This window comes from Bemisia tabaci, chromosome 1, assembly GCF_918797505.1.
Source record: "Bemisia tabaci chromosome 1, PGI_BMITA_v3".
Classification (NCBI taxonomy): domain Eukaryota; kingdom Metazoa; phylum Arthropoda; class Insecta; order Hemiptera; family Aleyrodidae; genus Bemisia; species Bemisia tabaci.
Window position 1 is genome coordinate 54464390 of NC_092793.1, and position 117469 is coordinate 54581858.

General features: G+C 36.7%; 7 protein-coding genes across 15 annotated transcripts; 3 read left to right on the forward strand and 4 right to left on the reverse strand.

Moving 5' to 3' along the window:
- The first annotated feature begins 257 nt into the window (after window positions 1–257).
- LOC109043096 (DNA-dependent protein kinase catalytic subunit) lies at window positions 258–38510 on the forward strand. Its single transcript, XM_019060152.2, has 28 exons — window positions 258–834; window positions 1718–1890; window positions 2397–2574; window positions 3564–3679; window positions 4399–4585; window positions 5583–5797; window positions 6182–6354; window positions 6979–7126; window positions 7869–7980; window positions 8535–8687; window positions 9255–9373; window positions 10595–10846; window positions 12169–12357; window positions 12916–13066; window positions 14169–14450; window positions 15823–15933; window positions 17143–17345; window positions 18125–18308; window positions 19342–26348; window positions 27683–28375; window positions 29009–29209; window positions 30219–30325; window positions 31738–31902; window positions 33087–33250; window positions 33872–33988; window positions 35067–35252; window positions 36398–36606; window positions 37716–38510. Exons 1-28 carry the CDS (start codon window positions 702–704, stop codon window positions 37791–37793), a joined length of 12006 nt encoding a protein of 4001 aa, XP_018915697.2. The 5' UTR covers window positions 258–701; the 3' UTR covers window positions 37794–38510.
- Window positions 38511–41587: 3077 nt separating this feature from the next.
- Window positions 41588–58930, reverse strand: LOC109043097 (pickpocket protein 28). Of its 8 annotated transcripts, none has more exons than XM_072303693.1 (9): window positions 58656–58930; window positions 57092–57270; window positions 55616–55791; window positions 54751–54846; window positions 53861–53965; window positions 52536–52656; window positions 51812–51924; window positions 50230–50325; window positions 42017–42243 (listed from the first exon to the last, which is right to left on the reverse strand). In XM_072303693.1, exons 2-8 carry the CDS (start codon window positions 57233–57235, stop codon window positions 50280–50282), a joined length of 801 nt encoding a protein of 266 aa, XP_072159794.1. In that variant the 5' UTR covers window positions 57236–57270; window positions 58656–58930; the 3' UTR covers window positions 42017–42243; window positions 50230–50279. The 8 variants fall into 8 exon arrangements, with proteins under 8 accessions (XP_072159804.1, XP_072159777.1, XP_072159794.1 ...); XM_072303699.1 differs by lacking the exon at window positions 58656–58930 and adding an exon at window positions 58507–58618; XM_072303697.1 differs by lacking the exon at window positions 58656–58930 and adding an exon at window positions 58277–58454.
- Window positions 58931–59076: 146 nt separating this feature from the next.
- DCAF12 (DDB1 and CUL4 associated factor 12-like protein) lies at window positions 59077–69818 on the forward strand. The gene is made up of 8 exons (XM_019060121.2): window positions 59077–59143; window positions 59380–59462; window positions 60201–60696; window positions 61466–61675; window positions 62332–62604; window positions 63032–63191; window positions 63940–64091; window positions 64475–69818. The coding sequence occupies exons 3-8, from the start codon at window positions 60292–60294 to the stop codon at window positions 64637–64639; spliced, it is 1365 nt and encodes a 454-aa protein (XP_018915666.2). The 5' UTR covers window positions 59077–59143; window positions 59380–59462; window positions 60201–60291; the 3' UTR covers window positions 64640–69818.
- A 1344-nt stretch (window positions 69819–71162) lies between these two features.
- On the reverse strand, window positions 71163–79631 carry LOC109043081 (uncharacterized). 2 transcript variants are annotated; one of them, XM_019060122.2, is made up of 6 exons: window positions 79141–79631; window positions 78223–78366; window positions 77017–77238; window positions 74882–75056; window positions 73851–74061; window positions 71163–72468 (listed from the first exon to the last, which is right to left on the reverse strand). In XM_019060122.2, the coding sequence occupies exons 1-6, from the start codon at window positions 79621–79623 to the stop codon at window positions 72327–72329; spliced, it is 1377 nt and encodes a 458-aa protein (XP_018915667.2). In that variant the 5' UTR covers window positions 79624–79631; the 3' UTR covers window positions 71163–72326. The 2 variants fall into 2 exon arrangements, with proteins under 2 accessions (XP_018915667.2, XP_072159763.1); XM_072303662.1 differs by lacking the exon at window positions 77017–77238.
- Window positions 79632–79827: 196 nt separating this feature from the next.
- Tbca (Tubulin binding cofactor A) lies at window positions 79828–81849 on the reverse strand. The gene is made up of 2 exons (XM_019060126.2): window positions 81283–81849; window positions 79828–80079 (listed from the first exon to the last, which is right to left on the reverse strand). Exons 1-2 carry the CDS (start codon window positions 81410–81412, stop codon window positions 79877–79879), a joined length of 333 nt encoding a protein of 110 aa, XP_018915671.1. The 5' UTR covers window positions 81413–81849; the 3' UTR covers window positions 79828–79876.
- A 5170-nt stretch (window positions 81850–87019) lies between these two features.
- temp (protein prenyltransferase alpha subunit repeat-containing protein tempura) lies at window positions 87020–92498 on the forward strand. Its single transcript, XM_019060123.2, has 4 exons — window positions 87020–87246; window positions 88095–88261; window positions 89020–89229; window positions 89544–92498. Exons 1-4 carry the CDS (start codon window positions 87170–87172, stop codon window positions 90317–90319), a joined length of 1230 nt encoding a protein of 409 aa, XP_018915668.2. The 5' UTR covers window positions 87020–87169; the 3' UTR covers window positions 90320–92498.
- A 788-nt stretch (window positions 92499–93286) lies between these two features.
- Ufc1 (Ubiquitin-fold modifier conjugating enzyme 1) lies at window positions 93287–96831 on the reverse strand. The gene is made up of 4 exons (XM_019060124.2): window positions 96557–96831; window positions 95443–95574; window positions 94827–94994; window positions 93287–94139 (listed from the first exon to the last, which is right to left on the reverse strand). Exons 1-4 carry the CDS (start codon window positions 96674–96676, stop codon window positions 94053–94055), a joined length of 507 nt encoding a protein of 168 aa, XP_018915669.2. The 5' UTR covers window positions 96677–96831; the 3' UTR covers window positions 93287–94052.
- Window positions 96832–117469: the final 20638 nt, after the last annotated feature.

The window sequence follows — 117469 nt, forward strand, 5'->3', positions numbered from 1 at the left end:
GCGGCGATTATTCTCAGGTATAGTATGTCAGTCGCTGTGATAGGTGAATGATGAATCTTGGGATTTCTTCAATTGCGATGATCTAATCCGTTGGCCTCCAGTTTGTCTCTGCCTCTAATAGACTATCCAGCCTTTTAACAATGTCTCCTTTTAAATCTTCCGCCAAAAAATTGGCGCGTTCAAGACTAGCTCATTTGCCAAGTTTCATCGTATCCTAGCTGAATTTCTGTAGCTGACGGCGGATGAAATTTGACTTATCCATCAAATTCGGTTTACACAACTACATTCAAAACTTTCTATTGAATTACAAACAATTTTGATCAAAAATTTCAACCGTTCCATTCCATAATCATTGATCCTAATGAAAAAACAATTAGAAGCGGCAAAATCGTGTTTACATCTGATGCCATGTGTAAGGTTAGGTTATGCTATGTTATTGTTTTTTTTACCATCAGTGAGCAGTGAGCGATATGAATTTTCCATCGCACTAATTTGTCTCATTTTTGGAGAACAGTTCTTAAAAATGAACATTCACTCCAACATCAGATTCATGATCACTAGTTGTGCCGCATGGTCCAGGAATTAGGTGTTCCTCAAGTTTTTATGGTGATTGCCTTCCCAGAATGTCTGTATCAATTCTGAGTACTTTTGCTTAGTATATTGCTTGATTAATTCTCAACCATCATTCCTCATTCCACATCATGGCTGAAATAGATGAGATTCTTCAGGATCTATCGCATATCCCATCAGAACCGGATGCCCAAGCTGCCGAAAACTACAAACAACGACTGATTGCACTGTTCTCTCACTTCAAGGCGCAAGTTGATAATCTCGGTAAACATGTTTCTCTCTTTGTCTTCTCATGTTTCTCCTCACCATTGTATTTCGGTTGTCTAGGTAACATGCCTGCCTACTTTGCTAAAAATCTGAATTCATGACAATAAAATCGGACTCTCCCAGGATCCATTCTGTAACAATCATGATAAAACTTGACTGGACAATGTATGTTTGAAATTATTTGACATTAATTATTGTATGGACTGTGCTGTACATGAAAATGTACATATAATTAAGGGAAGGTAAAAATGAAGGGAAATGTATCATTGCAGCTTTGTTGCGCTGCATTTCGTTGTACTGCGTTGCTTTCGGATCTTTGTCTTAAAGGAACAACAACCCAAAATATGACTGGCTAAATCGAAAATTGACAGGAGAAAAAAACTGCAATCTTTCTCCTTGCATGCAGTTTTGTTTGCCTAAGTTAACATACGGAAGATTCGGCTGTGACATTTCAGCCTCAAATTGAATCGCTAGTAGATATCTCTGCGTCCAGACAGAATTTTCACTCAGAACTTTTTGCTTGTGTCTCTGAATTGTATCAGCCATCAATTTTTGTTATAATCTTGACATGACTTTTGATTTGCTGTTTCTTTTAAGTCAGAGACCGATTCTGCCCTCCATATTTTTGGAAGACAAGGAAACAGCAATTACTTACTTAGTGGGTTTTCGTAGAGAATAAAATATTTTTCTGTTTTCTCTTTAAAAGCTTTTAATCTAAAGATTTTTTTTTTTTACGGAGTACAAAAAACAACAGAAATTTTAAACTTTCCTATCTGCATACTTATGAATTTGTTTCAACCACCCTGATTTTTCAGGTAGCTCATTTTGAAGCCTTTGCTTCTAATGATCTAACCCCTCATTTTCGCTTCTTTACTTACAGACTATGATTTAAGCGCTCTTTTTAATGAAGAAACAGGCATCATAACACTACTCCACAAGCTTCTTCGAAAGACAAAATACAAGTCTTGCGTCAGTTACACTCTCTCCGAAATATCAGAGACAATCTTGAAAGATCACAAAAACCGACTTTTACAGCATGTTGAAAAAATAGCAGTAAGTAACGTCTTCAAAGTTTCATCTACCCTCAACATTGTTATCACCAAATGCTGAAATTTTGAATTGGAATCCCTATCATTAGTTAAAGTTTGCCTTAAAATTTTCAATAAAAAAATCTCATGCTATAGTAACAAATCAGTAATTTAACTCAAGTGAAAATTTTTCATTAGGAGTAAATTACATGATTTAGCCTTTTCTTTTGCTATTTGAGCTGTGAAAAATGTATGAAGGCACCCGAAACTTAACCATGCAAATTCTGGATCATGTTTGGATCATATAGTCGGAGGTAACTTGTGTGGTGCGCCGTCTTAGTAAAAGAGGCAAAAGTATTTAATTCGTCTGACAAAGTATGTTTTCATCAAAAAAAATTTCTTTCATCTAGAAAATGTAGTTTTAATGTAAAAATTAATTTTGCCTAGATTACTTTCTTTTCCTTTTTTCTTTCATGTTGTAAAAGGGGATCCTCTGTTTGATCAAAGTTTAATCCCTATGTTTTTCATTAGGGCTTTTGCGTAAAATGTGCTCAAGAGGACAGCCAGTCCTCAGATTCAAAAGAAGCTGCCCTGAAAATTTTGATTGAATTTATCAGTCACAACCCCTCAGTGCATGCTCTTGATGGACGACAATTCTCTCCTTTCATCACTAAGCTCCTTGCTATGAAAACCAAGTTCAGTAATACAGGTTTGTATTTAGATCCTCACCGATGATATGAAGACTAAAGATTGGTGCTGGCCTATGAAAGAAGTTTCCAAAGATTTTCGAATAGTTCCTTTTGAATTTGATAGAAGTAAAAATAAGTGAAGTCAGGTCAAAATAAATGCTAGTCAGGAGAGTGTTTGTGTGTGAACAGAGTACGCTAGTAGTGAACATAATTCACCATCAGTGGAGCACAGGATCAGCCAATCTATAGTTTTTAAGAAACTAATCCTTACAAAAAATTAAAAGAAATTTAAGATTTGTGGTCAGAAATTCCAAGGAGGAAAGCTTTTCAACATTTTTCCATTTTCAAAGGGCCTCCTGTAACACAAAGCCCAAACAACTGCTACTTTTATCAATAAATAACTTCAACATGAAGGAAGTTATATATTCATATCATGTGTAGGCTTGAAACTGTTTTTTTATTAGGTCTTGAATTTTAAATGTTACAAAATTGCCAAGGTATCAGATTGTAATGAAGAAGTAAAAACTCATTCCATGTTGAATAGACAGACGGAAAAGATATCCATTTACCAAGGTAATTCTAATCAGAAGAATACAACTCACAAAATTGATTGGGGTAGGAGAAGAAAACTTGTGTAGAATAAACTTTGAAGAAGAAGGCTCAATAATGCTTTAAAGTCTTCAAAGAGTGCTGAAGTATTTTTTTTTTTCTCTCCTAAGGTCTCATGAGCTATGGCAGTAATGGCCTGAAGTGAATTTCAAAATGACTCAAAAATAGTAGCTCTTGCCGTTTGATAAGATCTTCAAAGAACGAACTTTTGCTTGGACTTGTGGACTTACAAACGAACATTCGAGCAATCAACTCTTTAGGTATTGAGAGGTTTAATGTTTGAGTCAAATGATCAAGATCATCTCAAATGGTTTTAACACTTTAAAAGTACTCCTCTCTGTCTGATTTTACCATTTCAGATTTGTTATTGTAATATCCAATGTTTTTCTTCGTTTTTCAGTTATGAAACAAGTTTACATTCTTCTGGGACATCTTGGAAATTCATATTTTGAAGTGTTCAACTCAAACCCAGAAAGGTTTTTTAATGCCTTTGTTTGTGAAATAGAAGAATCCAAGGTAATTCAAAATTATTTTTCTTACATTCAGAAGTAAATTTCAAAATTTCATGAACCATAAGTCAATATATAAGAATTCAAAACATATAATTCAATGAAACCATTTCATCTTGCTTTGGTCGCTGAAGTTCCAGCACTTTTATTTGAAACAGAGCTGAAAAATAACTAAAATTTATACCTCATGAGAGAAAGGAACTAGCCAGAACCCAAATGGTTCGGACAGCTCAGAAGGTTCAAGTTGAGAGCAGAAGAATACCGTATTAACAATGATACGAAGATTGATTCATGATCCTTGCAAGAAAAAAATTATACACTGGAATAGTAAAAAGACGTGGAAAAAAAGCATACATTTAAAAAATATTATCATTAAAATGTACCACTAGAGAGGGTCGAAAATTAAGCATTGCAATGTGTGTTTTCTCATCCAAAGTACACGTACATTAACCAGAATCAGCCCAACTGCACTTTACATTCCCTAATTTCTTCTCATGCTTTATTTTCAAAAAAAAACCAAACAACATAATGCTTTTAAACCTTCTATTCTCCTCTAGATTTTAATGTACTTGTCCATGAAATTCCAAATCTCAGTGTTGCTTAATTTTCTGTTCATAACATAAAATACTAGATATAATTAGGCAACTTATGGTTCAGTCTGTCAAACCATCACTCAATTTTTAAATCTCTTCAATAACCTCTCAATTTGTTCTCTTTTTTCAACAGAGGAAATTAGATTGTGACACTGCTGGAGTCTCTGCTGTGCTTGAGGGATGTTTTTATGGACTAGTAGAGTACATGAAACAGTTTGAAATCCCTCCACAAAGTAAAAGTTATGGTGAAAAACTTTACAAATTAGCAAAAACAATTTGCATATTTGATGCCAACCGTAACAGAAAAACTTATCAGAGAGGTAAATTACAAGTTGTTCAATAAAGTCCTAAAGCTGCTATGCTTTGAAGAAGTGGTGAAAGAAACTGGCTTAAATTTCCTCCTTTAGTCTGGAACCATACATCAATACATACCTTCACATGATCATTTAGTACATTCGCGTTGAATGTGTGTAAATTTTGTAGTTACTACTTCCTGTGTTGCACATACAACATTACTATTTGTAATTCTGCCATTAATATCACTACTTTGTTTTTTCATTGAAACTTCTGACACCTTAGAAGTGAATTTTTGACCATAGTCTTTCCTCTATCATGAAACTAGCTACATCTTATAAGTACCTGAGGTTCTGTGTAGAAACCTCAGATTATGATAACCAATCTTCATTCAAAATCACCGGCAAGACATGCAAACAGGGTGGGATTTTCCTATAGAGCATTGAGGCCCAAGCCTATACCGGCAAATTTTAACGATGGGCAAATTTCAGAATTGTAAAAATTGAAAGTTATTGCAAGAGGATAGAAAAATTGGAGACAGAGAGGAAGTGAAACGATAAGATGAGCGGAAAATTCATGCATAGTCCAGTTTTCTTTTATTTTCAGAGAAGAATCTCGTTAAACCTTGTGCTTTTATTCAAGTTTGCATTTTTTGAATTTTTTCAATCGTGGATTTTATAGTTTCATAATAAGGAACTAAGAGACTTGCTTCTTTTAATTTCTCAATTCAAATCTTTTTCTGCTAAAATTTTGATGAAGTTTAAGGCCCGCTGTAATATCTATCAACAAGTATAAAAAGAATCAGCTGAACCTAAGGTAAACAAGTAAATCATTTGTTACAGTTTTAAAGGAAAATACATTTTCTAAAAACTTCACCCCAATAAAAAATTGATTTCAAAATTGAAAAGGAGTGATAAAAACAATAAAAGGAACAAAATTATTTAAATCCTCTTTGGATTGGATTTTTCTAGCTTGGTTTGATTTTCATTTTTTTCCGTTACTTTGATTGTTATTGCTCCATAGCTGCGTTAAAAATGATGGAGATCCATAGCAGTTTGTTCAAAAACTTCTTAGTTTCCGATTACAAGTGGTGGCATACTAATCTACGGAAATGGTTGACCAACAATACAAATAAAGATAATCAAACTGCTGTAATTGAGACTCTCAAGTCCGTATGTCGTGTCATAGCCAAAGAAATAGTAGACAAAGAAACTGATCAAGGGAGACAAATCTTAGAGGTACGTCAATTTTCTTTCTGTTTTATTTTTTTATTCATTTATTTTTTTGTAGGCCCCAGGCTTGGCCTTGCAGCGGAATTGATTGAAAACTCGGAGAGCTACCAGAAATAACAGAAAAAACATCATGCTCAGGCTAATTAGTAAAATCTATTTCTGCAACTAATAATCTAAAACCATAAAGAGTAACACTCTCACAAGAAGTTGCCTGGTATTTTCATATTTAAGGTTACCTTTTTCCATAAACAAATGTCGATTTTGGCTCTGAAAGACAAAAAAATTCAAAGTAGAACCATCAGTACTGATCAAAAAATGATTTGCTCGAAATAACTTGCCATTAGTCTTGTAATTTTCTAAACAGGGTGTGAAAATATTTGTTTGTTTCAGTATTTCAGTAAAGAAATCACGAATTGGTCTAATACATCCTGCATTTTCCAAAGTGCGGACCTATCTTTAGATTTACTCATCATATTTGTGGAACCTTACAAAAAGTACAGCGGAGATGATTTATCGAACCTTTTCTCAGATATTGTAAAAAGAGCAGAGTGTCTATGTGCAGAGTAAGTAGAATCAACATTTTTGTTTTTGAAGTAGGAAATGACGCAGTCAACTGTGGCTAAGTCAAAGCAGGCCAGGAGCAAGCTTGAGTTTGACGTAAGCAGAAATTTGAGTGAAGCATCCGTCCCTCATGTTGAATTTTCACCTATAAGTTTGACTTACAATTAGTTGGTATCATAATTATTTTTTTGGTTATCTCAGTTTAGAGAAAAAAAATGTAGCCAAATGTCAATGTTGTCAATGTGTGTAAGTTTAACAATTGTGTACTTTTACAAGATCGATAATGTATACATCTGGCCAAAAAAGCTGAAGCAAAGAAAAGTTCCAGCTTCACATCCCTTTGGTTTTTTAATTGTTTATTTCCATATTCTATATAGCGATGTTTGACATGAAGTCTTCAACATCAAAGAATATCATATGCAGTTTCATGACTATGAATTTTCTTAGGGAGAGTCCAATATAAAGAGTTTTTCCAAGAGAAAAGTCAGTTAGGTTAAACTCATCTTTAGTGTTGGAAAGATTACCTTGTGTTTAAGGTTTTTAATTCGAGCGTCAGCGTCTGTCCTTGTGTTCCTGTCGTAAGTTTATTTCCACTATTAATCTGTTTTTGTTTTCATGTCTCACAGAAAAAACGAGTCAGACACAGCTGCAGAATTTGTCATGGCTCGAATCGGAGAATTTTTAAATTGCTTGGCAACGCTAGTATGCAATGATAAAGACATAACGCATCAACAATTGGTCTCACTAGAAACACTCACAATTATGGTGATGAAGGTGAGAAGTTGTATTTGTAGGTTAAATAGTTGGTGTTGCATGTTCATAGGTAGCACCAGCGGGTTTCAGGTAGACCAGAGACACAAGACAAGACAAAACCCTAGCAAGAGGCGCATCGCATAGCAGTTTTTGTCGGGAAAACACTAAATTTCAGGGGCTTAAGCAAGCTTCTTAAAAGCCCTCGAGCCTGAAGCCTCAAAAATCTTGATTCATACGTCTTCTAGTTTTACTTTGGTGTGCATTTAAGCCTAGGATTAACAAAATGAAAAATTGAGCCATTGTGACCTCTGCTTGCAAACAGAATTAATTTATCTACAAAGGGCATTTCAAAAACTGTGTACAGCGCTTTGGTAGATGTGCATTTTTTAAAAATTACCTATGATGATAAATCTTTGTAGCTCATTGACAATTAATGAATAGTCGTATATTGTTCTGAGGCAACAATCGCATTTTGTTCGAGGTTGTTTTGTGTCATGGGTGCGTGGCTTATTTTCGCCCGCAAAATTTGGGAACCCCTACAGCAACATTGTTGTAAAACAACTGCAACGTGCTCAGAGGCAAAGTCATTTTTATGTTGTTGCCTAAGACAACGCTGTTTTCCAACCTAAAATTGGAATTCGCTCTCTCATTGGTTGTTCAGAATCACGCAAAAGAAACAAGAAAAAAACAGAAACAATTTGTTGTTTCAAACAAAATACGACTAATGTTTGTGGAGTGATGAGTCATAGTAAACTGTTTTCAGATGTATCCTGATTGTGGAAGAAATTGGAAAGCTAGTCAAACAATAGAAAGAACTGTTTTATGTTTAAGCCTTAAATCAGAAAAAACTTTGGACACATATCTCGGAGTGATAGGTAAATAATTGAGTAAAATACATAAGTATATATTTTTTATAGTTTATCTGTAGGCTAAAATTTTATAGTTGTATTTACGGTATTAGTCTGTGAATCCAGCTAAACCCTTCCTGTTAGGCAGTTTTTGGTCTTTTGTAAGCCTCTGTTCACTTAGCAAAATTGTTGCCTCGAATCACAGTGCTAGAAATCAGCCTTGGTCTTGGTGTATATTTTTAAAGATTTTTCTACAAATGAGGGTCTCACTTGTGTCTGGCCTTCCGTCATAATTATTTTTGTAAGAAAAAAATCACTGTAACTTATGCTTTTTTCTACTCCTGTGTGCCACTCAATCTAAATTATTTTTGTAATTACTATCATTATATTATTCTCACTTATTTCTTTTCTGACACTCAGCCCAAGACTAATCCACAAATCACTGATCCTCTCAGATCTAAGTGATATCATATCAAATTGTAATGCGTTTTCTAGTCATGGAAGAGTGAATCCTACAAGCTTAGTTTTTGATACAAATTACGAGTATTTTGCCCCTAATAATTTCCCTTGAAATTTTTCAGTTTTTCAAGGGATCATTAGAACTTGTGACACATTGATTCTTCAAGATGTTGAATTCCACAAATCAGAAAATATGGAGGTTACCTCTTACAAAGATTACCTGCCCATGTGGGAAAGTTTGTTAAGGTTATCTAAAAGGCATTCCATTGAACCAAGTAAGTATGCAAATTACCAGAAAGTTTGATCATCAGGTATGAATAAATAATTTATTTTTCCCTACTTCATATTATATGAGATTAAGATTCAGTAGTGCTTAGCTAACTGATGTATTCAAATTTACCATTCCCCCCAAAAAGCTTAGTCTGGTTTTAGCAACAATCGATTAGTTTAAAATTGATCTGAAAATGATTAATGGGTTTTTATTTTTTTCTCCCAGTAAAAAGGTCTTAGTTTCCTTCTCTAAAAATCCATTCAAATATCTCAGCAAAACATCTAGCTATCCAATGCTGACTGGATGCTAAAAATTGATATCCAGTTCCGTGTTTAATGATGTAGAAAACCTTTCTTGGCCCGACCCTTAAAAACATTCCCTTTGAAATTTTTTGTGTTCATGCTTTATTTTCCATATGTACAAGGAATCCTACCTCTTGTATATTTTTGTTTGATTTTATACTATGGTCCTCTGTCAATTCTCTAATTCTTTGTTTTATTTGTTTCACTTTTGTATTTTCGAAAATATTTGGTCAATGCATGATCTATCAATTTTTTCAATTTTTCCCTAGCTATTCCTGAATGTGAGGCCGCACGAATTAGGAAACTCCTGTATCGACACCTCATAGACTCAGCACTCCTAGTCATTGACAGACTAGACCTCTCAACTGTTCGCAAGGAGGATGATGAGGTAATTTAACTTATTATAATTTGTTAGCCACAGTGCAGTACCTATTATTCATTTAGACTGCTTTGCAAAATAATGCAGTATTTGGAGGTTTCCCTTGCTGCCTTTTGGTGGTTTTTTTCTTCTTTTTTTTAATTTTTATTTTTTTGTGTGTATGTATGAGGGGTTGTAGGGGGTGTGGAGGGGGGGTTGACTATGTGTGGCTACATGTCCGTTCAATGAGCTGAAGAATGCTGCATCTGATCAACCAGTGCAAAAGAGATAGAGACAGGCAACAAAACAGCATATCACTAAGATAAGTGTAGCCTTGCTCCCCGTTTAATTAAAAGCAAACTCCTCCTTAAAAAGCGAGTAAGTGGTCTTGCTGTCATGAATTTGCACTATCCCTTACGCAAAAAACCAAGCCTTAGCCTGTATTTTTGTGTAAGGGTTGTGAGTGTGTGTGTATGTGCATATATGTACATAAGTATAGTAATCCAAGTTGAAGTGAGATACTTAAAATCGATGGGTTCTCTAAAATTTAATTCTCAACTGTTTTAATGCTGAAGGAATTCATCTCTGAGCCTACTGACCAAGCAAAGGCCTTAAAAAAGTAAGTATTTCAGGAGCATTTTTTTTCATTTTTCCTAATCTAGAAATTTTGCACTGTGTCATCATTTTGCTTTCCTAATTAGTTGTAACCTATGTCTGAATGAATTGCGTATCTTTCTGAGGGTGGCTTGTGCTCTATTGAGCTTGTTCCTCTATTATGTATGAGAATCTCAATTTCACCCTGAATGTGAAGTTCGACAAAACCACCATGTTTAGTCTGTAATTTATTACTTAAGATACAATTTTTTTTTTTTTTTTTTTTTTTTTTTTTTTTTTTTTTTGTCGTTGTTAAAAAGAAGATTTGAATTGCTGAGGATTCTGAACTCACAATTTTCAGAGATCTTTGCATCTTCAACTGCACACCAGTTCCCTTCGCTTGATTCTATAAAAAGAAGAAGAGTATTTACCTACACATTTGGATTACTGTCTTTGGAGGCACCCTTAAGAAGTACTGATAGTAATCTCAGAACTTGGGTCTGAATTCTCAATTTGAAGGGTTGAAAGTATAAGTATTCTGACCAATGAAGACTACTTGCTTTGGATTCTCTTTTTAGATAGACTTCTTTTTGGAAATAAGCTCAATTGTGCTGTTGCCTGATTTAATAATTATTGTTTTTCTTGTATTTTTTGCAGAATCAACCTGTCATAAATGACATAAAATCTAAGTATGATGTGAGAAGGCCAAAAGATTTTACAATGCTGGTAAACTTGATGGATCTTTTAAAAGACTTGTGTCCCAAACTTGATAAGTACCTTTTCCTAGAGCACTTGCCTCGATTTGGTAGAAGTATTATCGATTTTTCCGTTCGGTTTCCGCTGGTCAGTAGCTTTTATAAAATTATAGCCACTGCTCTCCAGATAGCAGATGAGAAGGGATATTTCAAGGTTAGTACTCGCGATTATTGACTATTACAATATTATCTGCTAAATCACATAAGGTCGCTGGGCACATATGGTTTTTTTTGCCTTGATGCAAATGTAATAAGATCAAAAATGGTTTGTCAAATTACATCTCATATTTCTCCCATTTTATGCAAGCAAGTGGCAGGGCTTTGAGGATGTAATCAGATTGTCAGTACAGACTGAACTATGCTGACAATGTTTCCAACTAGACCTGAAATGCAATCACAGTTGCCTTTCTGACTGATAATTACTAGCGTTACATCAGACAGACAGCAATTCTTCGGGGAGGGGGGGGGGAATTAATTGTGAATGCAATGCTCTCCTTGAAAATTATCTGAATGAGCCAGTTGCGCTGGTTACAGAATCATGTTTTGATGCTTGATTCATGTAGTGCAACTAAAAATAATAAGATCTGTCTGAGCATCAACTTTCTACTTTCAATATTAACCGAGACACGGTGCTTTGAAAAATTTGGTTCATGATGTCATCCACCGCGGTAGTGACAACCTTGGTTTCTTCCACCGTACTTTCATCCAAGTTTAACGTTGAACAACCAGTGCAAATTTGTGTCACACTGTCTGATGAAAGCAAGATGGAAGAAACCTAGGGGGTCATTACCGCGGCGGATGATGTCAAAAACCCGACTTTTCAAAAGGGGATATCGCGGCTAATATTGAATGTAGAGAGTTGCTGTCAAGACAGATCTTATTATTATTAGCAAATCCACAAGAATTAAGCATCAAAACACGATTCTGTGACTAGCGGAACTGACCCATTTCCTCAAAAAATACCTGCGCTTTGGCCTAAAATCTAACAGTCTATATTTCAGATTTATTTGTAGATAATTTTCCTGTAGCTCATATCTTTAGTTATGCTGTAAAATTATTTTCCCTCTTTACAGTAGCTTCATGCTATTGAGTTCTTTACTGGTGAATATCATTTAGATGTAGACTTCATTGTGCTGCCAAAATGTTTTAACACCTTCATTGTCACAGTATGTGGCGTCTCTTTTGCCCCAGACCTCGAAATAAATGAATAAGCCCAATGTAGAATTTCTGATCTGAGGCTGGTTATGAACATGGTCCTAACAATATTGATCTCCTAAGTTGAATCAACAGGTCTGTAGCAAAGACATTAGTCCAGTTGCAATCAGTATTTACTGAAATACTCCATTCATTTTAGATGCCAGTAATAATTTTTATAGACCAATGGAGCCTAGCTATTATGTGGTGAAGTCAAGAAGTTACATTTTCCATACTTGTGGAGAAGTAATTTTTATGTCTAATATTCATTTAACATTTCAGACTGAAACAACGAGTACAACAATTGAAGCGGAAAATTTTCGTCTTCTTGTTCAGTCATACTTGGAACTAGTTTTGAACAGGGCTCTGCAGTTCACCGATGAGTTACAAATTGCCTGTTTGCATGTAATTATGGCTGCCCCCACAACCTTCATTGATCCTATTCTACCCCTGATTTCATCGTTCTTAAAGGTAAAATCCTAATTTCAAAAGTAAGTAGTAAATTGTGTCCTTACATGCCAACTTTATTGTCGGTCAACACAAATGCACAAGTTATGTCACCTCTTGTAACTGCACCTATGTAAATCGTTCCATTTTTAAAATTGACACCAAGATTGGATTTGCAGATGATTAAGTTAAATATGGCTGTAATCCAACTGGCACATGAGTTTGTCAAAGAAAAAGAAACATTTTTTTGAACACCTTTATCCAAGTATGTAATTCTATAGGCTGACATGTCAATGGCCAAAGTGCAAAACCTTGCACCTCTGTTGCAATGTTTTAAAATTTCTTCTCTTGTTTTATTCGTGTTCTGCATGGAATTTTGAAAAGGCTGAGAACATGTAGCTGAGTACTAAATTGTTTACCCTATTATGATCCATTTCAATTGAATTTAGTGTTCGAATATTTTTTGCTGTGATTTTATTTTACAATTAAATTACTGAGACAAAATCAAAATTCCCTAAAGCTACCTTCTTTTGTATTCATGTTTTACTCCACTGTTTTCCTTTCTTTTGTTGTTTCTAAAAGGTCGCATTCCGTGTGGGAAGCAGTTACTTGCCATTAGCTGACTTAGCTCTGACAACCCTGGAACGATGGATAGATGCTTTCCCACCTGAAAAAATTAACCCCTTTTTGAAAGAAATATTGCCTTGCTTGGATTCATTTTTGAGGAGTAAAGGTATGATCATCATTATTACAAAAACACAAGAAAGCAAATATTAATCATTAAACATCATAATAAAAGATAATATTTCAGACAAAGGATATTATCCATTTTCCACTCAAAATATTTATTTGTTGTCAACTTTTAGTGTTTGCTGTAATAGCAATACATACTTATAATCAGGTTCATCAGAACAATCAAAACCAAGTCAAATCAAAAGCTAAACTTTTTCTAGTGGCCCTTTCTGATTGTAGCCATCAACACTTCAACATCGAAAGCATATCATTTCACAAGACGGAATATTCATGTAAACTTTCACAACAGTCTTGCCCTCTAATATTTAGATTTTTCCTGGTGGAGCTCATCTGGACTGTGGTTAGGTATCAATTTATCCTGTATGTATGTATGAGCCGCTTTTACGGCGCGCTAGGGCGCTCTGCGATGCCTATTCTCCACAGGAATCTGTCATGGTAGAGATCCTCCGGAAGGTGGCATCTCTCCATCTCTTCATGGATGCCCTCTACCCACCGTTTGGCTGGACGCCCTCTCCGTCGCCTACCTGGGGGGACCCACTCCAACACCTTCTTCGGCAACCTGGTATCAGCCATTCTCTGCACATGCCCATACCATACCAATTGCTTGGTCATGATATCGTGCACAATCGTCCCCTCAACGCCCATTATCTCTCGGACACGTTCATTCCTGACACGTTCTCTCCTCGAGATTCCAGCCGATCTTCGCCAGAAATCCATCTCGGTCGCCTTGAGCATTTCTTGGGTCCGCTTCTTCAACTGCCACACTTCACTGCCATAGGTGATAATAGGCTTGACAACCGAGTTATAAATCCTCTTCTTGTTGTCTTTGGAAATCCTCAATTTATCCTGTTCTTTTGAAATTAGAGACATGGGATCGCTTAAGCATAGCACCACTCAATTATGAGCCTTTCTTTTTTTGTTTTACTGCACCCGGGAAAAAAAATACAATTTTTACTTTAAAAGAATGAGAGGAAGTTCTAATGATTGCTAGCTTAGAAAAAGCACATCTGCTGTCAAAAGTATCAGTTCCCACTTCCCATGTACTAACATCAGTCTCTTTTTGCCTGCTTTCTCATCCTTAGACTTTGAGGGAGACCCAGAAGCTGCCAATGGTCTAGATGCAGAATTTAAGGTCCTAACCTCTGCCTTGCGCAAATCAAAAAGGAAAATCAAGAAAATTCATGAGAGGCAGGATACTGAATTATTTCGCATTCAAAAACGCATTATCTTGATGCTAAGCAAAATAGACGTATCTACAGCCTTGACCATTTTAAGTGAAGAGAGCGCACGTTCCAAGTGGAAATCAACAAAACAATTGAAATTCACCATTCCGTTTCCAGATTGTCGCTTGAATTTATACCTAGGTTAGTATGAATTTCATTTTTTATTCATTTTATCGGACTCACAAAAAAAACCAACTAAAAAAGTGTTTTATGTAAATGAATAAATTTAAACTGAAATTGTTGAAAGTTACCTTTTTCTAGCGACTAATCAATTTAATTCAGCCCGAATTTTCTCCTTACATTACCACATTATGATGGCCGTTTCAGGTATTGATCCCATCATCGTCAGGTATACACTTAAATAGTGGCAAGATGAACCGCAATGCTCTAATGTTCTTGCGATGCGTTTCTTTTACATTTTTAATGTATTCTAGTATACCTGACAATGGAAGCAATACCCAAGATGGCCATGGTAATGTAGTAACGTAGTCAAAAAATCCAGACTGAGTTTAATTTAGGAGTCATCATAAAAAGTTAACTTTCAACAAGTTTAGTGTATGTGTGTGGCTAAAGGTACATAATATGGTATAGATTTGTTTCCAAAGACCCACTGAATATGGTGAGCTTGTATCGTAGAACCATCCATTGACAAAATTAAAAAAAATCAGAGCCTGAAAATGAAGTATTGAACATATGTTACCAGGGCTATTTCATGAAGAAAGTTGATTTTGTCGCTAGATGGGTGATGATAGAGATTTAACTTCTCTTCTTTCAGCAGGCTGAGCAATGAAACAAAAATTCAAAACTGTTGAAGCGATAAAATCTCCTGAATTCTATAGCATGGCTTAGCTGGCAGTGGATTTATTTTCCAACAAAGGCTTTCATTTCTGTTTATTTATGAAGCTGTTAAGTATGCCAAAAACAATGTTCAAATATCCCCCCCAGACTTGGTGCCTAAACACTCTTAAAGCTCCAGGCATGGCGTAATACTGAATGACAATATTATCCTATAAATCTCAGAAATAAATATAAAATTCATATCATTCAACCTGGTGACCCTATTGTACCTGAAGTGCTCTAAAATTCCATTTCTAATCCTGACTTTTTGATATGAACACATCACGAATGTAATTGTAAAAACCTGTAGTGCTCAAAAAGACTTGGAGGACATTGCATCTTAAAATAGCCAAATGGAAGTGTGACCTCGCAGCATTTTCTGATTCTTCTTATTTTTCATCCTCAAAACTAGAATTTAAAAATGAATTAATAAATAAGGAGACTGTCAGTTGACCCCCTAATTTTATTTTTCAAAGATAACTGTTACAGAATCTCTCTTCTTGTACTTCGCATTTAAATTAGTTACATTCCTATTAAGGTCTATTCCAAGCAAAATTTTTGTACAGAAAGACGACATACCCCTCTTTCCTAGAGAAACAAGGTGTTTATTGTTAAATTCAACCATTCACTCTGTGATATTTTTTTTACTATGCTCAGTGCTTTGAACTTTTTTCAGATGAAATGTTACCAAGAATTGTTGAATCTGCATTATCAAGTAGTAATCGCAAAACGAAAGTAGCAGCTAGTGAATTGTTGCATGCTGTAGTGTTGGTTCTTCTTGGAAATGGTAAGTTCTCCTCCGTACAGTTGTAGTTTAAAACTTTATGTTTTGAACAATCACAATGTAAAAAATGATTCTTCTATGTTCCTTGTTGAAGTTTTAATTTTGGAATGAGAGCATAGCAACCTATTCCCAATAGGTGCAGCTATGGACCTCACTATTTTTATTTTCTTGATTTTCAAATTTATGCTCGCATTGAACTTTTCAAATTTCAGAGTTTAATGGAAATCTTTTTCTCTCTAAGACTTCTCCAAGGTAGGTACATATTCAGATTTTAGAACAGCATTCATCTGCACACTGATGAAAGTGAAACTTTAAAAGTTTCAGATACTTTTACAGAAAAACTCAAACTTAAGAATGCCTGGCCGATCGAACGAAATTCAAACATATTTTCGATTCAATTTGTTATGGATCATTAAATAGTCCGCAATAACCCAGGAAGTAAGGCTCAAGTAAATATTAATGGCCAACAGCTGAAACAATTCTGAACATTAATTTAAGTTGTTAATGAGAAGAAAAAAAACAATAAGAAGTGGCCCGAATACTGTAAGTAACAAGGTGGAGAAATGGTGCTGGGTCCACACCATTTCGCGGGGAAATCAAAGCCAAGAAGTTCCAAAAATTATAATTAGAGTCAAAATCAAATTTTTTAGCTCTAATGAGTACCAGGGCAAAACTGAGTGTTCAGTTCAGGCAGTTTGCATTGGAATATTAACGGTTCACTGACTAGTGTGATCTGCTGATGAGGTCTTAAAAGTCCCAAACCTGTATAGATCTCTCGCCGTGACTCCAACTTAATATTCCAATGCAAATTGCCTGAGCTGAACACTCTCCCCCCCCCCCCCTCAGTTTTGTACTGGTGCTCATTAGAGTTAAACACATTTATTTTTGACTCTAATTATAAATTTTTGAACTTGTTGACTTTGATTTCCCTGCAAAATGGTGTGAACTCAGCACCATTTCTCCACCTTGTTTAAGTTTTTAATTAAAAGTATTTTATAATTAAATTATATTAAGTGTATTATTCCAAGACACACCATGCATCGTTGTTAGTTGAAGAGTCTTTTGTAAAAATGTTGTAAGATGTTTAAATCATTATTATATTTATGCAGTGATTCATATATCTAGTAATTTATCCATTAAACTGAAGACTGTAGATCCACCTCAAATATTTTAGAGTTATTTTTTATTTATTTTTTTCTTTCTATTCGTCAGATAAGCAAATGGCAAATTTGGAAAGCAATCAAACAGCCGACGTTTTAAAAGAGCTGATGCCAGCTTTGCTACAACTAGGCAGTGATTCAGATGAGGTTGTTAGGACTTTATTCCAACATCTTGTTAGACCAATGATGTTTTATTTCTCCAGTAAATTCCAAGCCCACACTAACAGTGTCAAGGTGGTTTTTGAAGCTCTGATGGTCAGTATTTTCATTCTACTATTTTTCTTCACTACTATTTCTACTTTAATTTCTGCCCACATGGCTCATAGTTGCCTCTTTAGAAACTTTAAGTGTGTGTTACTCGTTGGTTCTACGTTTTCATGGAGATCTCAAACCATACAGATCGCAATCCAATAGCATGGTGCAATGAAAACATGGAAATTAAATTGAGAATTGAGATGCAATGCAATAAAACTGCAATATTCTTACATAATTTGGTCAATAAATGTCAATTCTAAATAATCAACAAAATGAGTTCCACGTGACAGAAAGTCAGGCACTTTGCAATGCAATGAACAATTTGGTACAACTTATTTCAATTAGGAGATGCCTCTCTAATCGGTGAACAGGTAGTATACACAAATTTCTGATGCAGTAGCTATAATTTTACCATGTAAATAATTGCAACTTATTTTTGATACTTGGGAAGAGATTGTTTTGGAAAACTCAAAAATTCCTATCACAAGGCCAATATCTAGACATTGTTTTAAAACTCAACATCTTATGTAGAGAAGTCAGTATTTTAAAAAACGCCTAATAATATGTTAAATGAGTGCAGTCAAAACTTTATGCAAAACATTATTTATCATTTTGTTCATGCCTGATGTTTTTATGGACACAAAAAACAAATCAATTTTCAAGACTGGGGATAAGTTTTCCAGATTTTGAGATGATCCTGTGAAAGCAAGCCAGCTTTTTTCAGAAAGTTCAATTACAGTATTGAAACTGAACCCTTGTTTGCTTTCTTTCATTTTTAGGATGGTATTACTAATCCAACCGACTCGGCAGTTAGAGACTTCACAGCCGAATGTATCAAAGGTTTTACACAAGGGGCAATCAAACAGTCTAAGAGCAGCAATGAGAAAGTCCCTCTTTACATCAAAGGAATAATTTCCCGCATTAACCTCTACTGCGTTCATCCTTGCAAGTTCAAAAGACTTGGTTCGTTATTTGTTCCTCTCCTCATCCTTTTTTTTAATCTCGGAGCATTTTTTTTTTTTTTTTTTTGGCAGCCTAAAGTTATTTCTTCTTAGAGACGTGTAAAAAGCAAAGTCATAGAATTTTAGTCGCCCCGGCCCTTTAAAAAATGAACTGATTCTCTGTGGTGGCATTTGATTCTAATTGCCTAGTTAGCCCATGACAAGGAATTTACAATTGTGTAATTGGCAGACCACAGGCACCGTTACTTTTGCCCAGGGTCATATGTAACATATGTTGCTGAACTGATCTCACACAGTCTGAATTTCTATTTTACAAAAGGAATTTGAATCTAATTTTTTAGGACAAAAATTTGATTTTATTAATACTTCAGAACCAATTTAAAGTTCAAAATTATGAAAAATAATTTAAAATAAATTATTTGGCTGTAATTACTTTTAATTTTCAAAGGGCCACTATACTCTTCATGTACAGTAGAAAAAATTTTCCGTGTCTTTAACGCTACATATCCACTATCTTGTCTTTTCTTGGTTTTCTCCTTTTTCCCTTAATAGGGGAAGGGATGCTCTTAATTTGAGGTGTTTTTAAGGGTAGGGGTCAGAGCTGCCTGATATGGCTGGAGGAAGAAGCCAAAAATGGGAAAATTTGCTGAACGTCATTATTTTATGGTCGGCTCATGATTCATCCAGAAGCAATAAGTCTTACAATCGATCAGAAGTCTGTATTATCAAAAGATATGATATAAAATTATGTCACCTAGGTAGCTTTATTGTAGTTTAATCTAGAGAGTGTTAAAAATATCAGACTTTAATTTAAAATTACAAATTTTCAGCAGCAGCTTATGGTGACTTCATCAGCTATAATTCCATATTTTACTTCAAAGATATCACTTCTAAATGCATTATGTACCTGCTAATAGTTTATGTTTCAGTAAAAAGGTTAATTCGTGGAAGAAAGCATGAATGAACAGGATCAATATTAAAAGTAGTTTAGTACCCTTTAAAGAAAACTTGAGCTTTTCCTTTTCTTTTTTCAGGCGGTGCTATGATATTTAACAGTATCCACTCATGCTTGCGCGAAGAAAAACCCATAATTAATGAACATTGGCTAGAGCTCATGTATTATTTGGTTAAAAATTTGTCTTTGAGTGAAGAGAATAATGATTGTTCAGATCAATTGAGATCTGCGTTAAGGCACATTCTGAGAGTTTTTGAAAAGGAAGAATTCCGCAAAATGCTCAACAGTCGAAATCCAAATAGGAAAAAGCCGATAGAATTTGAAGATGAAACTCTGCAAGGTGCAACTTTATGGCTTTTGAAGCAAACCTCATCTCCTTCCATTGTTTGCCGAACGGAAACTATGGTGTTATTTCAGCGGTTCGCTAGTTTCTTGCCAGGCTTTATATCAGCTTCAAATTACTTGAATTCTTTGATCTCTACTGAAGGCGAGGACTTTGTATCAAATCTAGTGGAAGAGAATTTAACTGTGGAGCCTCTGAGGGATCGAATTTCACCTTATGTTAAAGTTATCTCATGGCTTAAAAATCTTCATGCCGCTCTTGAGTTTTACTCTTGGCTGATTGGTGGTATCATCATTGATCCTGGTTTGTTACTCAAAGCTGATTCAAGATTCATGCAAGCCCTGAAGTATTTCATCAGCAATGTTGGTGCCACATCCTGCCAACATTTCATCGAAATTCTCTACAGTGATTGGTCTGCTGAAGTGCCACAGCTTGATTCAAACCTGTACAGCAGTGTTGCAACAGAGGTACTTGCCCAGCTATTCAAGTTTTTGACCATTAGTCACAATTCTTTAAAGGAGGAATTTTTCTGTGAAATTTTGAAAGAACCTCTGTGGAAACTCATCGTGTTGTGTACTTTAAGACCATCGACAACTGTAGCTAGAGGTGTTTGCTCTGAAACATCTCTTAAGTTCTCGGAAGTTGTTGCGGAGTTGCTCCGTAGTTTCGACAAGTATCTAACACAGAAATTGCAAGCGGAACTCCACGACGCATTCAGCACTGAAGTGAGTGTCGTTTATGAGAACCTCATAAATAAGCCTCTTATGCATCAGTTACTTCACCAAGCCAGCAATAATGAAGTTGCTGAGGGGCTCGTCCTCCTTCAACAGATTCAAAGTTGCAGAAGCAAGAATTCTTTCCTCATGAAAGTTCTGAAGGATAAAAGTTTCAGCACTCTTAATTTGTATCAAAAAATATTCAACTCTTTGTACGATTCAAACGGTACCACTGTCCACTTATCAGAGAAAGATACTGACTTCTTACGTTCGCTCTTTTCACTGGCAACTTTACTAGATGAGGAGGTGGAACTTTTGTCCGGTTTTATTTTCAAAACTGACCAGGCAAGATTAAAGGACTCCTTACGACCAGTTACTCAAGGAGATCATTTCAAGTACCTGTTTTTCCGGCAGATTATCAGTCGTTTTTCGGACTCATTCTCAAAAGCAGTCCACCATTTGATAACACCAGACAAGATCCATGCTGACATTTTACTGGCGATTATGAAAGAGCATGAATGCTCCCCACCAAACATAAACCAGAGAAATTCAGAATTAGTAAAGTGCATTTTTCAGAAGTGGGATATAATACAAATTTATGGTAATAAATATGACAACAGTTATGCCAGAATGTCAACTGTCTTAGATATTCTGATGGCCTTGGTGAAAACTTTTAAGAATCGTGTCGGATGCTTCCGATCTCCAGAGGCAGTGGGCATAATTAAGTGGCTGATGGAACAGCTGGGAAAAGATATTGATGTCAATTTAAAATTCAGCATTTTAGATTTTCTCGTTGCTCTTTTTAACCCTGGCTCTCAACGAGATGCAACTTACGATGATGTCATTGAGCCAGCAATTCATGCCTACACAGCTGCCCTAGAAACTCACATCTTGGGAGAGTCAAGTTTTGACAAAAATTATATTCTAGTGAAAACAAGCCTAAACAAACTGCTCGCAGGATTAGAGCTCACTGGAAATGCTTTTCTTTTGAAGAGAATCATGGTCAGAACAAGCACAGATTTGAACCAAAATATTAGGAATGACATCAAGAAAACTTTAGCAAATCTGACCAAAAAGAAGAATGATATCATTAAAAAAGATTTGTTGAATGTTATGTTTGACTGTGCTGTTGGCTTACCTGAACTCGAAAATTATCGAGAAAATATTTTGAAAACTTACCTTGAGCCCACCTTGCGTTATTGCTGCATCAAATCAGGCAAAAATGTTCTGAAAGTATTTTATGAGGGATGCATTGAAAATTTAATGACCACGGTCAATGCTGAGTTCACTCTGTCTGCAAAAGAAAATGAGATTAATACAGAAATTGTCTCGAAAATAGTTGCTCTAACACTATTGGAAATTTTGTTTGGCTACTTTGACCGATCTGATTTTGATACTGAATGGTTTAAAACTGCCTCCAAAGTCAGCTCAGGTCAAGAATTTCTTCAAAAATTACTGAAAGTTTTTGTGGAGCCAAAAAACTGTACTAGCAATTTTAAATCAGCCGATTATGAAGACGCCTTAAGAAGGTACCATTGTGCAAGCTTTAATGCCACCATGGCCTTAATTTGCAATTCAAAGCGGGATGTTCCAAGTGAATCATCAAAGGATTCCGATCCATCTACATCATCAGTTGCAAAGAAACGGAAGTCGGCTTTAGACTTCTACACAAAGTTTGTCTTCTCCAAACTGGGTACGACAGGCATTATGGACAAAATCATAAACCTGAAACAAAATTATAGATTCCATGTCGATTTTAACAGTGACGAACTTCCAAAGCAGAAAAAAACTCTTGTCAGTATAAGAAGAGCTGCAAGAGCTGAGACTGGGAGAGCGCCTATTCAAGGCTCTATGGATATTTCCACACAAAGCCTTTTTGCGGGAAGCCTCAGCGAAGATCTGACTAGCTACGACTTAAGCAATCATAGGGTTGTTGAAGTTGACGCTGTCCAAGAAGCTCAAGTTGCCGCTGGCTCTGACATCAACGAGTCAGCATGTCTCGAGTTAGAAATGGACGTTATCAATGAGCATGAGTGCATGCCAATGCTAACCGCAGTGATAAACACAATGAAAGATGCTCAATTAATTCAGCCTCCACCTGAGATAATAGGATCTTCTGATCTGCCAAATTGGATAAAGCCTATTCATCAGGCTTTAATCAACCAAAACGTTCACAAAAATATTAAAATTTTCCTCTGTAAACTGATTTTGAATGTCAGTGAGGTTTTTGCACCATATGCCTCTCACTTTATCCTGTCAATTTCTGAAGCTATTGCTGCCAAATGCTTTGGCAGCGAGATAAATTATTTCGTAGCTGATTTGGTAACTCTAATGCTATCATGGAGAAAAATTGCAGTTCCAGATGGGAAAAAGGACGAAAATAGGACTACCGTCAGTGAACTTTTATCATTCCTTATGGCAAACACTGAAAGTTTTAACAAAAGAGTCTTCCGCCGAAATCTTGAAATTGTCAAAACTGTGGTGGAAGTATGGAAGTCAAGTCTCGATATCCCATACCAGCTCTTGCTAGACTTGTTGAAGCCAGAAGATAACGATCCAAAGAGCGAAAAGGCTCAAACTGGAATTATGCTGGCTGGAATTTTAGTAGTCAATAACATTGCCCCTTACGCATCAGCTAGTAAAATGAAGTACTTATCTGCCTTGATTAGAAAAATGCACTCACAGAAAACTACAATTTATGAGCCCACAGCCGAAGTAATTGGACGTATCCTCCTTTTCCTGCAACAAGAAGGGTCAGATTATCAGTTGACCAATGATGGCTCATCTCTTTTGAATTCAGTCAAGACATTAATGCAACGAATATACAAGCCAACAGAGCCAAAGTTTTATAGATGCCTTTTAAAAATTAGCCTAAGTTTTCCTCCTGTTGTGAAAGAATTCTTACGTCAAATGATAGTGAATTTCACTGGAACAAAAAACAACAACCTGCAAGAAAAGTGTTTAGACCTACTTCAACTGAGTATTGACTCAACTGGCTCAGATTTGTGCGAATTGCTCCAGGAAGTTCAAATCATTGATCTTTGGATAAATTACTTATCCACAAGTGGCTCGCAGTGTCATCTAGCAGCATTGAAATTATTCGCTAAATTACTTCTTAACAACCTTCTCCCTACAGACTTACAAAAAAAAGTAATAGCAGTATTCCTGAACTTAGTGTCAAGCTCAAAACGAGATGAATCTCGAAAAATAATTTTTGAAACGGTGACTATTTTATACAGCAGATATTGCAATAATCCTGCAATAAAGGATAACATCAAAAATGGATGTAAAGAAATCCTCATTCTTGGACTTGTAGACAGAAATGCTGAAATCCAAAAAAGTCTATATGAATTCTGGATGAAAGATAATGTGCTACCAGAAAAATCTATAGATAGGCTGAGATTTGTTATCTCAAATATGTACATTCGAGACATCGAGTACGCCTTCTTGGGATACTGCCTTCGATTTGTGCTAGATTGTGCAGAGCAAACTTTAAGTTGCAGAGAAAACATTTTTGACTTTCCCCTTGCCAACTGTAATCTTTTTGAACTACCAATCAATGCAGCTTGGAAAAGACAACATGCATCCTTCGTTCCTTTATTTGCGGACACGACTCAAAGATCCTCTCAGTCAAGCTCTTTTAGTGATTCAGCCCAAGTCAGAGCCACACAGTCTTTGGAGTTTGCTCCCACGGTAGCGTCAGATGCCGTGTCAGATAATTTTGACCATCCTCAAGTTACTAGTAGCCTCAATGATTCTGGCGTTCCTTCTAGTTTTGATTTTGTCAACACCTCAAAATTCAAAAGCCGCTCTTTCATGAGAAAGTTTGAGAAACCGCATCAATCAACAGATATTGCTAATGTAGGGCATGTAATTTCATCTCAGCACAAATCATATCGTTTGAAAAAGACTCAATCTAAGGAAGATGATAGCAAGTATGCTTTACAGAACATAAAACTGAATAAAGCCATTGAAATTGCTCAGAGGGAAGAGGTAGAGAAACGCAGCAAAGAGGTCACTGTATTGCGTACCTACAAGACTGGAGATTTCCCAGACATTGAAATTAGTTACAAGGAGTTGATTGTGCCACTACGGGTTTTCGTTCAACAAGATCAATCCTCTGCACGTCATCTGATGGTGGCTCTCTTCAAAAGCTTTCTAGACGAAGAATCACTACAAGGAGCGGATGATTTTTACCGTGAAGTAATGGCAAGCATCGGGAATATCTTGCAAAATTCTCTCTCGTTCAACCCGGCTATCATCGGCGCGTTTTTTGAAGTGTCGTATTTTTGCCATGAAAAGATCAATCTTGACTTTGATGCAGTATCCACAGCTGCGCAAGCCTCTGGTTTACTATCTTTAGGAACTGTAGTTTTGGAAAACCAAATTTCAGCCCTCAGCGAAAGCGATTTCAGTTCTGGTCCATCTGCCAAGCGTCAGAGATTGGACAGAATGGATGAAACGAACTTATCAGAAGAAGCAAATATTTGGTTCAAACTTGCTGAGTTGTATTATAGCCTCAGTGAATCAGATGTGGTCCTAGGAATTTTCCGAGACAAATTGACAAATGGGAATGTTGACTTGATTAAAGCAACAGAAAAAGAACAACTTGAAGATTGGCAAGGAGCCAGAAGACATTATTTTGAGGTTTATAAAGACGAAACTTATTCCGAAAAACAACGTCAATTTGTAACACAATCTTATTTTAAGTGCACTGCACTTTGCTCTAACTGGAATGAGCTAAAGCAGAGTGTTCTTGTTGCTCTTGATTCTGACTATGATAAGCTGTGGGAGGAAGACAAAAAGTTGTGGAATCTAGAAAACATTGCCCCATGGTTATTTTCATCAGAACTTCATATGTTTATCCGGAGTGGTAACTCAGAATTCCCACCAAAAATCAACCAATGGATTCATGATAAAGACAAGGAAAGGAGAAAGGAAAATGAACTTTTGAATTATGTCGGAGAACAGCTGGCTGTGTGGAATGCAATAGAGGTTGACTCATTTGAGAGAGGAAAACTGTACGCGAAGGGTCATCTATCCAATCTACTCAATGATTGGGCGCATCTCAATCCTTTGTCTCATCAACTAAGAACCAAAAAATTGCTTGATTTTCAGCTATTGTCAGACATCTTGAACATGCTATTAGCGACTGATTCATTTGCCCTAACACAAATGACTAAAATGGAACGGCTACTTAAAGATTGGAATAAACACTCTCCAGCCATCAGTGACTCTTTAACACACTGGGACACCCGTCTCCTGTATCGATGTCTTTTCTTGAATCAGGTATGGAAAGAATTGGGCAATGATTTAGAAACTGGTTTGTGCAAGTCACTGAAGGACAGTCGTCTGCACCTGATCGACATCACATTAAAAGGGAAGAACTCTGAATTTGCAAAACAACAATTACGTTTGGTAAAGCAACATATCCCAGAGTCTGTGAACACACTTTATACTGGAAAATATCATCTGAAATGTGCTCAATTTGCTGAAAACGAAAACGAAAAGGCCAAGAAGATTAATCAGTCATGGAATGCTTTAGATTCTATGAGGAAAATGGCCATAGAAGATGATTTACAATGTATGAGATTCTCTCTCATGGCCGATGTTATATCTAGTTTCCGCAGAATCATGCCAAAGATATCTGCTGACAACAGAAACTCTTTTGAAAAAAAGGTTCGCTCAGAACTTGTGAGTCATGAACTCTTATTCTCCACGCCCTTAGAAGAAAATTTGAGGAAGCTGGGTTTTCTCTGTCTAAAAGAAGCTCTAGAATGGGCAGGAAGAACAGAAAGTGTTAACCAAGAAACTGTTTTAGCAGATGCTCATATGAAAATTGTTCGTTATTGCTTTGGTGTCTACAATCAGCAGGAAGAGGCTCCGGAAGAGTACAACCAGTATTTTATACGTTCTCTTTTATCTGCCATGGAATACAATTCAGAAGAGGCAACTCAACTATTCCCATGTCTTCTCCAACTTGAATGTCTGGAAATTTCTGAAATGAGCGAGTTGTTCAAAAATCAGGTATTGTCACCAGAAAATTTTCGTTTTTATTCAGCTCCCTTTTTTACCTTTTTCTCCCTTTTACTACCTTCTCCTCTCTCCTTATTTCTCTCTCCCCCCCCCGTCTCTTCCTCTTCTTTCTCCCCTTCTCTTCCTCTTTTTCTCTTTTCATTCCTATTTTTTCTCATTTTCTGGGGTTTTACTTCCTCTTTCTCCCACTTTCTCCTTTTCATTCCCCCCTTCTCCTTTATATCTCCTTTTCCCCTTTTCCCTTTTTCCCCTTTTCCCTTTTTCCCCTTTTATCCTCTTTTCTTCATCTTTTTCCCTCCTTTTTTCTCCATTCCTGTTCCTTTCTTTTAATTTTTTCTCCAATGTAGCCACTGTGTTTTCCTTTTTTTCTGCCTTTTACTCCCTTTTTTGCTTCATCTCTTTCTCTTCCCCTCTTATCTTCTTTCTACTATCTTCTCGTAAAAAGGGGTCTGTTTGACTTTCCTAGGAATCCTTTAGGGATTTCAGATCTTTTACTGCTGCAGTTATTTGCTGACTAGAATAATGTCCGGCTCTTCATTGTATACATTTCTAGTAAGCAGGACTGACTGTAAACTGTTGCTCATATGGTGAAAACTGCCGTTTTGTGGCTACAGATAGCAGTGGAAAGAATTGGCTGGGATGATCGTATGGGTAAAATCAGGTTTCCTATGGATGCCAAAAAAAACTCTTGTCATTCTGCAGCTTGATACCCAGATCAAGAAAGTCGATTTTCATCCCTTAATTTTCATTCCTAAATTTCAGCGTCAGGTTAAACTTATCGATATCATGCTATGTGTCAGTCCTCGGTCCATTCTAAGCCATTACCAAAACATTGTAAAATCGTCAAATATCATAAAAGTCGATCAAAATATCGGCTAAGAGAGGGAAACTCCCTCAAATTAATTCTCAGAGTAATCACTAATCAGGAAGAAAGAAAGTACCATTTCAGCAAAACTGTTCCTTTTGCGCTTTATTTACTGTTTATAGAAAATGTATGTGTATCTTCATTTTAAGAAATATTACATATTGTGTAAACTTGTAATAATTATCGTTTAGACTGCCTTCAAAATATCAGAATAGACGACTCAAAACGCCATAGTAAAACAATGACTTCGATAACGCCAAATGGGTAATGGAATAAGTAAATTCATCGTGCATATAGTCCATACCTTAAAACTGTTGGTTCAACAATCATTGAATGGACGAGCAGGGTTTTTTTTTTTTTTTCCCCCTATTTTCCTCAGCAGCTTTGGACGAAAATTCCAAAGTAACTCTGTTTTTAAAGAATCTCTGCCCTCAAAAATGATTTTCTCCTTTTTTTTCAGTGTAAGCGAATTCCTGAGTGGAAATTCCTTGAATGGGTGCCTCAACTTCTGGCTGCTTTATACTCACCAAAAGTTGCAGCTGTGTCAGATCTCTTACTGAGACTTGCGGAAAAGTATCCAAATGCACTTATTTATCCTTTCAGGCTGAGCAAGGAAATGCAAGCGAAAGTTTCGTCCTCTACTCAAACAATCGTTGATAGTCTTGGAACTCTCTTGGACTGTGATTATGGTACCGAAAAATTCCTTAAGGCCATGGCATGTCTTTGTCTTCCTGATGTTAAACTGAAATCTTTCTTGGGTCGGCTGAAAACATCACTGGAAGCAAATGATGGCAAATGTGCTGTCTGTATTGGCGCAGTTCTAGAAATCTTTGATGAAGCAGAAATCAAAGGGAATATTTACTCCCTTATCGGGGATTTAAAGAAAGACGTTATAGAACTGAAGAAGTATGTTGATAAAGGGAAACTGAAAGAAGCTCTGAAACAAACAGAAAACATAATGAGAGGAATTACTCCGTGTTATCACAAGCAGCCGTCAAGAGACGCCAGAATATCCCTCAAATCCTACAGTCCATGGTTGGCATCATTTATTTCAACAGCATATTCAAGCACCATCGAAATGCCAGGGCAGTACTCTGGTAAAATGCGACCTGATTTTAAAAATCACATAATGATTGCTGGGTTCAAAACTGAGGTAATGATGCATCACTGTATTTATTTTTAATCCACAAGGTACATTGGTTTTTGCCAAAAAAAAAAAAAAAAATTGAAGGAAAGATTTTTAGGGTTTTAATCATTAGATCACTAACAGAATTTTTCAACCATACATACTTTCAGTTGAAGTTTTACTGCAAGTACTTTGGGTTAGAGTCTGTGGTATTTCTGCAGTAATGATGAGCGTGGGTGTGCTCCCTGAGAGGTTATCTTGTAGTTACCCCTAAATTGGGAACAATGGTTGTGTTATATTTTGATTTTGAATCCGATCAAACAAGGCTCTAACCTCATGCCTTCAAGATTTAAATTTATCAGCTATATTATGTAGCAACACTCCGTTTTTTGCCCTTGGCTCCTTTTTTCTTTACGTTTTAGGTTTCCTCTTCTTTTGATGGAAAGAAACAAACTTCGGACTGTGCAAACAAACAGTGCAAGTAAAAGAGTCTGTCAAGGAAAAAACATATTTTTGTAAACTTTAATCATAGAAAAATTATTTCACTATCAATACAGGATCTAAACACCTTCCTTAAAAGTGGTTCCATTTTGTTTAACGCTGTCTTAAATTAAAAATTTTGGCATTTGAATTCAACCCAATTTTTTGCTTCAATGGCAGGTTAGTGTCATGCAATCCTTGCGGAGACCCATCAAATTAACGATGATTGGAAATGATGGAAATGAGTATAGTTTCCTAGTGAAATGTGGTGAAGATTTACGTCAAGATCAAAGGATCCAGCAACTCTTGACTCTCATGAATAGTTCTCTAACATCTAATAGCGGGACAGCTGCTCGCAAACTCTCAATTGTCACTTATGCAGTGAGTTATTTACTTTTTTGACCATCTCATGGATAGCCTCATACATGTTGTCATATTTTGTATTGTTTTATCTGCCTTGTCTTTAAAAAATATTTATTCACACCGATTACCAAGCAAGGAAAATCTTACCTATGATATGTAATGGTAAGCACTGTTGGGTATCCATGGTTCTTTCATGTGAACAAGATCCTTCTTACAAGGCATTTTAGTCATGTTCAGCACTGTCATGTTTTTACAAGTCTCCCTCTGTTTGGTGACAGGTTTTTAAGGATATTGAACAATCTGTCATTGTGGCCAGACAGTGAATTATCTTGTCACTCTAGCACTATCTTTATCCTAAAGAAGCAACAGGGTGGGGCCCCCAGGAAAGTGGCTACCTGCAGCCTGATTGTTGAAATTTATGTCAGCACAAGTTTAAAAAATCGATATATTACACAGTGCCAATAAGACTATGTCTTGTCTTATCTTGCCGACAAAGCTAGTTAAAGTTTCAAAAATCATGCTGCTGGTAGTTGCCAGTCTGCTTTGTCCGATTTTGTTAGGACTAAATCATGGATCTCCTAGTGTGCAAGCCCATCAGCATCACCAATCATCGGAAAATTGAAAAATAATAGAATCCAACTCGACAAGGGCATGGGCACGCTTCAAAATTTTGCACTCAGTAGCATTAGCTGTAGTTGAGTGAAGTTCAGTAACTTTTAATACACCTGTCAGGATTAAATATTTCGAAAACGACACCAAGAAGCTCCTACCTCTTACTTTTTCCTGAATGCAAGGCAATTAACCAAAAACAAATTGTCGAAATAACTGAGACCTTGCTTAAGAGCCAACTCTGTCCGTGCTTATTCTTTCTGCTCAAGGAAATTGCAAACACTCAAAACTGAAGCTATTTAAGAATGGGCTCATTATGAAAATATAGTTTCCAAAAAATTATCATCCTTCAAAAAAATTAGTTGCGAACTTTTTTAGTTTTCGTCTGTTGATAAATGTTTGTATTTTTGCTCTGCAGGTGGTGCCACTTAGCTCAAGCCTAGGATTAATTCAATGGGTGAATGATACTGTTCCGTTGAAAGAATTAATGTTCAAGTTCTTTTTAGAATCTGACACAGAAAAATAGTGAGTATAGATTCTTTCATTTTATCATAGCCTTATGTATACCAAGTCATCATTCCTATGTTAAAAAAAAAATATCATATGTTAGAAGCAAAGATTTTAGAACCATCCAAATTGAATTTTTTCGTCTCTTTTGACATCTCTTTTTTTCCCCCTTGGTAAGTATGTCAACCTCGTTTAACAGAACTCAAAAAGTGGAGTATGAAAAGAAGTTGATATTTTTTCAGTCAAGAAGAGAAAAGCAATTTGTCAAAAACGTATGTAGTCAGTAAAATTTTCCTATCATTTGCTGCATCAAGCTTTTATATTGATTTACGTCCATGCAAAAATATATGTAGCATGATGTTCCAAATGGAAATTTTATTTTTGGACGGTTTCTACTCTGCTAAATTTTTTCTCCGCCAATCCTATTGTTTATAATTCCTCTTTATCTCTTACTAAGATCTCATTCATCTCCTGCTTTTCATCTCTGCCTTGCAATGCCATACCTTCGTCCAACATCTTATTCTTCTTGGAAATCTTACCTTTTCTGTGTGTTTTTTCTCTCTTTAAAAATTTCATGCTCAACACTGCATTTGCAAGCTTCAAAAGCCATCAACTAGTTGTAAAATCCATTCCTCGCTTCATATTTTTTAGGTCATACTGCGTCATTAAATCTTTTCCGAATCCCTCGTTTAATCCTCAGATGTTGAGGAGGGCTGGAAAAGCCTTGATTTACAATCATTCACTGCATCATTTCATCTGAATCGCTGCATTCATTTTAGTCGTGGGCTCGTTTGCACCTAACATGGCAATTTTCGATTTTGCTCAATCCTGAGAAATGACCTCATTATGTTATTTTGTGAAAGGTGCCCATCCTAATTTGATTTTCGGATTAAATTCTTATCGGAAAAAAGGGCCTCTTCAAGATATTGTATGAATAGGGTCCACCCCATAGGTTGCAGGCGTTTTCTACACAAAATGTTGGTACTTCCAACTTTTTTTCTATTTTTTATACCTGCACCCACAAGATGTTTTCTGATCATCTTCTTCATATTTACTCCATTTCTTCTGTCAATATTTGCAACACTGAACATTTGTACGCAAGCTTAAAATATGGTGACCACCAATTTTTTTCATTTATTGTCCCCCAGCCACCGTGAATTTAATTGCATTTTTGACCAGCATGATTAACAGTTTAAAAATTCTTAATAAAAAATGTCCAAACTTCTATGTTCTGTTGTCAACCTAATGTACCGTTGAAAGTAGGCCATACATTGTTCAATAGCTTACTCAAGCATACGTTCTGATATCTTTTCCTGTCATCATCAGAGTGCGTTCTAACTTTGTACATGTATTTGATGTTTTCTGAAAGTCTCTTTTATTTATTTTTTGTTTAAACTTCATCATTTTGACGTTTTTTTTGTTAAATTCAGCAAAAAACAGGTGGCGGAACATTACTCTACTTGGCTGTCAAAATGTTGTCGCACAAATCCAACAGCTGGTCGTATATATGGAAGTGCAGCACAAACTTACTCTCGTCAAGTGGTCATCAACACCTACAATGAACACGTATCAAAATTAGAAAAAATCAACTTGAGGTAAATTTAACTCAGCTTTATGGGTGATTTATCAATTTGAAGAGATTAAAATGTATCCTGTATGCAGAATTCGAGAGGAAGGAGTAAGGTGGCGATACTTTTTTTTTAGTTTCATGATAATTTTTATCTCTGTTATATCACTTTAATTGTTTCATTTTCCCCTCTTCCATTCATTGTTACACTTGCTTACCATTCTTATTCTTTTAATTTTCCCTAAAATTCCATCTTTGACATCATGACTTCTTACTCAAAAATGCAATCCATCGAAAATAATGAAAAACTTCAACTCCTTTACCTGCATTGCACTAGACCTTCGAAAAAAGTTTACTTCTTTGTTGTTTTAATATGTTAGAATACAAAAAGAACAATATGCCTAAAATTCTCTCTGTTTTAACAATTTTGACTGGAAAATTCAGTTTAGTCAGGTGAGCAAAAAGATCTCACCAACTTAGACTTCCACTCCTCTCACGAAATATAATTGCACCCGTGCCAAAAATTGTCCTCAATAATATAGATTTTAAGATAATCAAATATAGGGTCTAGAATTCTAGATACTTTTTTTCAAATTTTCAAAAGAAACTGAAATAAAAAGACCATTAGAAAGAAATGCCTTTGCATCCAAATTTTCTTGTTTATTTATGTTGAAATTTACTCATTTTATACCTATTTACTCATTGATTTATTTAATTTATTCCTTTATTTACAGTTACGCCTGGATGATTCTATTATTGTTGATCACTAGTGTAAGGGTGATGTCAGTGTGGTTTTGAGCTATATATATCTAGATGACAATTTTCACCATTGATCATCTCTTTTTGTTAGTACAGTAGATCCTTGATTATCAGACATTATGTGGCGGTCAGGGACGTTGGATAACAAAAATGTTGGATAATCAAAATCATGAAAAAAAGACTGGAAAAATGTCATTTCAGGTTCTGTTTGTAACCTGTAACTCCAGTATGTACGAGCTTGGCCAAATTTCCATTGCATTTGTAAAACATGGGCATTTATTTTTGGATGAATAATACAAAAAATTGCACTTACATAAATTTTTGCCCCAAAAGCTGGTTTCAGTGGTGTCGTGTCTGGAAAGGCCACGTTTCAGCGGTAAAATCATGTTGTATGATAAAGCCATCAGCTAGTCAGGACTCTACCGTTATTAACTTTTCAATGTCTAATTTCAGAAAATCATTTATGTCAAATTCGTTGAATTTAGAAGCCTTCATCAGTATGCGCAATGAGTTCTTATGCAGTTACGCGGTCATGTCCATCTGCCACTGGATACTTGGTATTGGTGATCGCCATCTCTCTAACACACTGGTCAATCTTTTCACAGGAAAGTGTTTAGGTAGGTATTTTTTTAAAGAGAAAATCAACAGTGCTGACTAACTTCTACTCTGCCCAATTTCGACCTCAACATTTTAATTCATCCAATAAAAATTAATTCAGAAGGGTTGTGTTTCAAGTAGATTGGGGAGTATTCCCTTTTATTTCTTGAACCACTTAACTGCCACGCCACAACTCATGATCCATTTTGTATCTTAAAACTGTAATTTTTTTAATCTTGTAATTCTAAAAAAACGCAAGTCCACAATAATAAAATTTTCAGAAAAGACAAAAGCTTTGAGTTAGACATCTTTTTTCATTTTCAATCAAGAACAAACTAACGGCATCCCCAAGCACATAAGACTACCCTTGAAGGAAGGTATCATGATACGAAAGGAATTTCAACCAGTTTCTATAAACTTGTTACAGTTGCTCTAAGGATTGATGTCCGTCACCTCGAAAATAACCGTAGGCAAGTTTTATTTTGTACTTAGAGTTCCACAATGGAAATCAGGAGGAGAAAAGCTGTAAAATTTTACAATATGATCTACCCTGAGAAGACCAAATTTTTTTGTTTGAATTTCATCAAAACTTTTAACTCTGCCTTCTCAGTGTTTTTTAATCTATCATATTATTATTCCAGGAATCGACTTTGGACATGCATTTGGATCAGCCACACAAATTCTCCCTGTCCCAGAATTAATACCTTTCAGGTTGACTCCTCACATCCTGGACTTGGCTGAACCATTCAAAGAATTTGGTACAACAGACTTTGATTTTTAAGCCACCCTCAGCAACTGGTTGAGCATAAAAATTTCAAAATTGTTTTAAATTTATTTCGTAAAAGTTGGCAATGAACCACTAAGCAAGGTGCGAACTCAAGCATCATGATGTATTTAAATTTTCTCAGCAGAATTTCGTGTAGAACACGGTTTGCATAACAAAAACTACTAAAATTAACTCCCAACCAAAATATTAACGTTTTTCGATGTATAAATTCAAATTTCCCGCTCATGGAGAAAACCACGATCACCTTGAGTTAAATTGCACTTTAAACTTACCGCAACAGGCCCTGAGGTGTGAAAATATGCAACTTTAATCTCAGCGCCCTGGCTCAGCAGTTGAAACCGTTATAGCTCGCGTCTTGATCTATGTAGATTCAGGTTTTTTTGTGAGATAAATCCAGATTTTCGTAACCAGTGCTAAATAGAAACGTTTACCTCTTGGGTAAGACTTAATTTCAGTTATTTTCTTCGTGCAAATCGTGAAAAACTCGAAATTTTGAAGAGGAAACATATATCAAGAATACTTAAATTTGTACTTCGTCTAGTGGTCCATTGTAGGAGTAGGAATTTAACAGGAAGGCTATTGGTGATTTACGTGTTCACTGATCAGGTGGTCATAGTGACTGTTTTTTGTCGATCAAACTGCTCCAAAACAATCACAGAGACCAGCAATTGGGACAGCGCCTTTTCATCGCACCTCTATGTGATAGAGGCACTGATAATGGGCCCTTCAAACGTGAGAACTACGGAAATCAGCGGAAACTATGGTTTGAAGCATGTAAATTCTGCCGTTTTTGTGCGCGTTTTTTTCAAACAAGAACAATTTTGCAAAAGCACGTCGGTAATGTATGTGTTGACAGTCTTATGCTTGGTTCACATTCAAGAGAATTTTATTTTGTTGTAGAAGAGACAGACAAATTGAAAATATTTATTCACTAATGACTTTTTTCCTCAAATTTCAACACCCATCTTTTTAACCTCTAGAATGCATTTTGGAAACTTGTAAATTCTTTGTGTTTTATCGTTTTTATGTTAGTTCATTTCTTTTTCCAGGTCTCCTTAGGGAATCGATGGTTTCAGCATTAAAATGTCAGAAAGATAATCAACATGTTCTCCTGGCAACAATGCAAGTTTTTATACAAGAACCTTCCATGGATTGGTTTGAGAATGCTCACAGACTTGCTCAGAAACAATCAGGAGAATCTGGTGGCTCAAAGAGCCAGAGCAACTACTTTAAAGGTTAGCTGCATTTTTACCTATATCAGCCCTAACTTTTGGTATTCATCAGAATTAGGCTAAAACTCTCAATTCAATGAAACTGTTTTGCTGTCTGAAGCGTAGCAGACTGCAACATCTTGCTTGAGAACTCGATATGAACAAAACAGAGTTGGTTTCAAAGTATGACTTTAGAGATAAATATGACTTTAGAATGTTAAATATTCAGCAGGTTGAGTCCTTCATGTACTTCAAAAGAGGAACTGTGGGTCAGAACAAACCCATTGTGAGCTGTTGCCTGTTGCTGGCTGTGGCATGCCTCTGAGCTTGATCGGATCCCTTTCCGTTTTCTTCTTGAAGTCCGTCAGAAGTTGAAGACATCAACGCAGTACAGGAACGTACAAAAATTATTTGTCATAACCAGCATGCCACAGACTTTCATGACTATTTTATCAGATGGCTTTATTTTACCTACCCACCATTGGCCAAGAAGGCTCTTCTCCACTTACTTACTAGAGGCTCATTGGTGTAATTGTTGGCTGTTGATTTTTTTGCCTCGGAGTGGCAATCTAACCAAGATTTTCAAAGAATTCCGTGCACAATTGACCAAAAAATTCAGAGAGGTTAAAGAAAAAAGCTGGCTTTGTTGAGAGCTCTTGTTTGTACGTGGAGAAAATCCTTGACATTTGTAATAGATGCTATGTAAGCTCCTAACATTCTAAATTATTAATCCAAAATCTTAGAAAAAAAGGAAATTTTTCCTGCAATCTAACTATACTTATTTAAATCTATCATCACTATCTAGTAAAACTATAATTTAAATTCCTCTAGTCCTAAATAGATAAAAATGTGATAAAATAGTGCTGTTCCACACCATTTTGTGAGGAAAACGAAGCCCAAGAGTTCCAAAAATTTCAATTAGAGTCAAACATTTTTGAGCTTCAACAAGCACCAGTGCAAGACTGAGGAAGGGTAAAGACTGAGACTCATTAGAGCTCAAAAATATTTGACTCTACTCACAGTTTTTGGCTTTGTTTTCCCCCCAAAATGGTGTGGACCCACTACCATGTCACCTCCTTGTTACATACAGTTCGGGCCATTTCTCGGTGTATTTTTCTCGCCTTAATATATATTTATATATTTTTCATTATTTATTTTTTATTTTTTAGATGCCCAGGATTCATTCTCTTTGAGAAATATTGAGCTTGCCTGGAAGAAGTTGGAAGGTGGGCACCCTACAGAAATAATGATCAAAGAATTGGAAGCAGGTCATAAAACATCTCCATACCTTGATGCCTTTAAAAAAATTTTGCAAGGAACAAATGAATCTTTGCGATTCAAATTTAGGATTGATCAGGAGTTGAATGCCAACCAACAGGTGAGTCCTAGAAATTATTGCCCTCATAAAGACAGTGCCTCTCTGCAATAACCCTGTTTTTTAAGTACCTTTTAAGTACCTAAAATCAGTCTCTTCCTCTGGGTTCATTATTGCATCGCAGTCTCACCTGAAGTTATCTTTGAGTCTGGAAAATACCCTAGTGAACGACAAGTAAACTTTGGCTTGTAAAATTGTAAAATTGATGACGTGCTAAAGTCACCTTATGAGTTATGAGTTGTCGATAGCTCATCAATAATTTCATCCAACATAAGTATGACAAAGAGGAGGACTGACAAATAACTCGATTCCTTCTCAGTCAAGGTAGTCTTATTTAGATGAGTTCCATTTACCAGACAATAACAAACCAATAAGTGATGTGCATCATGTTGCCACTTGATAACTGTCTTCCCTGTTCTTTCTTGGGTATAACATATGCAAGGAATCATTGACATAACCTTTTTTCCTGGTTGTATTAAAAGAAAAAATTCAAACATGAAACTGAAAGGTCTGTGATATGAATACTTTGCTGGTCATTGGATCGGTGTTGTCATTTGAAGTTGCTGTTGCAGACTTCACCAAAATCATCACTTTTATTTATCTATTTATTTTTTTTTTATTTTTTTTTTTTTGCTGCAAAAAATTAAAAAACAAAATTGCAAATATTTATGACAAAGCTTGATTTGCGGAAAAAGTGTGCAATCGGGTCCCTTATACAGTGGAAAATTGCTGAAAGTCTCCCACTCAAAATTTATTTTCTCGTGAATCGCCAGTGTCAATTTCAAAAACTCGAGCTCTTTGGAGAGCTCTAGGTATAACAGGTTAGGAACTTTTTCCAGTTTTGACTCTTCTGAGTTATTGGGCTACAAACTACATCAACCGACTTTTTGAATTACCCTCACAACTGTTGAAAATGTTTTTCCCTCAATGCTTTGTTACAGTTACCATGTCCATACCTTTTTCATTCTACCTTGCCGAGCAATATGTATTTTGACCAATTTATTTCGCATTTAATTTATGGCTATTTTTACTCATTTCAGTTCCTCAAATCGTTCCAAGTGGAACACCTATATTCGGGTAAAAATGTAAAAAAGTACTTTATTTTTTTACAGGTGGACATCCTCTTAGATCAAGCTAAAGACAAGCATATCTTGGGTATAACATATGCTGGGTGGGAGCCCTGGGCATAGAATTGCAGTTTCCCAGTTTCTCTTTCTACCTGTGATAACCATTTACAATTTGTTAAAGACTTATGTGATATGTATTTATAAATTGCCTAGTATTCCTATAAGCCTTAGTTTCTTGGGAAAATACTCCATTATTTTCTTCATTGAATCTTTTTAGTATTTTTATGTCATTTTTATGTTCGTCAATTACAAGGAAGAATTTCGTTCTTGGGGGGTCATTCTTGTATTACATGAGCAATTTAGGGGAAAGGAGGTCTCTGGATTTGCCTTACCAGGTCTTATGAGGGGAGAGGGGGGGAAGACCAGTCCTCAGTATAAATATAGATATATATATTTTTCGAGAAATATTATTTTTTTCAGCTACTTTTTAGGGTTTCTCTGTTATTTTCTGAAACATGGGGGGGGGGGGGGAGGGGAGGAAGATCAAGCTAATCCTACTTATTTCCAAAAAAAGGTAACAGGTTGTCTTGTGGGTGTCCTTTAACGGGGAGAAAGGATGAAAAATTCGGCTAAAATGCTGCCTATAATTCTTGAATGGCCCCCAGCAACAAATCTACCTTCATCTTATAAAAGAGATCTCTGCCTAAAAAGGTATTTTACTGTATTATTTCTGGATTTTGTGTAATTAATAAATATTTTCTGTACCCGGAAAGGCATACCTCTATATCTTACCTCTCAATGTTGTGGAAGCAATAAATAATAAATTTTCTAATTCCGTAAGTTTAATGCACGTTTAATTTTTCTATTGTTTGTTCATCCCAAGGTCGACCTTCGATATTTAAATGATAATTGTAGAACTGACTTGGACTGATTAATTACCAACCAACAAATTCACAATTATTGATAAAGAAATATTCCAAGTGAACTAGAGTAAAAATTGAATTTTCTGCCCACGGAAAAATGGGAAAAAAGAGGAAGAAGACAGAAAAAAAATGCTGTGTTCTCGTTCAGAATATTGCTGTCTTTCTCAGTTCAAGGACTAAAAATTTAAACTTTTGGGTGGAATTAAGTAGAAAGATGCGTAATCTATGAAAGGCACCATGTGGCTCCCATGGAGGAGATTCTACTTATACAAAATACAATGTAAAAATAGTGCACCTAAGATACTAAAGTAACAGTATATTAGAAGTGTGCTGGATGCGCACTATTCTGTGGGAAAACTGAGGCCAAAAATTAGAATTAGAGCCAAATACAAAACAAAAACTGAATCTACCATCCTGTTACTTGCAGTAAGCCACAGTTTAAGAGTTTTTTTGCCTGATACTAAATCTGCGCTTGATAGGTAAATCAAATTCATGGATTATTAATTATTCATAACTTCATAGTTAGGATTTTCAGTTGTAGTCAACAAGAAATGAACCTTCAGCAAACGTATGCATCATGTCTGAATCACACTTTAGTACCTCCTCTGCCCTCTTTCCTACCAAGAAGGAATAAAAATGTCATGTCTACAGTCCCAGACCATTTTTCTCACTCGAGAGAATACTTAAAACCTGGGACTAGCTTGTTCATTTTTCATTACTCACAATATTCGCTCCTTCCTCTATAGGTTACTGAATTTTTTTTTTTTTTATTTTTTTTTTGATTATGAGGTTATTGGTTCTCAAGCTAATTGTTTAGAGGAACAATTTTTGGATTATGAGGTTATTGGTTCTCAAGTTAATTGTTTAGAGGAACAATTAAGTTAGTAGTTTTTAGGTTTGATTCAGAGAGCCTGTGCTGACGGACAAAACAAAAGAGACGCAATGTAAAGAAGTATAGAAATTCAGCAAATGTGAGGAGACTACATCCCAGAAAGAGTGCGGCAGTGCCACCGATGGAAACAAGAAAATCATCGTAACTGTAGATAACGTCTCGGCGGAGTCGCACTCGGTTGTATTTTTCCACTGCCCAACGCATCCGAGTGTTGCAAGACAAGGGCCGAACCCTGTGTAATATAAAAAAGTCGATCAAACATAGAGTAGGGTAGTTCCACTACTTAGAACTATATTTTCAGATAAACAAGGAAGAGAAATGGTGCTGGATCCAGACCGTTTTGCGGAGAAAACGAGGCTAAGAAGTTCTAAATATTATAAGTAGACTTAAAAAATTTTTTTTGACTTTAGTTATAATTTTTGGAACTTCTTGGCCTTGTTTTTTCCGCGAAATGCTCTGGACCCAGCACCATTTCTCCACCTTATTACATACAGTTTGGGCCACTTCTTACTGTTTTTTTTTTTCTCATCTCCAGATTACTGAAAGGAATCATGGTATGTTATCAAAATTTCCCCTAAAATATACAAGCTTCAGCAGACAAAATATTATTTTGCTCTTTCTGTCATTATTGCACGAAAGGTGCCGTTGAAACAGCGGCTGCATACCTTGCTTTAAGGATTTTAGGGGCTTGGGATGAGATTAAACATCGTATGAAATAATTATTTAGATATTCAGTTGAAGGGTGCTTATCTAACTTATATGGTGGTAACGTGGCTAAAAAGTCAGATTTCACTGCTCCATCAATGATTAAGTACATTGTGGAGAGTTTTACTCTTAGGAGTGCGGGAGAAATCACAAGTCTCTACAATCAAAGGTGTCGGTTGGCGAGGACTTTTGAGGAATGGTTATTTGTGCCATGTGCAGAAGTTGCGGTGGAAATGACAGCGGGCTCATTGGAAAATTGGAGCTCTCTTGCGCTATATGATGAAGCTTGCACATTTTTTTCATGAGATCCATAGTATCGCACCAAAATCAAAGGTATCAAACGTCTCTGACTGAAATCAAAAATTTATTTTGCAGATCCATCCCTCTGATATTAGTAAATTTACCCCAAGAGGTTTGCCTACCATATCATACTTGGTTTTCATCATGACATATTTCATATCCATATACTTCTTGTTCTCCTTCATTGATTCATTCTGAAAAGCATTAGGCTACAATCTCTATGTTCATAAAATTCGGATAAAGCATTCATCCTTACCAAGGAGTGATAGAGGACTTGTCCTTTTTAAAATTGAGATCTTCGCAGTTTAAAAAACAGCCGCAGTTATGAGAGTTATTTCCAACCCTTCCTTGCAGTTTGAATATCAAGGTGTCATACTGAGCTAAGCATGCTAAACCCTTTGCATTGCATACACGGATCTTACTACCTATGGCAACATGAACATGGATTAATTGAACATGAGTACTTAGAGTTAAAAGAAAATCATGTTTAAATCTTTTAGCATTTTCTGACTCTTTTTCATAAACATTCAATACGCAGCCAGCAGATTTTAGCCCTCTTGTTAAAAGCAATTTTTTCTTTTAATTAATTAAAAAAAAACTACCTTCCTTGACCTATAGTGGTCCAAAAGCATGGAATGCTCAATAGTTAGGAACAATGTCTCAATAAATTTGTAGCTTAAGCATTTAAAAAGAAAAAAAATCTTGCAAGTAAAGAATGAACTAGAAAATTATTTAACACAAAGATGGTTTAGCATGATCTTCTTGGGACAAAGTAAAGTACAGAATGTTTACTTCTCTCTATACAAACTTCAAGATTGCAAACAAACAAAAATCTTACAATTTGTAGTGTGACAGATTGCAGGGGAAAAAAATGAAAATCAATTTTAAGGAGCTTAAAAATGAATTTATATCACAGACCATATGGTAAAAACTAATTTCTCAGAAAGTATTGGAACCAACCACGGAAATTCATTAATAGTTTTAACCCATTTTCATTGAAAATCATAATGGACCAAGAAACTGGTCATTAGTGAGGACAAAATTAACTATTTATTTACTTAAGGAGAAATTGGCAATGATGAAAGAAAAAAAGGAAATGGTAGGGGCATTAAATTAATTTAATAACAGAAAATAATACAAAAAAGGAAATTACTAATATGGACTGTAGGGAACAAACAAAAATTGGAGATTATTTAACAAAAAAAAGAAAGAAAACATAAATGGCGAAAGTTGAAAAAAGCGGATCTACGATTGTGATGTGCCAAATCTCTGCACATGGTATATTTATGTTTTTATTTCTTTTAATATAAAATTACGATTTTTATATTGAATGACAAAGATTGTCTTTGAGTCAAAGAATTTGAGTCATTTGAGAATTGGTTGTCAGTTATAATGAGTAAATACTAAACAATTGACAAGAAAAGTGAAGCAACGGTTGTAAATCTTAAATGAATAAATACGAAGCTGACATACTGTTAGAGTGATAGATAAAGGGAGCACAACCACAAAGCGAAAGGCTTAGTTTTTTTCGGCACTCCATTCGGCAGATGTTATAACTGTAACTGGGTAACTCTGACATTTGACCTGGCTCATCATGGAATTTACATTTTCTCTGATCTGGTCTGAGTGCGCGCAGTTCCTTACTGGCTATGATTTGAAAGAATTTGAACGTCGAGTCATTTTCCTCGCAAGGTTCGACGATGTTAGCACTGCTCTCTAAGGTTGCAACTTCCAGCGGTGAGTGAACAAAAAACTGAAATGAAAAAACCCCAATATTAATGTTATGTGATGAAATTACATTGAAAAAGAGAAGATCTTCCATTATTTTTGTTTAAAGTATAAATATGCACGTCTAATCTAAGAACAACATCTCTTTATGATTAGGAGAGTTAAACCCATGAGGCAAATTTTTTGTTTAAAACTACACCACATCATCTTAATACACCGCACGGCTCATAAAGTCATTAAAATTCAACTTTTATGAGAAATTATTTAAAAATCAAAATCTTTGATGAACTCATGAGTTTTGCAGAGTTCCTTCTGTTATGTTGAAGAAATACAGCAGTGGTTGAATCATTCAAATTTTTACGGCTACGATGACACTTGCAAAAATCATGCAAGTGGGAAAAAACCTTGAAGCAAATTTTTCTTGAGAATTCTGCGAAGGAACGTAAGTTGGTGTACACTTCAAAAACTTTCAGAAACCATTTCAACACCTTAACTTGAAGATGGAATCCATCTGATGCTTCCTTAATGTACATGGGGAAAGGTAAAACATGTAAAAACGAGAGGCAATCAAAACGCTGGATGTTTTGAGGTGGTGCATGACCCAAAAATAATCAATCAAACTTAAAATTGGCAACTATTTTCTTGGCGACATGTAGAATGCATCCACTTTTTGAGTTCGGCTGAATTTTACGAGCTTTGATGAGGTATCTATCTACTTGAGCCTATTGTAAAAATGAATTCAAATATTCGAATCGACCTGTTGAAATTCGACAACCATTGTTAAAACGACAGCTGGAAACACATGCTCACAAGACAATTATTTCAAAAGAAAGAGCATGACATGAGGCCATGCTAAAAAATAAAAAAGGGGGTTTTAGGTCAACAACAAAACAACAAGATTGAGCCACTGCCCCCGCCCCCCTCCCTGCTCACAATATGGGTGAGACTGCTACGTGAAATTATATTTATACCCAAGAATAAATCCCCTACAGAGACTCCCATTACATTTTCTAAGTCTAAGGATTGGTTAACTAAATTGAGCCTTTCATCTTTCACCTTTGCAAATTGCTGAACAACTTACTTTAATCGAGCTTGTCTGAGGTAGATTTTCAATCCGAGTGAAGCAGTGAGAATTAAGAAAATTGCATAGAGGGACTTTGCCATTTGAATTTGAATTTTCTTTCCTAGTGGACACAAAAATAAAGTGTGACTGCCGGCAACAAGTACCTTGAAAATATTTAATGCAAAGAAACTTTGAAGACCTAGGCTTTAAAGTTTTGGTCCTTTTAGTTAATTGTGTTTTCGTTTTTTTACTCGCGGTTTTTGTAATTTGTCTATTATTGGATTGTCTTCGTCATGGGCTGTTATGTGGAAGCATAATTTAAGGCTTTAAAGAAGTTTAATTTTCAGCGATAAAATGGATGTTACGGGTTGGATTTGGAATGAGACTTGGCACCATTCTTCTTCATAATTATTTCTGAGACATCGACTAATTAGACAATAAAATTGTTGACTGAGTACATGTTAACAGTCAGAAAACTACAATGTTGCACGTCAATCGAACGTGGATTCACTGAAATTTTAAAACTTTCAAAATTCATCCTAATATTTTGAAACAAATTTTTACTGCAGCTTAACTTGGTGCTGATCTGAAAATCCACAGACATTTTTTCTCTTAAAATTTAACAGAAAAATGGGCATGAGCAATACGAAAGTTTCTTAAAATCATTAGAGAAAAATAATAGAAAAATTAGTCACTTTCCAGATTGGAGACAAGAGCTTTATTCAAATGGAAGTGATGTCATATCTGTCACTTGACTTTTAAAGCTGGCAACCTACAACTCTGAATGGTTGATGCAAACATGACTGCACTGGGTCAGTAGAGCCGTTGGTTGCTTTGCAATTTAAGATGACTAGTTTTCAGTGTTTCTTGGCAGGTAGCGCCACAATACAGTCTGTTAATACATTCTAAGAGCTGTTAGCTTAATATTTAGAGCAAGAGTAAATACTAATTCTAGATGTGACAGGGCCAAATGGTAGGACTTAAAAGCACGTATGTTTGGAGGTGATGAGATAGTTCAGTAAAATGATTTAGGCACCAAATTCCAAAGATAGAAATAAAACTTTTTATCATCTCTTAAAATAAACCCTTCTGCAGAAATATTTTTGTTTATGAACAGTAAAACACCATCATTTTTGTGAATTTAATACTTTCAATTAACAGATCCATCAAAAACGGATCTTATCGTCACTAGACAGCTGCTTACCTCACAGAAAAAATTTCTGATAATGGGCTCGAAAATGAATAGCAGATGCCCACCTCCGAGACAATGGGATGATATTTAATGGAATTGTACTCTGGATTGAAAACAGTAGTAGTGGCATTGATAGGCGCAATAACCTTAAAAAAATACAAATCCATTCATAGAATGCATTGTATCAACACATAGATCTCCTCTTCGGAGATAGATTGTACAAGTACGTACAAGATTATGTAATGTAGGTTGATAAGTTTCTTCAGAAACCCACTAAACGTCAGTTAGTTACTGATTTTTTTTTCTTTTTTTTCTTTGGAGACTATCAAAAAATTTCTTGGAGCAAAGAGTTTAGTGATAAATTAATTAATTTAATAACCGAAGGCACACCTAAAATGAGAAATTTTCTGGATTTAATGTAGGTTGCGTATTTAGATTCCATGATTAAAGTCATTTATTGGTTCTGTTAGCTTCTTTTATTAATTTTGATGTCCCCTCTCTTATTGCATTAAAGTTCAAAATTACTTGCTTCAATACTTCCGTTGCACTGCGCTACTTGCAAACTGATTGTGTAGATGTTGACACATTAAAATTTAAAAATATCAAAGGCTCTTCGGTAGGCTCATCAATGATAAAAGCATAGTAGGATTTCAGACATACATGTTGTTATCTTTGTATGTGCGCTCAACTCATTAGATATAGAACATGTACCTGAAGAGCAAGTAGTAACATGTTAACGCCAAGAAGAGATGGATCATCGCTGTATTTCGAGAATTTGGACAGGTCTTCCATATGAAAATTAGCAACATCTTCCACGAAATTTCGGTAGTAGCTGTATTTATTGTTGGATGAGTTAATGCCCCAATGCCTATCATTAAATCAGAGGCATTGCGTTACATTATATTTTTCAGAATTATGAGCTTAAATTCCTTTCAATTGGGCAGAAATGACTGTGATGACTATTATGAGGATAAAACGAGAGAGATATTCCAAAAATTGTTTTTGTTGTTGCCCTATACCCAAGTTTTCTTCAAAGAAAGAAGTGAAAAAAAAGTGGAACTACAGGAACTAGTTTTAAGTACATATATATTATCAAATGCTGTATTGAAATTATCATTCAATGAAGTTAAAAGTGCAGCAGAAATCATTTCATTGATTCACACTGCCGGTCAATATATTATTTTTATTGTAAATGCATTAGTTTATTTTCCAGAGGAAATATACCATTATGTTCTTCCCTGTTTTTAGTTTACAAGATCACAGAAAAAAGTATAGTCTTTTCACTTTATTAGTGTTATGTATACACGAATACAATTAGGATGTGATTATAGTTATGAATGTCTATGTTGGTTCTCGTTCCTGTAGTCATAAAAACCAAAGGCACCCACTGAAGCAGCTTCTGCTTACTGGGATGAATTTAAAAAGTATGTACCTTTCAATGTAACTAGACACTTTCTCCGGATCACTTTGGTTCATCAGACAGAAAGTGCTGGCTGGCATTGGAGTATTCCAAGAGCGGAAGTCAGTCTCTCTCGAAATAACACTCGGGTTGGAATTGTACCGGGCAAATGTACCCTTTATCATAAGTAAAGCTCCCAAAATGGATGCCAAAACCATGCCAGACCAGACCAACCTAGACACAATGGTGGGTTTAAGTAGCAACATGTCAAGTCCAAATCAGAGGTGCAGAAAGTTCTGGCCTACTACATTTCTATGCATTTATCCAGCAACTTTCAACAAAATTTTCCACCAACTTCAAGAATTATGCCCTTTTTTGCTTATCAGGTGTTTCCGTAAGTTTTGACAGACGTTAAGATCTTTAGGCGCGATATATTGAGTTCAGTGCTTGCTACTCCCTCATATGTATATGTGCTAATTATTCCATCCAATTAATTACAAGATATATATCCTTATGCATCTATTCTGCACATAAACAGGCTTTCACTTAAGAATGAGTGAACTCATAGATTATTGAGAAGTAGCACCAGAGAGATGAACTTATGAAGAAGACATGAGGAAAGCAAACATTTTACAAGGTGACAAAAGTAAGGGATTCATTTACATTCTCGCAATATTCTGCACCTGTTGAGTCTTTTCTGTACTTCTCTTGGACAGATCGGAAGTTCCTTTCTTCTTATGTAGAAGGCAGAAAACTGAGAAAAACTTTAAAAGAGCAGAAATCGTGGACAGGTAATGAGAAAAAAAAAGATCTTCCGTGATCCCTCCACTTTGCACTTTGCACGACTTTTCAATGTTATTTGATCAGTGAAGGGGAGAGGGGGGATGGCAAGTTTGAATTGAGTCAGTCAGGCCCGCCACAAGGGGGGGGATACTGGGTCCCTGGTACCGGGGCCCGGGCCCTGGAGGGGCCCGTGACGCAGGTGGCAAACCACTACGAATTCATGTGTAACCCTTGTCTCGTAGGGAAAAGTGAAAAAATTACCCTAAAAATTCCGCAAAAGGTGAATAAAGTTTCAAAAACACGCTAGGGCACTATAAGATTTTTCTTACTTTTTTAGAAATTTCCAAGATTTTGAGTATATGTAGAATGATATTTTTAGTAACTGTGTTTCATTTTCTTACGTTGTCGGATGCTAAGAGGCTCCTTTCTGGGCATCCTCGACTTCAATGGCTTAACTCCCTTGCCATAGACGTGCGAAAGGGGAGTCCAGGGGGGCCCGGCTCCCCATAGAATTGAAAATTATCATCTGCCCCCTCAAAAAAAAATTTATAGATGTTTTGAATGCAACAATTCGAAAGTTTTTGGTGCTGAAAGTAAACAAAAAGGCGTAATTATTATTCTGCAGAAATTGATGGAAAATCTCCATCATAAGAGCTTCATAATGCGTCCAAATAGATTTAAAATTTCAAAAATTTCCCGGGGGAGGCACCCCCCCCCCCCTGTGCTAGGGGCCCAGGCCAGAAAATTGGTACCAGGGCCCGAGATGGGATGTGGCGGGCCTGGAGTCAGTTATACTCATAAAATAAAGCAAGAGAGCGAGAAAGTTGAAAGAGAAAAAAAAAGGAAAATTCTATTTTTTCCCTCTAGAGTGTTAGCAAAAAATACATTTTGATAAAAACAAATGAACAGTGAGATCATATACATCTCAAAGATAAAAAAAAAAAAATTTAACGATTAGGAAACGTATATTATAGACCCTAATTCATAAATATATTTGAAGTCCTGTTGTGCAAACAGTGCAGCATAGGCATAACAGAGTGCATATTTCAGTAAATATGGTTAAGCCTAGCATTACAGTACAATCTACATTGTAAGAAATGAGAAATATTTTGGAGAAAATTTTAGGGCAAAGTTTCCTTTAAAAACTGCAGAAAATGTAGAAAGAGGGATTTTTTCTAGCGATACATGATTCCCCGTGGGGTAGAGAGAGATAGGGCCTGGATTAGCTTCCAAATGTGCCTTAAAAGGGGAATTTTAAAATTCAAATAATGGTAGTGCAGAAATTATGAACCAATTACATAATTTAAAAAAACGAAGACAAAACTTGCACAAGTATAAAACAGTTTGTTCCTGATTTACTTCTCAATGATGTGAGTAGTTGGAACAAGAATGTGCGGCAACCCGTGAAGTGTGGTGGCGAATCCATATTCCTGAATATAGACCATGCTACTTCTTAAATATGCACCAAGTTTTTGACGTATAAACATCTCTGACACTTAAACTGACAAAACTTGTTAAAAATGTATTAACGAAGCAAAGGCTGGACTAGATTTTGATGGTATCCTGACAAGAAAAGGGTAGGTTCTCAAAAAGTTCAATGACCAACTGAAACTGCAGGAAGATCGTAAAAATTGATAAGAAAACTTTCCAATTTTCATGCAGAGGGTTACATGAGATGTTACAGTTGGATTACAGAAAGCCTGCTGACTTATTGCCTCCGTTAACATACTGCACCTTACGAACAAAAATCTAGCATTGAAAGAATTTCCAATCATCATTAAGGGGAAAAAATGGATTCGACCACATTTACTGAGACATGTTGATAAAGAGGTCGTAATGGGGCTGGCCAATGGCTCAGAAACATTAGCAAGTCATGCGATCAGACAGTTATACACATTTAAAAGGTTGCCAAATTGGGTCATTATCCTAAATGACCCTTCCAAAACTCATTAGCTTGATAGTTACATACAAGTGCTTCTAATCAATCGAGCCATGGGAGTAACAAGAAAATTGGCAACATCAGACATTACAAATGCTAGATAATTTTTTACTTCATTCTGTTTTGTTTTGGTAGAACATTAGTGCAGGGGCTTTGGAAAATGTATTTTCAGAGATGCAGGATGTATGTACGTAGTGATAGCTTTTATAGTGCACCAGAGTGCTTGGCAACACCTAACCACCACTGGAGACTGTCAAGGTAGAGATTTTCCAAAGGCTGTCATTGCTCCATCTCTTTTTGGATGCCACTCACCCACCTTTTAGCTGGATGCCTACCTGAAGGGACCCACTCGAAAAACCTTTTTCGGCAACCTTGTATCAGCCATTCACTGCACAGGCACAAACCATACCAACTGCTTGGTCATGGTGCGATGCACGATTGTCTCTTAAACGCCCATGATCCCTTTGCCATGTTCATTTGATCATTTCTGATACATTCCCTTCTAAAGATTCTAGCCAATCTTTGCCACAAATCCATCTCTGTCATCTTGAGCATGTCTTGGGTCCACTTCTTTGATTGCCAAACTTCACTACCAGAAGTCATATTAGTTTTGACAGTTGAGTTATAAATCCTTTTTTTGTTGTCCTTGGAAATTAAGTATTTAATCCCAATGAAATTTAGCAAGGCGATGACTTTACTTCCTTGAGGATTACAGTCCTGAATGTCTTGATCCAACTTCCTGTTCAAAGTTAACTTCACCCCTAATTACTTGTACTGCTCGTAACTCTCGATTTGCTGAGCATCCTTTGGGACTATGCTTTGCTGAGCCCCTCCAACTGACCTATTTTGTCTCATAGCTACTGATCTTGAGTCCTCATTTACAGGACTCTTCAACCAACTTCCGGGTCATATAAGTACTCCACATCATTATGCTCCTGAGCAATGACTAACTGATAATTAGCAGAGCAGAGCATATCTTGGAAATTCAGAGGGACGCCTATTCCGGCATACTTATACGTAAAATATGCGAAAACAAGATTCCAGGAGTTGGTCACTAGTCATTTGAGCCATGAAGAGGCGCAAATGGGCTATTTCTACTGATTTGCAGTGATTTCTGCAGTTTTGAGAGCCGAAAAATCCATGTAAACACGGCATATTTTTACATGGCATACTGTGAAGTTCTAGCAGGTTAACGGCCAAATGCTGTTGGTTGACATCACTATGAATTGGGTAGTATTGCGAACACCGACATTCAAATTCAAATTTGATTTTCGAATAAAAAAATGTTCCGAAACTCATGAATGATTCAAAAACACTCCTGAAATGGATTCACCTCCTACTTTCATGAAAATATGCTTGGCTAACTAACAAGAGGTAACTAAGATTGATCAAACAAAATAAATGCACAGACAATAAGAAGAGGAGGATGGTAGTTCCAAAGTTTTCAGATTTAAATTTTTTGTCCCAATACGATATGCCACATCTTTTGACCCAATCGTTGATGATTCATCATTAACCTAAGTTTTCCACACTTAACTGTGTTCAGTGCAGTGACTAGAACATTTTTGCAACAAATTTAACATATTCGCCAAAAAAAGATTACAAAAAGGAATAAAAAAGTGAATGAAATATTACTTGTTTCAGTTGGTCCCATCAATAATGTTTTGAGTGAGTAAATATGTGCTTCAATACAATTTTGAGCCATACAGTTTATGAGATTTTGCAAAATACCTGTAACATTAAAAATCAATGCTTAAAATAAATTACTTGGACTAAACATGAAATAATGATTAAAGGAAAATAACCTCTCAATTATAGCATTATGGCAATCTTCTTGATTTTTCATTTATTAAAGCGATATTTTATTCCCTACAACAATTGCTTTCTGTTCAAGATTTGATGATATTTGCGTCACTTTTCACGACCAATGAGCGCGAAGAAGCTAGAAGTGAGGTTAGAAATTCTGTTTACAAGTGTTACACTTTCTCTGTAATGTTCTCTGAGAGTGGAAGATTGTTCCACAACAATGTTGCAATAGACATTCGCAGATTGTGCAAGATAAGAAACGATAAAAATAAGCCACGCCCCCTTACAGAAACTGAACCCGAATAAAATTTGATTGTTACGAGCTATTTCAAATTGTGATGGCATGGCAAACAAATTCCGGAATTCCGGAACTAATTGTAAGATAGCTATGGAGCTGATCTTGGTCCATTTTAAAGCTTACATCATTTCTAATTGATTAAAACGAAAATCACTTTATTTGCTTAAAAATTGACGAAGTTATAAGGTTTTGAACAGAGGGAGCAAATTTTACACGTACAGGTTTTTAATCGATAATTAATTTATAAGAAAAAAATAATCATCAACTCTTCGGTGTCATTTTGGTTAATGATGTTAGCCTGCTTTTTGAAGTATACATATACCATAATTACTAATACATTTTTGCATTCTTACCATTTCTCTATTACTGTCTTCGGCAATTCTTCTTTGGAAATTGAAGAAATTTTGATCAGCTGCCTTAATTTTATCCTCAGAGGTGGATTAACAGCAAGAAAATGCTTTTATAAGTATTTGAGAAATCAAGAAAATGCAAGAGTAGTTAAATAATGAGTTCCAAACGCACTAAAAATACAGAAACAATGTGAAACAAGTGCGCACGAAATGAAAAAGGTGCCAACAGGCGAAAACACTCCAGCATGCTTTTGCGCAATTCCCTCAAGTATATTTACTACGGTTACAACGACAATCGGACAATGACTTGACATCGTTGCCGACTCCATTATAATGTTGCCAAATACTTTCTTCCTTGAATTCTACTAGAAACACTTTTATGATTTTCAACACAGGAAATACATTCATCTTAAAAATTCGAGGGTGGAAAATTTACTCCCTTCGTTCAAAACCTCACAACATGGTAAATTTTGGAGCAAATGAAGTGATTTTGGTTTTAATTAATTAGGGCTTTAAAATGAGACCAAAATCAGCTTCATGACTATTTTAGTTCCAGAATTACAGCATTAGTCTGGGAAGTTTGGTACACCCTTTGTATTTCCTTTCCTTCAACTTCGTTTCAATTGAAAAAAAAAAAATCATTAGGCCTACCTATCACAGAAAAACGAGGAGGGATTTCCATCAGCTTCTTTCTTACGATCCAAAGATTGCAATATTGGCTTAAGCTTAACATAAAAGAAGGAAAAAATTATGTATTCCTTACCACTGCTTGAACTCATCAAAGTCTTTCTTTGGAATATCATATGGTCTCAAATTGTAGACAAGAGATTTCATAAAATGGTTCTTCATGGATTGCCATGTTCTGATGGGGCAAATCTACAAAAAATAACAGCAGACAGTTAAAGTTAATATTCAAAGAAAAAAAAGACTCCGAGGAAAACCCGAAATAGATGGTAAAAACGGTGTGAGTGTTACACCTGTAGATCTGCCCCAGATGATGAAATGAATCAATAACAAAAAAAGTTTTCCAAAACATAATGCACGACTGCAAGAACAATTTCGCATTCTAAACATGAATGTGGCCATAAGCGTGATCAATCAATAACACAAAAGCTGTCACAGTCAAATGTGAGATTTGCAGCGCATAAAATTGTTTGTTGGCTTGCCATTAGAGGTGCGAAAAACGACCAGTAACCTGGTTGGTTTTCATGGTCATTGGACGGTTTGAAATCCCTCAAAGCCTTCTTTAAAAAATACACAATTGTTAAAAACTAAAACTCGTAATTCCTCTCCAGTCTCAAGTGACACTTACCAGAGAAAGCTTTTCATATGAACTTTGTTGAAAAAAGGGTTACCAAAAAAGATAGTCACATTGATTACTGCACTTTTAACAGTTCCAACTTTCTGCGGATTCAGCAAAGCAAAGGCTGGGCGAAATTATAACTGCTGTAGAGAATATATGGCTGATTGAAGTAACTGAAACTTACATTTGCTTGTTCCATTTGTTTCCAGTAAAGATTGCCTTTCAGTTGATCAAAAGCTTTATGTTTTTTGAAGATGTAGTCTATCATTGCTCTTTTTTCAGAAACTGAAAATAGAGTTCTTGTCCTGCAAAAAGCAGAGATACTTTAAACTAAAGATTATATCAGAGAAATCACCAAAAATTATAGTCTTGTGCGTGTTATCTGGCTTTTTTCATTATTATTCAAGAATGGATGTAGGTCAGAGCCAGACCTTCCTAAAAAGTTTGAGGTCAACACATGCATCAGTAAACTATCAAAATTCATCATAATTGGTTACATTACTTTGAAATGCAGCTACCTTGGCACTTTGGGTCAATTTTTTGGGATTTTTTGGTCCTTGCTTTCCCCCAAAATAGTGTGGACCCAGCATTATTTTATCACCTTGTTATACATAGTTCAGGCCACAATTTTACTGTTTTTTTCCTGTTCCTTTTACTCAAACAATGTTGGGCTCTGAAAATGGCAGAATGAGGTAAAAATTTGAATACAAAGCTTTCTCTTTAAATTACATCTTTTGAATTGTAAACTTTGAACCATCACAACTGCTGTTTGGTTCTGCATTTCAGCATATTTTTTGTTGCAAAATGTTTGCAAAACATTTATTTATGCAGTGGTACCAATATCCCATTTTTCAGTTTTGTAGTGCATACTTAGGTTTGTACACACACACATGTATTAATGTGTTAAGTATTTCTATCACAGCCAGTGTTTGAAACTCACAGGCGCCAACGCACCAAATGCGCCTAAAAAATCGGCCATGGTGCCTAAAAAATGAAAGCTCTGCGCCAACGTGGCCCCTAAAAATCTGAATTTTCATATCAGGTGATTATTCGAAATTTTCAACACTACAAGTGAAAGCTTTTTCTATTCTTCTCGATTTAATCCTTTGCGCTTTTGTCTTCCTCAAGTCACAGCTACTTACTAGTTCTGTTGCGAAAACATCTTGCATCTAACTTTTCACTAAATGCACCGTAATATATAGGCAAAAAGTCAATTTGGCCCCTAAAAAATCTTCACTGGCGCCTAAAAATCGGGCTTGATGCGCCATTTGGCTCCTAAAACTCAAAGGTGAGTTTCGAACACTGGTCACGGCTGTTTTGGGCTCTCTGAAGCCAGCCATCACAGTCAGCCAAAGAGCTCCTGCCCTCCAGACAATCACTCCATGCTTTTCCTGCAACTCGATCTGTAAGCCGCTCCACTCTGACTAAAAACTATGAAGATTGAACGATGAAAAGGCTATAACGTTACAAAAAGAGGTTTCTGAGTTAATCCATTTATAAAATACATACCTCTTATCGCAGTCTCTTGTGGACTCCCTGACGCTACCTTCCTCATCACTGCTATCCATTAGCAATCTATCAGCTGTGCTCCTTTCAGCAGATTGTTCGGTTTTCCTGTTTAGAACAGCATAAATAGAATTGCAAGTACAATTTGCATACTTCAACAGAAAATGGTGATTCTTTTCTAAAATTTGTAGGTATTTGCAAGTTATTCTCATTAGTCTGGAATATAATCAAAATCCTGGAAAATATTTATCAACATTTTGAGGGGAAAACTTTCCTGAAATGAATAAATTGATTGGTCAAGAAACGTTCAGACAAAAATAAAATAGTTTGCCCAAAAAAGTTGACATTCCTGGCTTCCACCTTGAGCTTCCAAAGCTGGTTGCTAGACGTTATCAGCGTGGCTAGCTATAGGTATTGTTATTAAACAAGGAGAGGGGGTTTTTCTAAAACCAAAAAAATAAACTTTACACTTCTGGAGAACTTAAACTGGATTTTGTATTGAAATTCAAGTGACCAATTTTAGGGTTGACGAAATTTTCGACAGGTTACTTTTACAGGTTTATCTATCTCGAAACGTCCATTAATATTACAGTGCACCTGCCAAAAATGTAAATCACAAGTTACAGGAGGAGAATGAACATTTAAAATTGGTGAAATTGGAAGATTTTGCTCACTTAAAAAAGCACTGTGCGGTTACGGGATCATCCACTTTTGGACAGATACTTCCATAAATCATTCGGTGGCCAGTTCCTGTCAGATACACAAAATCAATAACCGAATCCATTTGTGGTAAGCTGGCAAATTAATTTCGGCCATGTATATATGATAATATTTTTCTACAATACTATGAGCGAAGTCTTAGAGGAATTTACAAATTTTTGGTCAAAACTTACTTGTACTTATCTGGTACAGAATTCCACGTAAATAATTTTCCATAAAAAATGTCCATATAATTAAAGTCATCTCGAAGATCTGAATCAACATTGTGCCTAAAACAGAAAAAATACATCATGATACGGGAAGGAGACAAAAACTAGAGCATACTGCGAGATACCTTGTGAGGTGGTCCATGATCAAATCAAGGTACTGTAGGTGCATGTTCTACAGCTTTTTCCGTTTCTGAGTAAGTCTTCTTCCTTCTAGAAAATGAAGTTCAACAATACTTTTCCTCCTTAGAACTGCAATTCTTAAAAAGTTTGGGAATAAATGTGGTCCTTAGAATTGTGGTATAGGCCAAACCTTAAAATGAGTTTTGTTACTCCTCCTTAGCAGTTACTTGATGAATTTACATGATTCAGCACTGCCATGCGTTTTTCATGCATGCCACTTTTCCAAGCATTTATCTTGATTACAAAATACTTGAGATACTCAGAGTATAAAATCGTATGAAGAGGTTAAAAAGGCAAAATCAATCTATCTCTCCCTCTCCCCTCTCCAGATTTTTTACGTTTTAGGTATATTAGAGGAGTGTATGAGAGGAGGCATCTTTTCCCAAAATTTCAACCCCTGAAAAAAATCTGGTAAATAGAGGGGGTTCAAAGTTGAAAAACGCTTTGCCTCAAAATTTTTCAACAAATGAAGATGTTGAACGGTTGTTGAACGGTTTGAACATGTGAGTCCAAAATTGAGGGAAGAAACAATCTGACTTTTCTCAAGAATAGTAACATAGCCATTGTGACTCATGTTATGACACAAGTCAAAAAGCCCACATTACTATTCTACTCAGGACAAGTCATGGATTTTAAAATTTTTCCATACCTGTAATCAGAAATATTGAGAAGTTTTTTGTTTTTTATGCAGTCTTCGATATAACTGACTTTGAACACGTCTTTGTATCCGTCTCCTGGGTACTGCCATTTGAGGCAATTGTCCTCTACAAGCACTACTTCATGGTTACCAATTTCTTTTCTTTTCTTTACAACACCCAGGCGATCCTGAAATGCATTCAATGATCAATACATTTAATACATTTGCTTGCCCTTGAAATAAATTTAATTTAAGGAGTTGAAAAGCTTGAACTCCATTAAATTACTGCAGCTTAAAAGTGAAGCGTAATTCAGTACATATAATATCACAAAATATTTACTCTCTTTTTCTTTCTTAACTTGAAGCAAGCTTAGATAGAGATTTGAAAAAACTTAAAACTTTTCGTGGGCAATAGCTGGATTAGCTGACAACAAATTGAATAAGTACAGCTGTAATAAATATTATGTGATACTTCAAATAGTCCTACTGAAGGAAAAGAGAAAGTGTGATTCTGGTTATTGTATCTTATAAACACAAAAATATATACATGGAAAGTGAAACTACCAGACGACGCATCTTGTTTTTGGTGTTTAAAAATCTCCACTCCCATTTCATTTTCATGAAGGAGATAGATAATATCATTCCTTGAATTTTGCACAGGTTTTCCTTCACACAGAGGAGAAAAATTTCAGAAGTTTTCAAGGATTGATGTTGAGTAGTTTTCTAATTAAAAAATAAAGTAAGTAGGATAGGAAGTCTGCAACGATGCAAACCAAGATACATGGTCTGGCAATTTTGCGATCGATTTTTTTTTTCATTTTTGTGCGATACGTAGTCATTTTTTTTAGTTGTCTGTATGTACCATCCTCTTGATCATCACAGTATTTATGTTATTTTTAACAACTCTGACTTTTAATATTTTTCTTTTCACTGCATTGATCAAAAATTGATTGATAAATTGAGTTCTCGAATTATTCTCTCAATCTCCACTGTTTGCTACCCGACATAGATGCAGAGATAGGTGGACAGGTAGCATGGAGCCAAGTTTGACAACTTAAAAAAAAGGCTTGTAATACACACATTTGAACAGCCATATTGTTACGCCACCATTCAAGGTTTGTCAGAGACCTTGAAATTTTCATCCAGTCAACTGTCAACAATTTACTACATACTGCCCCTCATTGACTGCAATTCATGTCATAAGTTTCAAATATGCCAAGAATGGCATGCCCTAAATTAGGCATCTGAGGATTCCTCCAGTGTGATACATCTAAACAGAAGAGATTTTTGCCCTGAAAAACTGTAATTCAACATAATAGGGAATGGCACATTAGAGTCTTTTGACGATAAAATTTAGACCTTCGCACTTCAGGGGCGTTTGGATATGAGTTAAAATTTGTTTTTTTCAGAATACTTCAGAGTGGTATACTTATACCTCATACTTAGTACACTTTAAAAACCCAGCCAAGATCTTTAATAGTTACACACCTCTATCACTTTTTCAGTCTTCTTGATCTGTTCAAAGTCTTTCAGAAACAGAACAAAAGCTAATGATTCTCCGGTTTCATCAATAAAGACTACACCATCCTTTTCCCATGGGTCATCTTCAGTATTTTGGGCGGACGGTTCCATTCTTTGGCTGGAATCAGTTGGATTCTTGCAATGTTCTGCAATCAGAGGATAGATATTACATATTTTACAAAGAGAAAATTTCAATTAGAATATTGATTGATGCAGAAAATGTCTTCTTTCGTAATCCACACAAGATGGAAAACTTGGAACATAGTGGACTATGAAGCAAAACCTTTCAAAAGAGGATGATCTCCCGAAAAGGAGATTGGATTCTTATAGTAAGTATAGTTCATAGAAAGTAAGAGAAAATCAGAATTTGTAGCAAACCTGAATAAACTTATCCGGCATTGACACTATTCTGTTTTTAATCTCTTCTTTTTCACCGGTGATCTTGAAAGCTCCAATAAATAGGATATATTATGGTTTTCAGGAGTTAATATAACAATCATTACATGGTGGAGGCTTGAGGTCGACACTGTACCTGAATAAGAATTAGGATGAAAATGCAAACCTGAATAAACGAAGAGAAACATCCTGAATGTTGGAAATCAATGTCAATGCAACAAATTATTCGTAGTTAAGGTTTTCGTAGGGACGCACGTATTGCGGCACTGTTGAAGCGGCACGTGTATAGCGCCTTGATAGTCGGTGCGAAGTTTTCATGGACAAGGATTACGCAACGTACAGGAAATTTCCATCTTTCTATTTTATCGCCACGATAGATGTTCGGTGACCCATATTTCGTGGGAGGGATTTATATCTCATTGTCACGATAGATTTGCAATCACTGATATTTCGTGGGAATAAATTTTTCTTTAAGTACTAGGTTGCCATAGTTAGAAAAATGGAACAAAAAGAATAAATATATGCTTTTCCTTTTCTAAGGGAAGCCGTGTTGAAGTTTATGCAACAAAATTTTTTCCGTTGTTAAAGCAAGAATTTCCGGCTTTCGCATTTTTGGCAAAAGACATGCATGAAATGATTCCAAAGATCCATGAAGTAAGTGCAACGAAAATTACGGATAATGTGCAGGAACAATTAGGTCTAGATGTACCCTCAAATGAGAAAGTCTCGATCAAGATAATTGATGCACAGTCTTACCAATCACCCCGATTAGAAGACTTCAGGGAAGACAAATTTAACAAAATTAATGCAGGAGAAACAGTGCCTGCTGTTCCAAAAGAAAAGCACATGAAGAGTCATGGCAAACATTAAACTTGGAAAAATTAGACAGTTTTGAAACCCCTTTAGAATTTGAACAGCGGATGGCACCTTTAGGCTTAGTGCTGAACGGAACTCAGCAAAAGATAAATGAAACCCTGATTGCATACTAATACATTGAAGTTGGTCTGCGGGACAAGTTACTGCGACAGTTGTTCAACAGTGGCTGCACTCGAGCCAAGAGGAAAAGGCGTAGACAATCAGAGCTTAGACTGAGTGATGAGCAACAATGTAAAACACGTGTATATGAAGTACTTACACGAATGATAAAGTAAAGGAGAAAGGTACTTGGGCAGGTGATCACATATGATTGCAATTGTAAAAATTTAGACACATGTAGCTGCAGCACACCACAGGTTCATTGAAAATTTAATTAGCATTTAGTATAGTAAAAAGGGGAGCGAGTAGAAGTAAATAAATTGCAATATGTTTGACATTTGTTTTAACTTGGTTTTAATCAACACTTTTTATTTCAACCTTTTTGAATTTGAACCGTTTGATACTACAAGAACGCTTGCATTGCGCATTGCGCAAGATAAATTTAGGTAGGATAACCTTAATGTCTCCATTGTGCAAATAAAGAAAATAACACTGGATTGTCAAATTTACAACTTGCGTTTATTATCAGCTACTTTAGTTTTAAAAATTACATGCAGTAAAGTAAAGAATATCAGTCATCAGGCAACATTGCTTAGGATAGACAAAAGAAAACAAAAACAATCTGGGATTCTTGAAATCATATTAAGAGTAAGGATTGTGCTTTCTTTCTGCAATTTCTTCTTTCATTTTATGTGTTCTAAACCGTCACTTTCTTCGTCATTTTTCACATTTTATCAGTTCACTTTTTCATAATTCAGTTTTAGCAATAAAGGAATGTACTACTTATAGTGTCTGTATCGAAGCAGTTTGTCCTGGCCAAGACCTGGTCAAGCCAGACGTCTGTTTTCTCTCTAATATAACATGAATTCCTTTTTCATTCTAAGGTGAACCAATGTTCTGAGATTATTGAAGTCGCGCTTTATGTTACTTAACTCGGGACTCTCAGCCTAACCACTGACCACTGAAGGTATGTAAAAGCTTAGCATCCAGAGACCTTGATCTCGACTCCTAGGCAGCCTCGGTTGATCCGACAAAAGCATTGATAATATTATATTGAGACATCATGCCTTCAAAATTGTTTCATAGCTTTGTGCAACGGGATTGCAGAGTTTTTTTGCAGAAAATTTGTATCTAATATAATACTCTCTTGAGCAAAGCGCCATTGAGATGAATGATGAAGAAAATGTTTCGCAATACTAGTTTGGACCCTACATTCTTTGTTTCGAAATTACTCCCCATTTTCAAAATATTTCATCACTAAGATCATTTTATAGGTTTGATACTTTTTGTCATCAATATAATGTGCAAACACTTAGATTAAATAATGTGCTGAAAAATCGACGAAAAGACAGGACAGTAAAATTAAGCATCACACTACATGTCTTTTTAACCAAATTTCACCTAAAATCTAGCAATCACATTGAAACGTATCAAATTCTATTCATAGAGGAGAAGTTATTGTTTTACATTCATGGTGATTCAGATTTCCCTCTAGGCCAAAGATTTGAGTCAAAGCTGTCCCTGAATTATTATTTTGGCATATCTTTCAATTAGATAAGTTTTATAAGTTCATAGTTTTTTAAAAGTAAGAGAAACGTAGCTTTATAAATTTCACCAGTCACGTATTGGTTAAACGTAGTCTTAAACCAAAGAAAGCCATTTCCTGGAGTTAGTGTTGGTTCAAAACAATTTATCTTTTTAACAGGTCACATTATCCGTTTGGTGGTGAAAACAGCCTCCCTGATTTACAAACCCAGTACAGATGTCATGATACATTAAGAAGATTGCCATGCATCATGGCTCAAACTAGAAGGCTTCCTGTGTACGGGGTCTATCCACCTTGTAACCATGCAACGCGCATGGAAGACTATCTGGTGCGAGTACGAAGTGAGCGTGCTGAGAGAGCCCGCAAACCAGATAAACCAGATGACTTCATTTGTTACTCAGATACAGAAGATGATGAGGATTTGCTAGTGAATAAGTCTAAGTTTAATACTTCGTATAATTTTGTCGATTATATTGTGAGCCGACAAACTGGTCTCAGGGATTTTCGTTGCTTCAAATCAAATTTTGCCTCCGAGTATATCTCAACACATGAGATGTTTAAAGAATGGACAATCCCTCTCACACCGATGAACAAAGTGTTTAGCTCTCAATGGCTCAGTGACAGACAAATAGCATTTGGGACCAAATGTTACAAGGTTTGTTTAATGTTCTTTTTCTAACATTTTAAAATGATCATTCATTTCAATACTTAATCAATAAACCATAAAAAAGGTGTGAATATAAACATTCTGATCCACTTTATTCAGAGATGGAGGAGTTGAATACCTAGAGTAAACTCACAAGTAAACATGCATCATAGTGATGCTATTTCACATTGAAACACTTGTATTCCAGCAGATTTGAGTCTACAAATTTTGTCCAATATTTTTATTAAATATTCAAAAATGAAGGATATCCTCGTGCTTATTATAGCCTAACAATTCCAGTTATAAAACAAAAGTGAAAAATGCTCAAAGCATAATTATTTGAAAAAAGAACTTTTTTAAAGGTCTGTCAAAAAAGTACTCTACTCGAGTTTGATGGTCTTGGATGAAGGTCTTCTTCGAACTGTCTTTAACAGAGGGTCACTGGGGTATGGGGTAATAAGGTGTAAAATGTGATTTTGGGGAATAGGGGCAAACGTGCTGGATTAGCTAGTGGCATATTTGAAATAAGGGGGAAGAAAGCATCTCTACCCACCAAGAATGGCATTAGAATTTTACTACTGACGCAGTGCAAGGAACAGCTCTGATATTTGCTTCTTGCGCTGTCAATTATTGTTGATGCTTAAAAGCTCCCATTGAAAAGGTGGAACCTTCTCTCTCCCCCCCCCCCCTCAAAAAAATAAACACTCGTAAAAAATCTACCATATTTTTCCTGTTGTTTCTTGATCAGTTTTTTTCTTTTCTGCTTCTGTCCTTTCAGCTAATGGTGTATGATGTAGTGACCCAAAAACTTGACCAAATCCCTCTACTAGAAGGTCGGAGAGAGTTTCGTTCAGATTCAATGGAGGACCAGGGTATTCACACTCTAGAAATAAACCCCTCCAGAACTCTCCTGACAACCATTGGAAACAGCGCGAATGAGGTAGCAGTTTATAAGCTCCCCACCCTGGAGCCTGTCTGCATTGGCGAGGTATATTCATGGTCCATTCTATTCATCCATCAGCATGTAAAATCTACACACGAACCTCTGTAGTAGTTTTTCTCTAAGAAAATTCTTGGCTCTGTTAAAGAGTGAATGTTAAAAGTGAATGAGAGAAATATCCTGTTTGCCAAGAAGAAACTATCTCTGTGTGATAACTTCGGCAAAGGTTTTGCTGAGCACAAAAGATAGTGACATAAGAAAATGAAAAGCCACATGATTGAAATGAAGGTTCTTACAGAAACCTGTGAGCCTAGGGAGTGAAATTAGGCCAATATTGTGGCATTAATGTTTGGCCTTTATTGTAACCTTTCTCTTAGAAAACAAATGTTAAATTATGTATCTCAGAAGCCAGTAATAAGTTTAATATTGACGGTGTAAGTCGGCAATCACGTATCTTGTTTGCGGTGTCTGAAAATCTCTGCTTCTATGTTATTTTTTAAAGGAGAACAAACTGTCATAATTCATTAAAGTTTTTACAGAATTTTTTTTGCACAAAGAAGAAAAATCATGGCAGTTTTAAAGAATTGCCGTTGAGTAGTTTTCCGTTTAAAAAATAAAGTATGACAGGAATGAGTATGTCTTATTACTGACAATGTTTTGAGTTTAATGATACATTTTTGTTTTTTTTTATAATCTATTTGTAGAAAGGACATGATGATATGATTTTTGATATGGTTTGGTTGGACGATGAATTTCTCGTCAGCGGTGGAAAAGACACAAAAATGGCTCTTTGGCGTGTTCCACAATTTAAAAGATTCTGCCCAACAACAACACACTACATGGAACCGTTGGTAGTGAAGACTGTCAAAAATGCAGACAGGGTCAGGTCCTTAGTTTTCAATCGCTCGCTCAATGAAATTGTCGCTCTCACATTGAACGGTTTTATTCATGTTTGGAAAACAGAGGAATTCAGACAGGTTCGTATTTTAAATACTCGATCTATAATGTACATTTTTAACTATCTGTCCAGGTTCCAAGTAACCTTTATTTGCATAATTTAGGTATCAAGTGATAGTAAAATAGAAGCAACAAAAAGCAGTAATGCAAACCAAGAATAAAAGGTCTCTGTTCCATATAAAGAAATTTTTGGCTTCATACTTTTCAACCTATATGTGAAAGCCAAGGTTGCTTTTGTCTTAGATCAAATATTAGAGTTAAACATTTGTTGTAAGGCTGGCTCAACCCTCTTCATTCATTATCTCTATTCATATTAGCTGAGGAAGTAATAGTCTTATAATTGTTACTGTTACAAAAAGACTTAAAATTTAAATTTTAGGTTTTTTTTTTTTTTTTGTGAGGTTTCATTCCTTTCAAAATTCAGTGACCTATTCTTTAATATTCTAGAAAATAACTAGGAAGTTACAATCTAGTCAAGAGAATGCTTGTATGGCCATGCATGGTAGCGGAACGGTGTATGCAATCGGCAGTAAGTCCTATACTGCATTGTTGGATTCTCGGACCATCCAACCTATCCGAAAGATAGTGTCAAAAAATAATGGATATGGTAGGTTTCAAAATCATTTTATCTTAATATTTTATTCAACTTTTTTTTTTCCATTTTCGCCAAGCTTTGATTCTAAAATATAAGTTTTTTCTGTCCTAAAAGGAAAACTAAATGTATTATATCGCTGAAATATTTCTGTCATCCATGACTCACTCAGTCTCTCGATGACCAGAATTAGTTCAAACGATTTGATGATATTGATCGCTTGGATCCAAAATGGTCAGTAATAATAGTTAGATGTAATTGTTTCAGTTGATTTCTTCTTCTCACTTTATAATATAGGACTATTCAAGTTCTTGAAAATTTAGTAAATTTTCATCAACCATGATAAGTGAAAATTCAAGGAATAATACCATTCAAACTTCAATTTTTTTGTCTTAATTAAGATTTTAAGTACCTTGAATGGCACCCATGTGCTCCATGTGCACAGTTAAACTTTTGTAGTGCCCGTTTCAGATAACTTTTCTGTTTTCGCTTTTTCCTTTCTTTTTCCTTTTCTTAGACTGCAAAAAAGAAAAATTTATCTGAAATGGGCTCTATCAGATGCAGGTTATCAGGAGAATTCTCATCCTTTACATCCTTACAAAGTTAGGCATAAATGATTTGATTAAAGCTCAGCCCCCCTCCCCCCCCCCCCCCCTCCTCAAGCACATTTTCTCTGCTCAAAGGGTCAACTGAGATAATGGTCATAATAATCCAAGAATTTTTCAGCTGTTGAAACTTACAGAGTTATTTTTGTACATCGTAGGTATCAGATCGCTCAGTTTCCAAGGTGACATGCTTACAATTGGCACCGGGTTAGGAACAATATTGTTCTATGATTGGAGAGCGGGTAGATATATAGTATCCAAAGTTAATTCTAGTCGAACGATCTCTCTCAAAACAAGCCGTGGATTTGTGGTAAGTTAATTATACATTAATTATTTCATAAATATCCCTTCTTTACTGGGTAGGAAACTTTTTAATGCAAAAAAATCAGCTCAACTTCTAAGGCCCTGAGAAATAGAACTTCGGCGCTATCTCTGCAGGGCAAATCCTTCAATCAATGGTTATCACTAAAAGTGACTGTTCAAAGAATTAGCAGTATGTATTTGTTAAGATTTTATGCTTTATTCTCTGAAATTTTAGATTTACAGCTTTGAATTGTGGCTAACATCCTCACCAATGATTCCAATCAGTTGGAAAAGCTCTCCATTTTTACAATGATCTGACTTTTGTACTCTCTAATGGACATTTCTTTCGACATTATGCAAACCACATCTTTTGCTCCAAACTTGTTTCAGCAATTCGCAGACAATGATTTTGTGGACCATGGATTTCAGCAAAATCTGAAGTATCTTCCTGCAATTTATACGCACTGCTACGATTTGTCCGGCGTGCGTCTGTTCACTGCTGGCGGTCCACTCGATTCGAATACCAGTGGCCACTATGCAGGATTGTGGCAGTGAGGTATTTTCATTATCCTAACTTTTATTTATTTGTTTGATTTTTTTTTTCTTAAAATCAGGAATACTTTACCCCATATAATTGACCACCTACTTTTGATGCTCAGCAGCAGATTTTGAATATTCATGTGCACAACAATCGAAAGAAGAGCATGATCCCAGAACCCCATTTTTTATGCCCCTCCCTGGAAAATGTGAAATGTACTGTAAAAATTCAATAGGTTTATATCTAGAGCTGTGCGATTAATGAAATGTTAATTGTAATTGCGATTAACTTTTTCAATCATAATTGTAATCAAATTGAAAAATTAATTGTGGTTGAGTTGATTAATTTGACTCCATGAAAGTTTGAATTTGAAATTTTGTTTGTTTAAATATGCGTCACTAGCATACTTAAAGCCTCTAATAAAAATATTGAAGGGAAAGCACCAGCTTTTGCAGTCTTATGAACAATTCTTCAAGAATTCATACAATTTAACTTCGTTTTTGGTCACAAAAACCAAAAAAATAAAGATTACAAAAATTTGATCATTTATCACCTTTTCCCCAATTTTAATGCAAATCGCGATTGTAACCATGATTAATTTCGTCAATTGTAATCAAATTAAAAAATCTTTAATCCCTCAGTTCTATTTATATCTAATTGAATTCTTTTTTTGATTTGGTATAAGGACAGTTTTTAAACTTCAAAGATCAAAAAGTTAAAAAGAAAAAAAATTCACATAAAGAAAGTATGGATCTTTTATTGCCCGTCATGATTTAGTTTGCTGCAAAAGAGGAGCAATTATATGTTTTTGATGAAAAATTTAGTTTTGAATTTGTGAAGTGCAGGAGTTGCCATAACTCCTCGTAACTTTCACTACATTCTTCCTAATTATATAAAAATAGATGACTAGAAACTTAATTTGAAACTTTCCTTGGTCTTCAAATAATTCAACTTAACAGGGTTTTAATGAATCCTAAAAAAATTTGTTCATTATCTCAAGCCCGATTGTTTTCACATTGATAAATTATCAGTAAGTAAGTGAAAAAAATTTTATCGTTCAATAATCCCTGTTGCAGTGATGGTTTAGTCTCATATACCTATTTATCAATAATGCTCATTTTGTGACGTTGCTGTCACAACAAAAAGTAATCAACCGGGCACAGAGCATTACTTGATGTGCTGCATCAAGTCGCATGATGGGCTTTTCCATTCAAAGTGCCATGAAAATTTAGACCCATCGTTTTTCCCCTTCAAAGAAATGGTCAATAATTTGTTGTATTTATAACTTAAAATTGTCTGTGAATCTGCTTACAATTAGTTGTTCACTATTCTGTTCACTCTTGTAAATTTTATCTGGCTGTGTGACCTGCTCTGTGGACTTATGCCTAGTTCTACCACCTCTTGTTAAATTTAACCTCCTGAGGAAGGCAGACTTCCAATGCTTTTTCTTCGGATTTTAGGGTTTACAGTAAATTTTATGGTCCGACTGACATTTTAGACTTTAGTAGGATTGCAAAATTCTAATCTCTGGATCTAATCTCAGCAAATACTTAAAATCTCTGGCCCATTCAACCTAGCAGCTGTTAAATTGTATTAAGGTGATTCGATGGACGCCATATTTTGTGTCAGAACGGCAATCGATATATGGCATCAATTGGTTCCATTTTTTCAGCTACTCGTTATTTTTCTCCAAATTTGAGATCGCAATTCTGTTGTCAGGAGACTAAAGCACTCATTTACCAATTTTAACTTAGAAATTCAATGTAATAAAGGTGTGGTTTTCTCTCTGAAAAAACCACGCCTTTATTACGTTGAATTTCTTTGTTAAAATTGGTAAGTGAGTGCTTTAGTCTCCTGACAACAGAATTGCGATTTCAAAATTGGAGAAAAATGACGATTAGCTGAAAAAATGGAACCAATTGATGCGATATATCACATGCCGTTCTGACACAAAACATGGCGTCCATCGAATCACCTTAAGAGGTGATGGAATCAGGGCACTGCATTATTTTGTCATGTTGTTTTCAGCAAACTGAGCTCATTAAAGCCTCAAAAAATGCATGCATGATCTCATACGAGATGCTGTTTCACCTCATCCCCTAGTCAGTCTCTCGGTTAAAATGTTTTTCTCCAAAAGATGGCTTGTCTTATTGTTTCCTCTCTGAGGTTCATGAAAGCTAAAGTTTTTAAAATGTTCATGTATATACCTTGATTTTCGCACATTTCTTTACTTTGGAACCTATGAGGAACCTTATTATTGTTGCTTTATTTGAAATTTTAATTTATTTCATGAAAATTTTAGCGTAGGACTTGCAAAAGAACATGTTTATGTGTATTCCTTTGAATGGTTTCTGAGATACTTCTTTTGTGTTGTAAAAATTGTATGGCAAAATATGTTCTTTCCTAGTGGGGGAAGGAAGGTGTGATTTTTCTTAACTAGATGTGAATACAAGTTCAAAAATTTGATTCAGATTAATTTTTTTTTGAGTGAGAGGTTTTTTTTTCTTTTTGGGGGAGGGGGGAGGGGGGCTAGTGTCTCCCATGGAGGCAAATTTTCTTATTGTTTAAAAATTAATAACTAAGGCAATTTTATTTACTTTCTTGTCATATGTATGAGTGGCTCAACAAATTTTTGAATAGAATCATTGTAAACAAAAGCATGCTTGTAATTATCTTTCACAGCACAGTTTTTAACTCAGAAAAAGCTAAGATACAGTTACTTAGAAGCACGAGATTTTACAACATGCTCAGGAAGTGCTTAGGTGGTACCTACTCTACAAAAACATGTCATGAACTTGATTTGTCAGCAAGTGATTCAGGCTAAATTGTTGCATTACCATTTCCTGCTAAGCGCAGCATTTGATCAGTGTGAAGCAGATGTTTTTTAACTATGATAGTTGCCTCCAATAAAAATTAGTTTAAGTCGATTGATAATTGAATCTTGATTTGCCACCCATAAGAGGGTCTAATCAGGACAAAGTCATCATTGTACCACATCTATTTTTACGAGGCATGCTGTGCTAGAAGTAGATGAAGCTTGTTTTTCGATGAAGTATGCCAGGGTGTGGTTTAATCATTTTAAAAGTATCTGCACAGCACCTGCAATTTTTTGCTGAAATGTCATTTAGGGGGTCTACTTATTGACTGAAGAATAACAAACCTCTAAATTGGTTTTGTGGCCATGTTTTTATAAGGTTACTTTTCACTTTTTTGGTAAGTATTAGGGGATAAGATGCTAAAATAGTGATTTAGGCTGCATTTGTAACCTGTAAATGTATGCCCAATACATATTAATGGATTCAAATGCCTGCTTGCTACTACTTCTCATACCCTTTTATTATAATTTTGAAAGATCTCAAGGATTTTTCGGGAGGGATTTACAGGCCACACTTACAACCGGCACCACCTTTTCAGCATATCACCCCGAATTATTCTCCCCACAAAAAGGGAATATTGCCTCAACAATGACCACACAATCAATTAAGGGTTTTTTTGGTCCTCAATCAGTAGGCTCTCTAAGTCACAGTCCAGCAAGAAAATTGCGGATGGTTATGAAGAAGCTATTTTGTAAAATGTTTGAACCACACTCCGGCCCATCAACCTCAAAAAAAAAAGAAAAAATCAGATAAAATTAAGGAATGAAATTTATTCGTAGAGAACCTGCGGTAGATAATTCAAGTAATCACAGCAACTTTTGTCACAGCATTTCATTTGTTTACAACTTAAATGTTGATTGTAAAAAGTATAAATTTGCATAATTATATCTCCCTCAGATATCTTTGTGACAGTCCTTGGTTTTTGAAAAAACTCAGCACCATATTTGAGACGTTGGTTGCAGAAAGGGCATTTATTGGTTGTGATATTTCCAGAGTCTCCACTCTTAATTTATATATTAGAGAGGAAACTATTGGGTGAATTTTCTGGCATTTTTCGTTTTCGGTATTGTAAAATTATAAAGAGAATTCAGTAAAAAATTCAATAAATTCCATACATTTGCTATAATTATAAAGGGATGAAACGTTAGGAAAGATTCTAAGACACCGCAACCAGGAAATGCCCTTTTTGCACCCAGCGCTTCATTTATGGCGAAGTATCTATAAACTTGCATCTTGGTGAATTTTGAAGTTTTCATCTTCTCGCAACACTTCATTTCAGGAGAATGGAATCAATAATCAACATTTTATTTCCAAATTCATAACCCGATAAACCCAGGATTTATTATTGATGCATTTAATATGCATAATGTGCATTTTTGTACAGTTTTCTGATTTAGGTTTGATGTCAAATAAGTAATTAAATCTTGTCCTATGTTATCTGATGTATATAATTGTTTACAACAGCTAGATTTTTTCCTCACTTGTGTATCCCTCCTCACTGAGTGCAGATTTAAATTGGGAGACGCACATAATTCTACCAGCATGTTAATATCCTGGCAGTCAAGATTCTCATGCAACAGAGAATATTTCTGGAATAGGTTTCCAATTGGACGAAAGTAGATTGATCAGGATTTTTTCTTTTTGCACTACATGAAAATGTAGCAAGGTCAGTTCAAAAGTTCTCAATGAATTCAGTCTTTACCCATTTTTTGATTAAAAAAACAAAATCTATCGTAACCTGGAATTCCGTTGTTGCTTGTTTTTAACAATTCCAATTACCTTTCTATTCTAAAGCAGGTAAAAAAAGCACGAGTGTGAACTCCCACTTTAGAGAATAAGCTTCAGATGGTACATCGAATCCAAGGTTGAAATTATGTTCTTTTTATGGTATAAAATTGTAATATATGTGTCATTTGATGCATCTATTGAATAAATATCTAATAAATCTCTGCCAATGTAACAAGCATGCTCCTTGTAAAGTTTAATGAGTTTGTCTTATGTAAGGTTGTTGAGCCAATTCGGTCATGTCTTTTAGACTTGTGATACAAAAAAAAAATTGTATATTTCCCCCGTTTTTAATATGTGATGGTTGACTTAAACCCAACGCCAAATATCTTTTCAATGCCCCTTTAAAATTGATTGCTTGGATTTGAGAAATAGTTGTTATGAATTTAAGTTTCTTTCTCTCTTTATTGTTTACTTATTAATTATGTAAAAGATCATAAATTATTTTAATTTGTATTTCGAGTACAAACTTATGTTACGATTTTTAATTTTAAGTATTACATGAGCATTAAAGTTTAAAATTTCATACATATTACTCTCGTTGTTGTGTGTATCTTTTGATTGCCTCACCACAATCTACAGATGATGAGTATGAGCCTTGAGATTAGTCTCTTCTGTTTGGAAAAAGGTTCAATTGAATCATCTTATACAAGAGTGTTCCATAATCTAAACTTTGATATTTTTGAAAAACACTGCTAAATGGACTGTCAGACAGAGTAAGCACAAATTAAAGCATGCTAATATACATTCCCTTCTTAAAAATTCACGTAGAATCCCATTCAGGCAACGAAAATTACTGACATTAACTTCTAATGAAGATATTTTACGTTTTTTATGCATGCATTTAAACCTCTCGCTCATGAAAAAACAAAACTTCACGCAAGTCAAATTGCCCATCAAATGTTGTCATATTAATCTCTGTGGCATGAAAATATGATAGCCTCAATGTAGGCGCTTCAGCTCACAATCAGTTGTTGCATGTTGTTAACACTTCAAACAACACAGGGTAGGGAGGAAACACTGCTTGATTAAGAAGCTCGCCACAACCATTGTAGTGCGCGATTCGGCTCATGCAGAGTATTGTTTTTCTTGCGAGCAGGCAAATCAAATTTCCCAAAATCAATGTGAACTAAAAACGTGAGTACGTTACTTAGAAGTTAATTTAAGCAATCTTTGTTACCTGAATCTTAGTCTGGGTGAAATTATCATCAGGTAACATTTATCATAAAACTTTAATTTGTAGGTACCTTATGACGAAAGATGAACGAAAAGATTCAATTATTTGGCGACAATGAATCAAAAAGAACAAAGCATTTGATTTAGAGACATGAGGAAAAGGTGAATAGATCGGGAGAGTGAGAAACTGATTTGGATGGTCCAGCAAAACGGCATGCGGAATCCGAGATGAGATTACCGCTCGGTGCTGGGATTCCCCTGATTTCCTTGTTGACACACTGCCAACAGTTCACTCAAGTGCTGAAATGAGGAATCTTTCTGGCTCTTCATTGCCAAATAATGAATCTTCTCGGCCGTTTTTCGCGAAAACGGTACATCGTAGAAAGTTGGCGCAATGATAACTTTTGATCAGTATCTTGAGGAGAATCGAATGCCATAAAAAAATTAAGGATCCGCCAGGGTGCACTTTTCCATTAGAGGTGTGCGGGGTCCTTTTCTACCATAAGGGATATGCCTAGAAACCACGCCAGAAATTGAAGGAAAAAATTATTTTAAAAAGGCCCTCTTAAATCCAGATTCTATTGGAATTTGAGTGTTTTGGATTCACAAAAATGGTTTTTAAACATAAAACTGGTTATGCACCAGGAATCTTAAAAAATTAATAAAAGAGAGGGGAGGGGGAGAGAGAGAGAGTTAGCGTGAATAAATAAAATTATACTTTATTTCTGACCGATAAAAATGTACCTAATTACAAAAATAAAGTTTAGTTATGACAGTTAGCCAACATCTTATCAATAGAACCGCAATAAATTCGGTGGAATAAACACGGTATAAAGAGTCTACTGCTTCCGTCAGTCCCAATATAATCATTCCTAAAAAGAGACAAAGACAGACAAGTGCTGGTCAGAAAGTAGCTCTCCATAGATGCCACTGTTAAGGGGTGGACCAATACCATAAATAATCAAGCATCAAGATACTGAGCTAAAAGGATGATTAAATTCTTTGACCTTCTCACAAAGAACAGAGTAATAGCATTAAAACAATGAACGAAACTAGAGTAATAGCATCTAGAGGGCATTTCACCTATCTTAACATGTTGATCAAAAATACAAAATTTGAGTCAAAATTATTATCAGTAAATAGACACAGTTTGATTTGACAAAATAAGTGCAATATGTAATTGAGATTCAAATAATCACTATTTTAATCTGAGGTTTCTGTACAAGGTTTTTTGGGAAGATAGCCAAAGCACATTTCTGGATACGTTCATTCTGCTTTTCGCTATACTTAAAGAATGGCACCAGTATTTCAATGACATTTTGTAAAAACTTATGGTATTTGTTTACTCCCTGTATTATGGAACACCTATAAATATGGTCTCTCATTTTAGACTATTCTCACCTTGCCAATTCCATCAGATAAATAGATGACCGACAGAGTGTAGAATACTTAGACATGCATACATAGAGGGTTTACAAGATAACTTGGTAAAAAAAAAAAAAAAGAAAAAAACACAACTTTAACACATGAGTGAATGAAGCGTATGAATCACAATTAAAAATGACTGATACATGAAAATAAAATGAGAACTGAGCCTCCTCATGAATGCGACAAATTTTTTAACATAAATTTTATTCACTTTGTTATCCGACTCTTGGATTTCTTGCAATATTCTGAGATGCTCATAAAACTATTCCTTCATTGTGACCTTTCAAAACCAGAAAAAATACATTATTGCTTGGGGGCAACATTTTGTCTTTTTCGTAAATGATCAAAGATTATTAAGTACCTATTATCAATTCTGTTAGTGCTTTGTGGCAATGCAATAAATTGAAAACAGGAAAACCTGTAAAGGGAACTGGTGAAATCAATACTTTGAGAGATATTTTTCCCAAGCAGTACCATTGGAGGCTGTTGGGAGAACCCATCCAATTGGAATCAATGAAGAAATTTGGCTATGTGCCACTGCAGTGCTGTTATGAGGAATGGAAAATTTATCCCACTGACTCCTGCAAAAGAAAAATAAATAAATCAATAAAAAAAATACAGTGAGGTTCAAATTACAACCTGGAATATCATGGATTTTAAAATTAATAGTATTAAATAAGTTGCGACTCTAAAAGACGTTATCATGTCTACAACACATCCGTTGACCGAGACCGTCCGACTATTCTGCCGTGATAGCAAAGACAGCAGTAAGTGTCGAATTTTCGAAATTGAGTTTCCTTCAAAATTCATCTAATCTCTTTTAGATGAAATCACTAGGATAGCTGAAACAGCAAAATTTATCTTAATTGTACCAAGATGAGACATGTGAGCAAGCCATAACTGTGCAAAAAATGACATAATTTCAGGCAAGACAATAGTAAGTGACAATATTCCTCCAGAGAGCTAATGAAAACAGTGCTTTCAAGTAAAGTGCCATCCTCAGAAAAATAGAATTCTAGAAATAGGCAAGAATAATGATTTCCAGAACAAACCCAATTGAAGTTAGATTCAAAAATAAAGAGAGAGAACAAACTTGGAGGTATTATAAGCACATTCACATTTATTGATTGAGAAAGTCCGAAAAATTAAGCCATTACCTATCCTTGGTATGCCTCAATTTTCAAAGAATCTGAAAAGTGCAATATCAGTCTCAGTTTCAACAATCTGTTAATTTTGACCAAATAAGCAATTTGATAATCCCTATAGGATAACAAGCTAGGGAAGGACTTAGAGAAAGGTGATATTTATAAGATTAAGGGCAAAAACAGCTTTGGGTTTTATGTAAGGAAAACAAATTGTACCCTACAACTAGGGTACCCAGACACATGAGAAATATCAAGATAGGACAGTGCATTTTTGGAGGAAAAAACATGACGAGGGGCTCACCTTTTAACTACTCAGAGAGACGAACTATGAAAAAGGACTAACATGTAGCAGAGAATTTTACACACACAAAAAGAGGAACATTACTTTTAATCAAGGGATCCACCTGCCCAATACATTATTCAGGGCACTTGACAATAACGGTAACATAGTGGAGAACATCCAAGATACTGAATCAGTTAAATGGACCTAATGATAGCTGCAGGGCAGAGACATGCCACTGAAACATTTATTTTTTTAGAAAAAGAGTTTGAGGTTTTGTTTTTATTTAATTTTACGAAATTTTTTTTACAGTTTTGCATTTGTCTACTTATGAGTGACTCAAGTCCTATAGCTTATTATAAATAAAAAAAATAATTGAAAATTTTGAAAATATTGATATGCTTGGTGAAGAGGGTTACAAAACATCGGAGTAAAGTATGGGGAACTACTTTAAATTAGGTTTATATGGCACTACCCTCTATCCTTTGGACATAGAGCAGCTACAAATGAGAAAAAGTAGGAAGTAAAGCTTATGTACCTTATCAGAAGCAGCTCATTGAAATCACTGTAGAACTGGTGAGAATCTTCTGTACCAAACAAGAGAGTTTTCCACGAATTGAGGGCTTCTTCTTCAAGATGTTTTTTGGATTTAATGGTTTCTAGATTCGCTTCAGATAACATAACTCTGAGACCTTGTTCTTCTAGCTCATACTCTTTCAGCTTAGCAGTCCACATTTGTTTCAGATTTTCTGAGAAGGAAAAATTAAAATTACAAAGCTGGAAAAAAATCAGTCTAAAACTATAATTTTTGAGAGCAAGTCCTAAATCATCATGAAACTTTGATGATACCTTGAAATTTTCGAACAGGCACACAACAGCTACTATAATTTACTCTTCATTCATGTTGACTGCCGGACCTTTTTACCTTAGGTAATGATCATCTTCTTGATGATGCTGCATATTCTTCATTTATTTTCCCTCAAAATTCTTTGATCTCAGAAACCTCCCTTTGGCATCCTGATAGCTTCCCTGCCTTGCAAATTACGTTCGCTGAAGGCACAGTCAAACATTTAACCTCGGGCCAACCAAACTCTTCGGTATTTAAATGCCCAACTCAAACCTCAAATACCATCCATAAATATGTACCTAGGTATTTTTTGCTGCTGAAACCGAATAAGACTTACATTCATTTCTAGCTAGCATGCACAAGTTTTTTGATAAGTTGTGTTGTCTCTGGAAAATCCTGTTTTCAGTTATTTTATCAATTTTCAAGCTATCATAAACGTAGGGCATTTTATTTTTCAATGCTATTTCATTAAGAATCCTCATTCCAGACCCTTGCCTCATATGAAATTTTGTTTTTGTTAACATGCGCCTTTGAATGCCTCAATATGGCTCGCAAAAACCTAAGTGAATTTGCACAAGGAATAACAGTGAGAACAACGTCAATAATGATCACTCAGACATAAGAAAGAAACCTCTCTATTTGGCGGGGGGCAAACTATGAGATGAGGTGGTGGGCTGCTTTTTCACAGTAAAACCAGGAGGAAAAATTTCTGATGAACTTACCAAAAACGATAAGGGAATCTACAGTGTTTGAGTCTTGTTGATTTTGAGTAAGCTGCCGTTTCAAAAGTCTCAGCTTTTCTAAACCTGACAGTAGATCTAGCTGCCGGGTAGCTTCTGTTGTGCGCCGAGTGACTTCTGATAAAACAAGCTGTGCCTCTTTCTTCAATTGTTCATCCTAGATTGAAGGGAACCAGCAATTTAAAATACTTGTTAAAACTTCTAAATTACAATCGAAGGTTAGACTTGAATACTAGAAAGGTACATGTACATAGGGTGTCCCAAAAGTACTGCCCCTTTTTCCGCAGAGGGCGAAAGAATGCAGATATCAAAATGCGGTTTGTGTGAGGTTATAGTCCTAGTAATTACCTATAAAACAAGACCAAGTTGAGCTCTGTAGCTTAAAATTTGACCGAGATACAGCATTTTGAAAGTGACGTGTCAAGGTGCCGCCTACGAGATTTTCAACATTTTTTTACGGACGAACCCTAGGACGAACAGACACGACGCATCTGCAGGTGGTCCTTTAAGATCCGGTGCAATGAACTTTTTGAGATGTCAAGCAACACCTGAAACTTACGCAAGGATAAATGACGGTCTCCTCGAACAACAGCAGCAACGGTACCGATTAATTCGTCTGTGGTGGAGGTAGACGGTCGGCCCGGTTTCGCGGGACTTTCCGTCGATTCGCGGCCGCCAGAAAAAGATTTAAACCAACGACCAATGCTACTTCTGTCCAAACAGTCGTCTTTATACACGCCTTTCATTTCATTAAAAGTGTTTTTTACTGACATTCCTCGACGAAAACAATGACGAATAACGTGGTGTTGTTCTTTTCTTAATTCGGTACTCATCGCGAAAGAAACTTCCAAAACGACAGAGGGATGAACTCAGATTGACGTGCCGGGAAAGCTTGACCAACTTGGATGGCACTAGCGGACACTTTCAATCCTGTCGTTGGTCTGCATAGGGGCGCTTACACGTTGCCAAATGCCGCCTAAAACACAGTGTTGCCATATGTTTCTGGCCGCTTCTTCTTCTTTTTAAAACCGTTTCATTCTTAAACTTGGTTTTTTCTTTCGTAAAAAATGTTGAAAATCTCGTAGGCGGCACCTTGACACGTCACTTTCAAAATGCTGTATCTCGGTCAAATTTTAAGCTACAGAGCTCAACTTGGTCTTGTTTTATAGGTAATTACTAGGACTATAACCTCACACAAACCGCATTTTGATATCTGCATTCTTTCGCCCTCTGCGGAAAAAGGGGCAGTACTTTTGGGACACCCTATGTATTTGAGGATTTTACAATGAAGTTAAGCCTACCAACTGTGGTGGAAGGATTTTTATTCTTCTTCAAATTAAGGGTCCAGCAAACCCTTTGGCTTCCCATCATGTAGTAAACATCCTCCTTATCTCCTTTTGCATGCATGAGGGTCAACAGAATTATAAAATTGTTGAAGCCATCTAAAATACGAATGCATGGCTTTGAGAATTGTTTAAATAGCAAAAAAGTCGACTCCACAAGCGTATTTGTCACTTGTGCAATTACGTGTAAGATAATGTAGTAGTTATTATTATATCTTGATCTTCACTCAATATTTCCTCTGCTTACTCACAGCTTCAACGACGGCATTCTTTTTCAGGAGAGATTCAAAAGTTGATATAATACATAAAATTTGACAAGAATTTATTTTTGTCATATTGATTATCCACTTTAGGATGTCTATAAACTGAATCTTCCTTACTCTCTCTACACATTTTAGCCTTCTTCCTTTTCACAATAATTTCTGGCCACAAGGCTAGGGAGCAGGGGTGCAGAAAATTTCTGACAATGTGGCTACAGAGCATGAAAATGCTGATACTTTGAGGATAAAGAAAAAAGAGAGGTTGGCACTTAAAAAAATTTCAGAAAAAAGGGATTTTAATAATGGGAAGGCTAAAAACGTTCCGCATCCCTGGAAATGTGTGCCAGCGCTGCGGAGTGCCTTCAAGTCTAGGAATGAGAGCCCTTTGGTTAAACTGTGAAGGTTTGTTGCGGTGAGCCTGAAGCGTAGTACACTATAAGCTCGGCTCTTAGCTACTGGTATTAAAAAATTTCAAAATAAATGAGAGAACTATTAAAAGCAAAATTTGAGTTACCCTTTTAACACTTGCTGCTATTTCCACTTGGGCTATCATCCAGTCATCTATTTGTTGGCTCACTATTTTCCGATCATTTTCTTTTTTCACTCTTTCTTGGTGGTATGCTGCATTCCTCCTCCCAAGGCTTGCTCTTTTTTTCTGTCTTTTTCTCAGCTGAATTTTGACTGAGGCCAGAATTTTTGGGTCTGTTACATACTCCAGCTTGTCTTTGATAATTTTCTGCACATATTTTAGGAAAACGTTCTTTGACTTTAATGTGTCAGATTGATTGACTAAGAAAACATAGAAAGTCAACTAGGGTGCTCCTGGTCCGGGAATAAATGCACCGCGTTAAGCAGAGAGGAACCAAGCTACATCAGCTATTGCCAAATTTAATTGGGTAATCTAATGTTTTGCATGAAAACGGTTGTGCAGATTTTAGTGCAAACAGTGAAATTTCTGCCTAGAGCAAAGCAAATTCCTCCACATTTTCAAAAGAATCCGCACAAAGGTTATCTTGTAAAAAATTAAATTGACCAGTTAAATTTGTCAATAGCTGATTTGGCTTGGTTTTTCTGCTAAACGCGGTCCAAATATTGATCAAGCAAAGGGGAGTCTAGAGTGCTTGAGGTCTGAAAAAGGTTCAGACTGCTGACCCTTAGTTATTGTCGAAGGTACATGACGACACTACAATGATGAGCTTGATAACAAGAAAAGACAGGGCATGTCTTGTCAAGTCATTTACTTGGCCAGTTTTAGTCCTCTTGTCTTGGGAGGACAAAGTAATTGCTTTATGAGAAAAGTTAAAGGAGAAATTAGTTATTTATGAAAAGGATGGCAGGAGTGACTTTTGCAGTGTTCATTTCAAAGGTTGCAAGCAGTGTCCTCCAAAGAACAGTATAGTAAAATTACTTGGAGTGTTAAAGAGCTGGAATCTTTTGGTTCTTTGTTCTCTCTCTACCTCACTTGTCTACAGATTTGCCCAACTCATCCCTGGGCAAAAGCCGATTTTTTTAAACATTTCACTATGTGTCCGAGTGGTGAGCAATTCATGTTTTGACTGAACATTTCTCAATTGGCTAAAAAAATCAAGTATTGACCATGACAATAATTGAAGAAAAAGTCAATAGGATCTATCCATGAAATGATCAGATCAATACATAATACAAATTGACATTTGGAAAGATACTTGGAAAAAATTAATGAATAGTATCAAATTAATACCTTTAAAGTTTCCATTTTGTGACAGGTTCCATCCCACTCTTCATCGCTTAAAGTTTCTACATTCCCTTTCATGGTCAAAGAGAGATTTTGCAGCTCCCTAGCACTTGACATGCACTTCTCCAATTCAATGCGAAACTCATGAATCTAGAAAAATAAAAACTCAGACAGAATAACACAAAAATATGCACAAACAAATGCACCATTGGACGTTGAGAGTGGAGAAACACTCCCACTCCCACTCCCCCCCCCCCCCCCCCCCCCCGTGAAGGACCATTGTAATGGTCATGGATTGGATGATTTTATAGATACTGAGACAATTTTTTCTGTGATTTCTTTCCATGACACAACAGGCTACCTAATTAAAATTTTGTTAAATTTTTGGATGTGTGCCAAAGTTGTATTATTTCACTTGAGTTAAAAATCTGAAAACCTTCAAAAAAACAAAAAAAAACTCAACTTACACAGATATCTTATTACCTAAAATCCTTCCGAGATGTTAAAATTGCTTAAAAGGGGTGAAATTAACTTCTTCTCTCTCAGATTGAGAGCTTTGGTCCTGCAGAATGCATTCTACCATAGGTATTGATGATCTCTCAAATCTTAAGATTTAATCCATCGCCTCTTTCCTCTTTGTATGTTTGCTCTTTATTTTCTATTGCATAGTCTCATTTAACCACCATGGTTCGTATTATGATTGTCAAGCATTTTTGTAATATTTTGTACTTTTAATAGCTTGATGTTAGCCAAAGATTGTTAAAAATAATGTAACGATGATGGTAATAACTGTGTATTTTAAAATTGATGTTGGAATGTTGTGATGACTTGTACAATCCCTAAAGAGGAGTAAATTTACCAATAGCAAAATAAAATAAATAAAAAAATAAAGCTTGAAAATATAATGTTTCAGTACTGCCTCACCCAAAATGGTTGTCTGGGCTTCACTGCATCCACTGGTTGGCAAAGTGATTTGTTTTCAAGCCATTCTGAGACAGACTTGAACTGTAGACTTGGGACCATGAAACTTTCGAATTGGTTGCAAGAGACTGGCTGTGATATTGGAGGTTGTTCTTGAAAAACGTGCTGTGGCAAACTTTGGGCCCTCGCAACACTCTCATTCACTGAATTGATGGCATAGTTCTGGGAGGGCATTTGAGGGGGCATAAAGGGACCACCAGGAAATGGCGGACAAAACATTGCGGGAGATCCAAAAGTCTGATCAAAATTTGACCCAGGAACTGTACCAGGAGGCGGTACATTGAAATTACCATGTGGCGGGGCGTTAGGAATGATTTGTCTTCGCAAGTTCACATTTTCCCAGCCACTGAAATTATTTTCATGAGGATTTCTTGAGGCATCATTATTCCAAGGTCCATTCGGTCCTTGATGATGGTTTGGATACATTTTCACCAGCTGATGAATTAGCACTAAAAGTTCCGGTAGTGTTAACAACACTCAGTATTTAACTGTGAATTACTAGAGTCTCAGCACTCGGGCGAGGTCTTTCTCTCACATGGATTAAAAAATGTTAGTAAATTGTTTTTTTTTTTAAAGAATGAGGGTCCAACTTAAATTGAAAACGGTGATAAAAAAGTGTAAAATTAAGGGTTAGAAATGTGGAAACTTAGAGGTGATGCAAAATCAAGAGGATTGTCTATTAAGTTGGTAGTTCTGACTTTGCTTCTTCAAGGATTTGAACAGCTGTTGCATAGTCTTCTTCTTCTGCAAGATCCTTTTCATGGTCAACAAGTGTTTTGAGTTCTTCAAACGCCTTTGCAAGTCTTCGCTGACAGTCTGGCACCATCATTAGGGATTCTCTCAAGACTTCTTCTTGCTTCTTGATGTCATACTCATCTTTGTCTGAAAAATGAGAGGAAGACTGAGCGAACTTCGATTCAATTCAATTTAATTCTTTTCAAATACACATAATTTCATTACAGAGTAGGCTCCATCCCCCACCAAGACAAGAGCACAGCTCGAGTGGTGGGTGTCAAGACAACTAATCATAGCTCAACTACATAATGTAATCTATATCTTTACTTTACTACCAAATGTTTACCGTAATCTTTTCTTTTGCCAATCTTGATCTTTACCAAATCTTTATAATCTTGTCTTACTTACCAAACCATTTTAACTTGCAATTGTTACAATGGATAAGGACTGTGACTGAAAATGAAAAAATGGAGTACACTTCCTTGAGAAAAATTATACAGGCGAATTGTTAGTGTTCTTGATGGAAGTCAGCGAATTAACGTCGGTCTATCCATGTTTGTTATACGCTGTCTAGATGTTTGTAAACTAAGCTAATCAGCCAATTCAGATTGGCTTAGGAGCTTGCTTGCATGTAGGTACATAGACTAATTTTGCAGACATGATGGCAAGTCATTCAATAATAGGTCTTTGGGATGTTCTCAAGGGGTAACATGACATTAATGGAGTCAATAGAAGTTGACGTTTGTCTCAACATACGATGTGCGAGCTCTAGATAGAGAAATAGGGTCAAAATGGCATTTAAAATCTTATCGTTTAGGAATAATATCTGAACAGAAAATTGTGACAGGATTAGTCCAGGCATAGCAAACAATTTTTTGGTGCTGTGGGAGGGGGGCCAACGGTTTACTAACTCTTCATAGTGGTATAAAGAAAGAGAGCTTCTAATAGTATGCTATCATAGCTTATGCTCAGGACAGAGAGAGCACCGGCTGTCTGAGAGACACCTTCGCTTCACCAGTAATGCCCAAAAATGCATCTGCAAAGGAAGAATTGCATTTAAAAATATCAATCTACTTCCATTGCAAATGAATATTTTCAAGGTAAAATTCCATTCTTCCTTCTTCCAATTTTACAATTTTCATGTTGTATGCTATTCTCTTAACTAATGTACAGAGGCTTGCACTATCATTTCAAGGCCTAAGCTCAAAGTTTAGTTTTTAGCCAGATTTTTTATTGACTCAGTGCAATGTATAGAATACTACTTAGTTCCACTGCAACAGGACTTAGGGAGTATTCATCTTATGACCAAATTGGAGAAGACTGGTGGGAGATTTTTAAGGACCAACTTACTTTGACTTTTGAGATTTTGAATGCGATTCCTCTGAGATTCTGCTTCACGCTCGTACATTACTTTTTCTTTTGTCAACCTCTTGACAACACCTGTTTTAATTTTTAAAGCTTTGATTCGAGGATCAGCCATTTTCACTCGAGGTAAAAAGAGTAACAATGGAAAATGGTGATAAATTCAATCTTTTATCAAATTTGGAACATTTTTCACATAGATACAATAAACTTATTAGAATTATTGATTTCACAACCGCACAATGCTCAATATCCGTTGATCCATAGAGAAAAAAAAGGAGGTGTTTGCATTTCGGGCATCTTGGAATTTTTCATAGAGTATCTATAGCTTTGATGACGTCATTGGGTACAGCGACGTTTTTATCCTGTCGATTTTCTTGGAAATGGTGTAATTTAAGGGAAAAAGTCATTCTATAAAAAGTGCTTGAAATTAAATAAAGAGTTGATTTAAGTAAAAAAATCGGACATTATGGTCCGTTTTTACAGCGTCAACATAACCCTCAACGAGCGTCTTGTTTACATTGATGACGTAGGTGGGTACAAATCCTCAAGATGCAAACACCTCCTTTTTTTTCTCTATGCCGTTGATCACCGCGCTGAATCTATCAGACCCCTATCAGACCAGCCCATGAACAACGTGCCAGGGCATGCCTCCCACCAGGCAAGTCTCTGGGCCCGCACCAGTAGTACATTCAACCACCGCTGCAGCGCTGCGCATCCGCATGCGCCAAGCGCAACTTTAAAGTCCGCTATATAAAAGACCAAACCACGGATCTCGATAAAACTTATGGAATACACTAATCATTACCTTAAGTATCCAGAGAAACCATCCCTTCGAGTGTGCACTGATCCCTTCAACCCCTAACTCAACATTCCGCTCTCATCAGACCAGGTAGGATTTTTCAAGTTACCGCCCGGCAAGACCGGCTTTAAGCTCGAATATAAAAAAAACTAAACCACGGATTTCGATAAAACTTATGGAATACACTAATCATATCCTTTAGTCTCCAGAAAAACCATCCCTTCGAGTGTGCACTCATCCCTTCAACCCCTAACTCAAAATTCCGCTCTCATCAGACCAGCTAGGATTTTTTACTCTTCCGAGCCGCAGCTCAAATATAAAGTCCAGTAAAAAACCAAACCACGGATTTCAATGAAACATTCGGAAAAGCCCCTCCATGTCTTCAATTAACCGGAAAAACCGTCCCTTCGAGTGTGCACTGGTCTCTTCAACCCCTAACTCAACATTGCGCGCTCATCACATCACCTAAAATTTTTTACTCTTCCGGATTTTTTAATTTCCCGGTCGAAAAATCAACTTCAGACTCGAATACCGAAAATTCTACGCCGCCGATTTCGATTAAACCTTTACAGCACTCCGATCGTGTCCCTATCGAACTGGGAAGTCCCTCGTCCAAAGGGATACTTTTGCCGATCAACCCCTAATTCACTCCTCGCGTCTATCAGACCGAGAATGGATTATTGAATTTCCCGCTCGAAAAATGAACTTCAAAGTCGAATACCGAAACTTCTACGCCGCCGATTTCGATGAAACCTTTACAGCACACCGATCGTGTCCCTATCTGTCAAGGAAAACCCTCGTCGAAAGGGATACTTTTGCCGATCAACCCCTAATTCACTCCTCGCGTCTATCAGACCGAGAATGGATTTTTGAATTTCCGGCTCGAAAAATGAACTTCAGAGTCGAATACCGAAACTTCTACGCCGCCGATTTCGATGAAACCTTTACAGCACTCCGATCGTGTCCCTATCTGTCAAGGGAAACCCTCGTCGAAAGGGATACTTTTACCGGTTTAATCGAAATCGGCGGCGTAGAATTTTCGGTATTCGACTCTGAAGTTCATTTTTCGAGCGGGAAATTCAAAAATCCATTCTCGGTGTGATAGACGCGAGGAGTGAATTAGGGGTTGATCGGCAAAAGTATCCCTTTGGACGAGGGACTTCCCAGTTAAATAGGGACACGATCGGAGTGCTGTAAAGGTTTAATCGAAATCGGCGGCGTAGAATTTTTGGTATTCGACTCTGAAGTTCATTTTTCGAGCCGGAAATTCAAAAATCCATTCTCGGTCTGATAGACGCGAGGAGTGAATTAGGGGTTAATCGGCAAAAGTATCCCTCTGGACGAGGGTTTTCCTTGACAGATAGAAAAACGATCGGAGTGCTGTAAAGGTTTAATCGAAATCGGCGGCGTAGAAGTTTCGGTATTCGACTCTGAAGTTCATTTTTCGAGCCGGAAATTCAAAAATCCATTCTCGGTCTGATAGACGCGTGGAGTGAATTAGGGGTTGATCGGCAAAAGTATCCCTTTCGACGAGGGTTTCCCTTGACAGATAGAGACACGATCGGAGTGCTGTAAAGGTTTAATCGAAATCGGCGGCGTAGAAGTTTCGGTATTCGACTCTGAAGTTCATTTTTCGAGCCGGAAATTCAAAAATCGATTCTCGGTCTGATAGACGCGAGGAGTGAATTAGGGGTTAATCGGCAAAAGTATCCCTCTGGACGAGGGTTTTCCTTGACAGATAGAGAAACGATCGGAGTGCTGTAAAGGTTTAATCGAAATCGGCGGCGTAGAAGTTTCGGTATTCGACTCTGAAGTTCATTTTTCGAGCCGGAAATTCAAAAATCCATTCTCGGTCTGATAGACGCGTGGAGTGAATTAGGGGTTGATCGGCAAAAGTATCCCTTTGGACGAGGGACTTCCCAGTTAAATAGGGACACGATCGGAGTGCTGTAAAGGTTTAATCGAAATCGGCGGCGTAGAAGTTTCGGTATTCGACTCTGAAGTTCATTTTTCGAGCCGGAAATTCAAAAATCCATTCTCGGTCTGATAGACGCGCTGAGTGAATTAGGGGTTGATCGGCAAAAGTATCCCTTTCGACGAGGGTTTCCCTTGACAGATAGGGACACGATCGGAGTGCTGTAAAGGTTTCATCGAAATCGGCGGCGTAGAAGTTTCGGTATTCGACTCTAAAGTTCATTTTTCGAGCCGGAAATTCAAAAATCCATTCTCGGTCCGATAGACGCGCTGAGTGAATTAGGGGTTGATCGGCAAAAGTATCCCTTTGGACGAGGGACTTCCCAGTTAAATAGGGACACGATCGGAGTGCTGTAAAGGTTTAATCGAAATCGGCGGCGTAGAATTTTTGGTATTCGACTCTGAAGTTCATTTTTCGAGCCGGAAATTCAAAAATCCATTCTCGGTCTGATAGACGCGAGGAGTGAATTAGGGGTTAATCGGCAAAAGTATCCCTCTGGACGAGGGTTTTCCTTGACAGATAGAAAAACGATCGGAGTGCTGTAAAGGTTTAATCGAAATCGGCGGCGTAGAAGTTTCGGTATTCGACTCTGAAGTTCATTTTTCGAGCCGGAAATTCAAAAATCCATTCTCGGTCTGATAGACGCGTGGAGTGAATTAGGGGTTGATCGGCAAAAGTATCCCTTTCGACGAGGGTTTCCCTTGACAGATAGAGACACGATCGGAGTGCTGTAAAGGTTTAATCGAAATCGGCGGCGTAGAAGTTTCGGTATTCGACTCTGAAGTTCATTTTTCGAGCCGGAAATTCAAAAATCGATTCTCGGTCTGATAGACGCGAGGAGTGAATTAGGGGTTAATCGGCAAAAGTATCCCTCTGGACGAGGGTTTTCCTTGACAGATAGAGAAACGATCGGAGTGCTGTAAAGGTTTAATCGAAATCGGCGGCGTAAAAGTTTCGGTATTCGACTCTGAAGTTCATTTTTCGAGCCGGAAATTCAAAAATCCATTCTCGGTCTGATAGACGCGTGGAGTGAATTAGGGGTTGATCGGCAAAAGTATCCCTTTCGACGAGGGACTTCCCAGTTAAATAGGGACACGATCGGAGTGCTGTAAAGGTTTAATCGAAATCGGCGGCGTAGAATTTTTGGTATTCGACTCTGAAGTTCATTTTTCGAGCCGGAAATTCAAAAATCCATTCTCGGTCTGATAGACGCGAGGAGTGAATTAGGGGTTAATCGGCAAAAGTATCCCTCTGGACGAGGGTTTTCCTTGACAGATAGAAAAACGATCGGAGTGCTGTAAAGGTTTAATCGAAATCGGCGGCGTAGAAGTTTCGGTATTCGACTCTGAAGTTCATTTTTCGAGCCGGAAATTCAAAAATCCATTCTCGGTCTGATAGACGCGTGGAGTGAATTAGGGGTTGATCGGCAAAAGTATCCCTTTCGACGAGGGTTTCCCTTGACAGATAGAGACACGATCGGAGTGCTGTAAAGATTTAATCGAAATCGGCGGCGTAGAAGTTTCGGTATTCGACTCTGAAGTTCATTTTTCGAGCGGGAAATTTAAAAACCTCGATCGGTCCGACGGATTTGCGGACTGAATTAGGGGTTGATCGGCACAAGTATCCCTCGGGACGAGGGTTTTTCTCGACAGATAGGGACACGATTGGTGTGCTGTAAAGGTTTCATCGAAATCCGTGGTTTTGTTTTCTTTATATTCGGGCTTAAAGTTGCCCTTTTGCGCGGTAAATTTAAAAAACCGAGCTGGTCTGATGGGCGCGCGGGAGCGAGTTAGGGGATGAAGGGACTCATTCGCGCTCTCAGCGATGATGTTTTTCGATAATTGGTGACATTGTCCGTGTTTTCAAAAAGTTTCATCGAAATCCGTGGTTTTTTTTTTTTTTTTAATTCGAGCTTAAAGATGCCCTTTTGCGCGGTAAATGTAAAAAACGGAGCTGGTCTGATGGGCGCGCGGTAGCGAGTTAGGGGATGAAGGGACTCATTTGCGCTCTCAGCGATGATGTTTTTCGATAATTGGAGACATTAACCGTCTTTTCAAAAAGTTTCATCGAAATCCGTGGTTTTGTTTTTTTTATATTGGACCTTAAAGTCGGCGTTGCCAGACGGGAACTTGAAAAATCCACGCTGGTCTGAGGAGTGCGCGGGGTGGAGTTAGGGTTTGAAGATATCAGTGCACACTCGAAGGGACGGTTTTTCCGGTTAATTGAAGACATGAAGGGGCTTTCTGAAAGTTTCATCGAAATCCGTGGTTTTGTTTTTTTTATATTCCAGCTTAAATTTGATTTTGCCGGGCGGTACCTTGAAAAATCCTACCTGGTCTGATGAGAGCGGAATGCTGAGTTAGGGGCTAAAGGGATGAGTGCACACTCAAAGGGGTGGTTTTTCTGGATACTTAAGGATATGATTAGTGTATTCCATAAGTTTCATCGAGATCCGTGGTTTGGTTTTTTATATATCGGACTTTAAAGTTGCGCTTGGCGCATGCGGATGCGCAGCGCTGCAGCGGTGGTTGAATGTACTACTGGTTCGGGCCCAGAGACTTGGCAGGTGTGAGGGATGCCCTTGCGCATCGTTCATGAGCTGGTCTGATAGAGGTCTGATAGATTCAGCGCGGTCCGTTGATCCGTTGTCAAGACAGAAACCACGGCGCTTTTTTGAGGTTACGGCCTACGGCCTTTCCTTCAATTTTCAAGCCCATAGTACACATCTCACAAGAAATTTCACACACACTATTGATCATATTCTTCAATCAATCTTCAATATTTCCCTAAATATCAGTGTATTATATAATTTTAGGACAGCGACCTAAATTATTGGAATATCATTATCATATTGGGGCGGGTAGTAATATCAAAAATGTTTGATAGACTGAAACAAAAAGCTTTCTTCATGAGTTCATGACCTTCTTGTGGCTTTTACATCATCTGTTGCAAGTGTTACATTGGCTTCAAGTTCTAATGTTTACTGTTTACAACATGTTACAGTCGTTCAGCGTGCTCGATTATTTTTATTTGATCCTCCTGTTACAAACTAGAATCGCAGTTTTCCCTCCAAACATGAAGTTCTAAGTTTTTTAAACATGTTAGAAGACATATTTCCAGCTGCCAAACGAATCATTGCTGAAATATCCAGCAGTTTCAAAAGGGATCCAAAGCTGTAAGTGTGAGGTTATGTTTGTGTGTTTGTTTTAATACCATTAAGGACCTCTGTTTTTATATTGAAGAGCAACCTCTTGAACGAATGTGAATGAATTATTAAATACTGCTATGATCGCTTATTATTTGAGCGCGAAGCTTCAAAACTGATAACGAGTTTTAGCCGATTGCTGGACCAGGCTGCTGCTTCGTGCTCCCCCCCCCCCCCCCCATCTTCTACATGTCTCTCAACGGTAGAGTTTGGTATGGTTCTCCTCCGCACAACTTCGGTACAGGTGCAGCTTCTGCCACATGTATGCCAAATGTTATATAAAACTGAGTCTCCGCAGAACTTGCAGCCTTCTGGTCAAACTGTAGATACGAAAAACTGAATATTAGGATAGTGTCCTTCATAATTTGTCCTCTCTTCAGTTGAAATGGAAAATCAATGGATTAGGTGTTGTAAACCCTGAGCTAGGTTACATCCTTTACTCTTTTTTGAAGACCATTATCTAACGAAAGTGGCAAGGCTGCAAAATTAAAAGTAGCAATCTATCTCATCAATTCTCTTTTCTACCTATTGTATCATATCTTTCCCAGTCAAAAATCACTTTTCTGACATGGCCTGATGTTTTAGTCCAGCTTCGCAGAATGGGCACCCTTGTCCAGTTAAAAATGAGCCTAGCTCAAGACTAGTAGGACCCAAAGTTCATTAGTCGCCCACATTCTCATTGAATATTTACAGAAAAACTACTTGTGGCAAGCATTCATTTTTTTTTTTTTTAGCCTATGTAAGTTTTTACTGGCAAGTAATTGTAAATTGTCCCTAGTTCTAGTTAACTTAACTTAATCTGTTTGTTTTCTTTGCAGAAAATCTTTTGAAATAATCCCTCAACCAGAGAGCCAGAACAAATCGCCTGTTCATTTAGTTGAGCACTGTCTTGGACTGGAGTCATGGAGTGTTCCACATATTTTTTATTATGCTTATCGGAACATAAACGAAATATCATCAAAAAATTATCGATCAAAATTTAAAGGTTAGTAATTTTTAATTATTTAGCATTGCATTTAGTTGAAACTTCCTCTCTTTATGAATGGCGTTTTGAAAGGCTGCGTTAAGAAAACCAAAGAGAAATATAATACAACATATTGGAAGTAAAGTAGAGCCATTAAAATGGCTACAACTAAACCAATCTTTTCAGTCATTGCCTTGAAATCTGTCATAGTGGCAGCACAAATTTAATCGGTCAAGCACAGCCCAATGTACATACTCAAAGCTTCAAAAACTATATGTTGCATCAGGAGAACCCAAACCCAAATATTTATTTTTCTGGGTCAAGTGTGACAGTTGAGGCAAAAGGTCAGTACTTAGTTAAACTTAATGATATTTCTGTTAATTACTCAAAACACTTTGAAATGTATACATTTTCTAAATATACTTGTGTATGATTGAAAACTATATGAATTGATGACAACTAATCTGACTGAGACAAAATATCTTTCCAAGTGTACCTCTAAGACTTGTAAATCCATCAAAAATGTTTTTAGAATTCTTCCTTGTGTGTTGAGTTAATCCAGAGCTCCCTTTGCTATCCTTAAAGATCAATTACTCTATGGAGAGGATAAATAAGAAATTTTTTAGTGGACAGGAACTGTTAGTTTTTCACAAGAAAATGTCTTATTGATTGATTATGAGATGGAGTATATTAATGATGTGTTCAAAGGGCACCACTGTTCGTTCTTTTCTTGGACGCTCAAGACAAATTTTGTCATGCTCATTGGTTTTCCTTTGCAGATCCTGAGTCCCTCTCCAATTTACTAACCACTGCACTTTTGCTGAATCCAGGAATTGTAACTTTTTGGAATTTGCGGCGACAACTTTTGGAGTTAGGCCACCTTTGTCCATGTGATGAATTGCATTTTTCATTGGTAGTCTTATCATTTAAACCAAAATGTGGTGATGTTTTCAACTATCGAAGGTGGATTCTTTCGAAACTATTCAAAGGTAAGCTTTGTGATACAGTTTTTCCCTCTGTTTCACCAATTCTATCAAAGTCTTGCACAGCGCATATATATAATTAGTATGATGATAAACTGACTGCTAACATTACAGGAAATTTTATTTCAACCTAAAGTAAAAGCCGTCAGTAGAGATATTTTTTGAAAAAGCCAACTTAGAAAATCAGGTGAATGTGTCAAACTTGAAAATATGATTCAAACAATGATGCTCTGACAGGTAAGAAGTGTCAACAAAAATTATTTGTCTTTGTCTCCCCTGTATGAACAGAGGCTAACAACTTCATTTTTTCCATTTTACAGAAGATCCTGGTAACTCTAGTTTAGTAGAAACTGAATTCCAAATAGTTTTGAGGGCAGCAGAAAATTATGCATGCAATTACAATGCATGGAATCACTGTCTATGGTGCATTCAATTTGTGACCTCTCCAAACGAACTACTAAGTCTTCTAGCTCAACTTGACACGTGGACATCTCAGCACGTTTCAGACCACAGTGTACTTTCTTTTCGACAGTCCGTCATCAAACGATTCAATGCCCTCTACATTTCCATGCAAGTGCCTCCACCCCTCAACGTTCAGTATTTAAATCTTGTCAGTGAAAGTATTAAGTGTTTCCTTGAAAAAGGTAAAATTTCTGACTCTACTGCCGAAGTAATCTCTTCCTCTTCTAGTTCCATTCCTGTCGGTTTAGTTCTTCATGAACTACTATCCAATTCGGAATTGATTCTCCGATATTCTGGACACGAAGCACTTTGGGCCCATCGGAGATTTATCATGTTTTATCTGTTCAATTTTTTTCTAAATGAGTCACCTTCGTCAGATTCTAATTTTTTTAGAATCTGTAAATTTTCTCAAGTTCATGCAGGTGAATCATCTCCAAAAAATGATGAAAAATTGCTCATTTCTAGTTCAGAAAATATAGAATTTCTCAAGTCAGAAGTATTAAATCGCGAAAGGAAGTTCTTGGATTTGAGCACTCCAAATGATAGTCATCACAGTGATAAGTATAAAAAATGGGTGAACAAAATGCTCAAGCTAAATTTTGATGAGATCCAAGAAGGTGTTGGAAGTTTTTAATCAGCACATAGACATCTATTTTCAATTATCAGTAATTTTAAAGAGTTGACTCCAAAAATATATGAATGTTTTAGTTTTTTTGCATCATATTTACATTTTTGAGGAAAAGCCTTTCAGTGATATGAAGCACTCTGCCCAACTTCATGCTTGATTAATGTTTTAGTTTTTTAAAGTGCTTTAAACAGAAGAAATATCTAGGCGCTTCTTTGCACAGGAAAAGAAAATGAAGTAAAACACTCAAAAGCAGCCATTTTTTTCCTCTTCTTTCTTAGAGGTGAAGACCCCACCGGTAAAAATTGATAGTCTGCCTCAGTCAATGAGTGTACTTTTGTCTGCTGCAGAAGAATAAACTGGGTCTTCTTTTATAACTTTAATCGTGGTGGCAAATAGGAAAATTGAAATCAGTGTCCTCCTCATTTTTTTAAGAGCACCCCAACTGCATAAATTTTTTTTTTTTTTTTTTTTTTTGGGTAGATCTTTGTTTAGAAATTTTTAACTACACTGTGCCAACTCCATCTAAAAGAATCTTGACATATTATTGTTTTTGTACGAAGCGTTTGCTCTTTGTTTTTAAAATCCATATTTTTTAGTATTTATTGACTTGTTTTCTTTTTGTTTGTATTTTTTGTTGTTTTCATTAATTGTGGTATTCCACTTCAATGGTTATTTTTTATTTTATTCTTTCCAAGGTCTTATGTTTGAAATCAATGTGAATATGCTTTATAATGCTTTTGCAGTTACTGTCTTTTCATTTAAGAATTTTGATTACATCTTTAAAATTTTAAAGACCTCATTAGTTAAGACTCAGTTTTCCCTGAACCCTTATGGATGAGACAGAAGGTATCTGTTCGAAGTGAAAAGGCATTTACTTCTGTCGAGAAGCAAGAGATCCCTCCTCCCCTCCAAAAGCAATCTTCAGATTTAACTTCCATTTTATTTTAGTTTTTTAATTAATGCTTAAAACTGAACAGTCGTAATGAATGTTTTCTGCTTATTGTATTCTTCTTCAGTGCATCTTAATCTCTTTATTATATTTAAAATTTAAATGAAATAGAAAATTCCTAGTGAGTAAGTCTGAAGTACCCCTCTCCAACCTTGAGTCGATAGGCATTAACAGCTAGGGGTGTTCAAACGAATTCTTGCCGGAACACTATCGACATCGTCTCTTATTGAAACTGGCGGCAGTACCGACAGTGACCATGATATCGACAACAGCCGGCCTTATCGGAGTTTTGAGAGCTCGCACTCAATACATTGTTGCCCCGTGTGTCGGTTTATCAGATTGCCTGGCGCGGCGGCGCATAAAATAGATGTACAATTGGCAACAGCTTATTTTCGCTAGCTCCGAAAACTCTGATCGCTATCGACAAGAGCGCTCTTATCGTAACTTTTTCTTAACGGAACTGTTTCGGTGGCTTACCGACAACCGATTGAACAGCCCTATTAACAGCAATGGAATTCTTAAAATGGAGCCTGATACTGTATGAAAATATTTAACCCATTGACTATCATTATATCAGTCACACTTGCTTCAATAATGTCGTGGACTTACCAAATTATTTTGACCATCTTTAAGAAAAATAATCCTTACCATCAGTCATTTACCATTTTTGCATCAGTAGAAATATTGTTAACCAGCCACATTTGTCTCGGTCAAATTAAATTATGCATTCATTTGACCCAAATTTTTCTAACTGTGACATCAGCTGATGTTCCAAAAGAATAAAATAGACTCCAGAAAAATTGCTGGGCCCCAGAAGAATTTCATCAAAAGTTCTGTAGGAGCTTTCAATAACCTGAGCCTCTTCAAAACTCCCATTGAAATGTATATGTCATTATACACATGATTCACAGAGGATTTAAGGTTAAAGAATTATCGACTTAACAAGTTTCAAAGGTACCTGTAGTCTTTTCATCTTGATAGATACTATGTAATGATCAACAGTGAAACTGGAAGGATATCCACTTTAGTTTGCAATTTTGCAGGCTTTCTCACTCATATTCCTTTTTTGAAGGACAACTGACCAATTTTATCGCAAAAAGTCTTGTTGGATTCATGTTTGTCCTTTCAAAAATTGTTCATGAAAATATTCTGTAATAATCTCCTGAGACATCTTTTAGACAAGAAAACTTTCAACGACTGAAATTGTATTAAATATAAATGGTTCCATAATTGAAATGACTTCTCCTTGTTTAATTTAGCCCTGTTTCAGCCTCGTTTAGTTGGATCTAATTTCATTTTTAACTTTGTGAGTTTAAATAATACTTTTCCCTAACTTATGCCAAACCAAAATTCTTTATTGGATCCTTAAATAGCAGTTTTTTCCTCAAGTCAATTGCAAATGATTATTCAATTTTTTTAATTCCATTTTTGGCACTAGTGATGGAAATGGGTATCATTTTTATCTGGCTTGCACTTCAGTAGCAACCATTTTAGTCCATTGTTATTGTAAATATGTTGAGTGAAAGCTTACTAATGGCCTCTGAGTGATACCTGCACCACCCAGCATTCGTACTTCTCTGTTTTATCTTTATATCAGTAGTAATTGAATGTCAATTTGAACTCGAAAAACATATTATTAAAAATGTTACAACAATGACTCAGATTTAGATACACATGCATATACAGTGCAACCTACCATTTGTGTTCTTATCATCATAATTTGTCATGAAAAATTTTCCATCGAATGACTAAGCACAAAATACCAAGAGATTTGGCGATGATTTAATTTTAGCATTACTGATATGATGTCCCTTACAGCCTCCTGAAAATGAGCAGCTTCCAAATTTTAACTTTCCATATGTCAATGAGGAGATCAGCGGGAATGTCATGTGACTTTGCTTGATATTTAAGCTCTGGACAGGAAAAGAAATAAGAAACGAGGGAGGGGGGAGGACTGAATACAGATTTTCTCATAACAGCTATTAGCAAGTATATTTATAGACAGAATAAAACAACGTGAAGACTTGATTGATAAAAAAATTCATCTATAATTAGATTCTTCAAAATTTTTAACAGTAGAAAATATAACTAAATATTAACGAACATAAAACTAACTTAAACGGTTTTAGCAACACAGATGTTGCAGTTTTTGTGCCTTTAAATTAATTCTGTTCAACAGGAAAATTTTTAGTTCCTTACACCTTTTCGTTTTTTAAAATACATAAAAAAATCAGTTTTTTGCAGGCACTAAGATGAAACCAACCGACCATTATTCAACTGGTACACCCACCTACATTCTTTGTGTGGTGAATCCTGATGAAATACCTCATTAGATCTTTGAGTCAACTGAATAGCTTATTTTAAGAATGGCCTGAATGTCATTAGAATCATGTTATGAATTACAACTTTCACTAGAAAAACCACTCAACAAGGGGTTAAACATGTTCGAAATGTGTGCTCAGAAAAAACTTTAGAGATAGCTTACCTATGTTCATACAGCTGGCACAAATGATCAGTGGCATGGCGGGCTTTGCGATCTATCGATATTTCCCCATTTGAAGCTGTGGTAAATAATCGATTATCAAGGTGCTCGCTGCGAACACCCTGTTTATCGATACTTTTCCATAGGTTTAAATGGTCGATCAATCGATGTATCGCAAAGCACGCCATGCCACTGCAAATGAAGCAAATACACTCTTCATTGCAATTTTGATTCAGAGAAATCATACTGCTGTTTGATCATCAGGAAGTGCCAAAAAATGTGGATTGGAATGGTTCTGGTTCAATTGTTCATGTAGATTGTTCCGATTTCTCTTTGTACGTTATGACACCTTTACTGATTAAGTCCGGGATTTCAACTGCCAGCCATGGTCCGAGCTGAGAAATTATACAAAAAGATGATAAAATTTCACATCCAGCTAATTTTCTTGGCATTATCATATCTAGTAGCGAGATACTGTTTTTAACACCCAGCGAATCTTAAGCTCATATTTCTTCGTTTGAAATCCAGTTGAAGAGCTTGAGATAGTGTTACACTAGCTCACTAATTTCTTTGGATTTTCTAATAGAGAATGTCTTTTATGCTGCTCTGTTCTAATATAAAATGATTATGGGAGCTTGAATCAGGCTACTTTTTCAGCAGCAGCAAGATTGCACCATCTTGGTAGCATGGTAAGGAAGTTGACTGTAATTTTCGAAATAACAACTTTTGGTCTGTGAAAAAGGTCAAGAGCCAATAAAACCTAACGATCAACAAAATTAATTCACAAACCTTCGAATTCTTGGAAGAATATCCTTCTGGAGAAAATGTTCAGTTTTGCAGAAAAGAATAACTAACAAAAAATAGGATCTTATTGGCTGTAAATATGAACAACCTACGATAAAAGTAGAAAATGAGTTAGACACCATTTACCAGGCATTCATTGCAGACGAATCTACCTACAAACTTAATTTTAAAACCATGCATACTGCCTAAACACTCAAATGTTATGTGCTTTGTTTTTAAAATTCCCTTCATCCATAGATCTATTCTGCATTGTGATGTTTGATATAGAAAAATCTTACCCCTAGTGCCATGGCATGTGCAATTCCAAATTTGGGAGCATTTCTTGCCCATAAAGGTTTGAAGTGATCAGAGAGACAAATTTTTCCCCCTCGATACATTTTAGCAGTTTTGCCGTCTAGCTCAGGTAAAGCAATTTCTGGTGCTGTACTGGGAAATGTTATCGGTATCTAGAAAAATAGAAAATCAACATGAGAATGACCGTGTTTCTGACAATCATAACCAGGATTTTAGACCAGAATGATCAAAATATATAAATTCAATGCAGGAATAATGATTCACCTTTGCAGGATTACTTAATATTGTATTAATATTCTATCTATCCTCTTTTTTGATTCTCTGATCTGTTTGTTACCTATATACTTGATAGGACTGGGTCTCATTGGAGTCAGTCCAGCACAGTTCATCAAGATTTTAGTGTTTAGCTAGGAGAAACCAGTGAGTTTTTACGAGTAGAACTATGGGAAGCATATCCCATGAGTTTCTCCTTTCTTCTTTAGAATCCTGACATCATCTCTTTAACTTGATGAGGTAATAAAACTTCAAACCTCATTTTCTCAGTCAAAACTTGATGTAATCTAGTGCACTTCTGATAAACTTAGTCCATTTCATACTTACATCGAATTCAATATCAAATTCATACTTCAGTTGATTGTGGAAAAACCAACATTTCCCAAACCATCGGGTTCCTTCTTTGTTAGACTCAAGGCGAAACCAATCATTGTCGGCAACCTTGTTATTTTGGACATACTGGAAAACAAAAAAAGAATATGTAAATTGAAGTTGAAAAATTTGGAAAAGAGAGCGAGACCAAGTTCATTTCGGCGATATGCTTCAGCAGTTATACCTTTCACTCTGTAGATCAAAGTACCTTAAGGTTGCAGATATTACACTTGTCAAATGAATATAAGTAAGGATTGCTTGCAGACCCAATGAAAGAGGGATACGTATGGTAATTAGTAATACTTAGTTCAATATGAAAATTAAGGAGAAGAAAAACGAGAGACATTTTTTTTGACTCCAGAAAGGAGATCAATATCAAACATACCTAGGTACTGTAATAATTTTTGAGCATTTCTAAGATTGTGAGAGGTTACGCCTAAGTTTTTGCGGCACATCATTTTCATGGCATTTACATCGTTTACAAAATAAAAGAAGATCAGAATCGCAGAAACTACTTGACTGTCACACGGTGTCATGACACACAAAGTTGAGAAGGGGGTGAGAAAAAGTTTAATAACATATGGAAGGGCTGATATGCATCAGTTTGGCTCATCTTCAAACTCGCATATAGTTGTAAGTAAGAAGTAAAACACCGAGATGAATATCAAGATAATCTGTATGAGAAAATAGAGGAGATTTAAGATTATCAAAATGGGTTGGCAAACTGGAAAAATGGGAAAGTGAATTGTGAGAACTTTCCGTATCCCTGTGATGTTAGTTTTCAGAAACCTTAAAAAGGCTTCAGTGCATACTATAATGCATGAATACTGTAAGATCAGAGGATTCAAAACTCTGCTATCCGAAGAAACTTTGTGAGAGTGCAGGGCTTAAGTCTGCATTTACAGAAAGAAGCTTGGATTTCAACTTCCACAAATTCTCGCTGTGCGGTGGACTTTAGTTTTCCTGTAATAATTTAGACAAAAATAGTGAACGATGACATCGAAAATTATACTGACGAATTCAAAAATGAAAATAGATGATGAAAACGATAATTCAAATTCGCTTGTACCTGAATCAACGCTTGATATTCCTCTTTCAATCTCTGGGGCCACAAATCTTTTTCTCTGGGACCAGCCTTAGTCTTTAGTAAAGGGATTGCACTTAAAGTTTTCTTGGCCTTATCATCCATTGTGAATTGGGGAAAATTTTCTAAGTTTCACGAGTCAACTGGTTGAATTCTCCTATTTAGTACATGTTGATGTTGAAGTTGAATTAATTTAATTTTTATAAAAGAAAACCTTCTAAACTTCCGTCTTCATCACTCTGCTGACGTATATAACCTCAAACCATGGATGTAAACAAACACTTGCTGATTTTTTGTAGTTTTCAAAACTGCCACCAGATTTCACTAGCTTTGCAAAAAAAGCGGGAATTTTCAACTTAGCCCGCGTAATCTAAAAATGCGCCTCCCTCGTGCTCAATCGCAATCGTTAAACGGGCGAAAGAGGAAAAACCATCTTCAGTTCATTCCGAAAAATTTGTGTTGAGGTTCTATCCTGTAACTCAAAACACAGGAAAGAAAATTAGCTTTCGTCTCTGAAAGTGTCTAACACTTAAACGGTGATTTCCGGAAAAATCTTAAAATATTTAGGATGAATAAGTTTCATTCTGTCAAGCCTAGTTTTAGCCGTTAACATAGTGGTGTAGGTTGAAAAATTAAAATAAAATAAAATATCAATGAATTAATACTCATTGAAATATCGCGGGTAACAGACGCGGGTCAAAACCATGTATCCCAATTTTTGTCGATTTTTAGTTGGCTACCAGTATGTACATTTTAACTGCTTTTAAGCGACCGAAAAAAGTCGGAAAGTTGCTTAAAAACGAAAAAAAATTTTGACAAGTTTCTCCCGCTAAGCTCCGAAAACACGTATCTCCGAACCTTGTCATCGGTCCCTTCTTTTTGCGGGTTATGCAACTATTCGTGCGTCTATGAGGGTTCTATTGGTATATAGAGCTAGGCTGTTTACTCATCGGCTGTTTTTTGTTCATTGTTGTTGACGCAACTTGGGTATTTTATTTACTCAGGGCCGGATTTACCTACTTGCCGCCCATGGGCCACCTGTATTTTGCCGCCCCCTCATTCGTTTTGAAAAATCAATAAAAACCATCAAGTGAACGTGCCGGAGGGGGAGTGGTGCATAAGACTCGTTTACTCGTTTTGGACACATATGTTTTGGAAATGCCCTGTCAACACTCCTGGCAAAAGTTTACGGAACTTTGCGCGAAAGTTAAGTTCCTTAAACCTGTCCCTGTGTGAACAAGGCCTTCCATTTGTAATAAGTGAACGTAAAAATGATCCAAGAACAAACATAAATGTGGTTCAATAATTTCAACTTCCGCCGCCGCGCTGACCGCACTGTGTTTGACGCAATGCGTGAAGTATTAATGAAGTCTAGTAGGCACCATGCGTTTCACGCTGACCGCACTGTTTTTGACGTAATGCGTGAAGTATTCATGCAGTCTTGTAGGCGCTAATATGTGTTACATACCGATTGCCGCGCCGAGGGCTTCTCCTTTTCATCTCAAGTCCTCATCATCATTTCTCCCTAAGTCGCGCCTTTCAAGGCCAAATTGTGTGTTCGGGTTCTCTCTTCACTCGACTAATTGAAGGTGCTGTCTCTTGTATCACCAAAAGACAAAAAAAAATATAAATTATTATACTCTCAGGAAATGAGAGATTTTGTCGCCTTCTCTCGTTTGGTCCTGTATTTACTATGAGACTTTTCGGTGTTTTCTCCTCTAAATTCATGTTATTTATTTATGGAATATTCACGCAGGGCATAGAAAAATTTTATTATTGTCGTTGATGTGACTCCGACGTTTTGTTTAATTTAAATAATTTAACTCGGTATTTTTTCTCTTAATTTTATATTATTTGAGAAATAATCATCCGGCGAAGTCGAAGAAACGTGAAGAATCAAACATTCTGGCTTCGGCTCAAAGGTGAGTACATACTTGACGATCATTGGATTTTGATTTGCTTTGTGAAATAGGTAAAAAGTCTGAAGAACCTACCTGAGGGTAAGTGAAGGGTGAGAATTTTCAACGGCATTCCTCCTTTTTCTGGTTTTCACCTCCCACTTTTAGTTTGCACGACCTACTACCAGTTTTCACTTCCCTTTTCCGGTTATGCCCCATACTGCTGGTTTATACTTTCCACTTCCGAATTTCAACTTCCTCTTCAGATTTTCACATCTTATACATTTTTTGGTTTTCGTGACCCATTCCCAGTTTGCCTCTTAAACAGACCAACTGGATTTACATGTTATTGCTGTCCCCATGCTATCCGAAACTTCCGTACTATACCTTCCTCCTTCAGATCCTCTACCTCCCTTTCCTCTCCCCTAAGCCCGGATGCCCCCCTTTTCCCCACATGAAACTCACCAACTAGGCTGCAGCTTCCATAATATGACCATTTCCCTTGATCTAATATTCCGTACCAAAGCCCTGTGAGTGAATCACCAAGGAATAATAATTTGAATGCAAGTAAAAGTTCAATGATTCTCTATTAGTTCACTATACAGCCGTGCTAAGGAGAACGCCGTACGAGCCTTCAGATGTTGCCAGATTTTTTTCAATGAAAGTCAAATTTACCGAGAAAACTGTGAATATTTTAAAACAAATTTTTCAGAAAATGTTGCTTGCGATTTAATCTAGAATATTTGAAAATTTCAAGGAAAACGCCAAAATTTCCTCACAATTACATATTTTATTCGAGGAAATTTGGCAACTCTCGAATTTTCATACGGTGTTTTTCCTTAGCACGCAGTATGCCTCTACCAGCTAAAACTTATCCAGGCAACTACGATCGAGAGGGCCAGAGCGGACGAGGCTCAAAGATTGCATACATGCTGAAGTGAAGGCCCATCAACCTTGTAATTCCAAAAATACGAAATCGATTTATTTATCCTGTTTTATCCTCCGTTTGATCGTAATTGGTGGTTTAAAATGGGAGAATAAACAAATTTTAAACACCGATTCCAAGAACACGTATCTCCGTTCCGGGTGTGAGTCGTTAGTTCGGAAAACACTTATTTCCGTATATTTCTACTGTATTTCGTAACTGCTGATATTATTTTGAAAAAAACGACAAAGGACTCGAAAAGTATCATATTCTTGATATTTTCACCAAGTTTTACGATTGTATTATCAGCCAGAGGGAGTTTGGAAGTTTTTTCACCCTCCTGGATATTCGTATTTTTGGAGACAGATATTTTTGGTCTGTCACCCGCGAGAATGTTCCACAAGCTTTGGACTCTGCCGCAAAAAACTCTAAATTAACCCACGTTGATTGATTATTCTGGCTGAATTTTTTTCTAACTCTTCAGCGAAAAAAACACAATTATATGTTGAAATGCGCGCTTGAATAATTCCTGAAGTGACCATGTAACGACTTTGCAGCATTTGTCGTGATTACATTCAAGAAAGTAAGGGGCGCAGCCTACATTTTAGGACATATTTAACAATTCAAAGCATTATTCGGAAAATTTTAAATGTCGGATACTTCATCGTCACAATAGGCAAAGCTGCAATCAAGTTTCGATGCAAACGAAACAAGCAAGGCGCCATTGGTTAGTGTCGAATGCGACGAAAACTATACAAGTATCATTTTAACTCCTGGATGCAACTATTCGGGCTCTATGGATGCATGTGCTGCATACGCACGAAAGGGAAGGCGTTTTGACTATCCAGGCACTTCCCAGTTCGCCCGCGGCGCACAGTGCGGCATCCTTATGGACGATGCGGAGAAAAATCGGTAATGACTCTTAACTTTAAATAATACAGATAGTAGCACCAACATAAGAAAACCCTTTGGCACTATCAAAGTAAGACACTCGAGGAATAAGAAAATGCTATGTCTCAGGATTTTTTGCTTATTTTTCGAGAAAAGTTCATCTAAGGTTGGCAACCTGGAATTAGCGCTGGTTAACAATGTAAGAGCAACGCGAAACTCCCAAACTTTAACTTCAAATGTCCCTTATAGTCGCAAAAAGTCGCAAGATCTTTTTAGTAGAATCTAAGTTGGATATCTGAGGATTAAGAAAATGTCAACCACCCAGAGAATTTTGCGTTTCAAGCGAGAAATCATCATTTGAAGTTGGCGTCTTTTTCCCGTGTATTTCTTATGGACTAGTGATTCTCGACCCATTTCCCGCCCACTTTCTACCCAAATTTGAAGTAGTTTTGAGCGGAATGAACCATCATTGTGAGTCAAAAATATCTTTAAGATGACAAAATAAAAAAAAAAAATAAATATAAATAAAAGAAAAAATTCAGATGTCGAGTTGTGAATTTTTTATTTTTGTCCACAGAGGGCCGCACTGTGCGGCGCGGCGGGCTTTACCTTCATTTCTATATGTATTACATATCTCCTAAACACGATTGGTTTCATACAGTCGTGGGATGTGAGAATCTTTTGTGATTCAGTTTTGATATCGCGATAGGCTGCAGATCATGATTTGTAGAGTATATTTTCATGCCTGAGAGATGTCTTTAAAGTATAAATGAGGAATTGAAGGTACTCTGTCACTTTAGATCCTTGCAGTATAACAAATCGGAGTAGGCATTGCGCGGTAGACAAGACTTTCTCACTCTCTAAAGTCTAACAATTTTAAATATAATGAGTTTAGAATGTTTTTTAGTATGTTCAAACCAAGGAACATTTTTATTTAAATGTATGACCTCGGTTTACTATTGTTTTTCCTTTCGCAGTTCCAGGCGCCACACTACAACACTGCCGTGCTAAGGAAGAACGCCGTATGAGCCTTTAAACGATGCCAGATTTTCGTCAATGAAACGACGATTTACTAATAAAAATTTTGAATATTTTTCCTCAATTTTTTCAGACAGTTTTGTTCGCAATTTTATCTAAAACGTCCGAAAATTTCAATGAACAATACGCATAATTTTCTTTAAAAATACTCGTTTTATCCGGGGCAATTTGACAACTCTCGAGTGTTCATACGGCGTTCTTCCTCAGCAGGGCAGACACTCCTCCCCCTCTCAGTCAATCAGCATATCGATCACCACAGTTGCCTACGGCCTTAGTGATTGTCAACTTAATATTTTCATTCTTTGCGCGGTGGTGTAGACTTTCTATCGCTAATCATTTCATCCATGATTGTAGAAAGTTGCATCAGAAGGAAATTGACAACGCAGGAAAGCCATCAGAAGGATTTTTTACAAGTAATAGAGATATGCGAGGAAGCTGATATCTAGTATCCAGCACGATTATACGCAATGAACTTGATTTGAATAATCAAATTGCAGATGCTCTCCAAGGGCTCTTATGCGCAATCGGCGCAGAGATATTATCGGTGCCGGATTAATGATTTTGGCGCGTATACGTAGTATACCGCCTTTGCGATCGTTTCGAACCTTGCTCGATACAATAACCGAGTCCCTTAGTTCCTTACCGAAAAGTGACTACCGCGAACTTCTGAGATTTTCCAAAGCGTGTAAAAAGTTTATTTATCCATCAATAATTATGATTTAAAGTTGTTTCTCATTCTGGGGCTCATTAGTTTATGTGCAGTGAATACCAAGAGTCTACGTTACTTGGTTTTTTCAAAAAAAGCCTAAGAATGCGACGCGCTGATTTAAAATATGCATATATAAGCAGAATCAAGCGAATTGATTCGAGGATGGCTGAGCAGGTCGGCACTCTCGAAATGAGAATTTAACTCCTCCGTTTTGTTCAAAACGTTGCTTTGACAGATCTGTAACCTCGGTTATACTTTCCAAAAGTTGGTACCCGTGCTCTGATATTGCAATCTGTGTAAGTGCAATCTGTGATGAGCCTCGAGACTCATTAGACCATTAGCTAAACGTGGCTCATAAAAGAATCCACTTACCCCTCTCTTTCCCACGCTCCTGCTCACTGCGTCGGCGTCTCGACGAACAATAGCTAATGACGGTTGCCAAGCGATGCCGGGATCCTCAGCCCCTCGCCCAATTACTTACGCTTCATTAACCATTTCACCGTCACGCTAGGATTCGTCCAATTTTCAAAAAAAATTGTTTCGCGAGTTTTTAGCAATTATTTCCTTACTCTCCGTTAAAACACGAATTAAAAGAGGTCTCATTCATAAAAATCGGCCAAATAGAAGAGAAGTTACAGTATTCGAAATCCGAAGAAATCAACAAAACTTCTCCAAACAAACAATAAAATGAAGGAGAAAAAAAAGAAATGTATAAATTACAATTTAATATGATTGACCTCAGAATGTGACAAGCAATTCAATTATAAAAAGGAGAAAAAATTGAGTGAAATTACAAAAAATTAGCCTCTTGCAAGGGACTTCCTTGTATGAGTTTTGACCTGAAGACAGGTAAATCCCGTTATATTATTAAAACGAAATTGACTCCATAGTTTCTTGAATACGATTATTTTAAGCACTCGAAAATTTATACCAGCAATTTTACCCATGGGGTGATTTCCTGAGAGCTGATAATATCACGAATTTCTCATAGAGCCCTTCAAAAATGGCTTGCTTTTTGGGCAGCCGATTCGGCCATCAAACCGGGGTTTAAATGGAAGCAGATAATAACACAAAGCTCTGAGAAAAATTTTGAGATGGGTATAGGAACGGTTTGTAAATTACGAGGAGAGGCGGGCATTCTGTTCAGCATATCGATACATAAGTATTTTCACACGTAGAATTTAATTTTCACGTCAGGGAGTCAACATATTTTGATTTTTTCGATTTTTTACGGAAAATTTATGGTTTTTCGGGATTGAAATTACTTACAATTGTTTCATGAAAAATGAATGCACCCAAAATGACTATAGCATTTTGACTTTCACATACGTGCACTCACTAAATTGATTGGTAAATTCAAAGAGTGGGTACATCGACCTGGTATATCAAGTTTCTGCGATTTTTTACGGCGAATCGGTAGATTTTCGGGATGTGGATTGCTTACTTTCAATTCATGAATGAATAAAACATGGACATGGTTGAGCTTCTTTGCATGAAAAGACGTTTAAAATAACAAAATCAAGACATATTTATTACAATTTCATTTATATCGAGTCAATTTCTTTTCAATAATAGAACGGGATTTATAATACCGGTGATTTGGGTATTTTAGCCCCAAAATACCTTTAAATCGACTTTATCTTCTAGGAGTTCGACAGAATTTTTCCTTTCTGCGCTTAAATTTTTCCGTAGCACTTTTCTTCAAGAATCTGATAAAATTTTGCTTGAGGCAGATCAAAAAACTTAAATTTGTTCGAACAGCTTTCTAGATTCACAATACACGGTCTCGTCAAGGTGCGTTGTTGACCCTGCAGTGTTGGATCGTGAATTCTCTTGTTGTGCTGCTTGCCTTTTTTGAAATCTCTGTAAATAAAAACTAAAGGGGTTGATATGTGCGAGTTAATGACGCGCCTTATCAACACATTGTGTTGGAGTTCCTCTTTTTTTATTGGTCCTAGATTGATTTGGATCGTATTTAGCAAAAAGTAACCAGCGTAATTACAGTGTTCTAAAAATGTTTCTCCTCCATAATTATCTTTATAATCTCCTAGAGTAAGTAGCAAATAGTTTTTTCTTCCCACCAAAAAATTGTTAATTTTGAAGAAAAATAATTGTGCAGATTTGAACGCTGTACATACATGTACATATATCAAGTATTTTTAGAAGAAAAGAGGGACGATTTTGAAAACACTGTAATCGCGCAGGTTCCTTTTTGCTGAATGCGATCTATCTAGGCGCCCCGTGAAGGAATGGGAGAGGAGAGACCTAGAGGACAACCTCACAGATAAACGAAGATCTAATGCGGAAAGATCCCCAAAAATTGTTAAAATTGGACGTATTTCTGCCGAACGGAACTATATGCATAATAACGTGAGCCCTTTTATACATACATTCATATGGGACTCAGGGCTTATATCTTAATGCACATAGTTCCATTTGGTAGAGATACGTCAAATAGAGAATTTGCAGTTGTCTTAAATTTTGTGAATTTCATCTTTAAAATAATGCTACCAGGGAAACTGAGTGCGAGCATATCCTTGGTTTCAAAATTGGACAATTATTAGAGAAAATATGACAAAATAACCTAATTTGCTAAACTACATGTGTTTAAATGGAGAATTCCGCGGGATGACGTCACAAGGCGGCAAATTTTCTCACTTTTAAATCTATTACTCTCCAATTTCCCCCGTCAGAAAAAAATTATTAAAGATGCTGTGAACTCAGCTCATTGGACACTCTCAGATGAGGCAATAAAATTTTTGTGTGCAAATTCTCCATTTTTGTGTCTTATGACATTGCAATAAATTAACGTCGATAAAATCGCGATTCTCCGATCAAAACGCAAGTTACCGCGATCACTGCTACTTGGGGGTGTGGTGGCATCTCGAGGGGAGGGGGGGGGGGGTGAGAAGGAATTCCATTCCCGCGCTTTGATACTGGGAGCGCCTGGCGCTTACGCCCCCGCGGAAGGAATTTCGGGTTCTGGGAAGAAACGAGGCGGACATAATGCGAGTGTTCCAGACGTGAGATGAGGATTCGTTGGTCGAGCAGGGATGGTAAGTTCCTGGGAAACTCTGTGCTGCGAGCTGAGGCTGCGGCCGTGGCGTGAAATTGAAGTCGGGTCGCCAGACGTGACATGTTTTGTAACCGGTGGCTTAACCTATGCACTTGGGATCAGGACTCAGCATTCCTTCGACCTTCCTCCTCTGTTCCAACGACTCTGTCAACTCCACTTGCACCGAACGTATCATTAGTGACTGCAAAAAATTAGGGGTACCCATGGCGCTACGGTATCGCTACGTATCGGTGCAGCCGCAGAAGCAGGGTTGTTCAACATCGTAGCCAGCGTGCATAGAGTACATAGAGCCGTAATATGATTGGGAGAGCTGGCGCCATGTTCTGCTCGACGAGTTCCGAGCCCGGTGTGCGCCGAGTTCGGGTCACTTTTTCGATACATTTTCGATCCAAAATGGCGGTGTGGAATACGTGGTAATCCCTATCTCCTTTGTTGTTGTTGTTGTTGTCATCGGATGGCCGGGTACCCGTGTATCGCAAACAATCGATTATGTATCGAAAAAGTGACCCGGCGTCACACAGGAGTCTCGGAATTCGGGACATGGAAAATGCTTAAAAGTGGCGCCAGCTCTCCTACTTACATTACGACTCTATGTACTCTATGCCAGCGTGGAGCCCCTGCAACGTTGACGCAGAATACTGCCGCGTTAAGGAAAAATGCCGTATGAGCCTTCAGACGTCGCCAAGTTCCCTTATATAAAAACCGGATTTACTGGAAAAATTGCTAATATTATTGTCGAAAATTTTCAGGCAATTTCGTACGCAATTTACCTACTCTAAAGTATCTGAAAATTTCAAGGAAAAATATGCATGAATGTTGACAGAAATACAAGTTTTATCCAGGGAAATTTAGCAACTCTTGGATGTTCATACGGCGTTCTTCCAAATTTCGTATTTGTTGCCAAACGCAACCAACCAGGATCTTGTAGGAGCTACATTTTCAGGAAGGAAGGGTTTCCATATTTTGGAATTTTCTGTGGTATGGGGTGGAGGGGGGGGGGGGGGGATCGAAGAGCTGGAACAAGAGGAACATTCAGGCGACGACTTAGGTGTCCCCTGGTCTTGCCTGTAATGTTAGCTAGGCGTCCGCGTCTATCTGTGCGCGATCAAAGTTATGGTGATGGATACGACTCGACGCAAAAATATGACGAACCACGATGCAGGATTGAACGACAACAACGTTTTTTTCAAAACGGAGGCGTGCGTTGTATGTAAGTTGAGAGACTATGTCTTGGGGTCAGACCGCACGAGTGTTTACTTAAGAGTGTCATACGGAAATACTTAACTTGTCTCTTTTTGTCTCGGATTAGAAAGCACCACGAGATTGTTTAATTCATACCTTGTCAACTCTTGATACTTTTTCATCACTGCATGCGCATCATCAATTTCGCAATATGAGATGACAGTAAATCTTTAGTCTCCAGTGATGTCTCCATGGCTGGCATCGTCGGCTTGAACGCCGTGCAAAATTCGGATGCCGAACACATTTTTACACAATTATAATCTCAAAGAGACAAAGCAGGGTTTAGTATTAAATGTTTTTCCTCCAAAAAGGATGATGGTTTTCCCCCAATTTATCTTCCCTTCTTTTCTGACAGAAAGACTTGAAAATTAGTTGAATAAAATTTCCAATAATCTGACTCTTTTGCCATCTGACCAATCCAAAAACATTTGTCATATTTTAAGGCAAAACCCACGAGTTAAAATCAGTGGCGTGGCGTGCTTTGCGATATATCGATTGATCAGCCATTTAAACCTGTGAGAAAGTATCGATGAACCGGGTGTCCGTAGCGAACACCTTGATAATCGATTGTTTATCACAGCTTCAAATGGGGAAATATCGATAGATCGCAAAGCACGCCACGCCACTGGTTAAAATAAACTAGGGAGAAGGAAACCTTCTCCCTATACCGTACCTGGCAAATTGCTTTTGCGTTGTAAGTTGTCAACTCTTGACGCCTTCAGATGACTACTTAAGGATTACTTGCGTTGTGTCGAAAGCAGGGCGAGCAGGGGCAGGTGGACAGGGGGAAACAGTGGGGCAGGGGGGGGGGGCTAACAATGATGACCAGGAGGTAAGTAATAAAAATGAGAATTGGCTTTAGATAAGTAAATACCTCATCCTCAAAGACCAAGACGATTTACGATTGTCACTCGGAACTTACTCTTCGAAATAGTGCAGAAAGTTACTCGGTCAACTTTAGTGCACACATGCCTCACGGACTGCAGCGTGATGTGAAGCTGGGAGATCTTGAAGAAGTGTCTTAAAATTCAGAAACTATCAATTGATAGATTATCACTATCGAATCGTTTTCCGAAATGCTGGAGAGCAACCTTAATAATCAATACGGCAGCGCTGCCACGCGGATCATTCTCAAGTGAGTTCTAATAGCCCACTGTGTGTCACGTTGTCACCCACCTCCCCTACACCTCCGTTGTGATGCTCCATTAATTGAGTCATAAGTCAGCACTCACATGTACACACGATCACTTACAATCATACGCCCATTTGTTCTGTTACTGACTAACGCACTAACAGTCTTTGCATGCTCAAAAAGGTGGCAGGATCGTGCCATTGTAATAACTGCCACGATGAGCCTCGGTAAAGTAATCACCCTATTTATGTATGTTTAAGGATGATGCACACAAGGACCATGAAAAACTAACGGAATCACTTTTTTCAATTCTCGGGAGCATAAATAATTATTATACCTATCCATAACCGAAAGGTTGCTTTCCATCAACTGAAACCCGTTGCCCTGGTAAAAATTGGCGATAAGAGCTGCGTTTCAAAATACCATAGGAATTCTTATAGCCGACTAAAGAAGGCTACAGAAAATCATGAGACAGAAGAAAATCATACGGCCGGGCTATACGAAGCGATAAAAATTTATGCAACTGGGCAATAGCTCCTATCGCCGGGCTTTACTCTTTATCGCCTGGCTGTTGCTTTTTCGCCATCGATAAAAGGCTATAAGAAATTGTGTAGACATTCGTGTGCTTTGGAAATCATTAAGTTTGATACGGAACCACCTTAATATTGACAAAGCACACATTATATTTTCCTTTAATACATATTTTTTTTTCATCAATTAAACTGAGAATAATCCATACAGGATGTGCAAACATTTCAAAATCATGAGTTGAATAACGCTGACTCCGCCAGATTAAATATTAGGGCCTAACACAACGTGGAGCGGCGACGCACTGGCGCCTACAAACCTAACAGGGATACTTCACGCATTGCGCAACGCGTGAAGTATCCCTGTTAGGTTTGTAGGCGCCAATGCGCGTTTCGCGCTGGCTGCCCGCCTGCCGCGCCGCAGCGTGCCACGGCGCTTGAAGCAACTATTTCACACCAGAGGTATTGCACACCATCATACGAAACTGAAGGCGCTCTAATATATTAGTAATGACAGGCATCCATCAAAAGTACGGAGCTTTCATTGCAAAATAAATCAAGATACTACGGCCCTAAAAGAGAGCAGTATTCGAAAAACTCACTAAGTCCTAGCATCCGTAATTAGTAACGTTTAGCATACACTTTATCGCCTCGCTGTTGCTTAATCGCCATCGGCTATAGCTATAAACGGCTATAAGAAATTGTGTAGCCGGCTGTAGAGGCTATTGGAAATCTTACACCCGGCTTTAGGTCTATGGTATTTTGGAACACAGATTCTACTGTCAATTTTTACAAAGGTTTGGAGGATTAATTTAAACCAAAATAGGTAATTGAAATTATAACTCAAAATATTTGTGTGAGGCTGGTTTCTTTCTGTGTGTTTATTGTGAGTTATTTCGAGAACCAAGGCGTTGCATATTGTTTGTTCATTTAATTACTAATAACTGTACAAAGCCTTGCTTCTTGAAATAACTCACACTAAATAATGGCGTCGTTCAACCACAACTGTGTACATGTATTTGTATGGTTCAAATGGAATCATTTCACAGAACTGACCCAACTTGCATCCTGTTCCCGTCTAGACTTTTTTCAAGATTGTAACTGAATTCGCGAATGGGAACAACCAACTCAAACTGGACTCCTTCGATGCATTTTGTTTCTGGCTAGGATGGGACGAAACCCCGTTCGCAAAACGCGCCTTCATTTGCCCAGCTACAATAAACGCTCGACAGACAGACACGAGAAGTCGTATTGTTATTTTAATAAATGCGTTGATTCACTCGAATCTCAAAAGTATAACAACCTAATTCGCGTAGTATGTACCTACCGTTATTGCCGTGGGCTCCCATCTGTGAAATCCAAATGCCTGAATCAAATTATTCTCCATTTAAATTCCACATTTCAACACGTAGATTGCTTTTGAAGAAAATGTTTCGGTTCATTTTAATGATTCTTCCCGATCTCTTACTCTTTTCATTTCTCTTTTCACTTACTTATTTCCTTTTCTTCCCCTCCTCACTCTTTCCTTCTTCTTTTTCTTCTTCCACTTCTTCTTCTTATCTTCGATCTCTATTATCTTTCCTACTTATCTTATCTTATCCTCTTTTCTCTCATATCCAAAACGCATTCGCCAACGAAGACAGTCTGACTATTTAAGGAGGATGATACCACTATTCGAGCGTATGGGAGCTTGTGTTGCCTACACCAAAAATTGAAGGCGAACTGACATGAAGTTGAAGTAACCTTATCCCGTTTGGTGAAAGTATTGTTAATTCTCTTGTCTTCTCGTTTCTGCTTTTTTTTCTAGCCTGAGGAGGCATGTTACCGTGTCCCGTATTCTACACGCAGAACGTGCGATTGTTCGTGACCAATAATAGACGACTTTATTCAGGAGTAATGAAATATTTCAGGAACATTGATTGGACGTATTTCTATCAAACGAAATACTATGTGCATTATGACGTGAGCCCTGTTATGCGTGTATTCTTATGGGTATAAGGGCTCATGTCATAATGCACATAGTTCCGTTTGATAGAAATACGTCCGATTAACTGTAACAAACCCACTGTTCAAACGAATCAGGCGTCAATTCGAAGGGAGAAGTTAGGTTCCAAGTTAGTCATTTTTACTCGCACAGTGATGGCGAGCAGAACGCGCGGATCGCAATTTGATTTTTTTTTTTTTTTTTTTTATTATTTAACAAGTTTTATTACAATGTTGGTACAATTCATTTCCATTTCTCAATTAGTGAATATCTTAAAGAATAAATAGACAAAAAATATATAAAGAGCAAATAAAATATAAAAACGTGTCTTTTGAGAAGAAATGATCAAATCTAAAATTGACTTATAATAAGTGAACACTGGACGGCAGGTCGGAAACTTGTTGTCAGCCTTTTGCTGACACACCGGAACCGCCCTCTGGCATTTCATCGGTGGAAGTGGGTTTGGGTCTGTTAAATTCTGAATTTTTGATTTTTAAGATAGCTGTAATCATTTTGTCTATTATAATCCACTTATCTTTGTTATCAAGCATGATCTCGACTATATTCTCTCTATTTAAACTTTGTTTCAGGTAAGCCTCTGCATCGAATCTTTCTTTCTCAAATTTAGAGCAAATAAAAAAGGTGTGTTCCGGTGTGTCAGCCGCCCCGCAGAACGGACAGTCCGGAGACTCCCTCAGATGGAATCTATGAAGATAGCTCCCGAATGAGCCATGTCCCGTAAAAAATTGGGTCAAATAGAAATTAAGTTGCCCATGTTGTCTGAAAATAAAATCTTTAAAAGTATCTCTAGTAATTAATTTCTTCATCCAATTATCTCTATTCTCTGCATTAAACCAAGAAGATTATCGCAATTTGATTGTACTCTTCCAAGTGTGCGTATGTGGGATCAATCGAATAGGATTGCTTTCATTACACGTCGGAGAGGAGAATGAATTGAAGATAGTTCCCAAGGTCTTGATGATTCCAAACTCCCTCCCTCCTCCCGCATCCCGCTCACGTCCATCACTCATCTAACCTCTTCCCACTGTGTGACGTTGCCGAGGTTTCAACCAAAACTCTGGGATTTTTCTTCAGCGGCTCAAAATATTTTTCATTTGACGCCCATGAGCCGCGAGAAAAGGGATCAGAACTTCTGAAACCACGTGACTCAACCCGCCAGAGGAGTGACCAGGAGGAGCTGGGGGTCCGATGGGCCTCGGCTTATAACCTCCCTCTGACTATACGCAGAAAATGTTTTGAAAAAAACTGTATTATTCATAATTTTGAGGGATTTTTAACCCTTGGACCCTCCTATTACCACTGAGAAATGTTTGATCGTAGACACCCCTCCCTTATGAAAAACTGGTTGCGTTTATTTTTGGGCCTTTAACTCTTCTATTTTGCTATTTGTTCAACGCAGTGAGCACCTTCCACCAGTCGATCAAGGAAAAAATCTCTAAGTTTTATGCATTTAGCACTTTCCTTTCGGGCTGCGTTTAGCACAAGTGGAACAATTTTTTTGGAAAAACGAGGACCTTGCATATTCATTGTTGGTGCACGTACAGTTCATTCTAACAATCAAGGCTAACGCACGTGTGCACCCAGATAAGACAGGAATATTTAGCCAATATTTAAACAATATTGTTTTGGTATTTATGCAAACATTGGGCCAATATTGGTTAAATATTGAGCCAATGTTAAAATCGTACACCATCTTTCCTTTTGGCATAAATACTGTGCCAATACTTTGGCTGAGAATACTGTGCCAGTACTTCAAAGGGAAAGTATTTGGATATCAATATTGAGACAATACTACACCAATATTGAATCAATTTAGGGGTTCGCAGCTAGGGGATGGTGGAAAAGGGTTAATTGTGGAAATAATTTTAGAAACCATGAAAAATAAAAATAATGAAACCACTGGGATGTTATTGAATCGATTTTGCAGATTAGAAATTTTTCATCCACCTTGGGGATTGAACCCGGGACCTACCTAACACTAACCGACGACCCTACCGATTGAGCTTCACTAGACGATGTATTTTAGTGACTTAAAACCGGTATTTAACGTCGAGTTGGACGGGCAACTAGGATATTTTCCATCTGCCTGGATTTGTCCGTGTATTTATTTTACTTTTTACTTTACTATATTTTTTAAATTTATTTTATCGTTTTACTTTGTTTTATTTCCTTGCTGACTCTATTTTTTTCTTCACTCTATTTTTTTTTTTTTTTCAAGCACTTCATTTTTTTTCTTTAATTATTTACTTCTTATTCCTTTACTTTGTTTTGTTTTACTGTAATTTATTTTAATACTTCATCATAATTTTTTTGACTTCAGTTAATTCTTTAAATTCATTCTATTCTTTAACCTCATTTAGTTTTTTCCCTTATACTTTATTTTTTTCTTCATCTCAGTTTTTTTACTTCATCTCCTTGCTCCCTCTAATGTTTTACTTCAGTTTAGTCTTTGACTTCATTTTATCATTAATTTGATTTACTTCATTTTATTTCTCTTCTTTTGTCTCTGTTATTCTATTATTTCCACCATTCTATTATTTTATTTATTTTTTTCTCTTTAAATTTTTCATCGACATTCTGAGATGCATTTTGCATTTGATTGCAGTTTGATGTCTTCCTCATAAAGACTATGCAGGTGCGATTGCCATAATCTCACAGCTGCACAGCTACTAAGTGCAAGTTCTACAGGAGACCAATAAGCACACGAGATCAAGAATTTCTTCTTCAGTTGAATTTAAATGTTTCATTTGAAATTTGAAAAATAAAAAATAAACAACCAGATGTGAATGAATGATAACATTCTCATTCAATGATAATATTCACAACAGTACATGAACTACAAACGAAACAAAAAAAGAAATAAACTGAGATCACGCGCAAATACATTGAAAATGACCTCAAGGAGGTGGAAATTCAACAATTTCTTGGGAGGCAAAAAAATATATATTATATTATATTATATTAAATTTGACAACAACTGCAATAACCTTTATGAATAATAAGGTTGAAAATAATGGATAATTGTTCAGAAAGAACACATTTGAGCTACGTCTTAAATCTAAGCCTTATTATGTTTAATACTTTTCGTTATGGGCAGGCATTTAGTATGATGACTTATACCGATTAGGATATCGAAAATATTTTAAAAATATTTTGAATAGCAGTATTATTGTTTAAAATATTTTCAAAATATTTTGAAAATACTTACCAATGCATTACTGTCTTTTAAAATGTTTTTAAAATATATAATAAATATTTTGAATATAAATATTATATGTACTGATATTTTAAAAATACTCTCACGATATAAATTTTTACAGTATTGAAATACAAATATTTTGAAAATATTTTTATGATGTTTTGGGTAAACATATTATTTTTAAAAATACTAAATGATGATTCTTTAAATATTTTCTAAAAAAATAATTTTGATTATAATATTATCAAAATATTGTCAGTATTGTGTAAATATTGCGACAGTACTGACAATATTTGCCCAATATTGTAAAAATATTATGTCTTATCTGGGCATGGTTCATTATGAATCAAATAAGCTTTTTAGAAATCTGAAAAGGGTCCAACGGTCTATAGACTCCTTCCTTCGATTTAATCTGGCTCCTTTTCAAATCACCTAAAGGAAGTTTTCTTCGCAATACATACGAACAGACATACACGTCACCGGCTCTGGCTGAACCCTGACCAGTTGTATTAAAATCGGCCTGTCGCGTTATCGCGGCAACATGCGCCTCATGGCGCGGCGGCGCGGCGCCGCGCCACGGAAAGGAGGAAGGGAAGAGGTTGTGCTGTAAATTATAATACTAACCTACCCCAATTTCAAACTTTTATTGCTGGTGAATTGACATGATTTCTGCGTGTTCGTAAACACGTAATTGTCGCCAGGCAAGCCCTGCACCTGAGTCTGTTTGTCTTGCTTTGGTCAATGTGCGATGCGAGCAAGAATGGCACACGCCTCAGCTTCCGGCCTCCTCCCGCTTTGCTTTGGCTCTTTTTCCTGCCCTGCTCAGAAATAACGCCGTGTGAGCATTCTGGTGTTGCCGAATTCTCCTCCATGAAATTTTTATTTATGTTTGAAATTATGCGATACTTCTTTGAAATGTTCATAAATAATTAATCGAACCGCAAATAAAATTCTCGAGAAATTCAGAGAAAATACTTTAAAAGTTCTCTATTAGTAAGTCGCGGTTCATCTAAAAAAATTAAGCATCAACTTAATTTAACCAAAATGACTCTGCTATGATTTGTGATGAGAATTACTTTGATCATCATCATCATCATCCCTAAAACGTCCAGCCCACGTTCAAACTGGGGCTCTCAAATTAGCACTAATTCTTCAATTTTTCAGCCATTGCTGCACGGAATCCCTTGAAAAATTCCAAATATGATCTGAGGGGCCTGGAGGACAAGGCGCATAAGTAAAGTTTTTGCTATTTCGAGAAATAGGTGATCGAAGTTTCGAAATTGCATAGATCCTTATGCCGGAAAGAAAGTCCAAACTGACTTTTTAATGCTTAAAAGTTCGAATTTGGGGGGGCGAATTTTCACAGAATATGCGTATTAGGACTATAGTTTTACTTGAAATCATTTATACCTCAATTTTTTCAAAAACTGCACTATGCGCCTTGTCCTCCAAACCTTACATCTGTGATGTGCACCGAACACATAGATTACCCTCAAAGATCGTAAGGTGTCCATTTTTCACATTTAGCTGAACTCTTACATAACGAAACATCCATATATTACACTGTTGTCCCTATCTGTTTATTGCTGAGGGCTATTTTTGATTCTCACAGGAATTTTTTCCTCTTTTCATCAGGAATCGGTAGCTCGCGCCGGGTTTCCCTCAGCTCATGACAAATGAATTAATTCAGGATAAAATATTAACATTTAGCGGGTTTCAATTTGCATTTTAGAGTGAAAACAATCTCCGTATTGCGTTAACACAATCACGATCCAAGATAAAGTATGAACTATGCACGTTCCTGAAACCGGGAACACAGGCGTGGACGGTGCCATGTAGCATCTTATTTCCAAGTTTATGTAACTGCCATTTACGGAGGAAATAGCAGAGTTTCTCTCAAAGTTGGCAATTTTATGGCAATGTTGTCTAAGGCTTAAGTGCATTCGATCAAACATGTCAAATTGCTGCCAAAAACATTGCATTTGCAGCATTGCTCGCTTCAATGTGAGAATGGAACTTCAGGTTAGATATGGCAAGGTACGCGATCGTATGACCGGGCAATGCGTGTCTTGCCGATGCATGCAGTCGATGCGTGTGTATTTGCACAAATACACGCACAATGATGTAATTACCTACACCGGATAATATTCCTCAAGCTATTACATATGCGCAAAACTCTGCAAGAAAAAGGATCTCAATTTTTACAGAAAGGAATGAGTAAGTGGCAGGTACTAGTAAGTAGATGTAAGTTCAAGTGCCGAAGGTATTTGATGTAGTTACTACTCTATTTTGGCGTCTATGAGTGCTTAAAGTTTTTCTCAATCATATTTAGTTGAATAAATGATAAAGTTGATTGCTTTTTTCAGTACTAATTTGTAGTGCAGGTATAGTGCACTACAAATTATTACACATTGCACTTATCAGTGCACTTTGTGCAGGTAGTATTTATTTCTGATTCTATCATTGTCACAACTGAAGTGACATTTTACCTACTTTGGAGTGATTAATTCCGAAATTGTTACCCTGTTACTTGTGAGTCGGGAGACAAATATTTCTAGAACTGTCAGATTTACGATCTAGATGGCAGGATATTTAAAGTATCTCCCCGGACTAACAATAAGCGAAAGTGACGGCACGCAACTATTTAAGCGTCCAAGCCACTCATATTGTCATTCCGGTTATTGAAGGCGAACTCGATAGAATGAGAGACACTCAGTGAGGAGAGTAATTAATTACCTAGTGTGAGTTTCTTATCGGTACAGAGCGCATCGCAAGTGACAAAACTGCTTCGCGCAACTATTCATACCCCAAAGCCGCTCATATTGCCGTCACGGTTATTGCAGGCGAACTCGACAGAATGAAAGATACGTAATAAATGAGTAATCAATGTGTGTTCCTTGCCTCTCTACGCTGATTGGTTTTTCTTTCTACTAATCATAACTATTTAGGTGTAATTAAATAATAAACTGCATAAAATGTTCGCCAATAAGCGCGCAAGGCAGCGCTCCGTCATGATCACGGGCAAATCGCTGATCTTTCGATAAAATTACAGGGCCGAATTCACCTACATACCGCCAATGGGCCGCCTATATTTTGCCGCCCCCTTCTCATTCGTTTTGAAACTCGATAAAAACCATCAAATGAACGTGCCAGCGGGGGAGGAGTGCATAAGACGCATTTCCTCGTGTAGAACACATTTTTTGGGAGAGCCCTGTCAACACTACCAGCAAAATGTCACGGAACTTTGCGCGAAAGTCAAGTTTCGTAAACCTATCTCTAATGGACAGGGCCTTCCATTCATAAGAAATGAACGAAAAAATTATGAAAGAACAAACACAAAATTTAGTTTAATGATTTTAACTTCCGCCGCCCGTGCCGCGCCGACCGCGCCGTGTTTGGCGCAATGCGTGAAGTATTTACGCATTCCTGTAGGCGCTGTGACGCAATTGCGTGAAGTATTTACGCATTCCTGTAGGCGCTATCCGTTTCATGCTGACCGCACTGTGTTTGATGCAATGCGTGAAGTATTCGTGCAGTCTTGTAGGCGCTAATATGTGTTACATGCCGATCGCCGCGCCGAGGGCTTCTCCTTTTCATCTCAAGTCCTCGTTATTATTCCTCTCCAAGTCGCGCCGTTCTAGGCCAAATTGCGTGTTTGGTCTCTCTCGTAACTCGACTCATTGAGGGTGCTGTCTCTTGTATCACTAAGAGACGACAAAATTAGAAATTACTATACTCTCAGGAAATGAGAGATTTTGTCGCCTTTTCTCGTTTGTAATTTTGTTTTTATAAATCTGATTTTTTTCTATACCTACACTTTAAAAAATTGTAAATTTTTGCCGCCCCTTAGATTTGCCGCTTTGGGTCGCGGCCCATGTGGCCACCCCCTTAATCCGGCCCTGTAAAATTAGCTCTTTGAAGTCATCGAAATTGCAAGACAATGAAGACTCACTATGCTTCTATCATAATGCCACGGCAATTTACATGACGAATAAATAAGGTAAAAAGGAAGAAAGCAAGGCGGAAGGAAGCAAGGGCGTCACTACCGCGCGGTGGATGACGTCATAAACCGAATTTATCAAAGCGCGATATCTCGGTTAATACTGAGCGTAGAAAGTTGCTGTTTGGACGGCTCTTAATATTTTTAACTAATCGACAAGAGTTAGGCACGAAAACACGATTCTGTGACCAGCGCAACTGACCCATTCAGGCGGGAGTCATTTTAGCAGAATATCACGATAGCTCGAGCGGACGCT

Coding starts and splice junctions, on each gene's coding strand:
- Tbca (XM_019060126.2), bottom strand. CDS start 81,412: ATGGCTGATCCTCGAATCAAAGCTTTAAAAATTAAAACAGGTGTTGTC. Junction 80,080..81,282: donor TCAAAATCTCAAAAGTCAAA/GTAAGTTGGTCC, acceptor CTCATTTTTCAG/ACAAAGATGAGTATGACATC.
- LOC109043081 (XM_019060122.2), bottom strand. CDS start 79,623: ATGTATCCAAACCATCATCAAGGACCGAATGGACCTTGGAATAATGAT. Junction 74,062..74,881: donor AGATTCCCTTATCGTTTTTG/GTAAGTTCATCA, acceptor TTTCCTTCTCAG/AAAATCTGAAACAAATGTGG. Junction 72,469..73,850: donor AATGAGCTGCTTCTGATAAG/GTACATAAGCTT, acceptor TTTCTTTTGCAG/GAGTCAGTGGGATAAATTTT.
- temp (XM_019060123.2), top strand. CDS start 87,170: ATGTTAGAAGACATATTTCCAGCTGCCAAACGAATCATTGCTGAAATA. Junction 88,262..89,019: donor TTATCGATCAAAATTTAAAG/GTTAGTAATTTT, acceptor TTTCCTTTGCAG/ATCCTGAGTCCCTCTCCAAT. Junction 89,230..89,543: donor TCTTTCGAAACTATTCAAAG/GTAAGCTTTGTG, acceptor TCCATTTTACAG/AAGATCCTGGTAACTCTAGT.
- LOC109043097 (XM_072303676.1), bottom strand. CDS start 48,142: ATGTTTATACGTCAAAAACTTGGTGCATATTTAAGAAGTAGCATGGTC. Junction 46,107..48,014: donor ACTACTCACATCATTGAGAA/GTAAATCAGGAA, acceptor CATTGTGTCTAG/GTTGGTCTGGTCTGGCATGG. Junction 42,244..43,299: donor CTCAGACAAGCTCGATTAAA/GTAAGTTGTTCA, acceptor TTTTCATTTCAG/TTTTTTGTTCACTCACCGCT.
- LOC109043096 (XM_019060152.2), top strand. CDS start 702: ATGGCTGAAATAGATGAGATTCTTCAGGATCTATCGCATATCCCATCA. Junction 14,451..15,822: donor TCGCTTGAATTTATACCTAG/GTTAGTATGAAT, acceptor AACTTTTTTCAG/ATGAAATGTTACCAAGAATT. Junction 36,607..37,715: donor AGTTGAATGCCAACCAACAG/GTGAGTCCTAGA, acceptor ATTTTTTTACAG/GTGGACATCCTCTTAGATCA.
- Ufc1 (XM_019060124.2), bottom strand. CDS start 96,676: ATGGATGATAAGGCCAAGAAAACTTTAAGTGCAATCCCTTTACTAAAG. Junction 95,575..96,556: donor AATATCAAGCGTTGATTCAG/GTACAAGCGAAT, acceptor TTTGTTTTCCAG/TATGTCCAAAATAACAAGGT. Junction 94,140..94,826: donor CACATGCCATGGCACTAGGG/GTAAGATTTTTC, acceptor ATAATTTCTCAG/CTCGGACCATGGCTGGCAGT.
- DCAF12 (XM_019060121.2), top strand. CDS start 60,292: ATGGCTCAAACTAGAAGGCTTCCTGTGTACGGGGTCTATCCACCTTGT. Junction 63,192..63,939: donor GTCAAAAAATAATGGATATG/GTAGGTTTCAAA, acceptor TGTACATCGTAG/GTATCAGATCGCTCAGTTTC. Junction 64,092..64,474: donor AAACAAGCCGTGGATTTGTG/GTAAGTTAATTA, acceptor AACTTGTTTCAG/CAATTCGCAGACAATGATTT.